Source organism: Aythya marila (genome assembly GCF_965140915.1).
Source record: "Aythya marila genome assembly, chromosome: 1".
Taxonomy (NCBI): domain Eukaryota; kingdom Metazoa; phylum Chordata; class Aves; order Anseriformes; family Anatidae; genus Aythya; species Aythya marila.
This window is the reverse complement of record NC_139042.1, coordinates 16,268,598-16,412,776: the sequence shown is the minus strand read 5'-3', so window position 1 is coordinate 16,412,776 and position 144,179 is coordinate 16,268,598. Positions and strand designations below refer to the sequence as shown.

The window sequence follows — 144,179 nt, the reverse complement described above, 5'->3', positions numbered from 1 at the left end:
CAGATCAAGTCAAGGCACTGCCAATGAGACTATCAGATGCTCAGAGTTTCTAGGGACAGCACTGTGGTATACATCAGCAAGTGTCATCTGAGTAAATGTTAAACCTGTTGTGGCTTGGATCTAACCTATCTGGGGCTTTCCAGTGCCAGGCATTTAAATAACAGTGCAAGGACTGCTCTGAAGCAGAGAGAGGGCTGAATAAATTCAGGTGATGTTCCCAGGTACCTGAACAAAGGTGTCTCTATTAGCAATTTCTGTGGTAGGAAACTCTAAAATGCTTCAGGAATAACCATATAAGCTAAATATCACTCCTGTAGCAGCTGTAGGCAGATGAACTCCAACAACTGTTACAGAAGAAACAATGGGAAACAAAGTTTAGCTCATGTGTTTAACGTGCCAACAATAAACTCTGCAGTGCTCAACTTAAAACATTTTGTTTTCTTTCCTGTATTGTTGACAGGTGAGAAGATGCTGTATGCTGTGAATCATAGAATCACATGGTGTCAGTAGAAGTCAACAGGAGCAGTAGCTATTCCTTTACTACCAACCATGGGTCTCATTAGGTTCCCAGTAAAATTATCCCTCCCCAACACAGATTAGAGCCTTCCAGAATCAGACTCACGGGCTCTGTTCTTTCTTAAAATACACTGGCACTATGTGTATGAAACATTTTTTAGGCTGTTGCTCCATGTTGCTTACATTTATTTAGTAGGCTCCTGCACTGAGATGAGGATGAAAGTGGCACAACCAAAGGGAAGCTGAGAGCCTGGGTTTTAAAATAAATTGCTTTATGTCAAACTTTTTGAAGACAGATGAAAGAATCACATGTAAGACATAGTAGAGCATACACGATGTCTAAAAATAAAATATATTCAAAATTAGCTTTCAAGGAGTATCCAAACAGACCCAGAATTTATTAGAGTGGAGGGCAAAATGTAATTAAAAGCAAATGGCATATGATAAATTGAATATACAAAATTAAATGAGATGCCATGATAAAACACTAGCAATCATATTATATGCAAAGAGGGCATGTCAAATTGGGTATGATAAATGTTAAACCAAGCATACTTCACTGAAACACTAATAATTCTCAACATCAGATGCTGAGAATGGTATATGTTAAGGAAAAGGAAAGACAAAAAGCAAAACGACACTTATTGACATGAAGGCATTGTATACAAAGGGAATAGCATAGCATAGAATGGAATGGAATGGAATGGAATGGAATGGAATGGAATGGAATGGAATGGAATAGAATAGAATAGAATAGAATAGAATAGAATAGAATAGAATAGAATAGAATAGAATAGAATAGAATAGTTCAGTTGAAGGACCATCTAGTCCAACTGCCTAAATACTTCAGGGCTAACCAAAAGTTTAAAGTGCAACATAAAGTCTTATCAGGGTTACTATACATATAAAATATGAATATATTGTGAATAATAATAATAATAAAGTGTATGATATATCTACCTAGATATATGGTATATCTTCCTTCCAGGAGACTTTTGTCTTTACATCTTTTGAGAGCCAACGTTTTGGAGAATATGTACAAAAGAAGTCTGACCCTGGTAAACTGAGACTATGATTTACTGCAAAAATTGGATCCAGCTGCAAGCACTGCAGTTACATTAAGCAATATGGTGGCAAGGTATCAGGTTACTCACTTGATCAAAAAGTTTTTTGAAGATGTTTTTTCACACTTTGCCAAGCACACATAGGAGTCTACCTGAGAAAAAGGAGTTATACTATCAGTTGCAGAAAATGCCAATAAAAAAGTTTGAGACCTACTGCCAATAAGGCATTCAGTGCAGAACGTGTCATACTTGTGTTTTCTTCTAACATTCACGGAGTGGGCAGTTTCACAAAAATTTTACATTTCCCCTCCTCTGACATAGGCACAGACACATTGGTAAGGCCTTTGCAGCTGACCACTTTTCCTGCAGTCCAAGAAAGTCAGCTCTTGGTTGAATCTGACTTGGTTGCAGTTAGAAAATCCCAGTCTTTGGTGGAATTATTTTGCTAAAGATTTGAAGATCGTTAGTGGGGAGCAAAAAAAAAAAAAAAAAAAAAAAAAAAAGAAAAAAGATACTGTATTGGAAAATAACATTAGAAAAAACTGATTTTTGAGAAAAGTATTTCAACTATCAGAAACGTGCATTAAATATTATTCCCTTTTTTGTTTTCCTCTTTTATTGTTTTGAAAACTGGTAGAATAGGGGATATCTGATTTGATGCTGGTCCAGATTCTCCCTAGAGTAAAAGGGTGTTATATCATAGGGGTCATGATAACACACAAAGAGTCTAACCTGCCTTTTTTTTTTTTTTTTTTTTTTCACCAGGGTGGTAATCTAAGAATTAATAAACTGTATTTCTACTTAGACAATGGTTTTCTCAGTTCCTCTCTCCTTTTTATAACAACTGTCACTCTAGCTTTGGGAACGACATAGATCAATCTGCAAATGCAAGATGAAATTACTAACCCAGGCTGTCCTCATTTGCAAAACTGTGGCCATTGCAAAAGAAGCAACAGAATGAGCGGATTATAATGCATGAGACCAAACCAATCTGCAGTGGATGGAAGAGGTATAATCAGTGTTACCTTCTCATTGTAATGCTTAATAAAAATAGATAAAAATGCATTTGGAGTACTGTTGAAGCAAAATGCTAGTTAAAATGAACCTGATAATAAAAATGTTCCAGTGGGCTTTCTTGAATCAAGTACCAGTCTCAAGCAATCAAAAAGAATTTCCCAAGAGCTTGCTTAATAAACAAATAAAAATAAACATTTACTTCATGTGGTTCATTCTCCCTAACTTCTGTGTTTAACTGTGTTTGTGCTTGGGACGTGGAACAATACATTCCAGTTCCCATGGAGTCATGACGTCCAATGCTGTCTTCCCTTTGTCAGGGAGAGCTGGTTGCATGTTATAACTGCTAGGGGTACAAAGGTAGGAACCACATCTGTTTCTCAAACATTCAGGAGAAGCTTAATAAACCTTCAAGTTAAGCATAAAGAGAGAGAGAAAGAGAGAGAGCCTTGTTTCTCTCTTGGTTATGAAGTGTCAGAAACATCACCCATGGAGGGCGGCAGACAGAAGCAGGACAATGTGTGGTTAGGCATACGTAACATGCATGATGTGAATCTGAACAACATATGGCTATGAGAAATCCGGGGTGATGCACTGTTCCACTGTGAAATAATTCATTCTGGGTGAGTATCACAAGACAGAAAAATAATTAGGCATACACAGAAGATTATAATGAGCAATTAGGAGAGAAGGCTTTTTTTACTCTGTTTCAAGATTCAAGAAGTCATGATACATGAATGTACATCTAAATGTAGAGCTGATGGCAGAGGATGCTAATTCTAGCACTACTTCTTGAGAACATGTGAGGCCAAATCTAATCACTGTAAATGCAAACTGAAACAGTAAAATCATCTGCATACAAAGAGAATCCATTCAGAATATATATTTTCCAACTTTAACAGCCCTGAGGGTGGGAAACGGGACTTCTGGCAGATCTCTGGCACATATACCACAGCCACGGTGACCTAATATTTTGGTTCACATTTTCTTTTGCAGATGCAATATTTACACTCATATAAACACTTCCTTAATTTTAATTTTTTCTCCTCTGCATCTTACTTCTCTGCCATTCATCAGCAGTAAATTGATGAAATCCACCTAGGTTTTTCTTGAAGATGATTAGAACGTGCTTTGAAGAGAAGGAGGGAGGAAGAAAGGAAGGTGTATCTCTTTATATATTCCAGTCTTGTGACAAAGTAAAACATTTAGTAGTTTGCTAATAAATGTGGAAAACAGAATGTGTTCTGCAGAACAAAGCAACCCTTTGAGAACTTACTTAATGAGATGAAGGTTAGCTGATGACACAGTCCCTAGTTTAAATTCCCAAATTATGTATAAGAGGCAAAAGAAGAAAATAATAGATTTTCTTTTAGCATCTTTTTCTTTTCTTTTCTTTTCTTTTCTTTTCTTTTCTTTTCTTTTCTTTTCTTTTCTTTTCTTTTCTTTTCTTTTCTTTTCTTTTCTTTTCTTTTCTTTTCTTTTCTTTTCTTTTCTTTTCCTTTCTTTTCCTTTCCTTTCCTTTCCTTTCCTTTCCTTTTCCTTTCCTTTTCCTTTCCTTTTCCTTTCCTTTTCCTTTCCTTTCCTTTCCTTTCCTTTCCTTTCCTTTCCTTTCCTTTCCTTTCCTTTCCTTTCCTTTCCTTTCCTTTCCTTTCCTTTCCTTTCCTTTCCTTTCCTTTCCTTTCCTTTCCTTTCCTTTCCTTTCCTTTCCTTTCCTTTCCTTTCCTTTCCTTTCCTTTCCTTTCCTTTCCTTTCCTTTCCTTTCCTTTCCTTCTCGTTAAGGAGAGAACTGGAGGGAAAAGAAGAGAAGCACCAGGTTCAAAAATAGCAGAAAAATAAGATTCACTCTTACATGATGAATTTCAGCTGTTCAAAATACACTGTAGTACACAATTGTTGTACACAATTTACAATGGTAAGCTTCAAATCACTTTGCTATAGAAATTTAGTAATCTAATAAATTATCTCTAATAGACTTACAGCATGAAACCACATAATATCTAGTATTATTCAGATAGATCTCATTTAAATATGAGGCTAAATGCAGTCAACATCTTCTCCAATGGAATTAACTGAACAAATATGACAAGTGCAGATACTAGCTCACTGCCTTCTAGTTTTGATTGACCACAGAAATAGCCTACATTAGAGCTCAATTCAAAGCATTAAATTTACCTAGTATAAAATAAGCCTATAGAAGTCTAAGATACAGAAGCTTCATAGCATATTCCATGGAAATTAATCTTTTCCTTAGTGAGAGTATGATTGGATTTTGAAGCACAAAGGTACTCAAGACTGAAGAAGTGATTCAGTAAATCCACTTTCTCTACAGTGTTCATAAAAAGAATTTTGCACAGTGCTCTAAATTGCACTTTTATTTAAACCGTCCCCTTCCAGAAAAAATGTAGCGTTCACTTCTAGAGTTCACAGATGCCATAGATCAAGAAGGACTCTTTCCCACAGTCTCACAGTGTCTGTTTGTTGAGGTTTGCACAAGACACCAGTATTGCCTCATAATGGAGGATGATTAAATGGCCCTTGAAATTTGAAGTATCATGATACAATACATGTAGAAAGTATTTTATACTGTTAAACTCTCTTTGTCTACAGCCTTCACAACTGGGAGATGGCAACTGGCCAGTTCTGGACTTCCCAGTTATTTGTTGTGTTGTTACCTTGGAATCTGAATGCAGCTAATGTTCCCCTGTGTATCTGGCATTGAATAACCCTATTACCTTTTCTAGTAAATACTTTAATCATACAAAGTGAATGCTGATTCTCAGAGTATAATGCAGTTTGTGATAAATTGATTACTGCATATGTACTGCTAGCATATGACCTCAACCAATCTGTGTGTCCCACTATCCTGGTTATCTTCAGCCCATGCGTACCTAGAGTATTTAATTTCTTCCTTAAGAAGGAGCAGGCATATTAGCTCAATGTTTAACACTCCCTAACAAAGCTAAGAGAACAGGAAAGCTGAACACACGCAAATACCTTCTCTGTTTCTTTCTGATTAGGGTGTGTCAAAGGGAGTGGATGCAGCACAGAACAAAAGATTCTATTTTAAGGAACTCTTTTTTTTTGTTGTTGTTTTTTTTTTTTTCTCTTTGTAATAAATTCTAGGTTGTTTGTTTATTAGAAATAATTTCTATGAATTATCCACATTCAGAGCCAGCTAGTGCTACTTAATTATCATGCTATCAGTGCTGCAAGAAGAATGACTTGATGGAAAACAGAATCCTTCATACAATTCATCAGCCTGAATAGCAATCCCAGATAATTAGAATCATAGACTGCCACAGCATGCAGATGGTGCTCCAAAGCCAGCTATCTAAAATCAGCCCGATGAATATGGTATTATCTTGGCAAGGATGTTATTCAAAGCCATACAGAAAGGCCACCATGCTTCCATTTCTTAAGAGCTTTTCCCTCCTTAAATGACTGTTGAGAGGTCTTTTTACTTCAACCTTATCATTTTTCCTGTACATGGCATAAATGATGTTCAAGAAAGTAGGCTCAGATTCTATTATATCATATGTCAAATGAATAGAGACAAAGAAGACAAAGCCCACAGACTAATTGATAGGATTCAAAATTCCCATTGATTTTGACACAATGAGGAGGCTAAGTTCATAATTAAAAAAAAAAAAATACAGGAAAAGACGAATTAAGGTTTCCATGACAACCTTAACTTTGACTCTTTCCATGACTCAAAAGATGGTCTTTCATTTGTTTGCTCAGGCATTTCTTGTCTTATACTTGATTTTTCCTCCCACTTTAGTATAGTTACAGTCCTCCACTTGTTGTTTAGTCATTTCATTGAGTCAAATAAAGCTGGCTTTTAAAAAATAGTACTGAAGAAAAGGTCAATGATTTTACTTTCAACCAAGCTATAAAAGCAACCTTTTGAATATTTTGAGTGTATCATTATTATGATCATTATTATTAATGAAGTCTAGATTATTTCCTGTGTTCTGAGAAGAGTCTGAAATGCCAGCACTGCTCTATAGCCCCCAGCAACTTGAACAAGACAAAAACCACTGCTAATCCAGCTTTTCACAAAGCAGTCTCACAGCTAGTCTTGCATTGATTTTCTTGGTGATGTCACTCCAGTTCCAGGAGTGACATCACCAAGAAAAGTTCCATCACTTAAATGTAGTGATGGCTTGTAGCAACACATCCAGCCCAAAGAGATGGGGAAAGTCTCAGTAGAAGTCTTGATGCTTGTAGTGGAAAAGGAAGGACACATTTCTGAGAATATAAGCAGCTTCTAGGTTGTGGGGACGCATGAAAAAATCAGTGGAAGGGGGCTGCTCTACATCCCTTGTGACATACCCTAGGTCTCTGCATAGTCAACTATGCTGAGTTCAAACCTTTCACCTCTGTACCTCCTGCAGCTCTTCCTACTGAAATGATAACATCCAGAGGACAAAAGGAACTTCAGCCTGCTTCAGTCTGGCTACAAGAGACAAGCTCAGCAGATTTGATGGCTCAGAGTAAAGGAAAAGGTATACTCCCAGTGAGTCAAATGCAGCCCTGTTGCAATATATTTTACCTCAGCCAAGCTTCCTTCTAGGACTGCAGCAAAATCAAACATTGAAGACAGAATAAAATAGAAAAATAAAAAGAAATCAAATATTGTGTCTTTTCTTACAGTCTTAGCTTTATACAAATGTCCTATTATTTTATATGACACGCAAATCTCTCTAGCACATTCTTCACTCATTTTTTCTTTTTCTCCTTTCCTTCCTTCCTTCCTTCCTTCCTTCCTTCCTTCCTTCCTTCCTTCCTTCCTTCCTTCCTTCCTTCCTTCCTTCCTTCCTTCCTTCCTTCCTTCCTTCCTTCCTTCCTTTTTCTCTTCTCTTCCTCTCTTCCTTCTCTTTTTATTTTTTCATAGTTTAATAACGAATTTGCTCAAACATGCATACATGTATATGTTGGCATAATTTGGGGTTGCCATGGCAATGTTGCTATACCAGAAATAAATTCAGTGTGAAAGTATAGTGTAATTATAACCAGCACTGAGGTTCAAAAAGAAATATTTCTGAGACAGTTTTAAGTCAATACAATGCAAATATTTTATTTGTATGCATTTGTGGACATCTTATTTTTGTAGCAGAGCCTAAAGCAGAAAAGGCATTACTGAGGGCTTACTGAAGTCAGTCAGAGTCTTACCGTTGATTTCTGTGACTATATTTTTATAAGCATATGTTTGTTTGTTTGTTTTCCCTTTGTCCCTATGCCTGGCAAAACATGCATAGTAAATTTCTTCCATTTAGTTTTTGCATTACCAATGCTTTGTTAGCTTTGGGATTTGGCCAATGAATACGTGGGTGTATGGGAACCACAGTCTGTAAATTCCCACTGCAAAGAATAGTTGCACCTTTGTCTGCAGACCACTGTGCCTATATATAGAAGATGAAATGATTTGGACACTCCTACACGTGGCCTTTGAAAGAACAGTAAGAATCCCAGATGCAGGGCGGGTAAAGGGAAGTTGTTGCAGACTGTGCACAGTACATTATGGGGCAGGGGAGGAAGACCTGAGGCAGCAAGTCTAAAAATGCAATAGAATTTCTTTTTAAATAGTATCATGGTTTGGCAAATAGGGGCACTGCCTCAAGAAGCTTGCATTATTTGAATGAACAGTAATAAAAGGCCAACCTTGATAATGTAACTTCAAGGTAGAAGGTTGTTTTGTTTTTGTTTTTGTTTTTGTTTTTACAGTGAGTTGGTTTAGTATCTTTTTCTGCTGAGATTTCTTTCTGAACAACAGTGTCTCAGAAGTCAGAGTCTTAAAACCTTTCTATTCTTTTAAAAAGGCCATTTTTCTTAAAGAAAAAAAAAAGCAAGAAAAAAAAAACCTACAAATTGATATCTTTATCAAAGCTATTTGCCATTGCCTTTCATTTGAACTACTTTTTGCAGAGAATTTGATTATAATTTATTTCCTTCTTCTAACAGTAACATGAAAAATCAAGGTATTTGGATAACTTGGTTGCAGATTTACATATGAGAATATGTTTGAATTTAATTTAAATCTTATCTTAACTCTAGATTTTCTGCTTCCATAATACCAGAATAGTTATGCTATTTGAATGACAGTTTTTAGTCATGGTCTACCGCTATGTCCTAGAACCAAATCTGATGCTCTTGGCCTTCATTCTAAATTTCAAGTTTTCTTATAGAATCACTGGCATTGCAAAAGACCTTTGAGATCATGTGTGCTTTTTTATTTCCTTCCTGTGAGATTGCATGAGGTGTTACAAATCAAATAATACCAGCCAAGTCTAGTCTAAACAACAAAGACCCTACTCGAGAGGGAGTTGGAGCAGATGACCTCCTGAGGTCCCTTCCAACCTCAACCATTCTGTGATTGATTCTTTTAACAAAGAGCTGCTCTTGCTTTTTGACTGATACATATAAACTGGTAAATGGTTCTGAAATCTTCATTAGGTGCTGAGATTGAGTCCCACTCTGTGGAGAAGCAGAAAATGAGCTAGGTGGAGTGGGCTTTAGTTTACCTTTGTATCAGGACTGACCGCTAACTAAAGAGGGTAAGGGACTGATCCTGAGGGGCTGTGGATATCCATAGGTCACAACCTGGTTATGGTTCAGCCTCAAGGAACCAAGCTCCTTATCATAGATGCAAGAAAATCCTGGAAACTTTTCAACCTAAAGTGAAAGCAAAGAGGACCCTAAATTTGCCATTTATTAGTATGATGCAGTTTCTTCAGCAATTATACTACTTTTAATCCTTGAATAATGCTTGTTGGTGTGTGGAGGAGTTGATTAACAAAAAAACCTCCTTAGCACTAAGCAGTCAAGACCCTTAAGCAGTCAGAGGAAAGTAGAGATAGCCTTTGCCTTATGAATCAGATCACTTTTTTACATATTCATATATTTGTCACTTTATTAATATGCATAACTATTATGTGCATATCATGTAATATGTATATTAATAAGGTAAAGTAAAAATAACAAAATTCTCCCAAAATTCTCATTTTCAGTGAAAATATCTAATCTGCTGTTACCAGTGTGTTCCTCTCCTTTTGTAGCAGTGTCTCAGCAGTGGTCTTAAAAGGTACAGATGAGGCTAAATAAGAAACCCTTTATGTTGACAGAAAGGAGGGTCAAAAGAACAAACTCTGTTAATGCATCATCATTTACAGGTGATCCTCATCAATCACATAGGAGAGTCAGCACAGCAGGTTGGTGTATCCAGAACAATCACCCAATAAGAGAGGTTTCCTGACAGCAAGAGTATGGTTTGTGATTTTAATGGATATGATATGGCTGAAAGGTTGCACAGCATTTTGAAAACTGAAGGCTCTTTATAAATGGTGCACTTTGCAGACAGATGATTCTACCAAACATGGTATGTCTGGTTTTCAAGGAGCAAAAGAAATTTTGAATGGGATGAAACATTAACTGGCAGAACAGAGGAAGAGCTTATTACTGCAGTATGCTTTTGATCAAAGAATAAAAGAGGAGGAAATCAAAACCTTTTCAAACACCTTGCTGTGAAACTTAAGGAAGTGTGGCATAAAATTGTTTTTTCTTACATTGCTATTAATTGTAACTCAGAAGTGTTGGAGACTTCCATGTCTCTGAAACTACTTAAGGAGGAAAAGAGAGTTGCTTCAGCAACTCAGCATGCACTTCAGCAGCACCTGGGCAAACAAACTGATATATGTACCAGTAATTTCAGGTAAAAGATAGGCATCAAGAATGTAGTAATTCTCCTAAACCAAACATTTAAATAATACTAATAAGCATTAAAGTGTATGGATTCATAACTGAGCAACTGAAGGGATTTAAGTATATCCTCCAAACTTCTACCAAGGAAAATAATCACAAAATCGCAGAATGGCCAAGGTTGGAAGAGACTTCTGACGACCATCTGGTCCAACCCCCCTGATCACCAGAATCACTAGAGCACGTTGTGCAGGATGGAATCCAGTCAGGCTTTGAATATTTCCAGAGAAGGAGACTCCACAATTTCTCTGGGCAACCTGTTCCAGTGCTCTGTCACCCTCACAGTAAAGAAGTGCCCCCTCATATTCAGATGGAATTTCCTGTAATTATAATAACATCATATAATATGTATAATAATTTCTATAATATATAATAATAGTATGTGTTATATGGTTTATATATATACCATATTATATGCGTATTATATATAATGATATATATTATATATATATTATAATTTCTATAATAATAATTGTAGAGAATTGACAGTACCTGACTTTAAAAACAAGTTTGGTATAATTTGGTACCACAAGCACTGAAGTCTGAATAAAATTTCACTTGTACAGCTATTTCAAACATCACTGTAATTTGAATTAAGGATAAAATAAAGAAAGCTTAATATGTCCAAGCACTGCTTCCTCAACACTTGGCAGTATTTTGGAAGCTGCTACCAGTACCCCTCCCTTTGCTGTGCTCCTACTCTCTTCTTAACAACTTATTCCAAACAAGCCTATTATATTGTAAGTGGAATCGGTATGTTTGTACTCCTTTGCTCTAAGATCAGAAGTAGTTGTTCTAAATACTTAATCTGGTTTCCCTTGTACATAATCCATATATGTATATTTTTCCCAGAAGCCAAATTAAAGAATTATGTGTTCTTTTCAAGAACTTAATCTCATTTTAAAGGCTCCAATGCAATGGAAAGTGTAGCTCTTCACTACGTGATCTTTCCCAGTCTTCTCCAATAGGAAATTAACCTTATTGCTAGAAAATTACATTTGATTTTAAGTTGAATGTGTATGACTTCAGATTTAAGATGTTGGATCTTGTTATTCCTTTGCACATGAGGAGGGAGAAAAAAAAAATAAAAGAACACTGACAGTTGTTTTTTCCTTAATTCTAGCACTTCTACTCTACAATAAAATAATTTCTTACCAGTCTTGTAATTAAGTGATATAATATGTGGAATCTTTAATACTCCAGCTATAGCTTTAGAGTCTGAAGTCCTTGACTAGTTTTTAAACCACCCTGTCCTTTTTGAATCAGGGACTCCAGAGTTGAGCACAGGATTGCAGTAATGATCTGCCTTGTGTGAGGAGTAGGCTTGTATAGCTATTAGAGTACATGGGACAGACATGGGACAGACCTCTTCCCTTCTTTGAGTCCAATGGCTCCTTAGAGCTTAGAGCCAATTCTGCTGTGTAGACTTTTTGACACTGATCTGCATTACAGAGAATAGCTGAAGAACCTTTGTTACCAAACTGGAAAAAGAAACAGGGACTAAGTCCTATCTGAAGACACCTTAATGGGCAAAAGTGTTATGACAGCTTCAGTACAGTAGATATAACCATAACAAGATTAAATAACTAGATGCTGTAGCTGATGTATTTACAGTGGAAACGAGACATACATTTTTAACAGGAAGGATAACTAACCACTGGAACCACTGACTTGAGATATAGTAGATTCTCTAGGGCATACCTATTACTTAAAGTGATTTAAAAAAAGAGTGATTCCATCTTTTTCATGAATCGTCCATATATATTAACAGGTAAAATAGGAGCTGCTCCATAGAAACGACAAGTAAAACTCCCCCAAATCACAATATTTCTTCCTGACTTTTAAAATTGTAATTCAGTGGGAAAAGAGGCTTGATAAACCCTACTCACCAGTAAGCAGACAGTTTACTGGTGAGTTAGAAATTAATGAGGTGGAGTTTATCTGCTCCTGAACTTGTGGAAAGTCCCAAAGTGTAAATGAACTAACAATATACATGCAAATATTGCCCGTAAAGTATCTTTACACACACAAAAACCACAGCCTGTAACAGGCAGGCAGCCTAAATTCAGATTTACAAACTCTGTGCTGGAAAGACGTGGGGCCAAGAGATTTCTGCCTTTGTTAAGGGATCACAGATCACAGTCTAACTACTGCCTTTCATCATGAGGCATCAAATAAAAACAGACTCTGCAAATAAAGTGAGAAGGGTTTATGGGACCAAGGAGTAATATCAAGTGGCTTTATCCCTGTAACTTGCCCCATGAGGCTCCCCATTGAATCCATTGCACGCAGTGGCTGACAGCCTCAGAAACACGGAGGTACTGAAGCATGAAAGCTTGGACAGGTTTTGGGAACAGAGGAGAAGTGCTGCTGAAGCATCCTGCTTAATGGCACAGAGCAGCTCCCACCTGGGCCAAAGTCGATTCCAGGAGCTTCTTTGGCTATAGCTAGCGTTTCTTAGCTCTAAATTTTACTACAGCACAGAGACCACAAATCTTTGTAACTTCCTAACCATAAACCTAGAGGAAGGAGTTGGAGTAAAACTGTTTTTATTCTTTTTTTTTTTTTTTTTCCTTTCACTAAATGAAGAAGTATGTGTAAACCAGCTTCCTGGAACTTCACAGTAGCATCGTAAAGCACTAACACAAGCAACACAAACAAAAGATGCTGCAAATTTATTATAGAGATGTGGTGGACTAAGATTTCTTGCCTTTAGACTGAGGAGAAATATTTTAATCTTGTCTCAGTCATTTTTTTATGAACCTAATAACAGAATTTGGAAAAAAAAAAAAAAAAAAAAAAAAAAAAAGATTTGTAAATCTATCTCATATTTTTGTTTGGTTTCATTTTTCTTTCTTTCTTGGTATTCAGATTTTCAGCTGCTTGGTATTGGATGTTTTTTCATTAAAATTGATGCAAACACAAGCAGGTTGCACTCTTTTTCTAAAAAATCACCAGGTGCTTGATGAAAATTCTAGGCATGAAACACAGCAGCTCAGTAGGTAGCTAGAGCTGATATGTTTTTCTTTTTAAAATGGCATAAACTTGATTTCAGCATGAATAAAAGCCAGCTAAAGTAACATTTCAATTTAGTAAAGCAAAGAGCAAGTTAAGAGGAGATGATTTTTGTGCTGCTAATATGGGCATCTGGAAGATGAATCAGAAATAGAAGTACACTTTGTACACAGAATAAGTCTAGCAAACCAACTGTGAACTTGAGGAGGAAGCAACAGAGGTTTGAAAGCTGTGTGTGGAGCATGCAGATGGAAAATATGGGAACAACCTGCAGAGCTTCCTTGGTGGCTGTGGGAGTGGGACCCTCAACTGATGAAGGTGGGAGGGAGGAATACTGAGAGGACACAGAAAATCCAGCCAATAAGTATGTGGCTGAGAGGCCAGTGCCATTGCAGGATTTTTTTTTTATTATTATTATTATTTTTAGCTTGGGAAGGTTTACTCAGCACCTGGCCTGGTAGCTGCAGATGGGTCCCACCTGTCTCAAAGGGTGAAATGCATCCTAGCCCAGGAGCTGACAGGACTTGTCCAGAGGGCTTTAAACTAGGTACAAAGGGGGATGGTGATGAAATGAGGCTTGATAGAGGTGAGCCTGGGGTTGGGGGTGAAGGCAATGGTGCAACTGAAGTGCATCTACACTAATGCACACAGCACGGGCAATGAACAGGAGGAGCTGGAAGCCATTGTGCAGCAGGCAAACTATGACCTAGTCACCTTCACTGAAACATGATGGGACCACTCCCATGACTGGAGTGCTGCAGTGGATGGCTATAGGCTCTTCAGAAGGGACAGACAACTAAGGAGGGGCGGTGGCATATCTGTCTATATTAGAGAGTGTTTTGATGCTGTTGAACTCAGGGTTGGGAATGATAAGTCAGAGCCCTATGGATAAGGATCAGGGGAATGGCCAACAAGGTGGACATCCTAGTGGGGGTCTGTTACAGACTGCCAAGCCAGGATGAAGAGACAGACAAGGCAAACTATGAGCAACTGGTGGAAATCACACAATTGCAAGCACTTGTTCTCATGGGGGACTTCATCTTCTTTTCCAACCTTAATGATTCTATGATTCTATGAATTGCTTTCTCATACATCTTACAGCTTTGCTGAGTCCAGGAAGATACTGTAGGAGTCCAGCTTGCCCGTGTGCTCTGTACACAGCCTGTTGTGTACAGTGAGGTAATTTCCTGTTTATGTTCCCTATTATCCTCCACCATGGAAGAAATTATGAGTAATTGGAGGAAAAAAAAAAAAAAAAGGCTTTATTTCCTGCATGCCGGAGGACAGTCACTGGAACCTCCAGCAGAGGTTGCTTACTGAGGGGACAAACCCCACACAACATGGGGATGTGTCCTGAAGATTTGATCATGTGGACTCCTAGGTCTCCTCACAAGCTACACTAGGAAGGAAAATGGGCAAGAGAACACTTGGAAGGACACAAAGAGTAATGCCTTCCCTGTAAATACTGAGAAGATCAACCCTGGGGAGTACCAAACATATACTGCAAACAAGGAGAGCCGAGCTATTTCAAGTTACAACAGTGTCCAGGTTCTTCTCCCCTCTCTCTTTTTGATGTTCTTTGTTTGTTTGTTTTCAAATGTCATATCAGGACCTTCTTTTTTTGTTCTTTTGTTTATTTTTGTTTTGGATTTTGCCTCACCTTTCCTCTCCTCTGCCTTTCCTCTCCCTCCATCATACACTGTACAGAAGTCCCTAAATGATGTGCAAGAATAATTCCTCAGTCCAGTGAGGGCTTTGCTACATCCACTTTAGTGTCAGCCATTATTTCTCACCTCCTGTAGTTTACAGCAGTGTTTTTTTTTGTTGTTGTTTGATGGTATGTTTAGTTTTAAAGCCCTCTCAAGTATTTCAATACAGGACTGAAATGCAAACATTGCATCACGTTCTTTATTAGAGAAGCAGCTTTCTACTGAGTTCCTAGACTGGCAACTATCACACCAAGTTATTTTGGAGCCCACATGAGGCAGAATACTCCTTAAGCACCAAAGCATGCAAGACTATAAAAAAATTCTCCTTTGAGCCTCCAGAGATCTACGATGGTGATGCAGAAGAAAAGGGATTTACTTTGAGATTTGATTCAGAGTAACAGACCACTATAAGAAACAATGCATTTGGTCAGAAATTTAGACGTGTGAGAATCTGAAGTGAAATCTCTAATTCCTACTTTAGAGTAAGTGAACCTTTGTATCTTTCCTCACACCTCAGAGGATTTTTTTGTTTTTTTGCATACCAGAAAAACTGCCTCATTATTCTCCCCCAAGTCTGTTCTTAAACCTTTTCTTGCCCTAATGCCAGCAGCAAACCGTATAATGGTAAAACTGCTCCAGTAATGATTTTACTGCCACTCACATTGATTGATGTTGTGTCACTGATTTCTTGTACTCTCCATCTGTCTCTTTCCATCTGTCTCTTGTCTTGGATGGTAATGTCTTGGAAAAAAAGAACTTTAATTTTGTTCTTTGAATAGCACCTTGTATGTACATAGTGGTTTTTCTCAGGTGGGCAGCTGAGCTCCACCACAATGGCTTTCTCACTTCCCCTCCTCAAAGGGAAAAAGAGAGAAAATACAATGAAAAGGGCTCAAGGGTTGAGATAAAGACAGGAAGATCACTCAACAATTATCATCATGGGCAAAACAGACTCAGCATTGGGAGATTAATAAAATGTATTGCCTATTATTAGCAAACTAGAGAAGTGAGAAACAAAAAGAACCAACTAAAAACACCTTCCCCCCTATCCACCCTCTTCTATGTCCATCCCACAAGCCGAACAGGGGAACGGGCAATGGGGGCTGCAGTCAGTCCATGGCGCTTCGTCTCCGCCGCTCCCTCAGGGTCCCTCTCTGCCCCTGCTCCCTGTGGGGTCCCTCCCATGGATGCCGTCCTTCCCGAACTGAGCCTGTGGGGGCTGCCCACAGGCTGCAGCTCTTCAGGAACTGCTCCCACACGGCTCCGTCCCACGGGGTCCATCCCCCAGGAGCAAACTGCTCCAGCACGGGTCCCCCACGGGTGGGCGGCAGCTCCCCCCAGCCCCCCTGCTCCTGCGTGGGCTCCTCTCCACGGGCTGCAGCTCCGGCCCGGGGCCTGCTCCTGCGGGGGCTCTCCATGGGCCGCAGCCTCCTCCAGGCCACATCCACCTGCTCCACCGGGGGCTCCTCCACCCATGCGGGGCTGCAGCATGGAGATCTGCTCCATGTGGGACCCATGGGCTGCAGGGGGACAACCTGCTCCACCAGGGGCCTCTCCAGGGGCTGCAGGGGGAACTTGTGCTGCCTTGTGCCTGGAGCACCTCCTGCCCTCCTGCTGCACTCCCCTTGGAGGCTGCAGGGCTGCTGCTTTCTCAGCTCTCACCCCTCTCTCCCAGCTGCTGTTGTGTAGCTTTTTATTTTTCCCCTTTCTTCAGTTTGCTCTCACAGAGGTATAAACAACATCGCTTATTGGCTCAGTGGCAGGTCCCTTTGGTGCCAGCTGAAACTGGCCCTTATCTGATATAGGGCAGCTTCTGGATGCTTCCCACAGAGGCCACCCCATTCTGTCCCCCACTACCAAAACCTTGCCATGTAAATCCACTACAGTGTACTATCATGCTCATTCTAGGAAGAAGAAGACAAAGAAGAAAATGTAAAGACATTAGAAACTTTGTATTAAGATGAGCCAATGATCCAAGCAAGTATCCTGTCTCCAACAGCATCTGAAAGCATATGAATAGAACAGAATGCAAGAGGAGTGCTAGTGTTGGCATCCAGATCTGGGCAATCTGAAGCAGACTTCCTAAACTAGAGATCTTATTTTTGTTTATAATAACCCTGGATTAGGACATTTCCCAAGCTAAACTTGTAGCATTCATACTATCCTGTAAAAACATGGCTTAATTAAGCATTCTGTGAGAAAGCATTTCTTTTGTTCATCTTATACCCACTGTTGAACAATTTCATTCATTTCCCTGCTTTGAAAAATTACAGCAACAAAATCATTGGTAGTATCATCTAACTAAGGTATTGAGTCTGCAGGGTATGTGTGTTGGGTCTGTCTGAGCTGGAGTCACCTTTTCCCTGCAGCAGCCCACACAGTGCTGTGCTCTGCACTCGCAGCTGGAACAGCACTGATACCACTCCAGTGTTGTGTCTATTGCTGAGTAGTGCTGGCACAGCATCAGGACTCCTTATGAGCCCCCAAGAGCCAGCAGGCTGTGTGTGGGCAAGTGATGGGGAAGGGCCATTGCCAGGGCAGCTGACCTAAACCAACCAAAGGGATATTCCATAACACCTGATGTCACACTCAGCAATAAAAGGGGGGGCTCTCGTGGGGGAGGGGGCTGTTCCTCCTGAACAACCGCTATGCATTTTGAGGCCCTGCTTCCCAGGACGTGGCTGAACATCACTAGTTGATGGGAAGTAGAAAATATTTTTTTTTCCCTCTCTCTGTGCTTCCGCGAGGACTTATTGTTTCTTTTGTTTCTTTTTTTTCCTTCCCATTCCCTTTCCCTTTAATTAAACCCTTCTCATCTCAAACCTCGAGTTCTCTGTGTTGTATTTTCTCCCCCTTCCTCTTTGAGGAGAGGGGGAGTGAGACAGTGGTTGTGGTGGAGCTCGGCTGCCCACCTGAGTAAAAGCACCACAGTATGCTACCTGCTCAGACTTCTGTACTAATTTGAATTCAACTAGTTTTGGTGGAAGTCTATGGAAGCGCATGGTCCAAACTTGAATCTGAGTTCATCTTCAAAAATTATGAGAAACCCGTTTTGCAGAGTTCGAAACTCAGGTAAAGATGAAAATGCAAAAGACAAAAAAATATGTATCTATTTTGGGTTGGGTTTTGTTTCTTGTTGTTTTGTTTTGTTTGTTGTATTTCTTATGAGATATCTAAATGGGTTGGAACTCACACAGCATAAAAATGCTGTTGTAGTTGTACATCTTAAAGCACATTTTAAGACTGTGTTATGAAAATATTGCTGAATATTACATTTAAAATGTAATTGTCTTGGAAATTATTGCAAATAGCAAAAGTTTACTTTCACTAATGACTTTTACAAATTAATAACTTTCATCAACCATGATCATTAAGCCAAGTGTCAAAGTTCTTCTCAGAACTTTGCTTTATGGTGTAACTGATGACATTTTCACCCCAGATTACAGGATAGAGTGTCACCTGTCACTAATGACTATTAATGGATATTTCAGCAGTACAAGGGACTGACCTTTCACCATTAGAGTATGCTTGCAAACCTCTGTCTAAAAATGAGAAAATATGAACAAGGAAGAAGCTTTTTTAAAGGATTTCCTAAGTAACAGCCTATGAGAGAATAGTTGAATTTTACCAGCCAAAGCTCATTAGCCTGGGAATGGTAAAACGAGCAAAATAGAGATACTAGTTCCTATTCTTCAAGGCTGAGGTGTTGCCTAAGTGGTAAAACCTTGGCAACAGTCAGAACACCCATAAAAATGACAATTGGTTTGCAAACAGGATAAAAGTACTTGGAATGAATAAATTGTCCATTTCTAATCTAGTTGATTGATAAACCTTCAAAAATTCACATCTTTAGTGTGGTTTATTATTTTTTCCTTCCATTGGGGAATGCCTCAAAAAGGCATCCTGACTTCATTATGATTCTAATACTTTTTTTTTTTTTTTTTTTTTAGCAGAATACTATTTTACCTCTAACAAATGACAAAACTCATTTCATTGCCTTGTGTTTGTATAATCTAATTTTACAAAAAATACTACATACTCTAATGAAGACCAAGCATTATTTTTCTAGTCCAGTTGTTTCCTTAACTTGGTCTATTCTTGTTTGTGCTCCAAATTTTAATTTGTTAATTCAATATGAAGTAAAAGTAATTCATTCCACTGTGATATATTATACTGTTTACATATCATTAAAAGAGTATGGCTATCATAAAACCTTGTCTATAACAATGAAATAACATTTGTAATAAAAATAAGCCCAAAAGACTATTCAGATGTTAAGCCATAAGGTAGCTGAAAAGAGGATAATTCAAATACAAGTAAGATTAAAAAAAAAAAAAAAAAAAAAGTAAATTTTATAATGAATCATTGATTGCAAAGGTTAAAAAAAACATATTTTATTTTTTAACAAATTTGCTGCTGTCTGGATACCCATAAAAACTTACACTGTTCTTTGTCAAATCCATTATTTCAAAATGTATTTTTTTTATCTCTACATTGGTTTTCTTCAGACAAAAGTTAATAATTTTCTTGGATTTTTTTTTTCCATTATTTTTCTAAAAGTTATTATTTCCTGGAAAATGTTGCCTTTCTCTCATGGCTAGTGAGGTCTTCAGCCAAGAGCATAAGGACATTTTCTTTTACATTTATTCTTACAGAAGTGGCTCATGTCATTCATTTCTCTGTGCTCACCTCTCAGTAACTGGAAGACAGGATGTGACATGGTGTATTAGGAGCAACAACTTAGTGTTTCTGCTTTTCTGATGCTTGTCTCACAGCAGAGAGCCTCAGCCAGTACTTGTGCCACTCGCCTTAGTCCCCTTATCATCCTCATACATACATGGGCACCACCAGCCTTTCCTGGCATTGAAGGCAGGCAGAAAAGTCAAAAAAATCTCAGACAATTTTTTTTTTCGCTGAGCTCTCAAAGTACTGTTTGCTCAGGGGTGTAGGGGACAAGAGCTCTTCAAGGACAGCATAAAATACATCTGGATATGTCCATAGTATTAAAATGTTTCCATATCCAGGTGCCTGTTCGAGTGATTTCATCAGGAACATTGGCCACAACATTTTAAAAATTCACTCTCTGCCTTTCCCTACCCACCTATTTCAGTTATTGAAAACAGGCAGTTTAGCAAAGACATGTTATGCTCTCAAATACCATTCTAAGAAATACCTGGGGGCTTGTGTTCCTTTCTATGATGAGCACATTCAGAAGTATTCCTGGTGGTGAGAATACCTAAAGCCATATTCTTAACATATTCTTAAAAAAAAATGATGCCAAAATCATTGGCCTGCTCTTAGGAATACTATATCCATTTGGAGGCAGCATCTTTGTTTAAATCTTGACTAGCACAAATTTAAAACTGTGCATGCACGTGACTTTATGGGGCTTTTCTGCCTAGAAGAGTAAACATTTCCAATGGATAAACACTTTCAGTATTCAAAACCATGGCAATAAGGTCTCTGTGTAAATGGTGTATAATAGCATTTGCTTTGCCAAAATGTAGTTCTGTCATGATAATTGTGTCTATAGTCAGCTTCTTGCCCAATTAATAGTTAATTATTTATGCAGTGTGGAACAGCTTCAGTTTAAGTGGGAGCAAGAGAGCATAACTGAGAGGATGTTTATTTGCTCTTGGTAGACATATGTGAATTAGTTCTGCCAATGCTCTGAGACAGAAGGTTGTGAGCAAACTCTGATCCAAAAGTTTTCAGCCCATCGTGTATCTTACAACCTCAGAACAAATATCTGTCTCAAAACAATATCCAGATAGAAAGAACTGGTTGGGGAGAATTTAATAATAATAACAATAATAACAATAACAATAACAATAATAATAATAATAATAATAAACATTAAGGGTTGATATGTTGCTGTGGAATATATCTATGTAGAAGAAACTGAAGATTGCATAAAAGTAAACAAATTTGCAGAAGGGTATTTAGAAATAAAAAGGCTAACTACATGTGTGAGAATTAAAAATATGGGATACATTGAAGAATTTGCCAGGTACATTAAAAAGTATCTAGATACAACAGAAAGAATGGATGGAATTAAAAAGCAAACTAACTTACAGGAAAGCAATACCTGAATGTGAAACCGTCTCCTAAAAATAAATAAATAAATAAATAATAGATGAAATAGATGGAAGTCTGTTTTAATTTTAAAGTTGAACAAATAATAGACAATTTTGTTGATACATGTATCAAAGCAGAACAAACCTAATTTCAAATCTGTTGAAAACAACAATAAAATTTTGTCTTCTTAATAAATATTTTCCATTATTTTGAAGAAAAGTTCACATTTTTCTATCAATTAAGCATAGGTGAATTTCTGAATAAACTGCAACGTACTTGAAACTTGGGAACCATAGGCCTGTCAGTTTGACCTCAGTGCCAGGGAAGCTCATGGAGCAGATTATATTGAGTGTCATCATGAGGCACTTGCAGGGCAAGCAGGCGATCAGGCCCAGTCAGCTGGGGCTGGTCCTCTTTAATATCTTCATTGATGATCTGGACGAGGGCATTGAGTGCACCCTCAGTAAGTTCGCAGATGACACCAAGTTAGGTGCGTGTGTCAATCTGCTCGAGGGTAGGAAGGCTCTGCAGGAGGATCTGGATAGGCTGCACCGATGGGCTGAGGTCAACTGCATGAAGTTCAACAAGGCCAAGTGCCGGGTCCTCTACCTGGGGCACAATAACCCCAAGCAGAGCTACAGGCTGGGAGAAGAATGGTTGGAGAGCTGCCTGGCAGAGAAGGACTTGGAAGCACTGGTTGATAGTCAGCTGAATATGAGCCAGCAGTGTGCTCAGGTGGCCAAGAAGGCCAACAGCATCCTGGCTTGTATAAGAAGCAGTGTGGCCAGCAGGGCTAGGGAAGTGATTGTCCCCCTGTACTTGGCTCTGGTGAGGCCGCACCTCGAGTACTGTGTTCAGGTTTGGGCCCCTCACTACAAAAGGACATCGAGGTGCTTGAGCGAGTCCAGAGAAGGGCGACAAAGCTGGTGAGGGTCCTGGAGAACAAGTCCTAAGAGGAGCGGCTGAGGGAGCTGGGCTTTTTCAGCCTGGAGAAAAAGAGGCTCAGAAAAGAGGCTACCTTATCGCTCTCTACAGGTACCTTAAAGGAGGCGGTAGCAAGGTGGGGGTTGGTCTGTTCTCCCACGTGCCTGGTGACAGGACAAGGGGGAATGGGCTAAAGTTGCGCCAGGGGAGGTTTAGGTTGGATGTTAGGAAGAACTTCTTTACCGAAAGGGTTGTTAGACATTGGAACGGGCTGCCCAGGGAAGTGGTGGAGTCACCATCCCTGGAGGTCTTTAGAAGACGTTTAGATGTAGAGCTTAGTGGTATGGTTTAGTGGAGGACTTGTTAGTGTTAGGTCAGAGGTTGGACTCAATGATCTTGAGGTCTCTGCCAACCTAGAAATTCTATGATTCTGTGATTCTGTGAAAAACATCAAAAAATTTAAAATGTCTTAAAAATACACGTTCTGCAGTGAAGAAATTGTAAAATATGTAATGTTTATTTTGGTGCACACTAACAAGATACTGTATTTATACATTATATTAACCCAATTAATGAAGACTATTTTGACCTTTAATTTCAGTCAGATCATCTTTAGACATCTAGGCAAAGTGTTAAAAAATGCTCTACCAGAAGCTATCTTCAGAGACAGAAAGATTGTCTTCTTTTGTCTTTCGAAATGTCTTTTATTGTTCCTTTCCACCTCACTTTGTCACACAGCATGAGGATGGTGTCTTTTATGGGTGGCAATAGCAAAATTTCAACACTGGAGTCATTGAAAAAAATACAGCGTTCTTGTGGAACAATTCCACAAGATCTTGATCCACAAGGTTTTCTTGATCCACAAGATATTTTGGAGTTGAATAGCATGCTTAGCTACTCTTACACTAGTTTTATGGAGAGAAGAGCCAGTTTTGTGTTGTTTTTTAGCAAAGAAGGAAAAAAAAAAACACCTTTACAGTCCCGTGATAATACATAGATTACTTGGCACAACAGCAGATGAAGAGTGCTTGCCCAGTGCCCAGGGCAGCCAGTTCAACTGGCTAGACTTCAGCATGACATTCTTGAAGAACTAAGGGCAGAGCATGTAAAGAAAGCCCAAGAGCTGTCTCAAACGGAGAGAGAAACTCTACTTGGATGTAAATCTGGATTTCAAACATTTTTGCCAAAATATCTGTAACACAGAAATTCAATATGCCAGTCAAAGATCTTCCCATTATTTTTATGACTAAATATAGTAGTTATGAATAAAAAGATTTTGTTCTCCTTCTTCTTTCGTTAGAGTAGGTTTGGCCCTGACCTAGGAGCTATAAGCAAGTAATCAAGCTAGTAAAATAAACTGAGCACAGGCTGAGGAGATGGAGTGTGATCATTCATAGTGGTTAATTTTGGGACACTCCTTGCCCTTGAGGACCTCCGAGGCAATATCCTGGGACAGATATGGATATACCACTGGTTAGGGAATGTTCTCTGCCTGCTGTGGTTTGGAATCACCACATCCTCAAAGGAGATGGGAGAGGGTTAAGGACTGCAGATGCAAACCATGGCCTCAGTATTGGACCTGGCCTTTTCCATTCTTTAATCTGAACAAAGTCCCTGAACCCAGGACATCCACGTGGTCAGAAACTTCAAGGTTGTTTTAGAGAAGTTGCCTTATACTGACTGTAAATCACTACCAGGTTCATCAATTACTTTAAGATTAAGTAGCTATATAAATATCATTTTATTAATAATAATAATATTAATATTATGGTTATTGTTATTGCTGTTGTTGTTGTTGCTGTTGTTGTTAAGGCTGTGAAGCCAAGTGATGGGATTTTTTAGAGTCAAAGAAGCAAGAAGGATCATCCTCTGTTGAAGGGTACATGGGGAAAATGCGTAAAATCTACATTTCAAGAAAAATCCTTCAGCAAGATTCTGAGATGCTTAACAGAAGTTCCATTTATTTGTTTATGGACTTGAAGTTTTATAGGCAAAGTTATAAATTCATGCACTTTTCCTAAGTGCTGAGATTTTCCATTTGGGAATATGAGTGAAATGCAGGATGTTCAGTCACCATTGCTATTGTATATTCATAAGAAGGAGCTCAGAGTAGTAACAGCATTTGCATATAAAAATCCAAGATATCTGTGTTTTCCATAAGTACTGCTATAATTGATTGAGTCTGTCTATGTTGCATTCAAATTTATTTTAATTTCAGACATGCACTTCTATCACAAATTCCCCAAGCAATTTGTTATTTCTGATCAAATTTTGGAGAAAAAAAAAATGTTTACTTTGTGTTTTGTATTAATAATAGATAAGATGCTGTTTAGATACAATCAAACATTTGAGCTATATGTTTCAAAACCTGGAGGACCTCTGGCATTGTAAAAAGACATATAACCTGGAAGGAACATGAACAAGTTCGACCACCTCCTGTCAGTTTATGCCTCAGTTTGCTGCCTGTCTGGACTGCCACCTTCCTTAACCCTAATCTGTAAAAACTAAATTCTTTATATGAGTACTGCAGTGCTATAAAATACTGTGTAGTGTCACTTAAATGCCTAGTTATCTTTGTAAGACATTGTATCCTCAGTCCCCTAGCTTCCCCCAGTATGTGACAGTTCATCCATAACCGTAGTCCTAGTCCTAAACCAATGCGTCCAGAAACCAAGAGGACACTCCCCACTGAAGATCACAATTTAATACATAGGGGACCAAAACAAAGCAAAACAAAACAAATAATAATAATAATTAAAAAAAAAAAAAAACTCTATCCAAGGGGGACAAATAATATCCAGCAAGCCACTAGCTATCAAGACTGTTGTATTCTTCAGCCCTAACACTTGCACCAGGAAAGCTTATGACAAATATGTTCAATTTCTCCTATACACAGGAAGGGGGAATGGATTTATTTATTTTCTAGGTGTTCCTGGACCTTTTATTGCAGGGCTGGATTTTCGTGATAATAGAAATTTACTGTAGCGTGAGATTAGGGTGAGCAATCCAAATAGGTGGTAGTTTCTGTGATATTTGATATCCCCTGCTGTATGAAGAGAGTAGATCCTTTTTTGTTGTTGTTTTGTTGTGTGTGTGGTTTTTTTTTTTTTTTTTTTTGGTTAGACTTTTTTTAATGTTTTGTTTTCATTCCTTTGCAAGCTGCATTGTTCCTCAGAAACCAAGAAGCCAAAGAAATGGATAATCAAGGCAACTGAAAATCCAGCAATTGTTTGGATAGGACCATTGGAGAATAAAGCAATGATATCATTAAAAGAACTTTATTTTTTTGCTTGTTATATTCATATAAAAGAACTAATACAGTTAAAAAGTACAGGGTTTTTGATGGCCTGATCCAATATTCTTGTGTCCACAGGACATATACTTACAATGTAAAGTCTCATAGCTCTAAAGCTTATTTGAATGTTTCAGGCTACAGATCAACGCTTCTTTATGTTTGTAAACACTTTGCTGATATTCAGTAAAATGTATTAGTTTATTAATCTACAAATTTATCAAGGGTGAGAGTCATTCAGGAGTATATAATATATATACCAGACAAACTCCTTTATACTTGTCCTCTTTTTGTTAAAAAAGTAATATAGTAATTTATAGTGAAGGCCCATTTGTTTGGGTGAATAGACATATTTTTGTGTAAGTCTGTCACTGAAAGTGATGAAATAGTCTATTGGAATGAACACAGTTTTGCAAACATAAACCAAACACCGAATTAGAGGTAATTACAAAACAGCTAATCTCAACAGACATCACATCTACACAACAAATTTAGAGTAAATGACTTCTGTTCAGCTTGTGACTAATGTCTTTTTTTCCACTGTCAATCTAACGTGCTAATGCAAAATTCTGAAAAAAATATTATAACAGATTTTTTTTTAAATCCAAAATCCACCTGAAAAAAAAAAAAAAAAAAGCCAGGTTGGAAGGAAATATCTCCACGATCTTGGATGACTTTCAGTCAGTGTTCCATCTGTACTGTCACTAGACCCAGACACTGAGAAGTATCCAGTGCTGACACCCAGGTACCAGATGCTCATCAGCTCAGGGCAAGATGCAGTTATTTGGCTTGCACATGGGCAAGGCCACACTAAGAAAGAATTAACTCAAGTTTGAGTCAAGTCAGGTTAGCTGCAAGATTACACTTTCCCCTGTGAATTTAAAAACTTAGGACTCTTAATTTATTACTCTCCAAACTATGTTCCGTTTTACACCTGTATCCTAGATGCATAAATGCATAATTCACTGGGGAGCTGCCCTGCTGTTTTATAACAACCTCCAACATGAGAGTTGCTACTGTATGCACCTGTTTCTAAACATAACCTTGTAGCTTGCAGGTAATTATTTTTAACAGAAAAAAAAAAAAATGTAATTCATTTTACACTCAGATGTGAGGAGTCACTGTAATGCAGCAGAGAGCCCCCTGAACATGACTTAAATAAACATTTTATTTTCTACAAGCCTGGAAGGTGGCAAAATAAAACTATTTTACCTGCACGCACCTCAGCTTATTGGTCCATAAATGGAAAGAAAAATATATATATATGTTTTCCTTATAAAATCGTTTAAAAGTGGATAGAAATACACTTTAGCCAAATTTAATTAATCTCACCTACCTTGAACACTGCTTTAGGGGGGGATTACTTTTCAGTTCTATCTTTTCACTGTAAGGGAAGCTGGGAGCACTGCCAACTACTAGACAAATATCCTTCGGATAATTAAGGTAAATCTCTCCTTTGCAAGGGGGAAAATTTAACGAAAAATAAACCCAATAAAGATTTAAGAATGATGAAAAGAAGCAAAATAAGTTAATGGTTAAGTTAGTGGTATAAGATTACTTTTATGTAATTCCTTAAACTTTTAAACAAGTAAGATTAGTTCCATCCTAAAAGCTGATTGTTTTCCTTGTTATATTAGCTAGTGTTTTCTGAAATTCTGAAATCTACTTTTTTTGTTTAATTTTTTTACTACCCTAGATGTCTCTGATGTGCTTTTGTATTATATCCTTGTCCTTCATATTGTTATATCATTATTCTATTTATTACTATCCAAGTATCTGTTGTTTAACTGTACTTTTAAATTACTGCTGATAAAATAGAAGTAATCCTAATATTAAACCATACATTCTTCTGACCCGGTTCATGTTGGCTCTTGGCCAACTTTCGTTTATGTTTGGTAAGAAAATTGAATTAATCCTGTGAAAATAAATTTGAATGATTTACTAATCTCTTTAGGTGTACTCCAAGGTATGATTCTGTTAGAATTACAAAAAAGGTCAATCAATAGAAAAGCATTGTGAGTATTCAGAAATCGTAAGCCAGGCTCAGAAAATCAACCAGTTTCTATTCAAACTGAAGAGATTAATGGATACATGTTTAATGAATATATACAATACTATTTGCCTTGTTGTTTTGTAAGTCTTTGAGAATTGTATTCTAATGACTTTTGTCCACATACTTATGGAAAATGTGAAATAAATGTGACATAAATGTCAAAAGTTGGGGGGGATGCTATACTGAATCACACAACCACTACAGCTCAGAGTTTTAAATATTGTTTCATGTTAAAACTCTGAGCAATGGCAACAATGTTTAATAGTATTTTTACTTCTTAATTTTCCTTTTTTTTTTTCATAATGTTTTTGAATAAGTGTCTCAATATTTTTGTTTTTAAAATTTCCACTAGCTGCATTTTGACTGGTTTATGGTATTGCATTTCACAGCACCTTAGTCCAACTGGTAGATTTTTGAGCAGAAATAATCTAATAATCATTCAGTTCTGAAACTAAAAGTATTGAATTTTAAGTCCACTTGTCTGCTAGTGATTTTGATGAGTTGACACCCTCTCTGAAAATCCTATTCAGATTCAGGACTTCATACAATTTTCATACATACCTCAATCTGTTAAACCTTTTCAGAATGCTGGAAGCACGAACCTATCCAGGCAAGGTAATGAGGAAAGCTTTACCAAATTCCCTCTGAATGTCTGCCTTAATCTAAGTGATTGTCAAGGAAAGAAATCCTCATGAATAACAAAAACTTATTTGGAAAATGAGATGCAATCATAGGCTCCCTATAAATGTAAAAGGAAAAAATAACCTGTGTGCCAACAGACACACATCTGTTCAGACAGGAACATGGATGGATTAGCCTGGAAGTCTCCCAGCACTTCTCAAGAGATGTCTCATTAGAGATGTTAGTTATTATTATTATTCATTTGTGCTACATAGCACTGAGAGCCTTCTGCTGGGACCCCAGAACCACTGCAATAAGATTGAGTGCATAGCAAGAGAGTGCTGCTGGCCTCAAAATGTTTCCAAACTCAGTGGACAGAGGAAAGGAAGTAGATGCAGTTCTCCTGGTGTCAGCAGGGAGCAGAGGCACCTGAAGATGAAAGAACTCACCCTGTAATTCTGCAAGGATGTCTACGGTAGAACCCATGCTGGAGCCACTGCTTAGGAGATGCACATCTGCCAGTAGGACAGTCCTTCTTTCAAACTGCATTGTGAGTCCAAAGTACTGCATTTTTTTTCCTTTTCTTTGAGTTATTCAATCCTGCCCAGGGAGATAGGTGTGTTAGTCCTAGAAAAGGTAAATCTGGGTGATGAAGCAAGGAAACCTACTGTAATTAGACTGCGATGCTTCAGGGAGGAGTCATGTTGAGGTGGCTTCTGACATCCAAGCCCACTTGGATTTTTTTCATAATGTTGCAGCTGTGTTCTGTAGATTTATTGTAGATTTACTCAATAAGAGAAATAATTGTCATTATTTTTATTTAAACTCTTAACTGAATATCAGAGATACGTGTTGCATGCAGTAACTGTGCCTGGACCAGACATCTTAAAATTTCAGCTCACGGAAATAAGCTAATTATATTTCTTATTGGCATTTCACTTATATTTGTCTCTCCTTTCAGCCTGTAGGCTGAAGAGGCTTCTGGAGAAAAGAATTCTTCCTGAAGAAAGACAAGTGAGGTAAGTTACAAAATTAGTTCATTTCAGATGCTTTTATTCAAGTGACAGCTCAAAAGGACAGCAGGCTAAATGACTCAGAAGAGTGAGAAGAACGTGAACATGATTTATTACCCTGACACCCATTATATAATCTTTGTTTTGTGCTGTGCTTTAGAAACTGCCTCATTAAACAAATTTCCAAACATTCCATTACTTGTACTTAAATCTATTTTTAAGCAATTTCTTTTTCATCTTGGGAAGATTTGTTCTTTGACAGGCACCTGAGGACAGTTCACAGGATTTTTATACACACCTTTTTCATCATATGCTGTATACGCAGAGAAGTACTTGTTTCAGAATTGCTGTTTTAATAGATTCTGCCAACTTTTGGTCCCTACCTTTTTATAGATTTGATCTGTGCTGCCAGTTTCTAATATGTTGGAATCTCTTATATCTTTGTCTTTTGATTCAGATCATCCCAAGTGGGGTGACTGGCATAAGATTCAGTTTCCCTGTTCTCCCTGTCAAGGTCAGATTTTGGGAGCTGGGCTGGTAGAGAGATGAGCAGCAGAATGCTGAGTACTACCCAGTGCTGCTGCAGGTTGCAAGGGGTTCAGGCAGGAAGGAAAAAAAAACAACAACCAACAAACCAAAAAAAAAAAATTAGATCTGCCTAAAGTGACAAACCAGGATCTGAGAATCTAGATTTCTTTTATCTATGCTGTTTGAGCTGAATCAGACCAAATATCAACTTTATCCACAATTACACAAGAAGCTGAACTTAGTAAGAGCACAAATGGAGATGGCAGTGATGCCTATCATAAAAAGATGTAGAACAAACTGTTACTATTCTTGACAGTAGGCATGAAGATCAAAAAGTTAAATGTCTTAATGGTCTGTATCTTAAAACAGATAATAGCCTATTCTATGCTTCATTAAAATGTTTCCTATTCTGTTTAATTTATTTTGCCATTGTTAAAATGTTAATAGAAAAGTACAGTCTGTGCAATGATATGCTTGGAAACCTTGCTGTTAAACAGGTAAGAGTGTTTCTGCTTCCCCATAAGAATGGGTACAGCAGATCAAACCAAGTTCTATCCCCTTTCCTTTCATTTTGACCCAAAAGCTTGGGGCACCATGTGGGAGCAGGAAAAACATATATGGTGTTCTTCTGATGTTTCTCCAAGCCTGTTATTACTTACAGCTCAGGCACTGTGGTGTTTTCACCCTGATGTGCACCTAAACTCCACCAACCCACTCTCTCACTCTCCTTTCTCAAAATAACAAGGGTTGAAAATATGATGGAAAAGGTCTCAAAGGTTGAGATATAGACAGGGACATCACTCACCAATTACCATCATGGGCAAAAAAATAAACTCAGCATAATGAGATTAATGTAATTTATAGCCTATTGCTAGCAGGTTAGATGAGTGAGAAACAAAAGCAAACTAAAAACACCTCCCCATCCACCCTCTTTCACCTCGCTCCCCTCCCTCCTCGTCCCCCTCCCCCCCCAAAGTGGTGCAGAGGAATGGGCAATGGGGGCTGCAGTCAGTCCCTGACACTTCATCTCCACCATTCTCTCAGGGTCCCTCTCTGCCCCTGCTCCCCACGGGGTCCCTCCCATGGATGCCGTCCTTCCCGAACTGAGCCTGTGGGGGCTGCCCACAGGCTGCAGCTCTTCAGGAACTGCTCCTACACGGCTCTGTCCCACGGGGTCCATCCCCCAGGAGCAAACTGCTCCAGCACGGGTCCCCCACGGGTGGGCGGCAGCTCCCCCCAGACCCCCTGCTCCTGTGTGGGCTCCTCTCCACGGGCTGCAGCTCCGGCCCGGAGCCTGCTCCTGCGGGAGCTCTCCATGGGCCGCAGCCTCCTCCAGGCCACATCCACCTGCTCCACCAGGGGCTCCTCCACAGGCTGCAGCATGGAGATCTGCTCCATGTGGGACCCATGTGCTGTGACAGGTCCCTTTTGGAGTTGTCTGGAACTGGCTCTGATCTGACCTGCAGCAGCTCCTGGGGTCTGGTCACAGAGGACACCCCTGAAGACCCCCTTCTACCAAACTCTTGCCACTTAAACCCAACAGAGGCAACCCCTGATCTGTGAGTACTTTCTACATACTTAACAGCCCTCATCGGATTTGTCTTATGTGAACTTTTCCAGCCTCTCCTTGAAGCCATGTAAACTTTAAGAAATCATGCTGAAGAGTTCTGCTTTTCAGCTGCAACACTGACTGCAAGAAAAATCTTGCTTGCTTTGAGCCTTATTTCTGGCAGCTTCATTGGATGTCCCAACAGCCAAAACAAAATGTCTTTGGGAGCTGCAGTTGGAGAAAACTGTGGTAATGGAAGATAGCACTTTGTAGGAAGCTGTCAGGGTTTTGTAAAGTCAGGTCCCAACTGAAAGCAATGCTCCATTTCTTCACAAAAAAATGCCTAAATAACATGAAACTGCAACTGTGCTGGTGAGAGTAAGGATTTGGGGCTCCTGTGATCAGAACTGGTAGGATTCAATATGACTCTATCACTTTTTCTGCTCTCTGCCAGGTTCAATATATCTCTATTTGGTCTCATCAGCAGGGGAATAGGACACTGCAAGAACATCTAAATAAACATCTTAATGCTTGCAATAATGCTGTAGCTATGTCAAAACCAGTAAAGATGGATTTTAATAATTTAACAGCAATGTTCCCCTCACCTCTGTAACAAATTTTACATGTGGATTTAGCAAGGGAAAAGGACGGTGAAAGCAGGGGAGGACAGAGGCTCTGTAGCCCTCTCACTGCAGCTCCATGTGCTATAGGTAACTCCTCTCTGCAAGCCCGTCTACAGCCTCCCTCCATGGAGACACTCAGTGAGCTGGACCACCAGGCTGAACCGCCTCTTTGTCCAGTCATCAGTGTCATCAGTGAGTCAGGTCAGTGGGAGATGGTAAAGCAGCACCACTGAGGACAAAGCTGAGGGGGCCAACCCTTCCCATGCTGCCCCTCCAACAAAGGCTCTGGGGTGCCTTGTGGGGTGGTGAGCACCACTGGGCTCCTTAAATCCTAGCTATCTTTTGGTTCATTAACCAATAAATAATTGTTTCATTCCTTCAAGGTGTGCATATCCTTCTTTTGGAGTCTCTTTATGACCACTAAAAGATGCCCAAAACAGCACAGAAGAGGGATAGTGGTACCTGTTATGTGTCCATTTCATTTCAGGCTTCACATACTTCAACAAAACTTGAGGAACGTTCATCAACTGGTAACCTGCAAATGTTGCTAAAAGATCACTGCAGTCTGATCCAATGTGAATAATCAGAAAGGGAGGTGGAGGTCACCCAGCTTTCCCCCTCGACTACCAAATAACCCGAGTATTTAGTCTAATCATGTTCTGCTTGTCCTTGTTTTTCTCCTGAAGTACCTTCCAGAGTTCAATATAAGCTTCCTCAGTCAAAAGGATGCATATTGCTCTTGTATTTAGGACTAAACAAACAGCAGTGTTTTTCCTCTCATATGGAAGACTTTTTGACAGAGCTGAGAATCTACTTTGACTTTCAAAATTCACTAAACAATCTCCAAGCAAGTCAGTTTAGCTGCATCTCAGAGGACCACCACAGGACTGACAAATAATATATGGACTTATCCTCTATTATGACTTTTTGGTTTAGTCTGACAGCCTCAAATATCATTTATAATGAATTCTTACCTGTATAGTCTTCTGTATGCAGAATTCAAAAATGTAAAATATAATAATATAATATAATATGATACAATACTATAAGATATGATATGATATGATATGATATGATATGATATGAGACCTGAAATAAGAGAAGCTTTCTAATATTCCTGTTTTTCTTTAGAACAGTGTTTGCTTATAGAAATAAGCAAAAAAAAATTAAAAAATAAGTGCTTTTGAAAGGGAATTTATACCTTGCTAAACTCGGTAGTAGGGAAATCTCTCTGGGTTAAATCTCATATTCTGCATCCTGGAACTGTTATGGTGTGAAGCAAAAAGCTCCAGGTGTGACGTTTTGTGCTGCATATGAGTTGGTAATTATTTTTCAAACCAATCAGAATAAAAGGTTTAAAGATTAAATAAGGTTTTAAAGGACAACAAAACAGAAGCTAGCTATCAGTTTTTCTCAAGATATTTATGCCAGCAAAATATAATAGCAAATTTGGCTACTGTGACTCTGTTGAAGAGATATTCAGTGATTTTATCAGAAGCTCAAGAATGTGCAGACACCTGCATGCACAGATATATTAAGATATCTCCCTCTCAAACTCAATTCTCAGAACATCTTCTTTAAAAAGCATCTGCCCAAACTCTTGGGTCTCTTCTTGTTTGTTAATTTTATGCAGTGTCTTCTGACAAACCCACTTTTTAGCAATTGTGTCTATTTATTGCTAGACATAAGACATTGATGATAATTCTGGTAGTCGAGCTTACTAACCATGCTGGTAGGAGACTGGTTTCGTTTTCTTTTTATTTAAAAAAATCACATTTTCTATTGCAGGGAGATGATCAACGTGAATGAAAAGCTAATGGTGGGCAAACAGCTGTAAAAAAGTAATTCAGTGTTTAATGTACTACATTGGGGATTGAGAGGAAGAATATAGATCCCTTTGGGGATCCTTGGCAGGCAAATCATTAGTCTAGTTCTGCAGACTTACACAATTTGCTATACATAATTGCAAATAACTAGATTTTTCTAGTGGTTAAGAGGAATGCTAGTGCTTTAAGAATACACCAAAACAACTCACTCCTTATTGGCCACCATTAAATTGCAACGGTGTTTCATTTCCCATATTGTTGTAATGCGCAACACATTTTCTGGAATAGTTCTTTATATGTGGTAATTAAAGGGAAAGAAAGTCAAAAGGTAGTCTGAAAGTTTCTTGAGCAGTTCAGGTTTGTTACCAGGTAGTGGTACTGGAAGAGGAAGTGCTTCCTAGTAGTGAATCTCTAACATTTGTGGACTGGATGGTACTTAATGATAAATGTTGAGAAATTCAAAGGTGACTAAGGATTTTGGACGATTTGCTTAAAAGCTGATGTGGTTTATATAGATGAAGATTTGAAAACCTCAACTACAGAACTAGTTTACCAGGTGGCTCCTCAGATGGCATGTGATCAGAAACAGAAGGTAATTGTAAAGATCTGGTCTGGTGGAGACTACTAATATTGTGTGGAGATGTGGAAAAACAGGAACTGATGTCCTGGCTACTGAAAGGACAGATTGTTAACATGACTCCCTGTAGAACTCAGAGACCTGCTCGGAGTTCATTACATGAAGCACAGCTTCCAGACAAACCGCTGTGCCAGCGGTGGGGGCTGCACTGGGAGCCTTCGTGAGCTGCTCTGGGGATGGCTACACCCCTCTGGAAAACACCACCTTAGGTATAGCCAGAATTTATCAAGTTTCAGTTTCCAAACACCATCTTCTCATGCTTCTTTGACCAGATGAAAGAGCTGTTATCACAAGCCTAGGGAATATGGAAATAATGACTCCTTCTTCACAAAGCCTTCTGAAGCCACTCTGCATGAGCACTGCTCCTCCAACTCTGAGCCCTCTGGGGTGGATCCTTATGTCCTTTTCTTCTCATCCCAGGCATTTATGGTTCCTCCTGTCCATTACCATGATCCCTGCAGTAGGCCTGGTGTAGGTGCCATTCCTCTTCCCTCACAGTTAGTTCAGATAAAGCAAAGGCCTGCTATTTAGGACAAACACTTTAAACACAATGAGCAAATGAAACATCATCCCCTTATCCAAAGCCTACTCTGGCAGGCAGAGTATATGCTTCTGTTCATCCTGGGTTTCAGGGCTTTTTCCCCTCCCTTCATACAATCTGGTAACTCGCTGCCATCACCCAGGCTTTGACAGGAAACTTTCCTCAGCACACCCAAACTCACCCAGTCTACGTGGGACCACAGCCTCTTGGGAGCTCTTCTTCTGCCTTGCTCTTTGCATTAATTATCTCTGAGCTATTTTATTTCATGTGCAAAGCTACTTTAACTCCTCCATGGAGACGGGATCCAATTTGTCCACAGAGACAGATGTAACCCATGCTAGACCTATCGAACAGCTTCAGAATTATATTTAATATTTATCTACTTGATATTATGGAACTGATTATTCCCTGAGCTTCTGCTATTCGGCATGCCCATTACCAAAGCTTTTACCCATGTATTTCAATTCCCATTCTCATTTCCTTCTTATTAGTATGAAATGAATCAGAAAAGAATATGTTCTACCTCAGAGAAGAGTATTACATACAGCTCAACTGGACACTAAGGACTAGCATTAGTCCACAAAAAAGGCATGGATGAATAAAACTTACATTGGAGCTGAGAGGGAGAGATTAATAAGTGGCAAGGATTTTAACACAGAAATGATGAACAAGATGCTCTTTGCAAACATTGGATTTGGAATATGTGAATTTGTACCTCTCTAAAAAAGTACAAAAGCCTTGCCACGTGAAGGATTATAACATGCCCATCCCTCAAAGACAATCCTGCTTTATAGCACCAGCTAGCTCCCCAGGAACAAGCAGAAGTCACTGATTTACCCTGATGCCTGAGTTACCCATGGATTTCATGTACTTCTGCTTAAGAGTACTCAGAACCAAAGTGACAACATCCCCCCTTAGAGAAGTTCCACATGGCTCCCCAGGGAGGCCACAGAATTTGGACACATTGACCTCATAGCACTGCACTGAATTCAGACCATAACATTGTCCTGCTACCTGCCTTTCTCACAATAACCTAATGCATAACGCACTGGCCTCCTACTGCAGCCAGTGACAGCACAGCACTCAAAAAGAAGACTGGCTGTTCATCCAGCTTGCAAGGAGAGAGGCTGAAGGATTTTGTTCCCACAACTGTGACTTTATCTTCACTAGAAATACACAAACATTTCATAAGAAACAAGTCCTAAGATCTTAGATCATCTTTATCTTGGATGAGTTCATTTGGAGATGATGCTTGCCACTGCCTTTGTTTTGGAGAGCTTCCACGGATCCATAGAAGCAGTGAGAAGCCTAACTTTCCTACGCAGTCAGCAAAGACAGGTAGCTGCTTACTTAATTGGTCTAATTTGCCTTCTGAAAGCTTTCAGAGATGTCTACACTGATTATATAGGGCACTTAGCTTGCCTTCAGGGTCTCATATTTAGATATTGCAATACTTATTCCATGCTACTAACTTAGTCTGAATCTCACTGTTTCTGCAATGCATGCCTGAAAAGCTTTTATTATCAAATATAAAAGCAATTCAGAAACTAACAGCTGAATCTTCGGGGAGGGGGGAGGGGGGGGAAGAAAAAAAGAAAATGAAAAAAAAAAAAAAAACAACAAAACTTACGCACACACACAAAAACAACAAAACAAGAACAAAAATTTGAATTTCTTTATTGGTCTAGATACTAGAGCTAAACTCAGTCTGATGTCTTCTGGAGACACGTTCCATTGTGGGCTCCCACCACTGCGATGGTGCTGCTGTCTGATAAATTCAGCCTTTGTTTTCTCAGTTGTCCTGTCCTGTCCAGAAGGACTGTGTCTCAAGATGACTCAGCTCTGTCCTGCAATCAGGAGCAGAGTACTGGGGGACAAGATAATGCATGCATAGAAGTGTTCTTATGAAAGTTAAACGTTGTTTGGTCTGTTGCCTTTGGCTTTACTGACCCAGAAGGAGAATTTCTGCATGTTTTTCACTTTGTCAAGGATAGTCCTAGTTCAGGAAAACATCCAGCTATTTTTGAGTACTGTACTGAAAAGGTTTGAATGCAAAAGCATGACTAAGCTAGGTCCTGTAGTGGGACCTTTCTGGCATTAAGTTAAATTGAAAACCTGCACAATGGAGTCTTAATTTTCATCAAAACTAGAAATATGTATTTTTCTTTTACACTGTTCTTCCTCAGAGTGCTTTCAAAATATTAATTAGTTAATCCCACAGTGAATCTGGCATTCAAACTTTTCCTACAATAATGATAAAAACTTTCTGTAAATGTTAATGTGCCACTGAACTTTGAAATTGTAGAGATTGTATTGGAAAAGGAACGTATTCTGTCAAAAAGGCTCTGGCTGAAGCATAAAGGGTAGGGAAAGAAAGATTATGCATAATAATATTGTTCAAAGATACTTAAAGGTCAGACGGAGATTTTAAAACTTTCCCCTTTTGAGGGAAAAAAAGTGTTCCTTCTTTGAAGTACTGTAATCAGTTCCTCTTTAGGACTTTCTGTGACCCAACCCTTCAATTTTATCTCATTGTGTTGAATATCATCAGGCTCCAAGGATGGATGTTCATTGTTGGTGAAATCTTCACATAGCAAGAAAAAAAAAAAAAAAGAAGAAGAAATAAAAAAAGAAAAGAAAAAAAAGGAAAAAACAAAAAAAGAAAAAAAAAGTTTTCATTTCAGATCAATATTAATATACTCAGAATGAACTACTAGAAGTTGCCTTAATCTTTATTCTTCAAAAGGGATGCAATCTGGAGGAGTGCTGAGAGCCCAGCTAGGGCCCATACAGGTGTTCGTCAGGGCCCTGCTTTGCTCTCACTTACCTGGTTTGTCAGTGACTCCAGAAGAAGCACAATACCAGGGGCCATTTTACAACTGCTGTGTCCCTGTGGTCAGAAAGGAATGTAGCACATCCCAAGATGATGAATTGTTGCCACCATCTTTTGTTTGCACATTAGCTCTGGGCAGAATCTCACCCTGTACCAAAGATACCTTCTCCTCAGCAGACGAAACCTACACATGATGGCAAATATTAATTCTGTAACAACAGGTTCAAAACTATCAATGCAACCAACCAAAAATATAAACAATGTATGTGTAAAACAATGGCTGTCCCCAAAGCAAGCTGAGCACCCTGGGAAAGCAGGAGGGGATTTGGAAGCTCATTAAGGACTTTGTTTATGGAAAGTGTTTGACACCCTGTACCTTGGACCTTACCTCATGGTGTCTGTCAGTCACTTCAAAGATTTCAGAGCTTTAAAAAGTATTTAAAAATTATGGTAAATGGCAGAGCATTACAGTAAGCAGTTAGTGAGCTTGCTCCAACATTCTCTGGTATAAATCATGAGTAATAGAGCTCAGCTCCTGATTTCATCCTGTGTTGTTCCCAGTGGAATTATACGTGGAGTGGTGTTATAAACAAAGTGAAACCATACTGAGACATGGAGTCACAACACCCTGCCTCTGTACAATGGGTGCAAAGGTGACTTATTGATTCCTGAGCTTTCCTTCCTTCTTAAATCACCAAAGCTGAAAGTACTTGGTTAAAAGCTAGACAAAAAGTACTAACATGCACATCTGCAGGAACAGAATCACAGAATGCTTTGGGTCGGGAGGGCCCTTACAGATCATCTGATTCCAACTCTCCTGCCATGAGAAGGGACACCTCCCACTAGGTCAGGATGCTCAAAGTCCCATCCAACCTGACTTCTAACACTTTCAATGATGTAGTGTCCACAGCTTGTAAGAGCAACCTGTTACAGTATCTCATCACCCTCACAGTGAAAAATTTCTTCTTCAGCAGATGAATGCCAGACACTCCTAATGAGCTCTCTGCTTCAAGGAAGGATCAAACACCAAAAAACGCCATGCTTGGTTCCCACCCTAACCTGTACCCATTGCCTTCCCAAGTTGTCTGCACATAATTGCTGGATTGTATGTGACCTGAGTCAACATCCTTCCTCTTCAATAAGGACTAGTTGGTCTGTCAGCTGCATTAGATGGTGAAACCTATAATGTGGCCTTGGTGTGAAGTAAGCGTCATTGGTGGGCTGCTATTTTTGCTTGCCATAAATCTTTCACAGAAAAACCAATAAATCCTTAAAAAGAGCATGGCTGAGATCACTGGGGTTTACAGCTCTTCACAGAGAATCTTGTAGTGGGAACCTTGTCCGAGGAATACTTCCCAGACATTGTCTCCTTCCCTCCCTGGCATGCGTTGCCAGCTGGCTGTGTGAGAGCTCTCAGCTCACTGCAGGCCTCAGTCCTGTCTGCAAGGATGCCATTTAAATATTCACTTTTTGTTCAGCATACTTAATAACCTTTGCAATTATTTACATACTAAATTTCCAATGGCCTTCTGCTGCCTTGAGATCATTAGCTTTAATGAAGGCAGAAAAAGGCAATGAGGTCAAACAGACAGCTCTCTATTGAAGCTTTAAGTTCTGCAAAGAGATTGTGGGACTGAATTTACCATTTCCATACAGTGCAGGGGCATCTGCTCTGGGTTCACACAGATTTTTACGATCCTCATAGATGGCTTGCTGGTTTTGGAGCAATTTAGGGTTGAGAAAAGGAAAAGTAGGAGCAGCAGTTGCTAAGGATTATTCTGCCTCAGTATGTCCGTGCTTTGGCCATGACTCAGACAGAGGCAGGAGTACCACTGAGAAATGCTAGCTTGTACAAATGTCCCAGGTTGTTCCAGAAACAAATCTGCCCCACACAGTCCCAGATACATGAAGGGGAGATACAGAGCCTACATGTTCTGCTAATGCCAGCCTCAGTCCTGTCTCCTAGGCAGGTTGGATGCTCAGCTGACATATTCAGCCTATGGAAGGCCATGAGGACCTAATACGTGCTCTCAGTCTCTTGAGGGTGGCTATATTGGTTACCCCAAAAAGAGAAATTAAGCAGCTGTCAGTATTAAGGTAATTTAAGACAGAAAACAATACCTTGCTTGCTACAAGTTAAGCAGCACACACTGGGTACAGGGGTACATTTCTCATGTGGGTAAGAAATAATCTCCTTCTGTCATTAATTTTCTGAGGACAATTTTTCATCTGGTAAAAACAAAAGATATTTTTTCAGTAAAAGGAAAGGATTTTCTTTTCATAATCTTATTGAAATTCTGCTGTGGTAAATTCCTTGAGACATGCAGGCAGGGCAAAGCAGCTTGCTCTGGAAGATGGGCCACCACAAGTTAGATCCAACAGCAGAACAAATGGTGTGGTGCTCTCCCTTGCAGAGCTGTATGAATTATTTGTTGTTGTTCCTTTTGCCAAAATTAACTGATTTTTCTCTTTGTTTAATGGTTCTCAGCAGATGGTGTCTTCAACTTTTTTTTTTTTTTTTTTTTTTTTTTTTTTTTCCAGGTTAGTTTATTTCTATTTATTAAATTAATGTACTGGATTTATGGGAGTTGTGAAGTACTGCTACAAGTTTGAAATATGTGCCATGTGATCTGTCATCCATGTCACATGGACTTATTAGTGTGCCCTGAAAAAACAGTAATTTGGGCAATAGAAAAACATCTTACAGAAAAAAAAAAAAAAAAAGAAAGAAAAAAAAAAAATTAACAGCAACTCTATTCTTAGTATTGTTGTAGCAGGGGCAGTTAATGCCAATACAGAAAAAGGTACAGGCTAAATGTAAGCTCTGGGAGAGAGGGGTCATTCTGCAAATAACCTTCTTTAGTTGTAGAGGTAAAGCTGCAGCTAAGCCAGCTAGAGGAAAAGAGGAAAAAAGCTTAGTTAAAGGTTACAAACCAGAAGAGCTGCTGAGACTCCCACAACCCTTGGACTTCCCTGTTTCTCCTCCACATGGTCACCAAAAGTATGGCCAGGGAGCCACATCCACCTGGAGTGTGTCTGGAGTGACTGCATGGATCCGTAGGTGATGGTCAAGACCATGGGCGCTCAGGTGGTTTTCTCCTTGGTCCTGCCAGTGAAGAGGAAGGTTTGGGGAAGAAGGTGTCAGATCCTGCAGGTCCACAGTGCCATAGCTGGCACTGTTGCTAGGGATTATTTTGTTCTCAGGGTTTCCACAACAACAGGACCCTCTTTGAGGACAAGTGGGGAGAGGTGGGGTCCACTTTACCTGGTATACTTCTACATGTATGATAAAATGATGTGGATGGCAGAAGAGCAGTGCTTCCCACAATATGTCCATGCAATGACATTACTGTCTGGATGGGTGGACAAGCAGATGATTAAAAAAAATAATAATTCTGAGTGCAGTGGTTAATTGGTTGTACTTGATCTGGAAGCCAATAAGAAGGGGAGTAATGCAGGTGTCTCTCCTGATACTTTCCCTGTCTAACATTTCTGTCAATGACCTAAAGGAGGAGACAGAGTTGGTCCCCTTAGCAAGCTTGCAGGTGGCACCAAACTTGGTGTGCAGGTGGGATCCAGTATCATGCTACAGCAGAGGCTCTCCCTACTCCAACTCTGCCAGAAGTCATCCATTCTGCCCTGTTGTGTGTTTGCATCTGTGTAGTTATAGATGGAGGTTGTTTCTAGAAGACTTGCTTCCTTTGTTCCAGATTTTCAGCAACAAAGGCACATCAAGGTTATTTAAGCTCTAAAGGCTTTATTTGTGTTAGCTAAGTTTCCTACTCCTCTTATCAGCTCTGAGTCTTGTTCATGGGGAAGATGAGAATGACAACTCTTTTGAAATCTAGAAAGAGAAGAGAAAGATGAAGAACTGCCATTTCCAAAATGTTTTTGCTTTTGTTCTTGATGCCATGAAAAAGAACTGGTGCCCCATGAAACCAGCAGAACTGCTTTTATTAAAAGGTTTCCACATTGCCTTTCAACTCTCTAAAACTCACATGGTCTTCTTTTACCCTGAACTATTTTTTTGTACTTTGTGTTGTTTTTGTGTATTTTTGTGCTTGCTTGTTTCCTCTCCCTCTCTTGCTTGCTTACTTTCTTTCTCATTGTGTGTTTTGATGATTTATGCATGCTGAGATGCTTCTGGGACTGCCTGTTGCTATTCAGATGCCTGGAGGAAAAATCTTTTGTTGGGAGTTGCTGAAGTTACTACTAAAATAAATTTAATGTTTCATTCTTTTGCCTTACAACTTTAATTGAATTTAATCCATTTGGAGGTATTATCCTAATCACAAAGCCTTGCCTTATTGCTTGGGCTACTTTTCAGTTTAATTTTCTTGCGGTGCTCAATACATGGAGGGAGGAGGCTTCTGCGTGTTATTGCTTGGGGAAGGTGCCCTTACATCTCCTCATACTCTGCCTCTGCAATGCAGAAATCCTTATGATTATGTGGCTTCAAGAGAGGAGGCACCTGAGAAAAATTAACAGACACCAAATTAGAAGCCCAAATTGCAGCAGCCAGGAATTTGGGCAGCTGGGCTGAACGCTGACAACATGTGGTCAGCAGAACAGCGTGCACCGTGTTGCCCATGGGTCCTGGGGGAAAAGTGAAGGGAATATCTCAGTATAACAAGGTGCGGCAGCCCCGTGGATGTGTCCGACAACCTATGTGTCACAGCTGACCTCAGTGCGTCAGAGCAGCCCCTGAAGCAGTGCCAGCAGGGCAGAGCAGACACTGCCCAGATCTATCTCTTTTATCACCCAGTGCCCTGCACTGTCCTCTTCGCTAACAGGAAATCTGGATTTGGTAACTGCTCGGACTCAACTACTTGTTAAAACTGTAAGCTGAATATTCAGATTCCCAAAAAGTAATTCAGGTAATTCTGTGATTTCTTACATTCTTTGATATTCATCTTGCAATGTTTGATGCTTTTAAGATTGCACAGATATGAAAATATGATTATTTGGTGCACCTTCATCTGGCTTGATCCCCAGCTGCTCTGAGGTGGGTATAAACATTGCAGGCCCCCTCTGCCCACCTGCACTGAGGGACTGTGTGCGTGTTTTCACTTTAGTGCCCCTTGTCTTGGGAGCGTGGAGCAGAGCAAGTCAGAAACCTGTGAGGTTTTCTCTAATTGTGTCAGCTGTCCTTGTTATGGTTACCAGAAACAGGGAAGATATTTATTTTTATACAGTAAAAGGAAGTGCATTTTTACACACTCAGGAGGGGATAAGACAGGAGAAAAAAAATCATCCAGTTATCTGAGTGCAGTTCTGGAACTACACAGACTTTCTCGGTAGTGCTGATTCTTTCCCCCACTGTTTGGTTTTGTCAGCATGGACTATGTTTCTGGCATGCTTGGTGGTGTCAGAAGGTAACTGCTCCAGCCACAAGATCTCACCATGCTATGTGGTATGTGCCTATTAAGCTGCTGCAGCAGTGAGAAGTTTTAATATAAAGATTGCCTCTTGGTGTTACAAGTCATCACAGCATCTCCCTGATGTATGATTCGTAGGCAACTATCTTTTCTGTGTAACAAAAATTATTATAGCCTGGAGGGTGTTTTGTTCTCTGAGAGGAGACGTACTGCTTCTTCCTACAAAACTTACTCTTAACACTTCTGATGCTGATTTTATTCTAAATAAGAAATCACTCGCTTTCATAGAAAACCCTGAACAAACATAACTCTAAGAGCTGAAAATCAACAGTAGTTAAATGTGCAGTGTCTGTAGCTAGGCCAAACCAATATATGTTTTAGTGATAAACAAACTCAAATGGTTGAGTACAGCAGCTGCATCCACCTAATCTTCTTTGATCTTCAAATTGGTTCTTTTGCTGCTTTTCTGGTACAGTACACAAGTACATTAGTGGACTCTTTAATCTGCCAGATAAAAGCACAAATATATAACACTGCCTGAAGTTGAAGTAAATAAAATTCAGACTGGAATACACTGAACATTTTTAGTAATGAATATAATGCTTTTTGATCAGATTATCATTTATAAATTATGTAAAATACCTAGAATAGATCGTGCTCCTGAAAAAATGCTTTAAATGTGTTAAATTAGTGGTTACATGAAGAAACCTGGTAGATGTTTCACTGCTAGGAGGCAATGAGATTATTGTTCATGTGCTCCTAAGCACATTTGTGCAGACACATCCCTGGCTGTTACTGAGTGAAACCTAAAGACAAAGCTTTACCAAAAGAGTTCACCCCATCCACACTTTGCTGTTGTCTCTCCTAAGTATGCCTCAGGCATAAAGGCAGAAAGGGCAGAAGGATGTGGAGACAGGGATCTGCCCATGCCTTGTGCCTCCAGGGTGAGCTGGAAACAGGGATCCCTCCACCCAGGCCCACATCCGCAGCTTCAGAAGGCAGGCTGAGTAACGCCAGTAGCTGGCTGCACAAGTCAAATGCACACAGAAGAGATGATCTCACATCAACAGTATGAACTGAAAAATAACCAGACTTCGGAAGTTTGGAACTTTTTTGACTTCTGTAATGAACATATAATTAAGTCTTGGTCTCATTAGAACCCATCCAAAGCAGAAGGCACAGTAGTAAACCACAGGTGATGGTCACACAGGTAACGAGGGAGACAGAATCATGGTGTCTTCCTTGTAAGTTTTGCAAGATTGAACATTTGCAAATGAAGAACTGCAAAAATCTCTTATCTAGGGAGCCCAGTCATACAGCAAACACGTTCTCCTTGCAAAGCCCAGCAGCATCTCCCTGAATGCTTATTCATGCTGGGGAGCTGCCATCAGTCCTTATGGCAGCTCTGCTCGCTGTAATTTTATTCACAGCTCTTTATCCATCTCTGCAAGACACGCTGGCCACACCTGTGAAAACTGGTTGCAATCTGATTGTGAACTGGCCAGTTTGTAATCTGTTCGGCTGGTCTGACTGGAGGAACTTCAAACCAAATTGCAGGACTACTGCTGAGGAACCTTTTTCTTATTTTTAATGAGAAACATTTCTCTCACCGGCCTGACTGTAGACTATCTTTGCTTAGTTTCTTAAGACCACAGGTATTATTTTGGAGACTGCAAAACTACAAGAAAATTGAAAAGATTTGTATGCAACTGAAGATTTGCATGCAATGGCAGGTGAACAGTAGCCTGGATCTTCTGTAATAGTTAATGAGTTCCATCCCTGTGAAGAATGCGTATGCTTAACACCAGTAGCTACATTAGCAGGTTAAGATAGAAATGTTTTTGTGTGGTACACAGAGTGAAATAAAACCACATGTCTATCAGCTCTCTCTATGACAAGTGGTGTGAGATGAACAGAGGTCTGCAGCTGAGTTGTGGATTGGAGAGGCGTGTGAGCCTGTGCAACCCAGGCTAAGCCATTACAAGGCATCACAAGCTTTAATTTCTGCAAATGTTCCTCAAAGTTCAACAATTTAGCTAACATCATACCAAAGAAAGCTAGATGCGGCTCACCTTTTGGAATGATATTTAATTTAGATGCTTATACTGACTGCAGCTGGAAAATCCTTGACAGCCATTTCATTGCATTTGTTAGAAGACACTATTTTCTGTAGCACTCAAACATCCTTATCATGTCAGAATTTGAAGTAGCAGCCAGGTTAGAGATTGACTGCTCTGGGAGACCAAGGTGTCTATTGTCTACATGGGTATTTATGAGTGAGAGGGTAGTGGCTAATCAAAATACAACAGGATAATGGAAATGACAGCACAGAATGAGCTAGGATGCTGTTGACTTACTGTCTTCTTACATCTATTTCTTGTGCATTGCCAAAATGGCCTGATATGAATAGGCAGCTCTGCAACACTCTGTAAAATCCTGGACAGCTTAAGCAAAACACCAGTGAGACCAAGCAGGTCACTGGATGCTGTCAGGTTGAGATCTACAGCCTTTGCTGAGCAGTACAAGTAATCACCAGAGTTTGTTTATAGAAGCTGTTTCCTACTGAAACCTAGCTGGACAGGCTATCAAAATGACCTGCACTTCTGTAACATCTGATGGAAGGCAAACTACTCCAACAGTCAAAACCTACAGAAAAAGCTGATATCAGAAAATATTTTGACTCATTGCATATGTTTGATAGCATGGTGCGCACAGACTAGCAAGGATCTTAAAGTCTGCAGATCTCTGAAAGTCTGCAATTCCTGTTAATCTGGGTCCTCAGCTAGGCTGTCCAAGGGTGAACAGTGTCAGGTCCCTGACTGCACCAGCAGGCTCTGTAACCCCTTTCCCAATCCAAAGAGCTATACGAAGACTCTGAGGCATTGCTCTTTATAGATGCTCCAAGCAGTTTCAAAGTCTACAGAGGACTTTTGATTTCATGTATATAAAACATTCAGAAATTAGCACTTCTATTGTCCCTGTATTTTTTTGTTCTAAAACTGAAAAATGAGTGTTTGTGCCTGTGGTGCTCTTAATGAAGCTCAGGTAGCATATTTGATTTCCAAAACAGTTTGTCAGTTTGATGCAAAGATTCTCACTAAATCCAGTTTTATCTGAATTGCCTCTAATAGGCAGACATGCATTTTCCTCATGACTATCCTATATACCATAATGGCTTAAGTTTGAAATCAACATTACATTATTGTGCAGTTGTGGCAGCCTGCCTTGAATTTTGTTTTCTAGCTATTTTACTTAATTTTTTGTCCATAATGTCTTTTTTAAGTTCTTGCCTCTCTGCTGGAATTTAAGCTTGCTATTTTGGGACCTGCCAGTTTAAGTGATACCCAAATCACACTGTCCAAATATTTTCTGGCACTCAAATTACATCCTGGCACCCAAGACTGCTAGTCTGTGGGAGTGTGTTCCTCAGAGGGATGGCAAATCTGAGCAGTTGGACAAACAGGAACTAATCACTGAAATCCAGCTGCTGAAGACCACAATTCATCATCTGGAGGTCAAACTTAGTGTTACAGTATTTGACATTTCAGGAGGTTTTTTATGGTACTTTTCTGAGTTGGAGCTGATATAAACATCCACTGACATTTTCTGGATGTTTTTAATCCATATTTAAGAAGTCTTCTGTAGAAAAGGTTATTAGATGCCTAGATTAAAAAAATAGTTTTTTTTTTTCTGTTATTACTTGTTTTATATGCACATAGTGACACAGTAGCTCCAATGCAAACATTACATATTTTTGAATCAGAGGTAGAAAACACCTTTTTGCCCCAAATGTATTATTTATGAAAAATGTGATTTCAGAAGAGGTACAGTTTAAATATTTAGTGAGTAAAAATGAATGATAAACACTTATGTCAAAACAATGAATATATGTCTTCATACACAGGTTTGAAAATAAAAACAACACCTGAACTGCTAGCAGAAAAAGAATATATGTTGCTTTTCCAAGCCAATAAATAAATAAATAAATAAATAAATTGAAAGCAGAGAAAAAAAAAAAAAAAAGATTAGATTCTACTGATGGAGTATGGTAAACAACAAGGTCACCCAAAATGCTTGCTGTGCCTGAGCATATCTGTTGGAGGCTCATGGAGATCATAACAAAATCCAACAATATTGAACATTTTTATTCATAATCTCAAAGTAGGTATGAAATATCTGCTGGAGAAAACATACGGACGGGGAATGGTGAAGCTTGATAAGGACAGTAAAATCATGCAGACCAGTGAAAAAATGAGGTATTAACAATAATGGTGATTAGGATAGCACCTGGGAAGATGTTGGCTTTTCCATCATTTGATGTTTCAGCTAAAGATTTCATTTACCTTCAAATAAATCTTTGATGTCTTTGGGGAAAATAGGCTATAGCCAAACAAGTTGTGCTTCACTCAAACTGAAGTTATCTTGCTCAAGATGAGGGTGAGTAGATAAACATTAAAGAAGCACTCCAAGATTTATAGAAGGTTTAATCTCTCTTACCTTACTGAAAATTTTCAGAGTGAGTTGAAAATGTAATGTGCTAGTGATGATTCATTCTTGTGTGTGTGTGTGTGTGTGTGTGATACAATTAGCTGTAAACAGCAGGCCTGGACCCTCTAACAGATTATTTTTTTTTTATAGTAGTTGAGTATTTTAGCCCTCCATACATTAACAGAAGAATTTAAGTGGAGGGTAGAAAAAGGTCTTCAGAGCTCCTGAATCTGGGTGCGCCCCATGGTTCCACCGGAAGGGTGATCCTGACATTTCCACAGATCCATTTATTCCCACAAGTCCTTATTTCCACAGAAAAGACACCTGTTGGTGCTGAGCAACAGGAAAGGCAACGTGCTTTGAAAGTCCCCAGTCCAGGGGTCTAGAACCTTGTGGGTACCACAACACCCACTGGTATGTAAATCTGAAGAGTAACTGCAATGAACAAACTACTTACAGTCTTCACATACTTCACTGAGTAAATAATTGTATCTCATGATTATTCTTTTAATGAGTAATAATGAGACAAGAAGCTTTTGCAATGATACTGCTACTGTCTCTGACAGTTCATCTTACAACACTTTTTGTTCTTATTCCATATTTTAACTTAGGTCTGGAGAATACAGCTCATCTACCTCAAGTCTGTGTTAGAAATTGCCTTGTGCTGATGTCATGCCATGTCAAGGGGCTTTTACTGACTAACCTGCAAGATCATGATTTGAGTTGCTTGTTGGTAGAAATTGGTGGGTCAGTGCTGGAATAGATGAACATTGCTTTTGTGTTTGCCCTACACATACTATATACATTAAGAAAATAATTATATTTTTTTTAAATACATTTTTGAACACTTTCTCCTACTTTCTTTTTTCCCTTGAATTGAAAAGTGCAGGGCAGGGATAGGCATGAAGCAGTTCTCAAACATGTGAAACATTTTCTACATGATTGAACATCAGAAGATAACTAAGCACAGTTTGGACCCTTGGCGGGATGAACTCTGCAATTCACATATTCCAGTGTGACTGAAGTATGAATAAATTATAGTTTAAAACTTGATTATTTGCATATTCTGATAAACAAAAGAGTATTGGGAAGATATGTTGTGTACAGCGTTACATAAACTTGGAAACACTATGCCATGGTGGCCCAGATATTTCTGCCTCCAAGCAATGACTTCTGTACAGTAACTCTTTTACCAGTGGCTTTTCAGATTGGAAGCACACAAGACTTCTCCTATATTTATGTCAAAATTTATCTCAGGCTCACTTTAAAGCATCACTGTTGATGGCCTAACTCTTCAGTGCCACTCCATGCTGTAATACTAGCAGTGGTGGAAAGCACCCTGCTGGAATTTACGTTTGAGGCAATGCTGAACCTGGTGACAGGCTCTGTGAGTGTGAGGGACGTTCTTTCTCATCAGAGAATGGCTTGAATGTATCCCTGTGTTCTCCAAGGATGCCTGCTTCACATTGCCATTTTGGATAATCTTCACAACCTGCTGACTTAATTTAATTGCTTAAACATGCCTGTAGATGGTTGTATGATAAAAATAGGTGCCTTTTTATGAGATTTTGTTACAAACTCAAGAAAACCAGACACTCACATCACATTTTAATTCGAAGACAGATGATTATCTGTCAGACTCCTCTGAAAGAGTCCATTCTAAATATGCCTTACTGGTGATATGATATTAGATTTTTTCCTGTAAGGAGAACAGATTGCCTGCCTCTTTATGGGAAATTACTGTACTATTGTACTCAGAACATCACTTAATGCTGGTATAACCTAGTCAGCTGTGCTATATTATCTAAAGTTTCATTTGGGGGGTAAATCTATTGAGTAATTGAACTGCTGTAGGTTAGAGTTTCTGCCTACTTTGTGTCTACTTACTATATTATAGAGGCTTCCCCTTAATCTTTCAAGTCTGTTTTTCTGGAGCTGGCAGTGTTCTGACAAAGTTGTAGTTAATATTCTAACAGTGTGGTTTGTGCTAGTTGAACGTTACTCCCCTGAACAGCCGACATTTTCAATGAAAAATGTAATTCTGCACATCCAAGCAGATGTTTCCCAGGGCACTCAATGCTGCCAGTAGGGATGTGTAAAGGTGTTTTTCTAAAGGATGGTTTCTGTTCCAAGTACTGGAGTTAAAGGAGAAATGTACAGAAGAAAATCTGCAATGCCTCATGCTGGAGTTGGTTTCTAGATGCTTACAGTACTTTCTCCTTAAAAATAAATGTTGTGAAAATTCCTGTTCAGTGTTCAAATATATATATTTCCTTTCAAAAGTTGTGAAACAGTGTCATAGCTGTGAAGTTTTATTTGCAACTTCCAAAGCAGAAACAAAATCTCTTTTTTTTTTCAAGACAAACCCAAAATTTGTTTCAAAGCAGAATTACATCAAAATGGAAAGAATATTTCAGCCTCAGTACAGCAGCACTTCCCAACAGAGATGTTTCAGCTGAACTCCCCTGACTATCCCTGCCCTTATGGGGATGGCATTGGTCCCATCCAGGCAGGGCATTGGGAGGCACAGGGATGGGAAGGTGCCTTTGCTCCGCACCATGGTGGTAGCACAGCCTCTGCAACGTTAATGAAATGCTCTCTCCCTTATTTCCATGGCCAGCTTCTCTTAACTTGCTGCTCCCACGCTTCTTTAACACGTAATTGCTTTGCGTCCAAGGAACTGAGGCAGGCAGCCCTTTCCAAGGCTGCTTTCCATGATAAACAAAACAACAGCATGTAAAGACTGCTAATAAACTGCACCTCTCTCTGGAGGGAAAGCCGTACCTCGGTATCATCCCATTTTCTGTTTATTCCAGGAGTGACAGTCTCAAGGCCAGCCAAGCCGAGGCCCCCCTGGAGGTGATGCTGATGCCAACCTGGACATACACACCAGGTTGCTGGCCCAGGGGCTGCGCATCGTGGGCTGTGAGTGCCTGTGCTCTTAGATTGCCATTTTCCTCTCTACTTACCATTTTCCTGCACTGCATCACTTTAATATCAGACTTTTTAAAAGCCCTTTCTTCTCCTCCTACGTGCAATTTGCCAAATAGCAGGGGTCTTTTAGGAGGTGAAGAAGCAAGTTATGTATACATGCATGTATATGTTATGCACAAAAACTGGGCTGAAAGAAAAATCTCATGAGAGTAAAGCACTAGAGCACTCAAGAATTAAGAAGAGAAGGGCTATCTGTGCAGTTTTAAATTATGCTCTTCCCATCCTTATATGAAACTGAAGTGACTGAAGTTTTTGTATCTCATAAGACCTGTAGCTTTTCTCCTTTGTCCTGTTTTAAGCTCTGGCTGAACCACATTTCTGCTGACCTGTCAGAGAGCAGCAGCCCGTGCTGCAGTGCTCCCCACCAGGACAGAGTTCAGTGATAGGCTGCAACTGTTACACAGGGAAAGAAGTTACTAAAAAAGCCAAAGAACGTGCTTTTTTATTTATTTATTTATTTTTTTAATGGGGAATTTGAAAAACAAATTTTCTAGTGAAATATGGTCTGAGGAAATCTGTCATCCAGGCTGCTATGCAAAAATCGAACAAAAGCAAATTCAGGTTGGCAGTTCCATCCAAAACTTCACTTTTAATTTTTAATCTATTATGTGAAGAGAGACCTGTGAATGTATTTGCATTAGGAAAGACATCTTCAGAGGCTGCAAACTACTTCTGCTTGCTTGAAGAGAAATGATATATGGGAATGAGAGGAGTTGGGATTATTTTTCCCCCTTATTCCTCCATTCTGCTGTTGTTGAAATAAGTGTAGAATTTTTGCAGCAGTGCAATCAGGCTCCCTTGCAGGGATGTGCCACTGGAAGTGGCTCTGATGGTGAGGGAAATAAATTTCTAGGGTGTCCACACAACCAAGCTGAGAATTCAGATCTAGCATATATCATTTCCTGTCTTGACACAGTCCAGAAAGGCCTCCATCCCAGTTCACAATACAAATTTGAATTTCATAGAAAATGTTGGCAGGAGAAAGGACTTGACCAGTATTCTGCCTTTGTGCGAGAGAGCAAAAATCAAACTAATTGGATTTTAATATCTTAAATGTTATAACTCACCTAGGAGCTGGTGTCTCTAGCAGCTTGCAGTCTCAGGTTGAGACTTCGCTTCTGCACAAGAAAGTAAGGAGGGCATTGTGTGCATCTCCCTTGCACACATTCCCACCAATCCCTAGCATATCCAGGCTTCATTTTAAATAAATATGTAAAAGGAGATCTATTCTGGGAAAGGCTATTCTCTGTACAACGGCATTGAGAGTTTTGCCAAGGAGAAGGACCTTTAAGACAATGCTTTCATCTTGCCACAGAAGAGAAGCACTGGCATCAAACTCGTGTCAGTTATTGGAAAAGTTTCGCTCCCAAGGCTGGTGCAAACACTTTGTCTGCTGCACCAGAGGTAGAATTATAAATTAGAAAATCTCTTGCTGTCCTAGCATCCTTGAATAAGTATTCACATATCTGCAGATTTCAGCTCAGTTGCCCTTGTATTCTTCATTCTGCCTCCACTCCAACAGGGTGTAGTCTGGTAACAAGATCAGATCAAGTCACAAAGCTGATTTTTCAGCCAGTAACAAGTTTACTCAGACTATTTCACATCCAAAGCCTGAACAGTGGATTTAGTTTTAATTCTCTGAGCAAATTTGGCATACTGCAGAAGTCTGTGTTTGTGTCAGAAATATTTACCAATCTGTACATAAGGGGAACCTGCACCACTAAGAAGGTTACAACTGCTTTCAAACATCAGAAAGATCCTTCCTTGGTCATCTTAAAAAACCATAGTAGAATTTGCCCAATTCTTCTCTTCGGAAAGCTGAACACCGTGGAAAATTCAAGGAAAATGTTAAGACATACACAGAATATCCACTACAGTTCATTATGATTTCCTAAAGCAAAATTTGAGATGTTTAAATTAGATTTGCTAAAGCAGATTAGTTAGAATTCAGGGCTTTATCCTTTCTGCTAATTTTGGATGAGAATCAGCTATTTCTGTAATCATATTTTGTAGTGACACTTCAAATATTATTTAATTATCGCTCACAATAACCTTAAAAGTAAGGGAATAGAGGATAAAATAAAGCAGTAGGTTAAAAGAAAAAAACTGTATCACATAAAGTGACTGTTTGCTCAGATCTTAGTCATCAAAAAATAATAATTAAGAGTACGGTGATGAGACAGCATATTGCATGCTATCCAATAAAGCAGACTGAAAAGCCAATTCTGCAGATACCGATCTCCTCAGGACTCAGACAGGCAGTTAAACACTGTTTTTTGCAAAGGGTACATGGATGGAAGGTCAGCCATGCCACTGGATTACGGTAAGCAATGTGACCTTAGTACAAAATGGAGATATTCCTAAATCCAATGCACAGACTGAGGCTCAGGGGAGATTTTATTGCTCTCTACAACTACCTGAAAGGAAGGTGTGGGAAGCTGGGGGTTGGCCTCTTCTCATAGGTAACAAGTGATAGGACTAAAGGGAATGGCCTCAAGTTGTGCCAGGGGAGGTTCAGGTTGGAAATGAGGAGACATTTTTGCTCAGAAAGAGCAGTCAGGCATTGGAAGGGGTTGCTTAATCCGATGAGGATGAGTGACGTGAAAGGCAACAAGAAGGTCTTCTAAAGCTGCAAAGGCAGTAAAAGGAAAACTAAGGGAAACATGGGCCAGCTGCTGAGATCATGGAAAAGGCTGATGTATTCAATGACTTCTTCACCTTGGTCTTACCTGGTAAGATACATGTATGTCCTCAGAAAACCCAGACCACTGTGATTCATGGGAAAGCCTGGAGCAAGGAAGGTTTCTACTCACTAGTGAAAAGTCCAGTTAAGGAACATTTAAACAAACTGGACAACACAAGTCTATGGACCTGATAGAATGCACCCACAAGGGTTGATGAAGCTGGTCAACACCACTCAAGGACAGTCTTGATTATCTCTGAGGAACTGTGGTGACTGGATGAGATTCATGAGGACTTGGGGAGAGTAAATGTCTCTGTTCTCTTCAAGAAAGGCAAGAAGAGTTTGAGGAACTACAGGCTGGTCAGCCTCATCTTAATCTCTGGGAATGTGATGGAGCAAATTACCCTGAAAACCATATCAAACCCTCCTGAAACACACAAAAAGATGGTGATAGCAAGTAGTCAGCATGGATTTACAAGGAGGAAATCCTGCCTGACCAACTTTAAAGTCTTCTGAAACAATAAGATGGAGTTAGTGGGTGAAGAGAGAGCAGAGGATCTTGTTTATTTCAAGTTCAGCAAGGCTTTCAGCACTGTCTCCCATAACATCCTCATACACAAACTGCTAAAGTTGGACTAGATAAATGTACAGTGATGTGGATTATGAAAACAGTCTGCACAGCCAGGTTCAAAGGGTTGTGATCAGCATCATAAAGTCTAGACAGACACCAATCACTGGTGGTGTGTCCCAGAAGACGATACTGTGGTGAATACTGTTTATTGTCTTCATTAATGACCTGGCTGATGGGATTCTGTATGCTTATCAAGTTCACAGATGATACAAAGCCAGGAGGAGTGGCAGCTAGACCAGCCACTGACACACCATGGGTTTGCTGCCATTCAGAGGGACCTGGTCAGCCTGGAGAAGTGGGCCAACAAGAACTCTATGTGGCTCAGCAAATGAAAATGTAAGTTCCTCTGATAAAGAGAATATTTAAGTGTTATATCAACCCATATGTAATTACCTGATAGAATAATAAAATGAGAGGAGAGGAGAGGAGAGGAGAGGAGAGGAGAGGAGAGGAGAGGAGAGGAGAGGAGAGGAGAGGAGAGGAGAGGAGAGGAGAGGAGAGGAGAGGAGAGGAGAGGAGAGGAGAGGAGAGGAGAGGAGAGGAGAGGAGAGGAGAGGAGAGGAGAGGAGAGGAGAGGAGAGGAGAGGAGAGGAGAGGAGAGGAGAGGAGGAAAAATGCCACTATTTCTTTCAGATAAACAGAATTCCTCTCTTTTATAGCAATGATAATCTCATTCAGTGTCATTGGTTATTTGAGTTCCACCCATGTTGGTGAATACCACATCAGCGTACTATTTCAGAGAATGGGCAGATGTGTGGCTGCTGCTATGGGAATTAACCGAGATGTCAGCTTTCATTCACTTTCAGGGCTATAACCTGACTGTTTTATGTTTATCTTTAAATAGACTATCTCAGAGTTTATGGGAAATCATGAATGTTTTACTATACATAATGCAATATAGCCATTAAACCAATGAAAAACAAATCCCCGCCATTTCTGTAAAAATAAAATAAAAAAGGCATATATATAAATAAATAAATAAATAAATAAATAAATAAATAAATAAAAAGCAGCAAAAACTACTAAGAGAATTATGTTATTTGCGTTCATTTTAACAGCAGAGTCCTTCAGGCCTTCTGAGGTTCAATTTCTTCTGTTTTTCACAGATCCATTCATATCAGAGAAAGAGAAAAGTATATAGTCAAGTACAACTTGCTGCCAGGAGTCAATCAGGAATTCACAGGACTGCTGAAGGATTAGATTTTGGATTTCTTGAGCAACACAGGTATCCAACCTCCTGTGGAAGCTGAAGGGTTTTTTCCTACCATAATCTGAAAAAGGTTATGTGCATCTCTGTTGTGCTAACAGCACACAGGTTTGGGACAGCCACAGCACAGGTGCAACACAGCTGTATGATTTGGCTGGGCTGTGCTTCTGCAAAACTGATCCTGCCATGGAGGGCTCGGTTCACTGGTTGTTTTTCCTCAGAGAGCATCCTGAAGGAGCAGGAAAAGGGGAGGCAGCAAAATTAAATGGAGAAGGACATCGCAGTTATAGATAGTGAAAGTTACAAAGAAGTCCTATCCCCTTTCTCTCCTCTGTGTAACTATATTCTGGGAAGAGAAAGGAGTGAAAATAAATTTGTGTCAGGATTAATGACAGAGAAAGTGAACAGGAGTATAAAGAAATGAAAATTTTCATTTTCATTCTCAACTCTTTTCCACTTCCTGTCTTTTGCTTGATACTTGGCTCCTTCAGAGAGGTGGTCTTTTCCTTCTACATGTGTATGGCATTTAATTACTTGATATTAATGAGTACAAGCAACTTTTTAATGAAAAGTTGTAAAAAATTACTACTAAAGTGAGAAAGTCTTGGCTGATGCACATGTCACATCTTCATTTTCAGGCTGTCACTGAACAAACAGCAGCAAGACTGCTTCCTCTGGCTCATCTTTTAGGCACCATCTCCCAGCTCACAGACATTCTCCAGATGGCAGAATTCATTGGTGCACAGCTTTTCATCCCAGGGATTTTTTTCTGGATATGCCATTGCATTTTCTTCTACAGTTTTGAAAGGGTACAGAGGACTCACCCTCAGACTGCCCAACTTAAGATCTGGCAAAAAGTGCTGCAGAATTTCCAGGCAGAATTCTGCGGAACAGCCTTTCCTTCATCATGTTGAAAGCTGAAGTAGATGTTTATAACTCAGCAAATTCACTTGGTTTCCAGCTTGGATGTTATTTTCCATAAGGTGTCACAACTTATTTTAATCGCTTTTACTTCTCTTGTTATTTCTCATACACTTTGCTTGCTCAGTAGCAGGAGAGCAATTGTTTGTGAGCAACACATAAACCTCTGAATGCCGCGATACTTCTTTTTGTCTTCAATTGATGGCACTCTCAAATGTTAATTTATTTTTTCTACAGATTGTTAAAGTGTTCAGTAAAGTTCAAGAAATTGAACTCAAAATACATACAGCACCTTTTACCTTTCTGGATGGCTGAGGTTGTAACTAACTCTATCCAAACAATCACCAAGAATCAATTTTATTACAAGCTTTATCATAACAGTCCATATTAACTTCTGTAATTTGATCTAAAAATGCAAGAAGCTGAACTAGAGTGGTTAACTAAACAAATCCTCCAGTTTTATCAGAAATAATTAATCACCCTTATCTACATTGTACATTTATAGATGTTTTTCATCCAATAGGTTTAACTCCATAAGGATTGAACTGTGAGAAGCAATGAGCTTCTGAGCTATCTCTGGAGATTGGGCCTGGGAAATTGAAGTAATTACATATGTTGGTTTTAAAGTGAATGGAAAGCAGCTAAATAAAATTTTTATGAAGTATCTCCATGGCAATACATGGTCATTGGGTTTAATAGGTACTTGCAGTACTTTCAGCTATTCAGACAAGCAGTTTTTCAGGCTATGTTAGTAATTATTAGTCTTCCTATTCCCCTGCTCCTGACAAGCATTAGTCTAAGACAAATCAAATTACTGTTCTGCTTTTCTCCAGTTTTTAGGTAGACTTCTGAAATACTCTTAGGTTATGGAAATAAAGAAGAAATGTGCTGTAATCTTTCTGAGAAGACATGGCACCTGCCCTAGGGATTGACTCAGATCCAACACTCACACCCAGTGCCAGCACCAGTGCACATCCATACTTAGCTGGATGTGGCTGGCATTCCCCCTGAGGTCAGTGCATGCTTTTCCTAAGCATTTGCCCTTGAAATCAATGGAATTACTCACATCAGGAAGTAATTCTCAGTGCTACCTCTTCCAGTTCCCTCATGTGGATACTCTGACTGTGGCATTGTGCAAAGCACAAGGAATATATTGCCTCTTAAAACAGTAATGAGAATATAGCAAGCTTACATCCATCATCCAAAATGTTTTTGATTTTTTTCATAATGTATAATATTGTGTGATAAATTTGAATGTATTACAAGCCACATAAACACTTTGATTTTAAATGAAATTTTAAACAATATTCTTCCCATTTTTATGCTGATGTTGACATGTTCAAAGTGCTGCACAAGCTTTCATTCATCCATTTCTCAAAGGAGGAACCGCTGCCCTGTGAGAGACCCTTCACAGGGCAGAACATCACCACTGCCTCCTTCAAGAGCTCTGACACCTCACACCTCTCTGATCTTTGGTCTGGGGTGGGCTGCAGAGCAACAGCTTTCAGAGGTAGCATCTCATTTTACTCCTGTTTATTTTTGGATCATTTTGAACATAACCTCTTGCTTGCAAAATTTCATTACCAAAAAGCAGAAAACAGCCTGAGTGCATGAATCATGGGTATGTCAAAGAAGGCAAAGAGAAAGAAATTTGATGAACATTTATCGATGCAGTTTTATTTACTATTTCATGATCTATCATGATCTAATGGGCATGTTCAAAGCGTCTAATACAGACAACATTTACTGAAAACTTGAGAAGAGTTTTTGAACAAATATTTTTCATGCAAAAGCCCTCATCTGTTTCTCACACTGATCAAAGTTTTAGTTTAGAAAGTTGTAAGTATCTTATCAGAAAGTTCACCAAGGCTTTTCCCTGATCAAATTTCTGAAACAAAATGACAAACAGATGTATGAACAGCAACGTTCTCATTTACATTTAGATAAATATTATGAACACAGCTTAAATAGCAGAGGTTCTTGCTTTGCTTGAATCATTATTTTCTATGCACTGCTAGATTTGCAATACACATCATGTACTTCTATGCTCAAATCAGCCTTGAAAATGTCGGGCAGGGTGTGGATTTTGAATGGGATCATTATTTCAAGAAAGCTGGGCAAGACTATATGCTGGTTTTAGTATGCAAAGTTTCTTTGACTTCAGTAGAATTAGACTGATGCAGGCTTGCTAGCTGTCTGGCTCATGGCTTTAAAAAAAAATAAAATAAAATGTTTAGATTGATCCTCAGATTGGGGGGTACAGCCCTAAAGTACGAAGCAGAATTTATGCTCCACAAAGTGTTGAATATTACATGTTATTTGATGGCAAGGAGAGAATGAAAAATACAAAGCATTTAAATTGGTGCTCTGACAGGGCTTTAGCTGTTATTTAACTAAAAATATCAGAACCCAGGGCAGATCCCAGTCCTCCCACTAGCAGACCAACCGTCGATGCAGAGGGCTGCTCATGTGGCTGTCTTTGCTGGGCTGGGGTAGAGCAGTCCTCATTTACATCCAGCACAATCTGCAGTCTTCCTGGCAATAGCACCACAAATGTGTTCTCTGGCTACAATTTAAATAAGATCTACATCACAGAACTAATTCAAGAGTTTAGGATCGTTTTAAAGGCTGTCCAGCCCAGTTTAAGCTGTATGAACTGTTCTTCCTACGCCTTTAGCATATCCTGTAATTCATTTCAAAATCAAGAGTAAAAGACATTACAGTAGTGAAAATTGGTCTGCTCAAACTTAAATGATGACTTTTTAAATTAAGAATCATGAATGAAAAGTAAATTAGAAAGTAAAAAACCTAGCATACAGAATGAAGAAGAGAAATTGGGAATTGCTTTTCTCCAGCAAGCATTCTTGAACAATATATAACCTTCTTGACCATTTTTTGAGGTTATAGCTGACATCAGGGAGAGGAAGAGCCCATGTAAGTCTAAAGCAAAATTTAGAGCAAAAGTCTAGGTTCAGTTTTATAACCATGATTCTCCTTTGTTGTTTTTGTTTATTTTTGTAGCTGAAAAATCACAAAGAAAGTAGAAAAAGAAGTGGAACAGCAAGCTCTGGTTTCTGAGTCTTTGTTGGAGCTTTTCTGCCCCTGGAAGCAAGCAGCAGAAGGCTCGGGCCACGGCCACGTGCTGGTGTCTCCAGGCACCACCAAGACTTATCCAACTCAGCCCTCATCCAGTCACTGCTCGCATCCTCTCCTCAAACAGAGGGAGAAGGTCTGAAGGCAGGGAGGTTGCTGCATATTAGACATATAGCAGAATAAAGGGAGGGAAGAAGAGGGTAAATGGGTTCCCTTCATCTCACCTTCCCCAGCTGGCAGTGCAGTGCTTTCCAGCAGAGCCAGTGCATTCCAATTATTTTGTTTTCATCTTCTTTGTGGCAAAATTCAATTGTGCCTCCATCACTAGAGGGGCTCTGAGCCAGTGCAGGGAGCCAGATCTGTTTCTCACTGGTTACCACTGCACAACATTGGTCTCTGCATAACATTGGCCAGCTGTTACCAGAGCCAAGTAAAGGCAGAGTTGATTACATCTTCCTTCCTCAGTCAAGCATAACATTAACAATTACAAAAACTAGCATAAAACAAAATTAAAATAATACAGAATTTCAAAACCATATCAACATCCCATTAACTAAAACAGTTAATGAGATTCATTGGGTGCCCAGGCTGCCTTGAGATTTTCTGTCTTTCCTGTACTGCTCCTATTTGTCAAGTGGGTGCAGACATATGAGCTCTGGTCATACTGTACTGGAGGGTCTATGCCTGCTGGGCCTTGCCACCTGAGATGTCTTTTGGATTCTAGCTGAAACGTCCCCCTGTTCTCCATCCTGCAAGGACCAGAAGATACTGCTGCTTCTTTCTTTCACAGTCTGCCTCCGTCTGGGCCCAGAACATCTGATATTGAGAACATTAATTAAAACACACAGCTCTCACCATTTAACATAAAGGTGACTGAGGCACCTGCTTCTGATTGTGGATTCCCTTCACAGGTCCATGCATCCAGCTTTTGGGCGTGGCAGCTCTGAGGAACATAGCACCTGAGATCTTTCTGAAGCTGCCCCAAGAAATGAAGACCCATCAACACTGGTGGTAATAAAATGCATCAAAAGTATTTTTCTAGATTGCTTCATGCCCATTCCCATCATGATGAAACTTTTCACTCCTTGTGGCCCCCATGAAGATTCTACACACCTAGTGAAAGAAAAGTAGCAAACTGGCTATGTGGCAAGACACAGAAACACTCAAAAGATTGGTAAGAGTGGGGCTTTTGAAGTTAGAAACAGCCTTTTAAATTCTGCTTTGATGGCAATCTGTTCATTGTCCAATGCAAGTCGGCTGCCAGAATGTCAATATCCAGATTACAAACTCCCCTGCCACAGATGGCATGTCTAACATAATTCTGTCAGACAAATAAGGAAGTAAGAGAAGCAATAGTTCAGTTTATATTCATTGGAAAGAAATACTCTCATGGGAAAATTATAGAAAACTTATAGTTTATTCAAAAAAAAAAAAAAAAAAAAAGACACTTTCCTCTTTATGCCCAATTAAGTTAGTCACTGTTTTCATTTCTGTGGTGTATAACATAAATCATTGATAAGCAATAATACAAGACAATCTTTCAAAAGCATTAAGATAGCATAAAACTATTAATTTCTCACATTAAACAAACATTTATCCAAGCATTTCAGCTTAGCAGTTGTGGCCTCTAGCCACCTCCTACATTTTTATACCTCTGAGATATTATTATGTCCTGACAAATCTTAAATTACATTAACAATAAATATCATATTTTATGATATTTATTTTTCTTTTTTTTTTTTTTTTATTATTTGTTCCATTTGCATGAAACAATCTCATCAAAAGCTTCAGTTGCAATTAGACTTTTCACACATACTTTAAAAACAACTCTATTTTTTGATTTATCACATTGTTGCAGTACCTAGCTTTTGAAGTCTTTTGGCTAGCATTAAATGATTTGAACATTTTTTGTTTGAATTGACTCAGTGTAAGACCAGCTTCAGTGATATCCAGTGACAGAAGGTGCAGTCATAAAAATCAATCAAACTCAGAAGCTGCCTTGTTCACTCACAGATTATTTTAAGAACTGGACATGGGCAGACCTGTCTGAATTGGAAGGTCCAGAGAAGGGGCAGAGCAGAAATGCTTCGCAGAGGGCTTACAGATGTAAGCTGACTCCTTGCATCTACCTGGTCTGCTAGATGTAAAGAACAAGGTAGATTAGCATCTAAACTGCACCCAGAGGATTATGCTGATTTCTTCTTGTCCATTAAAGCTAATAAAGCCTCCAAAAACCATTAATGCTTTTCAAAAACAAAACAAAACAAACAAACAAAAAATACATGGACACAATTGGAGCAATATTTTTTCAGTCTTTTTCACCTGTTTAAAAGCTTGAATACAAGCACTTTGAGGCACTAAACAAAACAAACCACCAGGTAGTAGAAATCATAGATGTATCATCACAATTCACAAGTGAGAAAATAAATGCACTGATGACTTTCTGAAGGTCCCATGTAAAGGCTTCAGTTCCACATCAAGGCCAGTGAGACCTGTGTGGCACAACACCAAATGCCTTGTTTGATTATAATGCCTGCTCCTGCCTCATAAGGATATAGTGGAGATCTTTAATGAACCAAACCCTACCGTGACACTGCTGTTCAAGGAGGGGGCATCATCTGTGCAAGGACCTGGAGTTGTGTACTCCTGCCTGCAAACAGTGCCATAGGGTGGTTTGGGCCAGTCTAACCACAGCTGCCTTCCTCACCTCTGCAGCTAGCACAGGGCAGCCTTCTCTGAGATTGATGAGAATGAAGGGACTGATGAGGTAAAATGCAGGCTTGGGAAAAAAAAAATGAAAAATAGCTGCAGAAAGAGCATATAGCTTGAAGAGAGATTTAAGGGTTGTGTAGGAGAAAGGAAGAGGATGAGGGAGAAACTTGGGAAGTAAAATGTGAATTTATTTTATCAGGAAAATAAGTGGTGTTATATTGGGGAAGAGGAAAGTGCATCAGGAGAAAAACAGAACTCAGAAGGACAAAAGGGAAATCAGAGAAGCTTTTTTAAAAAATGTCCATAGACTCACATTGCAGATATTCACTTATACTTCTGCAAAATGGGAGCCAAGTGCACAGAGCAGCTTTGCAGACAAGGGAAGGACAATCTGTATCAAAAGAGCACTCAGACTCAGTCCCCCATAGAGGGAAATTAAACTGCAAGGGGTAAAAGAACATGAACCGGAGGAGAGTGCTGGGAGAGTGCACTGTGATTATCCAGTATTTGTGAACTGGCCTGGGATGTAATCAGCATCAAAAAGGAGACCTTGGCTGGCAGAAGATAAAAATATTCTGGCCAAGAAGTTGTAGGCTAAGCAGGAAAGCATGGCAAGCAGAGGCCATATACCCTAAGCACAACCAAATTATCTTTCAGTTCATACATACACTCACATTTAATAAAGTTATGATATTGTCAAGCCTTTGGCATGCTGCCTGCTGCATAAACATTTCTGGCGTGGATGTTCTGTAATTCTATTACAGACGTAGTAATTCAAATGGAGGAGTAGGCAGGCATGAAACTACTTAGAAATTTCATCTGAAAGCCACCTATAGGTTACACAGAATGCCACAACTTGCCAAGGTGGAAGAATCTGAGAGCAATGTCTCCACTCACAGGAGCCACTGAGGCCTGTGCCTATCTCTTCAGTGCATCAGCAGTCCAACAGCAAAGTCTGTCTTGTATCAGCACAGCCACCCGTGAGCATCCCCCATGTACAAGAGCAGCATCATCCGAGTTTGTAGAAGCTGCTGTTGGATTATTAGGTTTGTCACTGGTGGGATTCAATTATTTCTGTATTATTTGTGTAAGAGTAATGCAGAGAGGCTCCAGCTGAGACCAGGCCTCTGTTTTACTAAGTACTGGGAGACAGTTTCTTTCTCAAAGGGTGCATGCAGTTTCAGCTGACAAGATGCGGACGGGGAAAAAGAGGCATTTTGTTATGGTTGCACAGGCAGACTAATTCTCATTGGCACTTTTGCATTAGCAGGTGTCCAGTTAAAACATAACAATGTGGTATTTCTTGAATAAAATAGAAGCAAGGCCATCTTAGAACTGTACCATATCAAAAATAATACAAAATTACAGTAAAATATATGTTAGAGGTACAGAAATGTTACATTTTAGAAGCTGGAGGAAAGGAGAAAAATATTTTACCACCAGAGTCTTGAGACTCCCTGATTCCTCCCTCCCAGCTACACCTTTGCCCTGTACTGTTTCTCACAGAAATACACATTTTGCTTTCCACTAAGGAAAAAATTTGGTGGCAGCAGATGGACAGACTGGATTCTGATTTTAGCTTCTATAATTTTTGGAACAACGGTTTTCACTGTGAAAGCTAACACCATAAACCACTCTCTGTGCAATCAGGTTTTAGCTGCCATTATACTCAAGAAGTAAAGTTTCTTCCTCCGAAGACTTGTTTGATGCCAGCTCAGGTGCTAGATGGGCTTGCAGTCTTTGGCCTGCCTTACTCCTCTTATCAATTTTCTCTGGCTACTTGGGCTGCCAGAGGCCTTCTGAAATCAGAAGGAAGACCCTGCATACTGCCATGGCCCAGTATCTGTGTCCTGCACTAGATGTGAGATTCCTTAGGGTTGAGGAATCTTCCTGAGCAGCCACAGAAAAAACCTTCCATCCTCTGTGCCCTGGAATGGTAGAGTTCAGAAGAATTTAGAGCCAGATTGTGGTTAAAACTTGTGCTTGATCATTCTTTTACAAATAATGTTCTACAAACAGCAAAGGTAAGTTTGGGTATGTCTTATGGGATCTGTACTGCTAAGTGGTGGTGAAGTTGTAGGCAGCATTTCTGATATTGTGTCTTATAATAATAATGGAATTACCTTTTTAAAGCAGGACACAGTAGTTATTTGCCTATGATATACTCACCAGATTTTCTAATTAATAGGTGTTTTGCTACCTGCCAACCTACGATGTCGAGATTCCTTTCAGAAGCATTTGGTTTGAGAAACAGTTGCATTCAAATTCATCTTTTCTAGTCCTCTTGGAAACTTAAATATATTTTAAGCATGCACTGTAGTGATACCACAGATTCTCCTCCACCGCACTGGATATCAACTAGGAAAGCATTTAAGATCTCTGGGATAAAGTAAAGTAAGTTCAATGCAATCTTGTCTCTTCGGTTTCTGTTGTTAATTTGTCTTGTATGATTCACCAATCATAAAATGACACAGAACTGGGTATTTTACCATATTTACTTTTTTTCACCTTTTTTTGAATTCATTTATTTTTGATAAAAGATACCAACAAACACATTTTTTATGCCTTAATCTGTCCCTTTTTCTATTTGTTCAAGGTACTGTTTTTAATTTCCCCCAACTGTCAGGCCTTAAATTGTCTCTTTCTTCAGCCAAACATATTTGTACCATGTTTAGTACCTGCTCTTGAAGCTGTTTTCTTACCTGTCCAGGCTACAGAGCTAATAAAGATAGGGTTAATTTCTAGGTCTTTTAAAGATGATCAAATGTGTACTTTATATGTGTATGTATATATATATGCACGTATATGTATATATGTATGTTTCTGTGCATATATATACCACATATCCATAGCAGCTACAATACTTGTCAGCGATGAACTTACTGTAGTCTGACAGCAAAAGAGTTAAAACCCATTGTGTGGCTGAAATGGATATATTTGCATAAACACACTAAAGATTTAATGTAGCTGCATTTTTTATTTTGTTTTTAAAAGCTGTTTGTACAAAGTTAACAGTTCAGTCAACTCTGTTGTCGTGCCAAGAAACTAAACCAAACCCCATAACCATTCTATTAATCACATTGTTTCAGAAGTCCCAGAAAATGTACTTTTATAAATAAATTAGATATATTTTAAAATTTCCAGCGTTTACAATGTTTCTTCATTATTGCAGCAGCTTTCACCTGGCATTATTTTGTTCCCTCTCTTCACTGAAGACTTATCTCAGAAGATAAACTTATTCTCCGATTACTTAGATGCATTTACATGACTGAAACTATATAGCTCTATAGCCAGCGTATCTGACTTAAGCCAAATGAAAGCTATGTGCTTCAACTGCAGTGAGCAGTTTGCTCTTGTCTCTTTTTATCCCAAACGGTGACTGAGAAACAGCGATCATTTCTGCAAGTAGGAGCTACCTGACTGCATAATTTAAATGCAAATAAATATCCTACTGTACTTTAGGGAAAACATCTTAAATTAACAAGGCCAGTCATTTAAAGATCCTAACAAGCAATTAGACTGAAACAACGATATCAGAAATATCTGCCTCTTTGTAACACATTGTTTTTGCTCGCATGAGAATTTTAATTATGGTATAACCAAGTACATAGCTGAAGTACAAACTTTACCCACACAGAATTTCACCAAACAGAATTAATTCAATACATTTTCCTCGTGTTCTTCAGGTAGCTAATTAACTGTAGATGACATAACTATCAAAAGATTAACAAAATGCTTTTATGTAGGTAGTAAACACTGCATACTGGAAATCCTACTGTATTCAGTATGTGGTGTTGGAGCTGAATACATGCAGGAAAATTCCATTTTGCCTACAAAGAGGCTGGTGACCCCATTGAACAAGCTGCTCTCTGTGCCTCACAAAAACTCTCAGAGAGGATGAGGTGTACATTGCATGAACCACTGATACATGTGCTGAGAACCCACTCACCTGATGGCAGCCACGAAACAATGCTGCTGAAGCCGACAAAATGCATGATATTCACTTAAGCAGAAAATATTTTCAAGTTACTAATATTTTCATATTACTATGTTTCAGATTTTTGCCTGTGTACTGTTTCAAATGCAAACTCAAAGTAATTCTAATAGGTGGTCATTTAAATATATCAAGCACTATGATGAAAAATTATAATACTTTTCAAACTACATATAAGTATTTATGCCTACCCAAACTGCAGAGAAAAACACGGGCATATCCTTAATTGAGAAATATCCTTACATGTAAGATACTCTAATATGGTACATATATATATATAAAACTCTACATGTAAATATATGTAATAAATTTATAAAACTCTTATATAACATTATAGATAATGTATTACATAATGTCTTACATACACAACATCCTTTATGCATAACACAAAGATATATAAAACCTATAACTGTATTTATAAAAATCTTTTATATTTTTTGGCTTTTTATACTTCCTCCTTCCACTACAGTCCCTTCTGCACTGGTTATTAGGATGCCCACCTACTATGCCTTAAAATCAAACCCAGCAGTTCGTTTGCCATAAGCAGAAATTACAACACTGATGAAAGCATCCATTAGCATATTCATGGCACAGAAGCAGTGGAAGGACTTAAGAGATTTAATTAGCTATGGATGGTCAACTCAGGATGTCTGGTGACAGCCACAATTTGGTGAAATGCCACTTAAAACACATTTTTTTTCTGCTGTGAAATTCAACGTCATAATGCTAACACAAGTTTAACACTCTCCATTAATATTTCTTTGGAGCAAGTCTAAACAGGGAAGATGTTTCCTTTGAATTCTGTAATCTTGAAAACAGTTTAAAATATTTTAGAAACTCATAATGGCTTTGAAAAACTTCAGTACCTCCTGTGAAATTGATCTAAAGCTATAGTAAACTGCCTACCAATTTCTGTTGTAGTCATAGTGATTAAAGTAATTCCAAGGTGCTTCTCCCATGTGAGTTTAAATACATTCCTGCGGCATTTTTCCAAAACATGCCAATCCCATGAAGTTTGTGAAAGAGATCAGTACTCAGATCAATTTTCTATTGCCCAAGATACGGTTTTCTCAATAAGAAAGCCATCATTGATGGTTATGATTCAAATCCCACTCTCAATTTAGTATATCAGGTCTAACCCTTAGCCATTGTAAATCTGTGTAGGTGCAACCCCCCAGAAAATAAATTGGTGCTATGCTAATTTACTCTGAGTGACAGATAGTTAAAAAACGGAAAGAAAACAAATGGGAAAAAAAAAAAAGTTATTTTCTGTACCTTTCCAAAAGGCGAAGAAAGATGCATTATGATGGTATGAGTGCCAGGATACAAGACTATAAGGAGTGATGCACATCTGAGTAGCTTAACAATGAGGCCATGGGCACAGCCGGGCACCCAGGAGGCTCCCTCTGAGCACCAGGCAGCACTGCTGTGCTGGGCGGGTGACGGAGCCCTGGCACAGGCTGCCCAGAGAGGCTGTGGGGTCTCCTCCTTGGGGAGCTCCCAAGGCTACCTGGATGTGGCCTGCTCTGGGTGTCCCTGCTTGAGCAGGGGTTGGACCAGATGGCCTTCAGAGGGCCCTTCCCACCTCAGATGTGTGATTCTGTGCGATTCTGTTGCAAAAACTTCTCCAAATTTGATGCTTCTAGCTAACATCACTAGATGTGGTAAAAAAAATGAAAATGAATTATTAGTTAGGCAACTGGGAGTTTAATATTCAGTGACATTAAGTAAGTTCAATGCAGTTCAAGAAACAATGAGGCAATTTAAGAGCCTTTACAACAGAAACGTGCACTCTCCACCTCTGACCGAAACAGGACCAGGTTGAACAACTACATAACAGCTGCAGCAAGCTGCAGGAAGTGCTGTGCTGTCAGGCTCACGCTGCTGCTGCTCTATTTGTGTGAGAATATCTGAGAAGCACAGTGCGACCCTGGCCTTTGCCATCCCTTGGCACTGCTGTACCAATGGAAAAAGCATAAGCATGCCCTACCTGGGCAGCAAACAGAATCCTGACACACAGGATCGGGCAGAGGTATGGGAAAGCGGCCAGCCTGTATGAGAATTTGAGGACACTCCAGGTTCCTGCATTCTGTCTGTTATCAGATTCCCCTGGGTAAATTGGATGTGAATGGTCACTTGAGTGAAATTCAGACTATTTCAAGATTAAAGGAAAGCAATTTTTTAGAACACTGAACCAAGGCTGGAAACCTTAAACTACTGTGACAACAGAAATTCACTAGTTTGAGAATCTAAGCAGGAACTTCAGAAGTGTGTAAGATGAATACCACTATTTAACCTTGAGGGGAAGGGAAAAGAAAAAAAAAAGGAAACACAAATATTTAAATTATTGAATGAAAAACTGATTGAAATAACTTCAGATGCTTTGAGACCTTAGAACAAAGTAGAACTAAAAACTTCTCTTTGTGAGTTAAAAGCTAGCATGAATACACTTTCATCCTGATTTTCATATTTATTTTCCCTCTTCATTTACAGTCTTAATGTATAATTCATTTAACCATCTTTTCTATTTTCTTGCTAGGGGGATATTGCACCAAAGCACGCATAATGATACCACAACATGTCAGCTCAGGGTCAACCCATTGTCAGCAGGAATTTTCAGCGTGCTGAGAGCGGCCGATTGAAAACTGCTGCAGCAAAAGGTCCCTTGGCAGATGTTGGAGGGGCTGCGGGACTGAGGGCACAGCGTCAGCCAAGCCGACAGATGAGGAAACAGGATGGAGCTGATACATCAGCTTACTCATGAGCTTTACAAACAAGGGTAAATCTAACGTCAGTGTGGTTGCTGTTGGTAAGTCCTCAAAACCCAACTCAATCAAAACCTCAGTGCTGTTATGGTGGCTACTGGGTAGGTTCTCCTAAGACCTTGCCATATGGCAGCACTCCTTTGCTGCTTTGAAAAGGAGAAATAAAGGTATCTGGGTACCTCTAAATGTTCAAGGATCAAAGATGCATTTCAACTAAAATATGCATTATTTACTGTTTACATCACTTATAAATCCAAAGTGTTTTGTGTGTGTGTGTGTGTGTGAGAGAGAGAGAGAGAGAATGAGGTTCTACTACAAGAACCTTTGTGTTCCACAACACAGCTTCAAACAAAATTCTTCAGAAATTTTCTTACATGTATTAATAAGTGCCACTATGCAACATTGTGGCCTGTTTTCTTTGAAAATATGTATCTTCCTACATGTCTTAAATATCACATTTTTGCAATTTAGACCAAATGACTCTCTCTAATGTAGAATACAATAATGTTATGTTATAGTTTATGTCAAGAAACTAGGTTGCACTTTATTAAATTAAAATTGCAGGGGAAAAAACAAAAACAAAAACAAAAACACACAAACAACAACAACAAAAAAAAACAGGGAGTATCTTTGTCCTAGAAAAGACTTGAACACACCCAGTATTACAAGAATGCCACAGCATGGACAATTAGTCCAGATGCATGCAGTTTTGTGTTCCCACAAATTGTTTCAGAAATAACAAGGGTATTAGACAAGTGTTTCAGTAATCCCACATGTCTGGATCTAAAAAACAGCAAGAGAAAAAAAAATAACTCAGAAATGTACATCCATAAATAGACAACACAAGATCAGAACACAACCATAAAATGCATTTTTTATTTCCATGAAGAAATTAAACTCCATCTTAGCAGAAACAGGAATTATACTTTATATCTTGCAGTAATAAAATAAAAAAACGTAGAGACAGCACAAGAAGATACCACAACACATTACAAAAAATGATTTAACAAAATAATTGTTAGCTCTTTTGAGAATAATTCAGAATAGATTTTCATACCAACATTTTTGATACGGTGTACAACAATCTAAAATATCTGTACATGGAAGGAACATGCCCAGAAGCACACATACAGGACACTACCATGTCCAGTAACAGGTAGATTTAGGCAGCAGTTAAGGAAGAAAAGTCTGAAACACTGTTTTAGGCTTATTTGTATCAATTTTGTCCAAACACTGCTCATCTTTTTTGTCAATTGTAGAGCTATGGTCATGTAATGCTCCGCAGAAGGTTAAGTTATACTCTCTCGAGGATCTGCCTTTTTCTTCCTATCTTGCTATCTTGCTTTTCTTTGTAGACCATGGTTTTATTGCAATGTTTTGGGTAAAGATGATAGTTTGAATGCAAATTGTTGCCTGTGCATTTTCGGGAACATAAATTACAATCATACATAAATTACAATCATATTTACACTACTTCTGCTAATATGTCTACCATTTCTTGTTTGAGTAAGACCAGAGCAGCATTTGATTAACATCAGTGCAACTGATTCCATAATATAGTAACAAGATATGTTTTGCATAGGTTTACAGGTTTTGTGAACACCTGAGTGAATTCATATAATCCACTATTCAAAGCTGCATATTTTCACATCAAATGGCACCAGTCTCTTGTCATGTAACTGTAAAATTGTCTTGAAAACAGTTTTGACACTTCAAGTTCCTAAACCACTCACAAGACAAGGGAGGCTGGACCCTCAACTCTGCTCAGAGCAGAGTGAGGAAACTCCCCCTTGCTCCTGAATTGACACTACACAACAGATAGGATGCTCTGGGGCTGAAAAAAGGAGAGGGTGTCAATAACAACAGCAGTAATGGGCAAGACCCTGGAAAGGGCAACTGCAAAAAGGTGGACCAGCAAAGCACTTGTGTAAGAACCAGTGCCACAAAAAAGCAAGGAGGGTGCTGGTAATTGGATATCCCTCTCTGAGAGGCACTGAGGTGCCCATTTGCCACCCAGACAATCTCTTGTGAGGTTTGCTGCCTGCCTGGGGACAAAAAAAATTTGTGACATTGTAAGGAAGCTACTGAGCTTGGTCAAGCCAGAGGACTATCAACTGTTCTTGTTCTTTCACCTAAGCAATTGTGCACCATGGGGAATTGTACGGCCTTAGAAACAAAGAATATCCTGGGAACCTTCCGGCTTATTCTCAAATAAAACAGGGAAAAACTGTGCCCTCTGCAGCCTTGCAGCAAATGCTTGTGTGGGCTACCATGAATGACCCCTCTATTACAAATCAGACAGTTTATGATCCTGAAACATGGGACCAAACTGGGGTCAAGCTTTTGGACTCTGCTACTAAAACAACAAGGTTGCAGCTGGATAGCTTGGCCTCTGGCCAGAAATCTATGAGGCCTTAAAGAGCCATGTGGGACCACAGTCAGAGAGAAACGTGGTTTGCCAGATAGTGAGGGAGCTGTGCGCTTGTCCACTGATCCACCTGCTACACCATCGGCCCACCCACCACTACTGCCATTGCAGGCCTTTGCTGTTACGCCCCCTGATGATCTGGGTAATCAAAAAAAGGAATGGGAAGTGGAGACTGTTGCATGATTTGAGAAAAAAATAATGAAGTCATGGAAGATATGGGAGCAGTTCAATCAGGATTGCATTCTCCAGCTGTGCTCCCCCAGTCATGGATATTAATAGTAATAGCCTTAAAGGACTGTTTGTTAAACATTTGCCAGAATTCAGAAAACTTAGCTATGTTTCAAGTGATACCTTTTCTGCCTGTATTTTTGCATCTGTCCATGCAGGAGAAAAGAAAAAAGTCTGATGGTTGTGTGTGCGTGTTGGTGGAGCGTAGGCTCCCTGTACACCCAGCACTGTTTACTTGCCTTTTATAAATATTACTAAATTCAGATTGAGTTGTATCTTTATTTTTTACGAATTGGTGACTCCGACATGATCTTCTTGGATTTCGGATCTGCGACCGGTTAAGGGAGGCGCCCCACCTAGCAGCTCTTGCCGTTAGCGGCGCTACAGTCCAATAAGATTTCGAACATAAGAGGCAAATAAAGTACCAAGAGCTCTCCCTCCATGACCCCTAATTCTGCATGTGAAGACCCAAACGAAGAGGATTTGTGAGTATACCGTTTGGTTGGGGTCGGATTCGGTTGTGTGACTGTGTGTAAGGGTGTGACTGAGACAGAACTTAGTTCCGAAGCGAGTGTGGAGGTCTTCTAACTGCGGTTCCGATCTCCCACAAGGGCTGGTGAAGGACTGAAGCGATTGCTCTAGGAATTCATGGGTGGGTTAACCACTTGCAAGACACCTCTAGACACAGGGACAGCCAGGGATTCGGAACCTCTTTAAGGGTTCCAGGGATTCAGAACTTTCCAGGCTGGGTCAGGAGAAAAGTAGACTCTCAGACCTGAGAGGCCCAAAGACCCCGGACATTCCACCAGAAAGCCTATTAGGTATAATGTTAAAATATTGGGATGATTGGGAATCGAGGAAATGAAAAGATAAAGAGAAAATGGCTGAATTTTGTATGATAAAATGGCCAAAGGAACCTTTAAGACCACATGTTTTTTGGCCAGTTTTCAGATCCTTTGAGGATTGGGTATGTCAGGCATTGAACCTCTATGTTAACTCTAAGGAGCCTTTTAACCAAGAAGAAAGCGATTATGGGGCTCTATGGATAGAAGCCTCAAATGCATTTCCCCCAACCCAAATATTTGCTTTAAATACTAGAACTGACAGGGGACAGGAAAAAATGGGAGTCTCTGGGTAATATACCCTCTCCCTATTCACAGCAACTGGAACCACCACCTGTTGAAAGTTGATTGCCCACAGCCCCTGTTCCCTCTCCCTCTCCTCCTGCATGGACTAGAAATACATGTAAGATAAGAGCCACAGAAAGGGAGGAAAGTGAAACACGAGGTCGGACTGACAATTTAGGAGGTCTTTACCCTTTGAGGGAGGTACTCCTTGGGGGGAGTCAGGGGGAGATAGGGTTTGTAGTGGTTCCTTTGAACACGTTAGATGTAAGAAATTTTAAGAAGGAAATTGGATCAGGCAAGCAGGAATGAGACTGTGGGAAAGACAAAATCAGGAAGGTCCTCCAAGGGATGTGAAGTGCCCAAATACCAACCCTAACTAGGATCATCAGGCTGCTCAGGGGAGGCAAAATATGAGGGATCTTAGGACCATAATGATACTGAGAGAGGGAGTTAGGAGAATACAATAATTCACTAACTTTTTAGAAAACAACTAACTTTTTAGAAAAGGGGGACTGAGAGAGGGAGTTAGGGGAATCTTATCAAGTAGAGAGAGAGTGTTGACGGCATGAAACTAGGATGCTACTTAGTGTGTTTGCTAACTGTGGTGCTTGTGCAAATTAATTAAAGCAAGAAGCCTTGGGCCCCTTACCAAGGTCAGTCTCCTAATAAGAATGTGAGCCTATCTTAAGAAACTGGTAGAAACTGGTCCTGCAGATGGACAAGAGCTAAGGAGCAACTGAGGCTATGCAAAGAGTTCAACTAGCGGTGACAAGGAAGAGTCATCAATCTTCATCCCCACGACCCCTGTCAACCACCACCAGAATACACTGTGCAAGCACAGATGGGAGGAATTTATGGAAATGACTCCTTGGAACTAATTTTAATACAAAGTGGAGACAGGTTATGAACATGTATAAGTGTATTGTGAAACTTCATGCATATGTAACTCTTTACTGCATATAACCAAGGCAAGTTGTCACGTCAGGTGCACACGACTTTGGTGGGACTACCCCCCATGCTGCCCAGCGCTGAATAAATGTACTGTAGTAGATTTACGTGGCAAGGTTTTGGTACCAGGGGGCCATAGGGGTGGTTTCTGTGAGAAGGATCTAGAAGCTGCCCCATGTTTGGTAAGGGCCCCATTGTTTTCCAGAACTGAGCCAATAAGAGATGTTGTTTTGCGCCTCTGTGAGAGCATATTTAAGACAGGAAAAAACCGCCAGAGATTATACAAACAAGTTTGGTTATTGTTTTAAGTGATATATTCTTGTGGTATGAATGAGAAGTGCAAGGGGCCTCTTTGTGTGATTGCGTGATTGTGCTGTGACTGAGATGCAGCGTCGCTGCGAAGCGAGTGTGGAGTTCCGATCCGCGGTTCCATATTCTCTGTGAGGGGAGTGCCTGGAGACGAACAAAGCACATGACAGACTGAAAAGAAGTTCTGTTTTATCCAAGTGATGATTGGTGGTACCCAATATACGGGCCCAGCGGTGCACCTTGTAATCCTATTTTTTGTTCTATCAGTTGTTCTCTGGATACCCAGCTCCCTGAGCTGGTGGAAGGGGATGGGGAGCAGGATGTGGCCCTCACTATCCATGAAGAACTGGTTGGTGACCTGCTACGGCACTTAGATGTACGCAACTCAATGGGTCTGGATGGGATCCACCCATGGGTACTAAGAGAACTGTCAGAAGAGCTGGCCAAGCCACTTTCCACTATTTATTGGCAGTCCTGGCTATCAGGGGAGGTCCCAGTTGACTGGCGCCTAGCACATGTGACGCCCATCTACAAGAAGGGATCAAGGGTAGACCTGGGGAACTATAGGCCTGTTAGTTTGACCTCAGTGCAGGGAAGCTCATGGAGCAGATGATCTTGAGTGTCATCACATGGCACTTGCAGGGCAACCAGGCGATCAGACCAAGACAGCATGGGTTTATGAAAGGCAGGTCCTGCTTGACGAACCTGATCTCCTTCTATGACAAAGTGACACGCTGGGTGGATGAGGGAAAGGCTGTGGATGTAGTACACCTTGACTACCTTTGACACTGTTCCCCACAAAATTCTCCTCAAGAAACTGGCTGCTCACAGCTTGGACTGGCATACACTTTGTTGGGTTAGAAACTAGCTGAATAGCTGGGCCCAAAGAGTCATGGTGAATGGAGTCAAATCCAGCTGGAGGCCAGTCACTAGTGGTGTTCTCCAGGGCTCGGTACTGGGGCCAGTCCTCATTAATATCTTTATCGATGATCTGGATGAGGGGATCAAGTGCACCCTCAGTAAGTGTGCAGATGACACCAAGTTAGGTGCGTGTGTCGATCTGCTTGAGGGTAGGAAGGCTCTGCAGGAGGATCTGGATAGGCTGCACCGATGGGCTGAGGTCAACTGCATGAAGTTCAACAAGGCCAAGTGCCGGGTACTCCACCTGGGGTGCAATAACCCCAAGCAGAGCTACAGGCTGGGAGATGAGTGGTTGGAAAGCTGCCTGGCAGAGAAGGACCTGAGAGTATTGGTGGATAGTCGGCTGAATATGAGCCAGCAGTGTGCCAAGAAGGTGGCCAAGAAGGCCAACAGGATCCTGGCTTGTATAAGAAGCAGTGTGACCAGCAGGTCTGGGGAAGTGATCGTCCCCCTGTACTCAGCTCTGGTGAGGCTGCACCTCAAGTACTGTGTTCATTTTTGGGCCTCAAGGTGTCGGGGGCAGACATCTCTTTCTGCTTCGAGCCAAGACAAGGGTCCAGCCCCTTGTCTCTTGCGGACAGTCTGTCCCTCTGTTCTGCATGTGTTCAACGGGGGCAGCCTCTACCCATTGTCAGGACATAGGAGAGAGCTGCCGAGCAACAGCAGGGGCAGGAAGACCCCTCCTATCTGTCACCCTCAGACACTCCCTCAGGCTGATGATTTCTTGCTGCAACCCAGCCACCTGCTCGAGGAGTCCCTGAAGCAAGGCACAGCTGCACCCGCGACAGCACTCTCCTCCCTCATGGCCCAGACGGGCCTCCAGATTCCGGAGTTCCCTGCAGTCCCCTGTCTGGACTGCCACCTCCCCCCTCAGGGGATCCACCTGGGCGCCCACATGAGCCCAGAGAGGCAGGATCTCCTCCGTTTGGGTTGCCGCCTCTGACCAACTGCTGTGATGGGTGCCCACCATGGCAAGGTCTAGGTTCTCCTCCCTGCCCCGCTTGAACTGCCCCGTGCAAATTGCCTGCGCTAACTGCCAAGCTGGTCCTGTTAGCGCATCCTGTTTGTGGTGCTCCCTAGGGACTACTACGGCTGACACGAGCAAGTCCAGGAGGTTCATGAAGCACCTAGATGATAACTTCTTGGTGCAGGTGCTAACGGAGCCAACTAGGAAAGGTGCCCTCCTAGACCTGTTGCTAGAAAACAGAGAGGGTCTGGTGGGAGATGTGGTGATTGGTGGCCGCCTCGGTCATAGCGACCATGAAGTGGTTGAGTTCAAAATTTATGGTGACAGAAGGAAAAGTGCCACCAAAACCTCATCCCTAGATATGGGGAAAGCGGACTTCAGGCTGCTCAGGGAACTAGTCAGCAAGGTCCCCTGGGAAACTGCTCTTGAAGGCCTCGATGTCCACCAGTGCTGGTCACTCTTTAAGCGATGCCTCCTAGAAGCACAAGATAAGGCAATTCCAAAATATCGCAAGTCAGGTAGGCGGGGCAGGAGGCCGGCGTGGCTGACCAGGAATGTTCTAATGGAGATTAGGCGGAAACAGAGAGTGTTTCGCTACTGGAAGGAGGGCCAGGCGTCATGGAAAGAATACAGGGATGCTGTTCGTGTTTGTAGGGAGAAAGTTCGAGTGGCCAAAGCACAGCTAGAGTTGAAGCTGGCTGTGTCTGTGAGAGAAAATAAAAAGGGTTTTTTTAGATATGTAAATGGAAAAAGGAGAACTAAAGAATACATAGGGCCGCTCCTTGATAGGGAAGGTCTCCTCACAGACGATGACGTAGGCAAAGCAGAGACGCTTAACGCCTTCTTTGCCTCTGTCTTCAATGCCGATGATGGGCTTCGGGACCCAGGGTGCCCTGAGCTGGTGGGCCAGGACGGTGGGGATGACAAACTCCCAACTGACCCTGAACGTGTGCGGGATTTGCTACTCCACCTGGATCCCTATAAGTCCATGGGTCCGGATGGGATTCATCCCCGGGTGCTGAAAGAGCTGGCGGATGTCATCGCGGAACCTCTTTCAATTATTTTTCAACGATCCTGGGAATTTGGAGAGGTCCCGGTAGACTGGAAGCTGGCAAATGTTGTGCCAATTTTCAAGAAGGGTCAGAAAGAAGACCCTAGCAATTACAGGCCTGTCAGTCTCATGTCAGTGCCTGGTAAAATCATGGAGAAGTTGGTTCTCGGACTTATTGAGGCGCACCTGGGGGACAAAGCAGTCATTGGTCCCAGCCAGCATGGGTTTGTGAAGGGTAGGTCCTGCCTAACTAACCTGATTTCCTTTTATGATAAGATCACCCATATGGTGGACCAAGGGAAACCAGCTGATGTGATTTTTTTGGACTTCAGCAAGGCTTTTGACACGGTTTCCCATAGGATCCTACTGGACAAAATGTCCACCATACAGCTAAATAAAAACATCATACGATGGGTGAGCAATTGGCTAACGGGCAGGGCCCAAAGGGTTATGGTAAATGGGGCTGCGTCAGGCTGGCGGGCGGTCACCAGTGGGGTCCCTTAAGGCTCCATTTTAGGGCCGGTACTTTTCAATATTTTTATAAACGATCTGGATGTAGGAATAGAGGGTATTTTGAGCAAGTTTGCTGATGACACCAAACTTGGAGGAGTTGTGGACTCAAATGAGGGCGTAAAGGCCTTACAGAGGGATCTGGATAGGTTGGAGAGCTGGGCGATCACCAACCGCATGAAGTTCAATAAGAGCAAGTGCCGGGTCCTGCACCTGGGACGGGGAAACCCTGGCTGCATGTACAGACTGGGCGATGAGACGCTGGAGAGCAGCCTAGAAGAGAGGGATCTGGGGGTCGTGGTAGACAGCAAGTTGAATATGAGCCAGCAGTGTGCCCTGGCAGCCAGGAGGGCCAATTGTGTCCTGGGGTGCATCAAGCACGGCATCGCTAGTAGGTCAAGGGAGGTGATTGTCCCGCTCTACTCTGTGCTGGTGCGGCCTCACCTCGAGTACTGTGTGCAGTTCTGGGCACCACAGTATAAAAAGGACATGAAACTGTTGGAAAGTGTCCAGAGGAGGGCTACGAAGATGGTGAAAGGCCTGGAGGGGAAGACGTACGAGGAACGGCTGAGGTCACTGGGCCTGTTCAGCCTGGAGAAGAGGAGGCTGAGGGGAGACCTCATCACAGTCTACAACTTCCTCGTAAGGGGGTGTCGAGAGGCAGGAGACCTTTTCTCCATTAACACTAGTGACAGGACCCGCGGGAACGGGGTTAAGCTGAGGCAGGGGAAATTTAGGCTGGACGTCAGGAGGGGGTTCTTCACAGAGAGGGTGGTTGCACACTGGAACAGGCTCCCCAGGGAAGTGGTCACTGCACCGAGCCTGTCTGAATTTAAGAAGAGATTGGACTGTGAACTTAGGCACATGGTCTGAACTTTTGGGTAGACCTGTGCGATGTCAAGAGTTGGACTTGATGATCCTTAAGGGTCCCTTCCAACTCAGGATATTCTATGATTCTATGATTCTATACTTTTATAGTGCCGGGGGTGGGTGGGCTGTTGGGCACAAGCACAGCTCCTGCCTGCTTGGGGGTGGGGAGGGGCCGGGGCTGCGGCTCTGTTCCATGTTACTGGGGGGGTTGGGGTTGGATTTGTTCATCTCCCTTCCAGGAGCCCTCTATGCAGCCAATCCCTACGAGGTTCCCGATCAAATGATCGGGAACTTGAAGTATATCAGGGCACAGCAACCCTTTGGATGCTAAGTGTATATATACTAAAACTTGTATTGACTAGAATATTAGTGATCATTGCAAACTCATATAAAGGCCCTAATAGAAGGATTTGGGGACCCCAAAACCCCATAGGGGAAGTGCCACCTCTGGTAGAGATAAGATAGTATATGTCATACCCGAAACATCTTGAATTACCCTGCTCCTGAAAATTTAAAATTATAGGTGGGAAATATACCTAGAGGATTGATTATCTACTTTGAATCGAGCCCCCACTAACTCGTGGAAAAGTTGAATGCAGGTAGGAGAGCCATAGGGTGTGTAAGCCTGGACCATTTCCGAAGAAGCATCAGGGAGAGGGAAGACCGGAGAAGGGACCAGTACTGTGGCTCAAGAAGGTTTACCAAGGGCTGCAACCCCTTAGGGTAAAAGCCGCCAGGTAACATGGCCTTTACTGGACCTCTCCTAATTACATGCATAATTCTACTGGTCCAGGGGCATTCTCAGAATTGTAGTAAATGTATTGTTAACACCCGGAGAGGAAGACTTCAGGAACAAACACTAGTATATCATACTGTCTATGCCTGTAAAGGGGAAGAATTAAACCTATGCTATGTAAGCTAGAGTATGCTTGATGTAATGAAAGTAATAAGATAACCTGTTATGATCCCAAAGAGGTCCCCTATCGATGGTGGATAGAGGTACGAGCTAATAATGAAGGAGGAAGGTTAATTGGGAAAAGTTGCATCACCACAAATCTTAGTAAGCCCTTATCAATCAAATTTGATGTTTGTGATGCTGCTAGTGACGATTATTACACACCCTGTGGAACAATGAGTTGGGTGAAATATTATAGTGAACAAGAAAAATATATATATGCCCCAAAAAAATAGAACGAGGTTGATATGGTGTTTTCCAGGTATCAGTAGAGGCGGAGAAGTCAACAAAATTATATCTGTGGGCATGCGCCCAGGGACTTGTGTTGGGTCTTTCTGAGCTAGAGTCACCTTTTCCCTGCAGCAGCCTGCTGTGCTCTGCACTTGTAGCTGGAACAGCACTGATACCACTCCAGTGTTGTGTCTATTGCTGCATAGTGCTGGCACAGCATCAGGACTCCTTCCAAGCCCACAGGAGCCAGCAGGCTGGGGGTGGGCAAGTGATGGGGAAGGGCCATTGCCAGGGCAGCTGACCTAAACCAACCAAAGGGATATTCCATAACACCTGATGTCACACTCAGCAATAAAAAGGGGGGCTCTCATGGGGGAGGGGGCAATTCCTTCTGAACAACCGCTATGCGTTTTGAGGCCCTGCTTCCCAGGATGTGGCCGAACATCGCTCATTGATGGGAAGTAGAGAATAATTTTTTCTTCCCTCTCTCTGTGCTTCCACGCGGACTTATTGTTTCTTTTGTTTCTTTTTTTCTTCCCATTTCCTTTCCCTTTAATTAAACCTTTCTCATCTCAAACCTCGAGTTCTCTGTGTTGTATTTTCTCCCCCTTCCTCTTTGAGGAGAGGGGGAGTGAGAGAGTGGTTGTAGTGGAGCTCGGCTGCCCACCTGAGTAAAACCACCACAGTCCTTTTTGGTGCCCAACGTGGGGCTTGAGGGTTGAGATAACAATAGCTTTGGTTGAAGTATTTACAACTAACATACTGGTAGTCATAATGTTTGATTTTCTGGTAATATTTTTCTGTGTGGCTATGTTGTATGTAGTCTACTCTCTGTTTTCTTTTTTCCTTCACATCCAATCAGAGAAAGCGTTGAAGTCTGTGCTTGGATTTTTTATCATGTTGTGCTGTAACATACTGGCCTTCAGTTTTGTTTGGTATTCAGGCCCTGCATTGTTATCTTCCTGGTCTCATGGAGATTATCTTTTCGAAAATATTAAGAATTACAGCGCCTTCTTTTTTGCCCCTAGCAGTCAATCAGTGAATAATATCGGGGGTGGTGCCTTCTACTTTTCTCCCTGTGGGCTAATTACAGCAGCCTTTGAGTATCTTGGATACCCTTGGTCAGATATTATCCTCCTATTACTAGGTCTAGTGTTTGTCTTCTTCCCCAAGGTAAAGCAATTTATTAAGAATATTATCCAAGGACCTCTCCCCAGACAAAGTAGTTGTGGGTGGCAAGGTGTGTGTGGGGATTTAGGCAGGTATCTATCACGGTTTTCTCCTCCAATGGTTCTTAATTTCACCCCTGAACAAGTGCAAAATCCAAGAAAACGGGTAGAATGTTTGAAAGATGTATGCCCTGACCCTGGCAATACTAGAGAACTCCACCAGCTTGCTGCACTCCGCTAGGGTCTGGCTTATGCTTATCAAACGTCAATTAACACTGCCCAGCACCCTCAAGGGGATAGGGAGGTTCCTGAATTTGATGATGAGACAGCACACACTGTGACCACCCCAGAGTACCGGCCATCTATGGTATCAGTTGCCCCTATAGTAAAGACAAAACAGTGGAAACAGAGATCAGGTTGTTTAGTAAGGGAAGAAGCTCCTCCTAAGGGTAAGGGAGAAGAGGAAAAGGCAGGCAGCTCTAAAGCAGCAGCATCACGGCAACATCAGGGAGAAGAGACATCAGGGAGAAGAAATCATAGATGAATCAGAAACTACTCGGTCTCTATCCTTGAGTGAGCTGTGAGAAATACGAAAAGATTTCAGTCATCATCCAGGTGAGCACATCCTCACCTGGCTGCTTCGATACTGGGATACTGGGGCCAATACCCAACTGCTAGAAGGCAATGAAGCCAAGCAGCTGGGATCCCTCTCTAGAGAAAGGCTCATTGATAGAGTAATTGGGAGAGAGGCACAAGTTCTCAGCCTCTGGAGGCGAATCCTAACAGCTGTGAAAGAAAGGCATCCCCACAAAGAAGATATTGTATACCAAGTAAGCAAATGGACCACTATGGATAAGGGCCTCCAGCAGCTGCAGGAATTAGCTGTGCTGGAGATGCTTTATAGAGATTTAAACAATGCCCAGACACCTAAAGACCCTGATGAAGTCCAGTGTATAACGTCCATGTGGCGGAAGTTTGTACGGGCTGCACCCCCATCACATACCAGTGCACTGGCAGCAATGGATTGGGAGGAGGGGATGGGGCCAACTGTGGACAACGTGTCTAATCAGCTTCATAAATATGACGAAAATCTTTCTGCCCCAGTACGGGCCTGCATTTCAGCTGTGGAGAGACTGTCCCAACAGTTAGATGAACACATAGCTTCCTCCTCACCTAGACAGAAGAATCTTTCAGCCATCAAGCGCCAGCAGTCTCCGGCTCAAACAAGGGAGAATCCGGGCCGCACACCGCGGGGTACCTTGTGGTTTTATTTATGTGACCATGGGGAAGATACGAGGAAGTGGGACGGTGAACCAACCTCAGCTCTAGCTGCTCGGGTACGTGAGCTACGGAAAGATACAGCAGCAACAAAGGGGTCCCCTAGGAGGATTGCTACCCCAGTTTCTGTTGGGCAGTCCCCCAGAGGCAGTAGAAGGGCTAGTATTACTCCTGACCCTGACGAAGAGACTTCTGCTTCACATTTGGAAGAATTAATTGATAGATACTCCAACCAGGACTAGTGGGACCCTGCCTCTGGCCAGGTAGAGGAGAGGGACAACCGGATTTACTGGACTGTGTGGATTCAATGGCCTGGCACACCGGAACCGCAGAAATATAAAGCTTTAGTGGACACAGGCGCACAGTGTACACTAATGCCGTATAGTATACTATAGTATATAGTATACTCCAGTATACTTCAAGTATACTTGGAATCGACTGCCCCAGGGGTGGAAACACAGCCCTACCATTTGCCATGGACTGATCCAGACGACACTGGAACAGGGGAACGCTCCCGAACACCTGCAGTACATCGATGATATCATCGTATGGGGTAACACGGCAGAAGAAGTTTTTGAGAAAGGGAAGAAAATAATTCAAATTCTCCTGAAAGCTGGCTTTGCTATTAAACAGAATAAGGTCAAGGTCAAAAGGTCTCCTCTTTGAGGAGAGGGGGAGTGAGAGAGTGGTTGTGGTGGAGCTCGGCTGCCCACCTGAGTAAAACCACCACAGGACTGGAGCTGTGTATGTTGGGGTACATGGCAGAAGGAACCCACTTTGTGTACTGGATTAAAGGCATATCTTAAAAAGGAAGAAATAAAGAAAGAATATAGTTCAAGGGACTGTAATCCAGTGAACCATACTATTCATAATCCGAGTGAGTTAAAGCAGAGGAAAGCAACCCAATATGGAATTGCAATTGGAAGAAAGGGGAATTCTGGGGCTATCATAGATATAAGGGTTATCAAAAGAGCTAGGGAATCTGCCACAAAGCGATTATGATTCCAGTCATTTTACCATTAAATTGAAACGGGAGCTAAATATCAGATTCCAACCACTGCTAAAAACTTGCTTATAAATCTTGCAGAGAATATTGCGAAGGCATTAAATGTAACAAACTGTTTTGTCTGTGGAGGAACAAATCAAAGAGAACGCTGGCCTTGGGAGTCAATGGAAGCAAACATTTCAGACCCAGAAATTTGGAAACCGGCAAAGGGTAATAGAATGACACAATGGGTATTACAAACAAGCATAATTGGGTGAACCTGCTGGCAAAACCAGAATGGGAAACAATTGGTAGGGGATTTAGTCTTTGAAGGAGGGTATGAATGGAATAAGACAATATTAAATTGAACCTCCTGGGGAAGTCCTCAAGACATGCCGGGAAACCTGAAAAATTGGACAGACAGTAACCAAATACCAAATGGGTGGCCAGCACCTGATGGGTATGTTATATATGGAGTGGTAATTCATGTTAAGAAAATGGTTGATATTAATAAAGAAGGGTGAGATTTGGGAGTGTGGCCATGGGGTGGGCGAGCCCCGTGGTTGATAATAACATCAGACTCTTAATGATGAGGCCATCAGGAATGTAAAAGAGTTTAGAGGGAACAAAGAAGGGTGATTCAGGAGACTCCATGCAGTCTTCAGTTTCTTGTTCTCCAGCCATTAAGGCATGGAAGTTTCTGGGTCCTTGCTGTTGTTATATTCAAAGCTGTTTGACCAATGAAAAGTTGTTTTGAAAAGAACTGCTGTGGAGAGAAGGGTATAAGAGGGGAGCCTACCCTCAAGCTAAAAAAGGCAACACAATGAAGTTACGATGAAGTTACGTCATCAATAAAGAAGCAGGAAAAAGGAGTGAAGAGGAACAGGCTGGCAGAATGGAGACCAGGATGGGAACAGGCACATTGATCGCCTCATGAAGATAGGTTCAGCCAGATTCAGCAAACCGCTCAGAGAAGCTCATACAGAAAGTCGATGGAAATAGGCGCACTGGAGCTGCGAAGAAGCTCAAGCTGAGAGAAGCAGACCCATGTGTAGGTAGTTAGGGTCTGGCGGCCGGGACATATCATGCTGTACGGAAAGATAGAGCCCCTCCCTTGATAGGCAATAGCATGTAATTTATGATGTAAGCAGATGGAAGTGACGTTGTAAACCCAAGCTATATAACACCGTGTAACTTGGCAATAAATGCCATTTGCCATCCACCACATTGGTGTATGTGAGCTGATGGCCCGAGCGGCCTGGGGTTGGTCGCCGTGCCATTCCTGAACCAGGTCGCCACTGCCACCTGAAGGCAACAAGTGGTGCCGAAACCCAGGAATCATCTCCTGGATTCAGGTGAATGGCGGCCGGAGTGGCAGGACCAGCCCGGTGGGTAGGATGCTCCCGGACCAACACGGAAGATGGAAGCCCTTGTGAAGGTCGTATCACAATTACATAAGCAATGGGGTGGGTTATCTGATGAAGCCAGGGGCGCCACTGGGAAACCAGGGTCTGAGGAATTCTGGGCGAGACCACCGCCATATGCGCCCCAAGATGGCGCCGAACGAGAAGGCGAAGGGCGGGGCGAAGATGCCTCTGGCGGGAGCAGGGAGGAGGTGCTGGATCTGGCTGGCGCGCGCAGGCGGGAGGCAGAGGAGAACGACAAAGAGAGGAGTTGTGGGGGCAACCGGGAAGGAGGTAGAAGCGCGAGCGAGGGGCAGAGAGCCAGTCAGAACGTCCATCTGAAAAAATGCCTTTGTAGGGCAAACACCTTGCCGAGCAGAAGGCGGGGCGAGCCACGAGGGAGAGAACGGCCCGCCCGCAAGGGTGGTGGGCAGGGCCAGAACCCGACAAAAAGGTACTGGAACCCGAAGTAACTAGTCAGTTGAGTTCTGACTTCGGATCAGATACTGATTCAAATTCGGATGAGGAGGAGGAAATGGGGACAGATAGAGTCAAAAGCAAAAATATCCCCATCCAAAATAAAGCAGAACTGCGAGGGGGAGAAATTCCTCTCACGGATTGGAGGAAAATTAAGATTGCATGCGCTGACTGGGCCCCATTGGCCACGCTAGCGTTCCCGGTCCGGGTGACGGATGGGGGACAGAGGGTCCACTCACCAATAAACCCTAAGGATGTACAAGCGATTGTTAAAGTCATCGCGGATAAAGGGCTTAATTCTGCAATGGTCTCCACCCTCATAGATGGTGTTTTTGGGGGAGACGACACGCTCCCATTTGATATAAAACAAACTTGTAGACTGATCTTTGACGGGGCAGGGATGATTGTTTTTAAACAAGAATGGGAGGACAACTGTACAAGACAACTGGCCCAAGTAACACGTGGATCACCTGCTACGTGGCTCTAGCCTGCAGCGGCTAATGGGTATGGACCCAACAATGATCACCCCCCAGGCGCGAGCCCAGGGCCTGCGGGCCCATGAAGTTATGGCACCTACTCGTGCGGCCAGAGAAGCTATTCGTACAGCCTCTAGAGTTATTGCCAAACCATCGCCATGGTCAACAATAAAACAAAGTGAAAGTGAGAGCTTTACGCAATTTGAAGATCGTCTCCAGGCAGCGGTCGACTCTTTGCCACTGCCCGTGGAGGCAAAAGGCCCAGTCGTAGCAGAATGCCTACGCCAGCAGTGTAATTCGGCAACCAAAGAAATCTTGCGATCACTGCCGGCAGGGTCTAGCATCACGGACATGATTAAACATGTTGCGAAAGAAGAGCACCTAACCCCGATCCAGGTAGCTGTTCGCACCACAATAGCTAACGTGATGGCATGTTTTAAATGTGGCCAGGCAGGCCACGTCACGGCAAATTACCCTCAGTTGGGGGGTCTGCCAACAGCGCTCCCCCCACACCAAAACTGACCCAGAGTACCGTGTTGGGCCTGTGGAAAGAAAGGGCACTTCGTCAAGGAATGCAGATCTAAAACCCAGGGAAATGGGAGGGAGAGAGGCCAATTGGGCCGCGCACAGCCCTCTCCCACTTGGGACATGAGGCGGCCCAACTATGCCAACCTCGGATGGGGCGCGGTGCTCCTGAACCCAGTGCCCCTGAACCCACTGCCCCCTCAAGAGGCGACCAATTTTATGGCTCAAACGACGGTCCAGCCGAACCTGTCCTTATCTCAGGGACAGCAAGGACCACCCTCTGGGGGCGAGACCCCAGGGTGGCCCTGGCAGTAAAGTGTGATAACCCGCCAGTGGTGTGGGGGATCTGTTCCCTTTATGATACCTTAAATGACACCACCATTAGTGTCCCCTTTTTGATTGATACTGGAGCAGACATTCCAGTTATCCCTGAGACGAACTGGCCTCCGACTTGGAAATTGGAAGACGCCCCCATGGTGGGTGGAGCTGGGGGATTAACCCAAGCTCGGAAGAGCACTCAATTGGTTGCAATCACGCTCCATACTGAAAAGGGACTGGAGAAAACCATTACTCTCTTCCCATATGTCATGTCAGGAGTCCCTCCCCTGTTGGGAAGGAACACTTTAGCCCTATTAAAAGCCAGGGTGAGAAATTCACCGTAAGGGCCACTGCCGCATACCCACTTCCACTGATTAGACTGACATGGAAATCGTCCGACCCAGTGTGGGTCGAGCAGTGGCCCCTGTCGAAGCCTCGAATGGATGCTCTTCTCGAGCTAGTCGACCGCGAACTACAACGAGGTCATACAGCGCCTTCTACTAGCCCATGGAACACTCCAGTTTTTGTAATACCCAAGCAAACCGGTGAAGGGTTTCACCTCCTCCATGACCTGTGTGAAGTAATCAAGATAATTCAACCAATGGGTCCTGTCCAAACGTTGTTGCCTATGAACTCTATGATACCGGAAGGGCAACCTTGTGCCATCCTTGATATTAAGGACTGTTTTTTCTCGATACCTCTACATGAAGAAGACAAGGAGCGGTTTGCTTTCTCTGTCATGTTTCCAAACAGCCAATGCCCCAACTTACGCTTCCAGTGGAAAGTGCTGCCTCAACGAATGATCAACTCACCTACTATCTGCCAGATCATGGTAGATCGGGTGCTGGCGCCAGTTCGGCGCAGTGACTCGACCGCGACTATCATCCAATACATGGACGATATCCTGATCGCTGCGCCATCAGGAAGTCAAGTGGACCAGCTAGTGTCAACAGTCTCAGAAACTCTAAAAACAAACAGGTTTGAAATCGCGAGCACAAAAATTAAAAAAGGGCCATGTGTAAGTTTTTTGGGAGTGGGGATCACAAGTTCTTACGTAACCCCTCCCCCCCAGATAAAAATCCGTCGGGACATCAAAACGCTCCATGATATGCAACTGTTGCAGGAAGTACAGCCGAAAGCACGACAGACACCAGTAGAGGTTTTTTTTGCAATTGGCAATTGCCAATGCCACTCTAGCTGCAACACCAAACAATTCAACATTATCACTGCAATCCGGTACAAGCAATGCCCATTTATGTCCAGCAATCTCACGCAACTGTGACAAGCTAGGACCAAATATAATGAGTTTATCTAAGTAACATGGACATCCAATAGCATTTGCAGGGATGCCTTGCCAGGCCCTATCCCCACAAATCAGAAAAACATCAGGAGGTAAGGCCAAAGCTGTACAATTGTTCCAAACACTATAGTTGTTACCTCTTGTCTCCGTGCCATAAACCCCTAAACCCTGCTCAGCAGTGTCAGTGTAATCACAGGTGTTATTTGTATTTCTGTACCCGTATGGCCCTTTCCATGTTCCTGTAGCAGGATCCATCTAATAGCCACGGCTACATTCACATTTGTAGCCACCTTTCAGGTTGATACAGATTTGACTACAGACACCAGGGTTTTGGCATTCATCAGTATCTCCACAGGTTCTCTTGTCTACAAGCTCAAACCCAGCTGGACAGTCACATCCATAGCCAGTAATGAAATCTCTGCAGATGTGGGAGCATCCACCGTTGTTCATCAAACACATTTATGTTGCATTCCTTCAGGGGCTCATCACTCCAGTCCTTGCAGTCTCTCTGCTGGTTACACACGCTATTGATATCTATGCATTCTCCACTACTGCACTTGAATTTGCCAGGTCCAGAGCACTGAATAATATTGTTACATTTTGCTTCATCAGTGCCATCCAGAGAGTCTCTCACACCATTGCACTGCCTACTCCCATGGACACAGTTCCCATCTTCACATCTGAACTGGTCTGGCCTGCAGGTCTGAGAAGGGCAGTTAATTTCATCACTTCCATCCTTGCAATCAGGATCTCTGTCACATCGCCACTTCTTGTAGATACATTCACCTGAGCCGCACTGCACCTCACTCACAGAACACTTCACCGGAGGTGCAGGCTGGCGGCCACACTGCTCCAAAGATTCATCCGAGTGGTCGGAGCAGTCACCTTGACCATTGCAGACAAAGCTTTTGGAAATACATTGCCCACTACTGCATGTGAATTCTGCTGCACTACAAGTCACAATGCCACAATTCTCTTCATCTTCTCCACTGTCACAGTCTTTTTCACCATCACATTTCCACGACACTGGGATACACTGGGTTGACTGAGGACCACAGCTGATTTCATTTACCCGGCATGTTCTCATATGACACAGCTCAGCACTCTCGTCAGACCCATTTTCACAGTCTGGATCCCCATCACACTGCCATCTGTTTGGCACACACTGACCACTGTTGCACACAAAGTCAGATTCAGCACACGTCTTCTTCACACAAGCACTCTCATCACTGCCATCTGAGTAGTCTTCATCACCATCACATTTCCGGAGTAAAGGAATACAGCGTCCATTACTACACAGGAACTGGGATTCTTCACATTTTGCTCTAGCACCATCGGCAGCAGTGCACAGGCAGGCGAGGGCAAGCAGCAGGCAGAGCACCCCGTAGTGCAGCAGCGCCTGCCACCGCCCCGCACCGTCACCTGTGTCACTTATACTAGTCCTATTACCCATGCTGTTAGTGTCAGTGGCATCCTCCTGGTACCGTTTCTGTCTTTGTCGCCCCTTACTCTCCCCCTATTCTTTTTGCCACTGACCGTTCACCACAAATGGATGAGACACATGACTGCTAGTTAGGAAAGAGTGTGGAGGAATGGTTAAGTGAAGTAGGACATGTGGATGTTGGGCAGTTAGGAGGCAATGGGCTAGCGAAGTACCGTACTCAACTCACATGAGTCTGGGCACGTACGCAGCTGGCTGAGAGCCAATCAGGCTCAAGGACACGATGCCCTTGAGCCATTGGGAAAGTCCCTAAGGCGGGACGGTAGCTAAAAGAAGGAGGAACTAACTGAAAAGACCGGGAAGTGTTAGCCAATCCTGAGCTTAGTTTTTGCAATATGTATGAGTTGATTATGTTCGAACTAGATAAAAGGCGACTGAGCTATCCATTAAAGTTGAAGTTCACTGTTCACTCATATTGAGCGTCGGTGTCTTCCTTCTGTCGACAACAATTGGCGCCCAAACAGGGACCGATCTGAACGGGATTTGGACACTGCTGGCAGTGATCCTGGGCCACAGTTGGACGGAATGAGGGAGGAACCGGTCCTGCAACGCAGCCCAGGAGGTGGAAGGGACAAGAATCTCCACACCCACATCGGGAAGGTGAAAGGGACGTGGAGTCCCCGCACCTGGGAGAGGATCCTGCCGGTCACGCGTTGCCGAGGTCTGAAAGGTGAAAGGGACGAAAACTTGGAGCCCCCGCACCCGCAGCTCGGAAGGTGGAAGGGAGTCCCCGCACCCGGGATGAGCCTATAAAGGGTCCCGCTGGAGAAGCGCCGCCGAGGTCTTTGCAAAGGCTGCAACCGACGTATATAAAGGTATGGAGAGACAAGCGGCGTATGATTTGCTCAAATGCTTTTTAGAAAAGCGGAGCATTTTAGATATAGATTGTAAAAAAGATTTGCCAGGGTTATTAGCATATGGGGTAGCTAAGGGTTGTTTTACAAATCCTGATACAGTATTTGAGCAAGCAGAGTGGCGTAAATTTGGAGATAAATTGTTTGATGATGTTATTAATGAAAATAAGGCTGCTAAAAAATTGATGAAGCCATGGAGAGCAGTGACTAATGCATTAGCCATACATAAAACTGAACAAAGAGTTGCCGCTGCTGCAACAGAGCGGTTAGGACCACCCGGAAGGGTTAATAATGTTAATCCACAACAAATAAATATGGAAGGAACAGATTGCCCGTTGCCACCTTCCGTTAGAACTTTTACTATTACACAGGGGGTCTCGGGAAATTCGGAGGTGCCTGTGACAATGTCCTCTGTAGCAGAGGAGGAGCTTCCACTACCAGCAGCTCTAACCGCTCCAATAGAAAGTGAGGAAGGAGCAAGTGGAAGGACCAGTGCTAACCCATTTCTATCAAATACAAATCCCTTCACAACGGGGGCGCAGGGAAGAGAAGGTCTATGGAGGCAAATAGCAAATGAGGCACTGCGTGAAGGGAATTATGAAACGGCAACACAGTTAACACAAGCTTTTCCGGTAGTATAATCGCCACCAGATGCACAGGGGAATGTGACCGTTAATATGACAAATTTAGACTAGAAACTATTAACTCAATTACGATCTACCGTAAATGATTCTGGTTTAAAGGGGGAACCTACTCGGCAAATGTTAGATTATATTTGGGGAACTAATATATTGCTCCCCGGGGACACACGTAGTATAATGAAGCTGATCCTAACACAACATCAACAGCTTCTTTTTAATGCGCATTGGCAAAGTGTTTGTCAAGAGGCAGTAGCTGCGATAAGGGCACCTGGAGATCCGTTGCATGGTGTCACGTTGGAGGAATTGATGGGACTTGGACCATATTATAGATTAGAGGCACAAGCGTTGCTGGGTCCAGACAAAGCTAAAGAATCAATGAGATTGGCTCGGAGAGCCTTGGACCAAATTAGAGAGCCAGGGGGGATACCATCCTATATGGGCATCAAGCAAGGAAGGGAGGAACCATTTGGGTTGTTTATTGATCAAGTAGCAAACGCAATACAAGCGGCTGGAGTACCTGATTATCTAAAGGGCACTATTCTAAAGCAGTGTGCAATTCAAAACTGCAACCCTTCAACTCGTAGTATATTAGCTACGTTACCGGGAACTTGGACAATTGAGGAGGGTTTAGAAAGGATGGCTCAGGTACCCGTGGGTCCGCAGGCTATGTTGGTAGAAGCAATAAAACAACTAGGGAATAGAATGAAAGAACAGGCACAGGTATTAAGAGAGACTGCACAGCAATCGCAGAATCAAGTACACAGAATCAAGTACTCGCTGCCCTTGCTCCTTTGCAAACGCCCGGAGGCCGTCCTACTGGCCGAGGGTCTTCACCGCGACCGCGTTGTTTTCGCTGTGGGATCACAGGACATATGAGACAAGAGTGCAAAACGAAATCAGTGTGGTATCAGAACTGCCAATCCAATACGCATAACACAGCAACCTGTCGACATGGTGTGTCGGGAAACGGCTGGAGGAGCGGGAAGGACCGCCCCACGACGACACAAAAAGCGGCATTTACGACAGCGGCCGGAACGGCACTGTCACCAATGTCTGCAAAGAATCCCTTTACCTCTGACCAGCCACCAGAGGGAGCCTCGGCTTGGACTTGGCAACAGCAGTAGATGTAACGCTATTGGACTCTAAACCCACCAGGGTAAGGACAGGAGTTATGGGACCAGTTATTGTCAATGGTGATCCTGTGGGAGCTTTATTGATCGGAAGATCGTCTGCTACCTTGAATGGATTACAAATATTGGTTGGACTTATAGATAAAGACTATTTTGGGGAAATACAGATTATGGTTTCTGCAATGTTTCCTCCAATGCATGTGCCGCAGGATACAAAGCTCAATTAATTCCGTTGCCACACCTTGCGGCATCTCTACCACCGATGGTCAATAAGGGCCGAGGACTCAGAGCATTTGGCTCCACAGGAAAAGTAGCGTTATTAACGCTTGGCATGCAGCAGAGACCACGACAGAAAATCACAGTATGTTTAAAGGATGAGAAACTGCAAATTGAGGCATTGTTGGACACTGGCGCAGATGTGACAATAATCAGTGCGCAAACTTGGCCACCGCATTGGCCTACATTCGAATCCAGTACCACTGTAGCAGGAGTAGGAGGTATGACTATTGCTCGTCGATCACCAGTACTGCAATGGACAATAGGTGACAAAGTTGTAAAATGCAGTGTATCTGTCTTACCGTTGCCAGATGGAGTACAAGCACTGATAGGGAGAGACGTTCTTGCTCAGATGGGAATGGTTCTTACATCAGACCACCATTTATAGGTATGGCCATTGCTTGGACTTTCCCAATCCCACTAAAATGGAAAACTGATGAACCTGTGTGGATTGAGCAGTGGCCGCTAAAACGGGAAAGTCTAGTACATGCTCACGGACTAGTACAAGAGCAGTGTCAACAAGGGCACCTAAGACTGTCAACAAGCCCTTGGAACACTCCAATTTTTGTGATTCCCAAGAAATCGGGGAAATATCGTTTACTTCACGACCTGCGAGCGGTTAATAATCAAATGTGTGCCATGGGAGCACTGCAACCTGGTCTACCTAATCCTGCTGTGATACCAGAGGGTTGGCATTTATTGATTGTGGCCATGAAAATGACAAACAGAGGTTTGCCTTTACTCTCCCGGCAATAAATCGTGAAGGTCCGGATCAAAGATTTGAATGGACTGTATTACCCCAGGGAATGCGTAATTCACCTATGTTATGTAAGCTTTATGTTGACTAGAACTTCTTGCAGTAGTATGGGCATTTATAAAATGGAAAGATACTCCGTTAAATATGGTATCTGATTCCTTATATGTAGTAGGCATAGCAAATCATATAGAAGACTCAGGCTTGAGAGACTTAACAAATGAATGGCTGTCAGAATTAATAATCAGTCTACAGATCGCCATAGCTCAAAGAAGTGAACCGTACGCAGTAATACACATAAGGAGTCATCAGTGGGAGGAAGGCCTGGGAGAAGGCAATGCTCGAGCGGACCGACTAGTCGCCGCAACAGCTACTGAAGCACCAGAACGCTAAGGGACTTGCGCGGGCTTACAAACTGTCTAGAGCTGATGCGCAGGCGATAGTAGAAGCTTGCCCAACGTGTAGTCATTACAATTTGGGAGTGGGAATTGGAATCGGAACAAACCCGAGAGGGATTAAAACCAACGAAGTGTGGCAAATGGACGTCACTCATGTCACAGCATTTGGCAGATTGAGATATCTGCATGTAACGATAGACACTTATAGTCACATGACACCGCAGCCTGGGGAAAAAGTTCGGGATGTACGACGTCATCTTGCCAGCTGTTTTGCAGTAATGGGAGTACCACAAACTATAAAGACAGATAATGGTCCAGCCTATGTTAGTGGGCCACTTAAGCGATTTATGGAACTGTGGGACATTAAGCATATAACTGGTATTCCACATTCACCAACTGGTCAAGCTATAGTAGAAAGGGCTAATGGAACAGTTAAGCAGTACTTGCAAAAGTTTAAAGACATTACAGATGTTAGAGAGAGGGTGGATAAAACTTTGTTTGTTCTCAATCATTTGTGTGTATTTGGAGATGATGAGGAACCACCCGCGGCATGTCATTACATTAAGTCTGAAAATGATAATAAATGTATTATGAGAGTACTGTACCGAGATATGAAAACGGGACAATGGTTGGGGCCTGCTGACCTGATTTATATGGGGCGAGGTTATGTGTGTATCTCTTCCCCTACAAGGCCAACCTGGGTGCCTAGTTGATGTGTTAAACCAGCCATTGAAGAAAAGTCATCAAGTATGAATAACAGCAACCATGGCTGATCTAACGGCGCAAGGGATTCTGGTTGCGTTATCTTTGACAATGACGGTTGGACGTAATAGTGCCATCCTAAGCAAAATCGATCCTCAAACCAATATGTGGGTCACTTGGGCAATTCACGACCAGTTGAAATGGTTAAGGGATCATACGCAAAAAAATGTAGTACAAGATAGTTGGTTTGAAGGTTGGCTTAAATCTGTTTTTGGGAACATGGGTGGATGGGTTTTCTTAGTCAAAGAGGGACTTCGCTTTCTACTTATAATTATATTGATTACAGTTGCTGCACGTATAATCTTTAACTGCCTAACTAAGAAACTAGAGCAACTCACAGAGAAGGTATTTGTAGCGCAAAATAAAAACGGGGGAATTGTGGAGGAATGGTTAAGTGAAATAGGACATGTGGATGTTGGGCAGTTAGGAGGCAATGGGCTAGTGAAGTACCGTACTCAACTCACATGAGTCTGGGCACGTACGCAGCTGGCTGAGAGCCAATCAGGCTCAAGGACACGATGCCCTTGAGCCATTGGGAAAGTCCCTAAGGTGGGACGGTAGCTAAAAGAAGGAGGAACTAGCTGAAAAGACCGGGAAATGTTAGCCAATCCTGAGCTTAGTTTTTGCGATATGTATGAGTTGATTATGTTCGAACTAGATAAAAGGCGACTGAGCTATCCATTAAAGTTGAAGTTCACTGTTCACTCATATTGAGCGTCTGTGTCTTCCTTCCGTCGACAACACCGAACCTGGTTCTTAGCCCACAGACATCCAGGCCCTTAGTAAACAATACCAAGAATAATACTGAGGATGTGGCTCCCAATAACACCAAGACACTTAATAGTTTAGGCCCCAGTTATCCCAAGTTACACACCATTGTTACCAGTTACCTCCTAGTTTTCTCCTGGTTATTGTGCCTTATGCTTTTTATTCAAGTTATGATGTCTACCTCTTAAGATTATTATAAAGTATAAAACTGAGACGGGAGCAGAATTGTTTTTTAGATTGTTATATTTTAGCTAATTTAGTTATACATAGGGAGGGGGGAAATCTAGGTAGGTAGGGTCTGGCGGCCGGGACATATCATGCTGTACGGAAAGATAGAGCCCCTCCCTTGATAGGCAATAGCATGTAATTTATGATGTAAGCAGATGGAAGTGACGTTGTAAACCCAAGCTATATAACACCGTGTAACTTGGCAATAAACGCCATTTGCCATCCACCACATTGGTGTATGTGAGCTGATGGCCCGAGCGGCCTGGGGTTGGTCACCGTGCCGTTCCTGAACCAGGTCACCACTGCCACCTGAAGGCAACACCCGTGCACACAACTGCCTCTCGCTGGTAAGAAGTTGCGCATTATGGGGAATCATACGTCCTTAGGAACAAAGACTGTCCTGGTAACCTTACAGCTTATTCTCTTTATTAACAATCGGACACTTTATGATCCTGAAACATGGGACCAAATTGAGGTCAAGGTGTAGGACTCTGCAACTAAAAATGACAAGGTTGTGGTGGGATTGCTTAGCACCTGGCAAGCAGTCTCTGAGGCCTTAAAGAGCCCTGTGGGACCACAGTCAGAAATGTGTGGTTTGCTAGACAGTGAGGGAGCTGCGGGCTCCTTTACTGATCCAACTGCTATGCCATTGGCCCTTCTGCTGCTACAGCCATTGAAGGCTTTTACTGTTATGCCCCCTGGTGACCTGGACATGCCTTTTGACCCAGGCCCTATTGGCCTTGAAAAGGAGATGGATATGTTTTTCTTTGATTCAGGAAGAACGGGATACATAAGGCCCGAAGGCTGAGTTGCTTGACAACTTAAAGCAAGACATATTGTTCAAAAGGAATGGAAAATGGAGACTTGTTTGTAATCAAGAAAAGGAATAGAAAATGGAGACTGTTAAGTCATGGAACTTAAAGGATTGTTTGTTACCTTTTCTGATTGTACATATGTATAGGTGTACTCAGGTTTAGTATGTAAAAGCAATATTCTTTATATTTAGAATGTTTGATGTTTGTGTGCGTGTTGGTAGAGCACAGACTCCCCGCACACCCAGCACTATTTACTTGCCTTTTATAAGTATTCTTTTATAAATATTACTAAATTCAAATTGAGTTGAGACTTCATTCATAACAACGGGGAATCACATGGCCTTAGAAACAAAGAATATCCTGGGAACTTTCCAGCTTATTCTCAAATAAAACAGGGAAAAACTGTGCCCTCTGCAGCCTTGCAGCACATGCTTGTATGGGCTGCTATGAATGACCCCTCTATTACAAATCAAACAGTTTATTATCCTGAAACATAGGACCAAACTGGGGCCAAACTTTGGGACTCTATTAAAAACAACAAGGTTGTGACTGGATTGCTTAGTCCCTGGCCAGCACCTGTCTGATCACCTGTTCCTGTTCTTTCACGTGGGGACAACTGAGGCTGCGACAAGGACACACCAAAACATCAAAAGAGACTTTATGTTCCTTGGAAAGATGCTGAAGGGATCAGTACAAGTGGTGCTCTCCTTAGGCTTCTCCATTGGAGACTGGGACCCAAGCAGGAGGCAGCATACAGACCAGGTGAATGACTGGCTGCGTAGCTGGTGCCATGTTCAGGATTTCGGGTTCTGTGATCTCAGGGTGTGATTTTGAAAGACTGGATGTGAGTAGTTAGGGTCTGGCGGCCGGAAGATGTCGCACTGTATGGAAAGGTGGAGCCCCTCCCTTGATGAACAGTAGCGTGTGGTCTGTGATGTAAGCAAGCGGAAGTGACGCTATGGGCCTTGGGTATATAACACCATGTGACTCGACAATAAATGCCATTTGCCATCCACCACATTGGTGTGTGTGAGCTGATGGCCCGAGCGGCCTGGGGTTGGTCACTGTGCCATTCCTGAACCAGGTCGCCACTGCCCCCTGAAGGCAACAAGTGGTGCCGAAACCCAGGAAAACTCCTGGATTCAGGTGAACCGTGGCCGGAGCGGCGGGACCAGCCCGGCGGGGAGGACGCTCCTGGACCAACAAGGAAGATGGAAACCCTTGTGAAGGTGGTATCAAAATTATGGAAGCTATGGAGTGGCTCAGCTGAGGAAGCCAGGGGTGCCGGTGGGGAACCAGAGTCTGAGGAAATCTGGGAGAGACCACTGCCACGTGCACCCCAGTACGGCGCTGAACTAGAAGACGAAGAGTCGGGCGAAGAAGCCTCCAGCGGGAACAGGGATGAAGTGCTAGGTTTTACTAACACGTGGAAATGGGAGAAAGAGAACAGCTGTGGGGGCGACCGGGGAGGAGGTAGAAGCGCGAGAGAGGGGCAGAGAGCCGATCGGAACGGCCATCTGAAAAAACGCTCTTGTGGGGCAAACGCCTCGCCGAGAAGGCGGCGGGGCGAGCCACGAGGGAGAGAGTGGCCCACCCACGGGGAAGGGGGGGCAGGGCCCGAACTCGATGGGAGGGTACCGGAACTCGGAGGTGACCAGTCAGTCGAGCTCTGACTTCGGATCAGATACTGATTCAAATTCGGAGGAGGAAATGGGGACAGATAGCAAAAATATCCCCATCCAAAATAAAGCTGCACTGCGAGGGGGAGAAATTCCTCTCACGGATTGGAGGAAAATTAAGATTGCGTGTGCTGTCTGGGCTCTATCGGCCATGCTAGCGTTCCCGGTCTGGGTGACAGATGGGGGGCAGAGGGTTCACTCACCAATAAACCACAAGGATGTACAAGTGATTGTTAAAGCCATTGCAGATAAAGGGCTTCATTCTGCAATGGTCTCTACCCTCATAGATGGTGTTTTCGGGGGAGACGATATGCTCCTGTTTGATATAAAACAAACTTGTAGACTGATCTTTGACAGGGGGGGATGATCGTTTTTAAACAAGAATGGGAGGACAACTGTACGAGACAACTGGCCCAAGTTACTGGGGCGGATCACCCACTATATGGCTCTAGCCTGAAGTGGCTAATGGGTACGGACCCAACAGTGATCACCCCCCAGCCGCAAGCCCAGGGCCTGCGGGCCCATGAAGTTATGGCAACTCGTGAGGCCAGAGAAGCTCCAAACAGCCAACGCCCCAACTTCCAGTGGAAAATGCTGCTTCAAGGAATGATCAACTCGCCTACTATCTGCCAGATCACGGTGGATCGGGCGCTGGTGCCAGTTCGGCGCAGTGACCTGACCGCGACTCAGAATAAAACTAATGAAAACTGAGTTTCTGTTCACAGGAACGGATCATAAGACACCCCTGTAATCTGTATACCCTGGTGACAAGAGAAGACAATAAGTCAGCAAGCGTCCTGTCTAAGCCTGATAGTTCCACACTGGCAGAATCCAGACAACAGCGAAGCAGCCTCCGTGGGTGGGTGGCTGCAATGCCTTTGTGTGATCTTATCTTTGGACCTTGTATACTAAATAAGCTTGTGTTGTTTGTTAAAAGTTGGTTAGAGAAAGTTAACATTATGTTGGTAGAACACCAACAACTACTTTAACAGTGTATTTACTCAGGGTTGCCAGTTACCTCCTAGTTTTCTCCTGGTTATTGTGCCTTACGTTTTTTATTTAAGTTATGATGTCTACATCTTAAGATTGTTATATTTTAGCTAATTTGGTTGTGCATAGGGAGGGGGGAAATGTGGGTAGTTAGGGTCTGGCGGCCGGAAGATGTCGCGCTGTATGGAAAGGTGGAGCCCCTCCCTTGATGGACAGTAGCGTGTGGTCTGTGATGTAAGCAAGCGGAAGTGACGCTATGGGCCTTGGGTATATAACACCATGTGACTCGACAATAAATGCCATTTGCCATCCACCACATTGGTATGTGTGAGCTGATGGACCGAGTGGCCTGGGGTTGGCTGCCGTGCCGTTCCTGAACCAGGTCACCACTGCCCCCTGAAGGCAACACTGGACACGGTGACATACGATGGGGTGCACCTGACTAAGTGGTCGGTGATAACATAGTACTCCTGACAATGAAGCCATGAGGAATGTAAACAAGTTAGAAGGCACAAAGAAGCAGTGATTCTCCAATGGCTCTGGTGAGGCCAGACCTCGAGTACTGTATTCATTTTTGGGCCCCAACACAACTGGTGGGTAAGGAATTGGCTCAATGACCACACACAGAGAGTAGTGATGAATGGCTCAATGTCCTCCTGGTGGAGGCCAGTGATGAGTGGTGTCCCTCAGGGGTCTGTCTTGGGACCAGTGCTGTTTAATATCTTTATTAGCAACATGGACAATGGGATTGAGTGCACCCTTAGCAAGTTTGCAGATGACAGCAAGCTGAGTGGTGTAATTGATACTAAAGAATGCCATTCAAAGGGATGTGGACCAGTCTGCAGAAGTGGGCCCATAAGAACCTAATGAGGTTCAACAAGTCCAATTGCAAGGTGCTACACCTGACATGAGGCAATCCCAGACATGAGTACAGAGTGGGAGAAGAACTCATTGAGAATAGCCCTGGAGAGAAAGACCTGGGGGTTCTCGTGGTTGAAAGGCTCAACGTTAGCCAGCAGTGGGTGCTTGCAGCCTAGAAGGCCAACTGCATCCTGGGCTGCCTCAACAAAGGAGGGGCCAGCAGGTGGAAGGCAGTGATTGTCCCCCTACACTCTATCCTTCTGAGGCCCCACTTGGAGTGCTGCAGCCCAGCCTAGAGGCCCCAGCACAAGAAAGATGTGTACCTGTTGGAACTGGTCCAGGGGAAGACTACAAAGATGATCAGAGGGCTGAAACACCTCTCCTATGAAGAAAGGCTGAGAAGCAGGGATGTTGAGCCTGGAGGAGACTCCAGGAAGACTTTGCTGCAGCATTTCAATATATAAAGGGGTCTTACAAAAAGGATGGAGAGAGACTCTTTACTCTGGTAGATAATGATAGAACAAGGGAGAATGTTCTTAAACTAGAAGATGATAGATTTAGATTAGATAATTAGATATGAATAAGAAATTCTTTCCTGTAAGGGTAGCGAGGCCCTGGAACAGGTTGCCCAGAGCAGCTGTGGATGCCTCATCTCTCAAAGTGTTCAGGGCCAGGTTAGATGGGGCTTTGAAACTTGTCTAGTGGCAGGTGTTCCTGCCCATGGCAGAGGGTTGGAACTACATGGTCTTTAAGGTTCTTACATTTAGGAAGACTACAATGTATTTATGGCACTTGGGGGACCCATGTTACCAAAGAGTATTTGTTCTGAAAAACGGTATAAAATATTCTGGAGCTGCACTCAAAATCTATAGCTCTTTTCTAAAAATTGTAATTCACTGTAACACAGTAAAATGTTCTGTCTTCAGATGCTGAAAAATCATTTGAAAAAAAACAAACAAATGTTCTGTTTTGTTTTCTTCCCATGACTTAGTGTCTTGGACTGTAAAGCTGTAAATGCAAGCCTAGAAAATCTAACTGCTGTTTGACACATCTATCACCCAGAGAAAAAAAGAGAAAAAAAGTTAAAAATCAAATAATAAGTTACATATAGAAAGGTTTAATTAGCCAAAGTTGTAAGTGAAATTAATATGAAATTTAAGGTAATTCCCTGCCTCAAACTAGTTTTACATAGATTTTGTTCCCAGGGTAGTACAATTCAGACTTCTGCTTGCTATTATACAAATTTCACATCTTGTACAACACTTGTGTCATATAATAGCAGCAAAAGGATTTGTACCAATTCCTCTGGTTTTATTCACCCATTGGAGAATAAAACTTTTTTTTTTTAAACAAGGCATAACATTTTTTAACATATCATAATGTAAGTTTTGTCATACAGTACAGAAATACACTTTTATTTATTAAATTTGTTGACTGATCAACAGTATTTTGTAGCTCTGCTCCTTGTTCCTAGCAAGGTTAATTTAAGTGTGAGAACCAAAGGCAAAGAAACGTGATCAGCTTAGACTTCACTCAGAATTCCTTCAGCAAGGAAACATGCATCTTTTTAAAATATTGATAAAGAATGTCATTTTCGAAAAGGTGAATATCAGACTGTTAAATAAGGAAATATTTTAAATGAAGAAAAACACTTTTCATTTATACATGTACACATATTTCCACAACCTGAAGAACAGCATGAGAGCTTTGACAATTCCTTCCCTCCCCCTTACCGCTGCTTGGAAGCATTCTTATCTTGAATGTGAACTCTGTTTCACTGGAGTCTCTTGCTTAGAACAGAAGTTGTCCCAACATGCAGAATCCTCAGGTGCAATTGGAATACCAGATGCGACTAAATCTTCAAAAGTCAATAATGTAAACTGTTGTTGATTAGGTTCCGTGAAACACACCTACAGAAAACACAATTTTACATGAATTAGTATATCTCAATTTTTCTTCCTGCAACCTTCCCCATACGGTTTAAACAGCATATTGTTACTGAATAAGAAAGTATTACAGTTAAGACCAACATCACTGTCTCTAATTTAGGCTGTACATTAACTCACAGAAACATGTAATAGGGCACACAGAAAAAGCAAGTTTTTATTTGAGACTCACGTCAGAAACCTGAGAGAACAAGGCACAGGGAGTCCTGCAAACACCACAGAATGAATGTTTAAGTCCAGAAAAAGGAAAAACAAACTCCTTTGTTCTACAGCAGACATGATTATCTGAGATGATAGCATCAGGATTTATTCTAATAGAGGAATGCCTACCTGTATGCCTTTTAAAACCAGCAATCACTGGGGTTGTGCATGCATTCAGTCTCCTCCCAGAAACTCACGCTACTTAAGGACAAAAGCTGTAACAATCAACTCACAATTCCCAGTGCTAAATCCAGATTAAGCTCCAATATTGGAGATGAGTGAGTCATGGTCTCTCTATTAGTTTCATCACTTCAAGGAAATTTGTATTTCAAAGAAAAACAGGCTTGTTTTTCTGAGCTTGTGTTACTGTGCAGTCTGCTGAATGCTACCTGCATGTGTAATTCCAGCAAGGCAAATAGTACAGTTGCATGAATCTGACAGAAGCTGTAAGTGCCTCTTCTAAATCAAGTCTACACACTTTTTTTTTTAAACAAAGTCCTTCCCAGCACTTTTCTGAAATAGGCACAATAGGACTAAAGGTAACAGTCCAATGAAAAACCTGGTTAACACTGTGGTTAAGGTAAGCTTTATTTTCCTTGGCCCTACATCTGAGACTATAGACTGTTTTAAATATGGCATCAGGTTAAGTTTACGTTCAAGTGATTAGTTCCGAAGACCTGCAAACATTTCTTAATTTCTTACATCAGAATGCTGATGTCCATATCCCTCCTGCTTCCCAAGAGCCACTGCAACATGATGATAGTCATCTAACCGGGTTTCCTAGTAAAGACAAAAAAACAGCAATGTAGAAACACTTCCTTTACTCTTGTTTCCATCAAAGACTATATGTACAGTCAGAATATGGTTCAGAACAACACCAAAGCATTATTTAAAATAATTTAAACTAATGACATTCAGAAAGCAATAGTTCTTCACAGGTTTGTTCAAGAGCTCAAGGATGCAGATACAGTTAAGCCAGGCTGAACTGGTTACTATAGGTTAGCATCATCTCTCTCCTTTGTAGACTTTTACATGCAGGTTTGGGACTTCAGTCTTCCTTTATCAGTCGTCCCTTCTAAGTCACAAGACATACAAACTATTTTAACCATATGTTTTTTGATGAGATGAACTGTGAACATTCTCTGGAGGGTATTCTGAAAAGCAACAAAAGTATAAGCTTAAACCAGTGACTCTCTCACTCTTGGATCATGTAAGGCCACAACTGTCAATTTCTGACATGACAGTCTGAGCACTGCTCTGTGTTAATGTAACTCCCTTTTCCACAAACACACACAAAATTTATAACTATGTAATAGCTATATTTTAATAGTATATATAATTTAATAATTTTGTTTAAAAGTCCTCCTCCTCTTCAGAAAGACTAATAATTCATCCGAAACAATTTATTTCGAAAGAATCTGCTTTTATATATTATTATTTCTGAATAATGTTTACTCTATGGTCAAGTCATAACTGTTGATTTTTTTTTTTTTTAATGAAGGGAAAAATGTTTCCTTTGGTTCTGTATCCAAAACTTTTCACACCATTTCTGCACAACCTTTTTAAAATGAAAATCAAGAATTGAAGAATTCTTGAAGGCAAGAATTTTACCTAGAAAAATTAACAATTTAGATGTCACCATTAATCTCAATGTCGGCTACTAGTCTGGTTGCTTTCTGGAGGTGTATGACTGAACTCATTTCCACTTCCTCGGAAAATACTCCAACGCACCATGTTATATGAAGAAAGCATCACGATGTCCTCCCATTCTTTTGGCAGGTTATTGTTTGCCTTTTTTATTTTATCTAAGCAAAATGTCGTCTAAAATAATGCTGTCAGTCTGCCTCAGGCTTCCTACAGCTCATCTGCTATATAGCATTTTCAAAGATTTCAATTGCAAGAATACCATTTTTGTGATTCCCCAGTAGCCTTGTATATAAAACAGGTGCCAAGATGCTCAGCTCAGATCTACGCAGCCCAGCTCAGCCAAGACAGCAGCTGCTCTACTCATGTGTAGTAGCACAACTACAAGGCTGGGGGACTTTACTGGCAAAGATATGGGTGTCTTGGCAGATACGTGCTGGTGTGGGAGTGTAAGTGTGTTTTTACTTCAGTCACTTCAGCACCTGAGTTGTGCGTATTTGATTGATTTAGCAGCAAAATTTGTCACTCATTTAAAACCAAAAACATCAAGCTCATGTTGCTTAGTCTTCCTGCAAAGTGCTACTAAGAAAATGATTGATTACTTCAACTTTGTATCAGTAGAAATATTTGATGCCCAGAGAAAATGCCAACAAACCTGTAGTGTGAACTGTATTTCTTGTAATTGCAAGAGCTATAGTTGTACTTGCTATGAAATATTTTATTAAGTTTTCTACTCCTTTAATACGTCACAAGACTGAAAATAAGCCAAGGATAAAAATACTACCTCATCATCCGTACATGTAACGTACTTCTGTAATTTATTCAAAAAGCAACAAAAAATTGCCTATCAGATGTTTTATCAAGTGTTGGCAAACAATTTATAAAGCTTCAGGACGGCAATGTGCTGTGCTTGTCTACATGGAAAAAATCACCATATCCAGTTTTTATCACCTTAATCACCGCCCAACTTTTTTCTCAATTTTTGCCTGTCCAAGAGGTTGAAGACTGATGAGACTGTGCACACAGCACAGCACACAGTGGCCTACATCTGCAGGTCAAAGTCTGAAAACAACCATTACAGCTTTAAGCTAAAGGTACTGAAATCTGCGTTTGTAGAGTGAACATTTATATTATTTCTTGTTTTTGCAACTATAAGCGTATATAATGTAAAGTCTCCTACATATTGTCAACAAAATCATTTTCTGTCAGCTCAAAGCATCGTTTAAACAGGAGGTGACTCTTTAGGTAAGGGGGACCATTGTCCTGCAGAGACCACACCCAGTGCATAGTTCAGTAGGCTCCTTGTCATTTAGTTCACATGTCCTCAGTACATTAGAGAACACAAAACAGTTCCCAGCATCTTATAATTAAACGTAATAAACTAGGCCCTTCATCTTGTAAGCCCAGAAAAAATACAGAAAGGAATGAGATCTTTTCCGGACTCCAGCAGCAAAACCCTTATGTTATGGAGATAACGCAGCAGAGAGACCAAAAAAAAAAAAAAACCAAAAAACAACCAGCCTCCATATTCATATCCATACACTGTCATATAAATCAAATTCAACTTCTTACACAGAAATAGAAGATTAACCGAAAGAGCAGCACAGGAAACAAAAAGGACAGTACAGGAACTCCCCTGAGGCACAGGATTTGTTTTGTTAAGATACATTTGTTTTGTCTGTGAAACAGAAAACAATTTGTTTTTCTCTGAACCAAACTTACTGGAACTGTTCCAACTAAAGACACAATGAGAATTATAATTGCCTCACTTCAAAGGCTTAACAGAATGATGTGTCTGGGATTCAAATCAGTCTGGGTTCACTCAACAGAACAGCTTATGAGAAAACTGCACCTCCAGTCAGCAGAATTGATTGCTGTGTAAATCTGGTTGGATTAGCTAGTCTTGGGAACAAAAATTTTCATTCCTATTTATTCCTGACAATACAACAGAACGAACTTCTCTTACTGAGGGTGAAAGACTCCATTACTGCTGCATGCCAACAACAATTACCAAATATGCTTCTAATTGACCCAGGTAATTCCAGTTTGAAATCCATGTTCTGGAAGTAAGGTGTTTGCATACAGACAAGCCAAACAAATATTTGCTGTGAAAAAATGTGAACAATGATTCATGCAGCAGCAGTGATGGCAGGTGATTCTAAATGCTGACTGAAGTTTAGGACAAATGGAAGCTTCCTGTATGAACTGCCTATATGAAAACTGGGATGGGAAACTGGTTTGCTCCCTATTTTAAATTCTGTAATAAAGGCTCCAGTAAGTGCTATCCAAGCATCATTCCTGAGTAACAAAATTGTGACTAAAAAGTCACAAACACACTTAAATTTTTGCATATCAGTAACAAGATTTTTTTTCTATAGAAAAAGTCTGCTACAGATACATATTGTAGACATATATTTAACTCTTTAAACTATAAAACTTGCCAGAATTTTTATTGACCCACTTCCTTCACTTTTATTAAAATTAACTAGTACTTCATCCTGAAAGATTTTCTTCTTCAAAAAGTACTATTTAATAATATTAAAAATAAATAAAACAAGTAATGACTCCATGCTAAATTAACAACCTCACACAAATACTAAATTGCTCTTCACTTGACTACGATATTTTTAACTGTTACTAAACAAATTATTCTTTTTTAAAATGAGCAAAGCATACACTACTTATATGAACACTTATATGAACAAATCATACTTAACACACAGATAGCAGACGTATCTTAAAATTTAATGTTTCTGAATGACGTTCTACTGTACTCTTTGTCCTATTACCTCAAGAAGAGTTGAAGGTAATCCCATCCCCTCAAATGACTCCCCCATATTTCTCAAAATTAGTGTTTTCTAGTAACAAGTTATTTCAATAGTTTGGTTCAAGGCCAAATAATCGAATAAAAATATGAATTCTGGTAGTAACAAAATGGACACACAATTTTTTCTCCACCCAAGTGGTTTTTAAATGCAAAGTGATGCCTAATTTTAGGCTGGGATAGGTAACTGAAAAAGTGATATTTTTTTTTTCCAATTTCATTTTAATTAATGCTGATATTTGAAAGAAATTATACCCAACAGAGCTAATATTTTAAATTAAACTTGATAATAAATTCTTTCTTTAAGATACTACAACCTGCCTAGTTATAAGGCTGTGCTCTTGGGAAGTAGGAGATGAACATGGGAGATGAGACATTCCTCAGACAAAAATTAAATTAAGCTTCTAGAAGTAATTCTCGACTAATATAGAAAAAAAAAACATTTAAGTAATACAGGGAGTTATTTGCATTATCTACTTCAAGCCATTTCAGTCACTCAACAACCAGCATGCCACTTAAGACCAAAATTCGTAGATTCAGACATCAGTCAAAAGAGATAGATGCTTCTTTGACAATGAGTTAGCATTTATACAGACAACAGTCTTATTATAAGGGATGTCACAATCTTTTCTCTATATATTTTTTGTCAGTCTGTAATTCCCACTGGTGGATTTCATGACATGCTCAGTTCCTAGAGAGCATGGCAGTATTAGAATGAGAACTGATTTAGCATGGGCAGACTTTTAAAGTAATAGAAATCCAAAGGTAACTAGAAATGCTGAAAGGAATGAAGTGTGAGGAAGTCATATCTGTAACATTTAACTTGTGGCATATTTATTCCTTTTTTTTCCTTATAATTTATGTACTTTGTATACTACATAAAACCTGTGCACACTAGAAAACTTATTTTGACAAACTCTATTGGGACAGTTGTGTCCAACAACATACATATTTTCAAAATGTAAATGTTTCAAAGCATACTGGAAGCTGAGTACTCAAATGAAAAGTGTGCTTGACTATTTTGTGAAATAGAATTGCAAAGTCAGTAGACAGCAAGCAATATGACTACTGCACAAACTTAGAGCAGACAGAGATTGGGACAGCCTGAAGCAAGATGCCCGCTTTATAAAAAACTTTCAAGTCACGTCTTTTGCATTTCTTCTGTTCAGTGGTAGACAAGAGTGCTCTCCAGGGTGCTCTTGGGATTATTTTTTTTTTTTTTGTAGCTTAATTTCTTAGGGCATTTAAATAATATAAGATCACAATACCTACCAGTTCTTTCTCCTCCCACCCCTCAAACCACATTAGATGCCATTGGTCCATTTTCGTGGATGTTTTACTAGCAAGTCTCAGTAACTTTCAAGAAAGAAAAAGCAAGCAAGGAAAACCACAATCAAACCCAAAAAGACTGAACCCGAATTAATGTTTCAAATAAAGACATTTTTTTTGCATCTATCCATTCCCACACACAACAGCCAGCCAGCACACCTCAACTCCAAACCCACAAAACCCCATTGCTTTCTGTCCATACAAGCACGTAGAGAAAAATAAATACACCAAAGAGCTGAAGACACATTCTCCATTTCAAGCATTTAATGGAGTTAATCACTAGTCTCATTCTCAACCAACCAAAGAACTTCAAAATTTCAGAAGTCAGGCCTGAATACACTTTAATGCACTTCCTGCATGCTCTAAGATGTTCCCTAGAGTGCCAGAAAGGTATTTGAGGAACAGAAAAAATAAAGAGACGTCATAATGAATGTACTCTCTGGGGTGTTTTTGTGATCAGAAATATTTTTACATGCTGCTGATTTATATCCTTTGCTTTAATTTGTATCTTTGCAATGTGGTTATACAAAACAAAGGTGTGAAGCTACAATTAAGACATCAAATGTGCAATTTGATTAAGGCATTGAGACTGGTTGTTATTATTAAAACAAATAATTTGAATATTTCTTACCTCAAAAGTCCACTCTTCTTCTTTATCTCCATCCAGCAACATTTGAGTCTCCTTATACACCTTCCCTATTTCCAGTTGCAATGGAGACACATTAAATTCAATTCTTTGCAAATTAAAGCCAATTCCAACTCCAATAGCCTTTAAGAAGCTTTCTTTTAGGGCCTATAACATAAAATGTTGTTTTCAGAATACGGACTGTTCATACTGGCTGTTGTCAACCAAACTTCTCTGTAAACACTACTTTGGAGCAGACAATGTAGGCCACATAAATTTAAGGCTTACACCACTGTAAATGTCAGGATAAACTGATCCAGTTACCAAGAAAAAAAAAGTTATCAGCCTTGTTATTCCTAAGTTATTGTGTAATAATGAACAGGCAACTACAATTACGAACGGTACATACAGATAAGAACCCTTTACCTTGTTCTGTGTGTGTGTTTAAAATTAGTCATAAATCCTAGAAATGTCATCTGTGGTAGTACTCTTAAATTTACTCTGACATTATAAAAGATAACCTCCATATGATCATGTAACTCTAGAAGTATACAATTTTATCATAATGAAAATAATAACAAAATAGGAATTTGAAGGTTATTGCAGTTGTTAAATAGAGAAGCAATACATTACCCAGTGCCGATGAAACATATCCAGCTGCATCCATTCATTATTCATAGATTTGATCACACCCCACTCTGTCTCAGTAAACTGTCGCTTCATGATGTGAAAGAAATTTGGAATTGAGCTGCTACCTAGAAGTTAGAAAAAATATTTACAGAAATATTAATAGAACAATAGTAAGTAAATAAATCACCTCATGTTATTGCTATAAAAAAAAAAAAAAAAAGGTCATTCATAACAAAACAAGAACCAATTCTGCTCTACAATCTGAATTTACTCTACATAGCCTCAAAGCAGTGAGCAGATATTGATGACATTTCAGGACATAGTATTAAAAGGAACATTCCGGTAGCAGAATTACTACATAAAAATGTGATATGAGTCAAACATATTTTGTATTTTCAGCAATCTCTGAAAAAGACAGTATTTGACCAGTTCTGAATTCATATAAATATATATATATATTCAACATTCTACAAAACAAGCATATACAATCTTCAATATTTGACAGCTTGATCTAAGTAACACTTTATACAACAGCATGCTGTTTGTCAAAATTCACCAAGCTATTCTGCCTCCTGTCCTTTGACGGTGGGAATACGAAAGAAACACTTTTTAAAGCACATGTGGAAATACAGTCTCCCAAATTTATCACAGGGAAAAGAAAAAAAAAGGAAAAAAAGCCTTAAATCCTTAGATTAAATTTAAGTGTCCCACAAAATAAGCACAGCTGTGTACTGTTGCCACAGCTTTTCAGGGACTACACCACTTTTCCCCAGCAGTTGGGATTTACTTCACAGTAGACACTACAGATTGTATGGTTATATTGATCAGCGACATCTCTACAATGCACTGGAAGCTATGGACTTCATTACACACTTGACTAATCACCCCAAACCTGTATCATTAATCAGTATTCCATACAATCTGTCCAACATGGCTTACAGCTGGTTACACAGACAATGGCACCAAGCAATCTATTTTCTTTATCTGGGATGATCAAAATCTGGATAGAGACAATTACACATATTGAGACAAATTTTTTGTAGGTAATACGATATTCATGTTAAAGAGAAAAAAAAAAAGTTGTATTTAATGCAAAACAATCTCACCTCCCTGACTGAAAGGCCACTCTTAATCCTGGATAGATCATGGTGACAGGAAGAAGTGTCTGAAGACTGGAAGAAAAAAAAGTCACTCCTATCATCAAAAATAGCAAAAAAAAAAAGACTCAGGGAACTACAGGCTAGTCAGCCTCACCTCAATCCCAGCAAAAAGTGGTGGAACAACTAATCCTGGAAACCATTTCTAGGCACATGGAAGAGAAGAAAATCATTAGAAATCAGCATGAATTCAAAGGGCAGCCATGGCTGACCAAGTTGCTAAGGTTCTACAATGAAGTCATCAGCCTGATGGATGAGGGGGAAGCAGTGGATATTGTCTTCCTAGACTTCAGTAAGGACTCTGCCCCCCGTAAGATTCTCACAGAGAAGCTGTCAAAGCTGCTGGGTGAGCAGTGAGGTGGATCAAATACTGGCTGGATGGCCAAATCCAAAGGTGCAAAGTCTAGTTGGAGCCCAGTAACAAAAGGAGTACCCCATGGGTCAGCACTGGGTCCAGCCCTGTTTAACATGTTCATTAACAATCTGGATGATGGGGGTAGAGCGCACCCTCAGTAAATCCACAGGTGACATGAAACCAGGAGGAAGGGTTGATGCATCGGAGGGCCATGCTGCCATCCAGATCTACCCTCACAGGGTAGAGAGGTGGGCTGACAAAACCTCATGAAGTTCAACATGGAGAAGTGCAGAGTCCTGCCCCTGGGGAGGAACAATCTCAGTCACCAGGACATGCTGGGGACCACCCAGCTGGAAAGCAGCTCTGCAGAGAAGGATTTGGGGGTCCTTGTGGACACCAAGCTGAACATGAGCCAGCAATATGCCCTTGCCACAAGAAAGGCTACTGGTATCCTATTCATCCTATAGATGAAGTGTTGTCAGCAGATGAAGGGAGGCAATCCCTCCTATCTACGCAGCACTGGTGAGGCCATACGTGGAGTGCTGGGTCCAGTTATGGCCCCCCCAGTACAAGGGACGCATGGAACAACTGGAGAGAGTCAAACAAAAAGCCACAAAGATGATTGAAGGGACTGGAGCACCCTTCATATGAGGAAAGGCAGTGAGAGCTGAGACTTCTCCCCCTGGAGAAGAAAAGGCTTGGAGATGGCGGTGGAGATCTTACCAAAGTCTACAAGTGACTGAAGGGAGGGTGCACAGAAGACAGAGCCTGGCTCTTTCCAGTGATGCCCAGTGCTAGAGCAAGAGGCAATGGGCACAAACTGGGACAAAGGAGGCTTGGTCTAAATATTAGGGACCACTTTTTTTTTTTCCCCCGTGTGAGTGTCTGTGTGTGTCAGTGACAGAGCCCTGGCACAGGCTACCCAGAGAGGCTGTGGGGTTTCCCCCTTGGGGATCTCCAAAAGCCACCTGGACGTGGTCCTGGACAGCCTGCTCTGGGTGTCTCTGCTTGCGCAGGGGTTGGAACAGACCTCCAGAGGTCCCTTCCTACCTCAGCAAGTCTATGATTCTCCCAAACAATACACTACTTCTGAAAATTCATCACTAAATTATCACTTAATGAAGACGCAGATGCTAACCCGAGTTCTGTCAATGATTCTGTGAATGACCAGGGGCAAGTAACTTCCCTTCTTTCTATTAGTGTTCCCCATCTTAAACCAGGGATAAAGGTACTAAACCTCCTCTATAAAGTAGTCATCTTCTACAAGCATCTAAGCACTATATAAAAAAAAAGATACTGGCTGCAGTAATACTTGATCTGGCAGAATTAGTGCCACACTAAAGCAGAGATGCAGGTTTTCTGACAATTTCCTTTCCATGTCATATTTCAAAATGAAACCTGACATACTGTATATATCATACAATACATGACAGTGACATTTTAGAGATGCCCTTAATTTCCTTTATAGACTACAGTGGAAAATAACATCTTAACTCAGAAATTACATTGACAGTTGCAGTAGCCAGCTAATGGAATGATCCAGAACAATCTCAGGACAGAATTAACGTTCCTTTCAGGAGAAAAAGATGATACTAAAAAAAGAAAAGCAACCACAATGCCAAGCATGTCTTGATGGATGACCAAGGCACAGGAAACATCCATCTGCTTTGACACTCCAACTTCCATGAAACAACGAAAAATAACAACAAAAATATCTTCAACTTGGAGAAAGGTCTTTCATCTTGCTGAGTTTAAATGGCCTATTTTTTGTGATCAAATGACTGTATTAAAACATGCTCCAAACTCTTTTTTTCTTCCTTTTCTTCTCTCAGGTATTTAAGGGGAGGGTAGTGGTGCACCTGCTTCTTCAGATAAATTATGACACATTCAAAACATGAATGCACTTCATACTTAAACTGTTTAGTATACCAAGGGTATAGCACACTCATGCAGTACTGCCTTTTCTCTCCTTATTCCTTTTTTTTTTTTGTCCTAGACTTCTTCACCTGTTCAACTCCTGGATGCTCATGTTCAGATTTACATAGTGAGCTGCCGCTCCCCAGCTCTGAAAAGCTCAGTCTCTGCTTTCCTCTGAACTGCCCTCCCCTCCAGTTTCCTTCTTTATAAAGTATAGTCATTTTGCTCCGAGGAATGGATCAGATTACAGGAGCCAGGGCTCTTATTCTCAAGAAATTGCTAGCAGTACTACAGCCTGCCTTGTCTGTTTTTCCACATCGGTTTGAGTATCAGAGGCAGATTTACAGAATCACAGAAAAATTTAGGTTGGAAAGGACCTCTGGAGACAATCTGGTCCGATCTTCTTTTGAAAACAGGGCCTTATACTATCCAGAGCCCTGTCAAGCAGGGCAGATGTTTCCCGGCAGCCCATGGAGGGGACCATGGTGGAGCAGGTTGTTCTCTTGCTGTCCATGCAAGACCGCATCACAGCAGATACACACAGTGCTGCCTGTGGAGGGGACTTTTGTCTTTCTCACCTCCCTACTGTATTTCTAATTGGTAATAAATTAATCTTCCCCACATCAAGTCTGTTTTGTTCATGCTAGTAACTGATGAGTGATCTCCCTGCCCTGACCTTGACCCATGAGCATTTTCCATCTTATTTTTCCCCCATCTCATTGAGGGGGGTAGGTGGGAGAGCAAACCCACCACATCTCTCACAACCTGGGAGTTGAGGAAGGAACAAAGCTAGAAGCAAACTTCAATATTTATCCAAGAGCAAACTCTAAGAGAACTTTCTTTAAAATAAAGATCCATGAACTGTAAGATCATGAAATACATGAACTGACAATAAATTAGAAAACCAGATTCTCTGAAGGAACAGATAGCTTTGCTGTAGTGCACACATACAACAGAAATACCTCCAGGGCTATTTTTTTTTTTTGTCTTTATGGATTAAATGAAAAGCAGTAAGGCCAGACTCTCACTGGGAATTATGTAACCATACCCCTATTTCTTATTTAGCTCTCAGTAGTAAATAAAAAGGGTTCCTGTAGGACATACCTATATAGTTTGTAGAAAATTGCACATCTGATCTGCCTGTGCTTCTTAACATCCACACATTAACAAGCTCCCGAGAAGAAGCCACACAGCTGGGTTCACACAGTACCGAGTCCTTTGTAACATAACCCAGCACTGCTTTCGCAGTGATCAGGGTTATCGAAACAAAACCACAACAAAACACACTTGTTGAGAGGAAACATTAGCTGGGAATTCAACTACGTGGAAAAACTTCACTAACAGCACTTTAAATGCTCCTTCTTGTAATTTATAGTTAGAGCTACTGAAAAAGCAGAATCCAACACAGTTAAACTATTCTTGTCCACCTCAGTGGCAAATCTGATTTTTTTTCTTCCCCTGAAACGTAAATCACTTATTTAAATTGGTTGGCATCAGGAAACTGTACAATACTTATCTGATTGGTTGGGGCATCTAACTAGGTGGGGGATCATCACAGAATAAACTAATTTTTGTGATTTCAGGAATAGGTAAGACAGATAAGACATTGGCATACAAGATTTGAAAAGTAAGAAAAATAAGTGTAGTTGGAAGCAGGGAAAACTGGTAAGCGAGTTCAATGGATGGTTTTGATTAATGGGAAAAGATCCTTGTACCCATCAACTGTTAAAACTCTGAAAGAACAGACAGTAAACTTTTGCTGGTTTTCTCTAAGAGAAGAAAAGTAATTGTGGCAGGAATAGATCTGTGAAAATGCTGGAGAAAAGGTTTCAAGAAATGAAAGAAATCAGGAGAATCTGATTTAGATTCTAAGGGGAAATGAGAGAATACATTTCAGGAGACAAAAAGCTGAGCCAGTGACACAGAAGGTAATAACACGACAAGGAGATGGGGATGACATTTCTGAATTAAACATCAAACTTGCCTGGGTCAAGAGAAATGACAAAAATAAGTTTAAATGTAAGAGTTTTCTTGCTTTGAAATATATTATATTGATTACTGTGAGTGTTCTGTCAAAAATCTATTTCTTTCCATAATTACCATTTATTAATACCTTAAAGATTTTTTAGTATAGAACCCCAACTATAAAAATGTTGTCTTTTTATTTCCCAAAATGAATGCATCTGTTCAGATAACTTCATTATAAAAATTATGAAAATCTAACTTAACAGCAGACTTTGAATGTGGTAATTCTTAGCAATGTAAATTTTCCAAATACATCCAATAGATACTTTATAGATACTTCTACATCACCTATGCCAGTTCATTTACTAGCTTGTATTTAACACTTTCCACCACTTACATTGCTTCTTTTTATAAGAAATTGTGAAATATTTTAATTTGCTTTTCAATAGTAGAGCAAATTGATGTTTCCCCTGCTCTTGTTTGAAAATATATTTTCATTTGTAGATGTTTTTGTAATTGACTCCTTTTCCTCCCTTTACACAAACTGTTGCAAATTCATTCTTTTTTGCAGTTGTTCATTAACAAAAATCTCAAAAACATTTCTCTAGTCTACAACAAACTCCACATGTAAATATTGAAGAGTATTTGTTTTTATATTAGATCATCTTACTGAAAAGCAAATAGATTCAACAAGAAATCTCTAATAACATTAACCAAAACATCCTGTAGCTTCTTTTTATAATATACAATTAACTTACAACAATTTGTTCCAAGTATCTGTTTAACAAATACAAATATGTATGCTTATTAGCATTAGAACAAAACTGACTGGATGGCCTAGCTGCTCAATATCCCAACTTTAAAAGTATTTTTTCCCCAGAATATGTAGAGTTCTGTCTCCTTCCCAAAAGATTCATTAACTTTCTCCTTAAGGATGAGTAGCCAATATAGGAAAGGCTCTTCATCCACCAGATCTGTGACCAGTTCCTCCAGCTGGTGTCTAAATTTGTTTGATATTCACAAGAGAATCTAGAACTTTTATCCTTGAGACCAAGATGTATTTCATTTCTGCAGACACTTAAGCCTCATGCTCCTATATACAACACAAATTCGAAGACAGAGTTCACAGAATAAACTAAATGCAAAATTTAGTGAAGCTGTGAAGGCAATTGATTTTTTTTACCTATACATATATATACACACACACATAGCTTTCTCTCTTTCTAATAAACTTTAAAGCACATTAGATCCTTACAAATACAGTCTTAGTAATCTTTCAAAAATTGTCTTCTATATATTAAAAAAAGACTAAATCAAAAGTTAAGTTCCTTTATTACATTAAAATATAAGTTACCCTGGCAATTTCAGGAAGAGCGAGGAGAAGAAAGGAGTGAGTTACACTGGAAGAATCCAATATCAAATCTGGAAAACAAACATCTTTCATGCAGGCAAGCGTGTAGAAGCATGCGTGCATGCTCCCCCCCAACAAGCCACTTACATTTAATAACATCTACTCCACTTAAATGACAACCAAGTTAGTTTGTTTGTTTTCTCTGAAGACTAAGCCAAAAAACTGCCTTGCATTTAATCCCTTAAAAACAAACAAGCAAAAAGCCCCACAATCGTAACTGCCTTGAACTGCATGAAAGGAACAGATCAAGAACTAATATCTAATCAATACATACAAGTTCGTTTTCAGATGGCAAATGGGCCTAGCCTAGCTAGCAAAATGAGCAACTGATGTATTGACCAGTCAATCTGCTTAGTACAGTGAAACAGGCTGGTTATAAATCCTGCAAGCTAATGAACTGTATAGGATGAGCACATACTGAGGTTCTTGGGCTGACAATCCTTTCCGTCCAGGGCACCACATATTTGATTGTATTTTACCATCTCTAGAGAAAACCAAAGTAGCGAAAACATTTCTTCTGCAACAGATGACCAAGCCCTAATTGTTTATTAATGTAAACTAATGCTTATTATACAGATGTTTAGCAACTGACAACATAGGACAAATAATCATCTAAATAAATGACTTAGAAGAACCAGATAGGAAATTAACAGAGCATGTTTTTTAAATCTATTAGCTCACACAGCTTTAGTGTGAATTAGAAATTGGATTTGCATTCTGTGGTCTCTCTACTTCCTGCCATTATCCTGAAATTCTCCCAGTGGTATGTATATTGAACATCTATTCTTGTTTCAGTCACTGATGATGTTGTATCTTGGCATGACTCAGAAAAGCAGCATTCATTTTGAAAGTCAGAAAACTTGAGGTTGCTTCCTTTGAATCACTGACCCTTTTCCAGACTGTAAAAATGGAAAAGCCATTAAAAAATCTGGCATAATTAGTGTATATTATTTTTCTCTGCAGTTACTTTCTTTAAGTCCTTGTAATATTAGCAAAACTGCTAAAGTTTCAATTGCAGTAGTCCTTGGGCCCAGCAGTGATCAATCTTTAAGCAAGCTGACCTGACAAACAAAAGAAAATAAGGACACCTAACTGATAGCTCTACCTCCAGAAGTGAACTGGAGAAACAGCAGTTTTGACACAAGTGTGGCCCTGACAAAAAAATTGAAGAAAAAAATCAGAAATTATTACCTAGATACAAATTCACATCTGATCCCTTATCAATTCACAGACAGCTTACGGTCTGCACAAGGCATATGCCGTCTGGCTTTAACTCCTTTCTAAGTAGAGAAAATAAAAATATTTAAAATACACTGGGTATTATCAAATAGAATGATTCAGAAACTATGAATTCTTTTAATAAAATTTACTTTTAGCTACAATGTAAAAAAAAAAATAAGATAATGAGCAATAATGAAGTAAGAAACCCTTTCTTAACTTGTCTGCATTATTGCTTGTACCTTTTTCTTGTTTAAACTCTTTCCAAGATCTTGCATCTCAAGGTAGCCGCAGTATTCCAGCACAAAGGTAAATTACCCCCGAGAAAATGACATTTTAATCAGTTTTCCATTATATAAGGTATCAAACAGTTAAAGCAATTATCTCATTTTGTTCAACAGCAGGAACTCTGCTTCCTTTCAACACTCATGAAGTTATGATGCATCATGCTAAAATTAAACACAAAAACACAAAATCTAAATAAACTCCTAAATGGACTTTCTTTTATAAAGGCATTATGGTTGTGAGTTGTAAGAACAAAACTAAATATACAAATCAGACAACCAAAGAGTCAAACACAGCCACATCTCTTTAAGGTTGACAGACATTTAGGAACATAACGTGTCAACAGAGCCAGGCTTTCTGTCACCCTGCAAAACAACAAAAACCTCAATATGTTGCTAGCACAATGGCAGCCACGTATAAAATCCTATTTTCCTAACGATCTATAGCCTTGCTCTGCAGCAGTACTACCAAGCCTTGTGATTGCGGAGGTCAGGACACTGCACAGAAAACTGTCCCAGAATACAAATGTTTATTCCATCTGATTTTGAGATTTCTTTATGCCCACAGTAAACAGCATGTAAATAATTTTCACAGTTAGAATATCCCCACTTCTGTGTATATATTCTCCCTTCTTCCTCTCCTCCTTTCAAAATGAGTACATATTATGGCTTTAAATTTGGGAATCAACCTCTCCTATACATCCATGAGAGTAACAATGTACATGTAAGAATATGCACTGAAAACAAAACAGCAACAACGAAATTTAAAGCCAACTGTTAGGCTTTCCAAGAGCCAAAAGACTGTCTGGCCTACTCAACAGCTAAAAACCAGCATGTTTTGTTTGGTCTTCCCACAAAGAAGAAACAGCAATCAGCTGTCCTTCAGCATCCTTCCCCCTGTCAACACAAAAATCAATACACGCATAGGTCCAAAGCAGACAGTGCTGGCGCTGGCTCTTATCGAGCCAATAGGCTATACAAAAAAAAAAGATGCAAGAGGAAGACAATTGCAATACAGCAATAGCAGAGCATGTTCCACAATTGAAAACAAAAAAAGGACTTCAATGACCCATACACCTCTGCCAGCGTGCTCTTTATGGCTGGGACAGAGTTAATTTTCTTTATAGCAGCTGGCAGGGTGCTATGTTTTGGATTTGTGATGAAAGCAGTTCTGATAACACAGCAGTGTTTTAGTTGATGCTGAGCAGTGCTTACACAGAGCCAGTGCCTTTGTTTCTCATCCTGTCCCACCAGCAACTAGGCTGGAGGTGCACAAGAAGCTGGGAGAGGACACAGCCACAACAGCTGATCCAAACTAACCAAAGGGATATTGGCTCAATAAAAGCTGAAGAAAAGCAGAAGGAGGGCAGAGATGTTTGGAGCTACGATGTTTGTTTTCCTACACAACCACTGTGTGTGATGGAACCCTGCTTTCCTGGAAATGGCTGAACATTTACCTGCCAGTGGGAAGTAGCGAATGAATTCCTTCTTTTGCTTTGCTTCTATGCACAGCTTTGTTTACCTGTCTTTATCTCAAACCCACAAGTTCTCTCACTTTTGCCCTTCTGGTTCTGTTCTCTGGGGAGGGAGGATGCTCAGGTGGCAGTGTGGGGAGCATTCACCTGCCTACCAGGATACATTCACAACAATCAGCTCGGCACCCTGCCTAGAGAGATTTCACATTTCAGAACAGCATGGTCAGCTCAGCAGGGTAATACTCTTACAGATACGATCTCCAAGTGTTTGCTCATGTTTTTATTAAATTGTTTTTTGCCGGGAAAAAGATCAACACGCTTAATACAACAACCAGCAATTCTAATGAAAAGACTTGAAATCTAAACAGAGCAAGTGACAATTTCATTTATGCATGACAAGATTGGATTTTCTATGAAAATGCAACACAGCATGAAACAGGGATGAATGCCTAGAACTTCTATTACCAACCTGATACACGGCAAGAAAGAGTAGACAAATATTATACTGGTAACAAAAGTCTCCAGGTCCTAAACTTTCTCTAAAACCTGACACGACAGCAGCAATCTTATTGTGAAGAAACAAAAATATTTGCATTGTTAAAAATAATCAAAGTTTCTCCTAGAAAAGGAGGTGTCTCAGGGGAATCCAGACAAAGCTTTTTTTTTTTTTATTGTTTCATAAGGGAGATGTTAAGATATTGACAGTATTTTCTACTATTTCATAACTCAAACTAAAAATCTGCAAACCTCTCTAGAACATTGTCTTCCAACATTGAAACTAATAAATGAGAGCTCCAAACTGTAACCCTTGCACAGAGAACATCCAAATAAACCCTGGACAGCACATAATAAAGACAGCTGCTTTTTTGCAACTTTTGCAACAAATACACACCTACAGACCTGTTGGAAACTAATCAGTGTTACCAAGAAACTCCTTTAAAAGCAAGTCTTAACATATGTATAATAATTACTGAAACCTTGGCCCTCCTGTTACATCCTTGTGTTTGAATTCCTTAATCTGGAAAGCCAAAGCTAACCTTTATTAGTGTAGGCTGAGAAGTAATTCCTTCAGTTAGTTAATATATATATATTCAAATCTCTTTAGTCTCTCATTTTGAATGTGTAACTTAATTTCCCCAAATACCAATTAAGGGATAAATTGTTATTACTATAAATTCAGTCTGCAAAAAGATACTTCTGCAACAACCCAGCAAACATTCTTGTAGTTTCTCTTTGTTCTCTTATTTTTATGAAAAGCTCCTGTTTTAAGTTTTTTTCCTTTCTTAATTATTAATCTCTCCCTCATTTTAAACATACATATTCTCCACAAGTTCATTGTCACTGTTCTACGTTTTGCTACTATTTTCTACTTTAATCCAAATGGTTTTATGTCGTCCTACAAAAAAAACATCCTGAAGGACTGATAAGCTTATTAGACAGAAAAAATCTACCCTCAAAGAGAAGATTCAGTCACAAAAAAAAACAAATTTTCCTTTCACAGTTTATTAAAGCATCAGTGCTTAATCCATTTTCAGAATGTGAAAGTGTTTTTTGCAAACATGAGGAAATTCCCACTTAAAACAGTGTTATAAATTTAAATAAAGCAGAATAATAAAATTGTTATATAATGTGCTCTTTACAAGCATCTTTAAGATGGCTGTTTCTTTCCATCTTCAAACAGCATAAGAACAAAGAAATTCCTCCATTTACTCAGTGAAAGACTTAGGATCACTATGATGCTTTAGGTCAATAAGGCTAATAGTTAGCTATTTTACAGTAGCGTTACTGTAAATCTGAAATTGAACTGTTTTCATATTTATAAACTCTAACCTCCTACATCAATTAAAAATAGCATTTAACCTAAAACCCTGATTAATTTCTCCAAACAGTGCACCTACATATTTACAGCTGTACCATCACCTAATAATTCGGTTGTCTATTCTAGCAAAAGATCAGCTGCTGATTCCTGCTATGAGATACAACAATAAAACCAAAAACAATTAAAACTTTGGTCAAGGTAAAGAAAGGTAAGGTATTGTAAGAAGGACAAAAGCACTCCAATCTGTTCTGGCACTTTCTAGGTCAAACAAAATCCTGAAAAGCAGAAATTAAAAAAGCATTGCATTTTCAGAAGCTTAAAGATGGCTGCTAAATAAAAGACTCATGCCAAACATCCTAATTATGATGCAGGTGTGACTTGCTCTGAATGTAGTTTGTGATTGCCAGAAGAAATGACACAGAATTGTCTGGAAAGAGTTTTCCTCCACCCACTGAATTATGGTATTCTCCATCTTGATGTAGGATTTAAATACTCCGAATCATGTGTGACCTCTCTCTGACTTGAAAGTCTCTATCCTGTATCGTGCTATCTCACCTCAGTGATGAAATAATGAGAATAAAAACAGAATGAATTCTGACTGTATTTCTCTGAGACAAAGAAATACAGTCTCAAACAGTCTAGTATTTGGACATCACATTCTATATATTTCAAAATATACATACGTAAATATATATATATGCACATATACACACGCACACACATAAGATTTTTTTTTTTTTTTTTTTTTTTACTTAAAATGATGAGCACTGAAGTTTCTCTCTTTCATTACCAAAAGATAGAAAAGATGTGCTCCATACGATGCACATTCACATGCACATTCACAAATACTTAAAAAGGATCTCAGGAAGTATTTTTAGATCAAATTAATTTCCCGTAAAATTCACATGCAGAAAAAAATACCCTTTTGTGCCGTAATAAGCTACTCTAGAATAAAAAAAAGACTCATGAACAAAGCTAACTTTATTGCATATCAGGTATTTAATTTTGAAATTATATTAAGATTAAAGATGTCAGGATCAAACTAACTTTAAAGGAATACATATGAAAGATGGCAGGCTGCTGATGAAAGATCAGGAATGAACTGTTCATTTATTTATCTTTGTAATTCCATCTAATCTAAGAAACTGTACTACTGACTAGAAATTCATTTGCACAGTAGAAATATGTAGACTTTTCTTCCATATGCTTGCAGTAATCTACTATTATACAATTATTGTCTCTAAAAACATTCTACTTTACAGGGTTTAAGTGACCAGTAAATCAACAAGCCACATACCACTTAAACCAAGTTTACACTTGTTGCAGAATTTCTTGTCTGCAAGTTAAAAAAATAAATACACTAACACAAGCCAAGTTTGTTTTGTTTGTTTTGAAGGAGTTGCTATTAGTACTGTTAGAATCCTTTTCATTTCTTTTATGAAAGGGTTAAAATAGTTTCACATGCATTACCTCTCTAGACAAATGATGTCCACAGCTAATTCCAATAACAAATCTGCAAACCAGTATGCACTTTCCCAAATGACTTTTTAAAAATCACCTCAAAATAATCTTAAGGAAAAAAAGTTTGTTCTCAGTCATTCTTCCCAAACAAATAAATTAAAGCCCTGTTTTAAATCTACAATCACCTGCTGGATAACAAAAAAAAAATACCACCACCCTAGGAAACTATAACATAACATACCTAAAGAGGAGATTTTCCTTTCCTACTGTCACTACATTATTTATTTCAGTATCTTAATGGAGAAAAAAAAAAAAAAAAAAGATGAACTGTTGCATACCTGCAGAGAGACTTCTACAAAAGTTCTATTTGCACTGCTAAAATTAGCTTTTTGTGTGGCCTGATTTCACCTCCTAAGACTGTTAATTCTTGCAGAGGTTTCAGTTTTCAGATTTTAATAATAAACAAAACTAATATTGAAAGAGACTTCTTCAGTAATGAACATAAATAAAAAAATAGAACAGATTAAGATGAGATATAAAATATTTATGTACACCAAGGTCTGCTTGTGTATATGCTAGTACACAATTAATGAACATATTTCTCAAAACTTACACAACAGAGTATCATGCAACTGCATTTATTCTACATATTTTGTTCACTGGTTGAACAATAAAGGAGCGTTAAGAATTGGAATATTTGAGACTTCAAGATTTTGTTGAATAACATCACAAGATGGAGTATTCTGTCCTTAAACAAGCATATTAAAAAAAATACTGTAATGTATTCTGTACATACGGAACTCTCTGTCCTTGTAGCTATTCCAGAGAAAGAGATTATAGCAGATTTATGCAAGCCTTTATGATCTGAAACATAATGTACTTTGCAACTGCAGAGCAACAGCACCACTCAGTGGAACTATCAGATAAAACAATGTTGGTAAAGTCAAAGGTAGCTTATATACATAGCAAAACAGAAAAAAAAAAAAATCCTGCTAATTCTGTCAAAAAGCTTTCTCAGGAAAAAAAAAAAAAAAAGTGAAAAAACCTCCTTGCATTAGTTCGAAGTACAGAAACTATAATTACAAATTCTATCCTTAGTATTGCTTATTCACTAACTCACTTTCCCTCCACATACCATTACTAACTTTTCATTACTATTTTATTTCTTTTCCAAAACCAGAATTTATCATTCCAAAAATGAAACTGCATGATCATAAACAAAACCTCTAAAATTTGGGAGATAGTATTTTTAAACTTATTTTACAAATGTTTGTGCAAAGTTAAGTAACATGGAAAATGCAAGATCAGGCACACACTCATGTAAGACTTTTTTTTTTTTTTTTACTTAAAATGATGAGCACTGAAGTTTCTCTCTTTCATTAGCAAAAGATAGAAAAGATGTGCTCCATACAAGCTGCTGACAGCTAAATCACTTCAGGACAGAGTATGCTAGTTAAGGAACTTCAAAAATTGGAAACAAACCCAGAAATTTTGGAATGTTTTGTATTCCTGTGTGTATGCTGTGTGGCTTGCTACCATGAATTCAGACTGTGGATACAATGACTTCCCCAATACTTTTTGCTAATATACTACACCTCTGTGAAAACGAAAGAAGCAGATGTGGGTAAAGTAGCATTAAAAAGATGCTACATATGGTCAGGAATTCTACTAGCTTGTATCTGTCACTAGCTTGTTTCAGGGGGCTAATTTCAATATACACCTTTGCAGTATGACTGTATTACAAAAACACCAATTTCACTCCATCGTTTAAGCCTTTGGAATCAGTATCTCCAGAATAACCCTCACTTTTGTTTTTCTGGGGAAAATCACTGAAGTCTGTTTGTGTAAGATCTCAAAGCACTGTTTTGTCTCATCAGCTCATGTTCCCAAATTAAATCCACACAGCTGCTCTGCACAGCTGTCCAGGGTGATGTGGCATGATTTGCTCTACAGTGGGAGTTCATGATCACTGCCATCAACAATGCTAGGAAATACTGTCAGAAGCCTTTCTTGATACTGAAGAAGTTAAGAATTTAATGTTGTACCCAAACTCTGTTCTTATAAACTAAAAAAAAATAAATAATAATAATAAATGGATTGTTTCATCTCTTTTCCTACATTTACACTGATATGAAAATTTTTTCCTGATACCAAATCCTTCCGTGACCTTCAGCTTCGCATATTTGGAAATCCTAGGACAAGCAACTACAAAACTATGTGACAGAAGCCAAACAACAAATTTAACTTATCATTAGAATTAATACTACATAATTTTCCCTAAATTTAGCTTGCTGAAGTTGACATAACTAAGAGTAAGTAACAATGTGTGCTGAGCTGCAGAACCAAAGACAGGTTGTCTTGTGACAGCAGGGATTAAAAATGCTGAAAGAAGATTACACTCAGATACAAGGTAAACGAACCTTGATTTTTTCCTGAAACTGCCTGCAGAATGAGCAACAGATCAATGCACCTTAACTTATTCAGTATTTCAGTGATTTAATGTGAGGGAAATGAGAAAGAAAGAAATAGTGAAATACAAGAAAAAGAAAGCTAAGAAAGCTCTACAAACAGAATTATTAATATTACTATTTAAATACAGCCAGCTAATATTTAGGTTGAAGGATTTTTATATTAACTAGAAATAGAGTAAGAATATATCCCCTTACAACGTGGGATGCATTGTGTTCCAAAATGGGGAAGTAAAACAAATCCAAGTTTCTAAATCTAAATGTGAAATTAAACCTATACTCTTCACAATTGCTTACTATTCTCAAAAAAAATAATTTAACACTTTTTGTATGATTTGTTAGATGGCTATTAGCAACGTATCTTTAAATTTCCAGCCAGATAAAAAAAAAAAAAAAAACAGTAAAGAATGCAAGATAATACATTTCCATGTATTTTATTCATAATCATGTATGAATGACTTTAGATTTTTTTTTTTTTTTTTTAGCTCCCCAAAAAAACTTATCTGCTTCTCACCCTGCCCCAACAAACAAATCGGCTGGGGATGGGTAAGAGATCAGGAAGAGATACAGGCTGGACAGCTGACCTGAAACGGCCAAAGAGATATTCCACATCACAAAATATCATGCTCAGCAATAACGTGGGGAGTGAGAAGGGCTTCAAAAGTAGCCACTGCTTGGGCACTGGCTGGGCATCAGCCTGCTGGTGCTGATTGCCTTTGCATCACTTTTTCTCCTTGCTCCCATTTTTCTTCACTTACTAATTTATCCTTATCTCAACCCATAAGGTTTTCCTCACTTGCCCTTCTGCTGAAATTCCCTAGGGGATAGAGGTGAGCAAGTGACTAGGTCAGGGCAGAACTGTTAGCCATGGTCAACCCACCACAGTCTTTTTTGTTGCACAGCTTGGGGCTCGAGGAGTTCAAGTTAACAACAAAATTGATTGGACTGTGCTAGGTGGAATTTATAGTTGTTATACCTGTTCAGCTGCTACTTCTCATTTCTGGTCACAACATCAATTTATTTGTTTTCAATACTGCTTCATTTGTTCACTTACTTGCTCCATGGCATGCTCTTGTTGTACATCAAATTTCAGGGCTTGTTAATGGCTACTTTCAGCATGTGCAGTTCGCTGTGCTGTTTATCACTTTGCTTTGTTTTGCCCGAAAACGCCACGATAAAAGCACTGTCCTTGAGCGTAATCTGGTATTTGGGCCCTGCATTGCTCTAGTCTCTTCAGGGGTCTATCTGCTCCCGTGTGACTTGATTCACAGGCCAGTTTCTGTAAGGAAATATCCAACTGCTCTGGTGTCGGGTCCTACAGTTGCTATAGCGTGGACATCTGCTCCAGCACAGTTATGAAGCATTTTTACTACAGTGACAGCACCACATACTGACTACCATTTTTTTGGGTTACCCTTTACAAGCAGAAGGAACTAAGTCAGAGAACTTCACTTTGAACTTCAGTAAAGTTTCTGTGCATCTTATCTAAATATGCCAATCCAAAAATTTGATGTTTACAATAAACAACAACAAAGCGTTAACACTCTCAGAGAGAAAGATGCTGAGTTAAGGTTTGAGTTTTTAATCTTACAACATTAAAGTTTTTTGAGTATAAAGTGCTGGACATACTGAAGATTTCAAATTTTTTTTGAGAATGCAGCTGTTACTACTTAGTCTCTGTTTGATTGTTTAATGAGGATTCTAAGTCTGAAAAATTCCAGCAAATTGTAAATCCCAGTATGTTTCTTCTTTAACCTAGTCATGCATCAGCCTGGAGAAGAGAAGGCTCCAGGGAGACCTTATAGGGGTCTTCCAACACCTAAAGGGGGCCTACAGGAAAGCTGGGGAGGGACTCTTTGTCAGGGGGTGTAGCGATAGGACAAAGGGGAACAGCTTTAAACTAAGAAAGGGGAGATTTAGGTTATATATAAGGAAGAAATTCTTCACTCAGAAGGTGGTGATGCCCTGGTACAGGTTGCCCAGAGAAGCTGTGGGTGCCCCATCTCGGCGGGGGGGTTGGAACTGCATAAACTTTAAGGTCCCTTCCAACCTAAACTATTCTATGAACCTATGAAAATGACCTTTAAAAAATGCATTTAAAAATACACTTTACTACAATTCTAATTTACACTTTTGGTCTTTTAGTTCACTAATAGAATCCTGTTAACTTTAAATTTCATACAACTAAATAAACCAATTTATTTAATTTGTAAATAAGCCACAGATCTCAATGCTTGTGAAGTTTAGCCCTTTATGAGGGAAGGGCACCTCTAGCACTCCCTAATGATCCCCTCTCACAGATGATTACTGTACACACGTAACAATCATGGCAGTTTGCTACATTACTGGTGCTAATGCATATAATGTCCTCATTTATGGGAATGGGAAATAACATTTAAGGTCTCATGGGAATGGATCCCACTGTCCCTAGCTGAAAAAATTGTGCCTGCTTCTACCTGCCTACCAGGAAGCAAACAGCAACTAAAATATCTGCAGATACCAATCCTGCCAGTATCACAACTTTCTGATTTATGACTATTTATGCACGGTTCTAGTTTTCTAAACTGGACACATATCCATATCTGGAATCAAGTGAGCAGTATGTATAACAATAAAGAAGCATATATACTACACATGCATGCACATTCCTTGAATAACACTTAATTCCTAGGACACAGATTAGTTCTTTGAGGAACTTTAAATGTGTTCAGCATTTAAATATTACAAAACGAGCTTTCGTCACAGTAATGCATTACCTGGTAAACTAGTCTTCATGACATCAACACCAACTTGGAGCTCAGGCTCAGCTGCAAGAACTGCATAATCCCCTTGATGAGAGACATTGAAGTTGTAATTCGAACAGGCACTGAGTATGGCATTTGCCAGGAATGGTTTTCCTTTTGATGTCCTTTGCAGGTGTATTTCATTCCAAGGTATGCACAGCTTTTCTGCAATTAATTTCCGCATCAGCAGGCGACCAGCCTATGAAATAAAACAGAAGTGATTCACAGAGAACTATTATGTTATGTATGAGGTATTTGTGGTTCCTAGAAAATCACTTGCCTAAAAAGAAGTATGCTTTTATTATTGCACAGAGAAAATGAGTATGTTTATGTTAAATCATTAAGCTTTTCCCTTTAATGAAAGCCCTTGCCATATAAACTTAACCAAATCGAAAAACATTTCACCAGACCTGATTACACAACATGTTTGCTACCACTGTTAGCACAGAGATAAATAATGCCCAATATAATGTAGTTTCAGCCTAGACAAGTGACATAAAATTGTTCTTTTTTACTTACGATACTTTACTGCACAGATGAATACCTTTTACCCCACACTGAACAGTAAAATTCTCTCAGTTTGCTTTTCAGTACATTCAGTTACTTTGGTGCTAAATGAAATAGTGCACAGACAAAAGTGATGAGTAACTGTTTATAGGGTAATTAGCAAAAGACTGCATTACTGCCCCACTCTTATGTAAGATTTTAAACCTGAATTGATTATGCAAAAGACTCCGGATGAAACAGCTTTTTTCGTTTACAGATTACACTACGACCGTCTCTGTGCAGAATTTCCTAGAACTTGCTCATGTTTTCTTGACTCAGAGGGTGGTGAGGCCCTGGCACAGGCTGCCCAGAGAAGCTGTGGATGCCCCATCCCTGGAGGTGCTCAAGGCCAGGCTGGATGGGGCTTTGGGCAACCTGGGCTGGTGGGAGGTGTCCCTGCCCATGGCAGGGGGCTGGAACCGGGTGATCTTTTAGGGTTTCTTCCAACGCAAACCCTTCTGTGATATGGTGACCTTACCTCCTGAGGGACATAAAACTTGTGAACCTTTCAGAATAACTACTCATAGCAGAGTGCTACCACCCTCTTAACCTAACCTGCAACGAGAGCTGCCAAGTAACGATTTCTAACCCCTTACCCGCCCTGAGGTGACCCCGCAGGTCCCATTTCTCCACAACCAGCCCTGCCCGCGGCCCCCCCGGACGAGGCAGCCCCCGGTGCCCCCAGCCCCGTTCCCTGCGGTACCAAGGCGGCTTTGGCATCGCGGGCGAACACCAAGCGCCCGATGCGCTCCTTCTCCTCGGGCTGCACCAGCCGCGCCGCCAGCAGCCACTCCTCGCGGCGGGGGCGCCAGGAGGCGCAGGGGAAGGCCCAGCGCACGCCGCCCATCGCCCCCTCGGCCGGGACCGCCTCAGCGCAGCCCCCCCTTCACCCGGGGCCCCCTCAGGAGGCCCCGCCGCGCTCCTCACGCCCCCCCCTCCCAACCCAAGCGGTCGGTGGGAGGGCCCAGCTGGGGAGCTGCCAGGACCAATCCGATGCCAGAAAAGCCCTGAGTGACAGGGGAACGGGCCAACCACAGGCTGATCAGAGAGAAGGAGGCTGGGCGGTGCCGCCAGAGCTCTAGCGGAGGATGGGCGGGGTTTTATCCAGATTGACAGCCCGCCGAGCCATTCCGAGGGAGCGACCGCGGAGAATGACACCGGAAGGAGCCAATCCGCTGACGGGGCTGCCGCCGGGGGGTGGGCCAGAGCGGGGCGGCGAGCTGCTGGTGGCGGCTGCAGGTGGGTGCGCGCTGTTCAGCGGGGAGCGCGGAGGTGGGGAGGGGGGCAGCTCTTCGCCGCTTCCACAGGAGCAGCGGCAGCACCGGGAACCGCCACGCCCCGGAGCCCGCAGTCGGGCTGCAAGAGGAAAAAACGGGCCGGCAGGATGAGTCCTCCCTTAGAATGAAGGGAGGCGGCGCACGGCGCATGCGCGGGCGGGTGGGTGGGCATGCGCAATAGCGGCACTGAAGCCGCTGCCCGCCCCTGACGGGCGGGGCGCTGTGAGGGCAGGGGCAAAGAAGGGGACGGGGACGGGGACGGGGACGGGGTCGGGGTCGGGGTCGGGGTCGGGGTCGGGGCGGTGTCACCGCGGGTCGGGCCCTGAAGGCCCCGTCTGGCCCCAAAGGCCTCCTGGGGCTGTTGCTTTGGGTCTCTGGGGGGCAGGAAGGGCTGAGGTGGGGCCATTTTGTTCCCCTGGGCTGCGGATTGGGGGCCTCGGGAGCGGGCAGCCCCGCTGGGCACTGTGCCTGTGGCTGCGCCCGTCTGTGCTGGCCGTCAAGTGATAAATAAAAGTAGTAAAGGGGTGTTAGGTCCAGCGTTTCTGAGAATCTGCTGTTATTCAGCACCCCAGCTCACTCTAATGTGAAAAAAATAAAATGCTGTTTTGCCCCAGGCCGGGTGATGTGTTGTCTTCCTGCCCAAAATAACCCCAAGTATAACTGCATGCAGGTTGGGCTCTGCAAAATGTTTTAAATGCTGTAGTAACAGCTGGGGAAGAAAGTGTCTGAGCAAGGCATCAGCGGTGTCATTTGTTCCTTTTCAAATGTGATTCCCATTCTTCCCCTTGAGTTAAGCAAGGGATGTCGTACTCACTCCCTTGTGTGTTATTCACAGTGACACTGAGTGAAATGACAGCAGAGGAGGATTTAGTACAGTCAGAAAAAGCAGGAAAACGCTGCTTATGAATACTAATTTGTATCTGACTCTTAACATTTCGACTATTGTATTCAGCACACTTTAAGGAGGAAATAGTGGCCTTATCAATATTCACTTAATGACTTGTTATATCTAATGGAATAGGGATCTTACCTAGTTCAAAAAAAAAAAAAAAAAGAACTCTCAGGTCTGATTAATAAGTGTGACTTGTCTATACTTTCTAGGTATAGAGATTAAAACATATACTTGAAAAAAAGTAGCTTATTTAATGAAATTTTTTAACAACAAGCATTACACATAAGCAAAGACTGAAGTTTGAGATGCACGTCATGGTGTGTAAGATAATGATGAGTAATTCAACATAAAGCCACATTTTGATTAGAGGTAAAATGGGCTAGAATTATAAATATGCTAAAATATCCTATAAATGTGTTCAATATTGCATGTACTCTTTGAAAATAAAAACTTATTTTTAATCACATACAGAAATTAAGAGACTAGAAAACCCAGTAACAGTAAAAGCAGCAATTTTTTTCTCTTCCGGAATTTGCAGTTATTACTTTTGCCAGAATTAGAAGTACAACATTGCATTTTAATTCACTTTTTTTTTTTTTTTTCTGAAAATGAAAATTATGATTCTTGACCTTTCTTATCTGAAAATAATTTCCAAAGGAACCTGATGATTTTAATAAATCTAGCTTTACAATAAAATCCAAGCAGTTTGAGTTCTCCTGATTATTTTTTTTTTGTCTTAATGGATTTATGTGTTTGTGAAAGGATATGCAATTACAGACTGCTGCTTGCAGAGAGGGAATCTTCCACATTGGGAATGTCTGCAGGAACCAGTGCAATTTCACTGCTTCCTGCTGGTACCATGCTGTTTCTTCTTCTTCCTTTTTTTTTTTTTTTCTTTTCATGCTGTTTTTTTTTTAATCACTTCTAAAGTATTCAAAACTTTAAAGTCTCTGTGTCACCTTTTCTTCTTACAGTACTGTCTCAGTATGTTTTATTGATAAATGCCACTTTTTTTGTGGAGTAAATGTCTCATAATGTCACATGCATCTTTTTTGATTGTCTGAAAATGATTGACTAAGTATTAATTTTCTGCGATGTTCACTTATTTATGAAAAAGCTATGAGACTGAGTTGCACTGAATTTCCAAGACAGGAACCTGGAATTCTGTTACTGTTTGAGACCTTAGATAATTGATACAGTGGAGACAAATAATAATAAAATACAGAAATGCAGAACTTTCTACTTAGTATTTATACTTCAATTGTCTTTTAATCCATTCTTGCCTGTACAGTCAACAATTAGAAGAGTTACCAAAGGTACCCTTTAGACACCTGTTCCATTCATTCTCATCTTGCTGAATCAGGAGCTGTTAAATTAGATGTGTAGTGGGAAGCTGTGTGTTTAAAATTTGACAATAAATTATTAATTTCTCCCCCTTCGAATAGATCAGGAGTGAAAACAGCAAATTGTCTTAATAACTATGTAGAGTACTTGAAATATTAAAAATAAATTTTAAAATATTAATTTAAAACATTGAACTTGACATACCGAACCTCCTGAGATTTTATAGCATTCTTACTACACTAAAGCAGTTGGAGGTTAGGAGGGAGTATTTTTTCAAAACTTACACTGTCTGTACAGTTAAATTTTGTATTAGAAAACTAAAGCCTCCTCTCAAAAATGAATAGAGTTTCTTTATCTTCATTGTCTTTCTTCCTAGGTACATAAAGTATTCTGTAAAATAACAGCATTTACAATCTCTCTTTTTTAAAACCCTTTTGTCTAGTAAGGCACACCAACCAAGTTGGGAGCAGGTGAGGTGACAAAGGCTGCTTGTTTCTCATGAGATAGTTCTCATAGGTTAAGAACTATTAAGAAATAGTATCTTTTCTTTAATTTACAGAGTGTTGTATAGAGAGTGCTGCAGCACAGTGATATTGTGCTTTGAGATAAAACAGCTAAAGGGTGCTTTACAGTTTTTTGTTAACCTTTATTTGGTACTTCAGTGTTGAGTTTAGACTGTTTCGGATGTGTGCATTATTAGAGGAGAGAACATTTACACGGAGAATGTTATTTGTGCTGTATGAATGCATTGGTCAAGTAAAATTGGCGTCCAATGTGCTGGAACAGTCTGGAGCTTCTGTTCAATTGCAGAGGTTCAGTCATGTTTATTGTCAGGCAGGCATGGCCCTGGCATGTTTTTTTTCTCACAAAATGCTAGCTTAGGCACAATATTTATATATGTTCTATACTTTCACAAAACATCCATTTGGCTATTACAAAGTTGGATATATTTCTATATAGATTTTTATTTTACTATTATAAATCATCGTAAGAGTTTGGTGTTAGTCTCCTCCAGCGTTACTTTGTACCATGTCCTCCTCATCTGGGTGTTCATGCTTGATTCTTACTGTGCGTGCCTTCATCCTTTCCTTGTTTAATAATTTTACCTCTGTTACCCACATAGAATGGCACATCTCATACCATTCTCATCTTCATTAGCACAAAATGTAACTAACCACTTTATCTGTTAGTCACAGCATCTAAGGCTATCTGGGCTGTCGGTTCAGTATGTAAACGCAAGTACTTTCTATGGCTATGTTCTGATTGTTATAACTGAAGTCTCAACTCAATCTGAATTTAGTAATATTCATAAAAGGAATATTCATAAAAAGTATAAAAGGCAAGTAAACAGCGCTGGGTGTGCGGGGAGTCTATGCCCCACCAACACGCACGCACGAACATCAAACATTCTAAATATACAGAACATTGCTTTACATACTAAACCCGAGTATGCCTATACATACGTACAATCAGGAAAGGTAACAAACAATCCTTTAAGTTCCATGACTTAACAGTCTCAATTTTCCATTCCTTTTGAACAATATGTCTTGCTTTATGTTGTCAAGCAACTCAGCCTTTGGGCCTTATGTATCCTGTTCTTCCTGAATCAAAGAAAAACATATCCATCTCCTTTTCAAGGCCAGTGAGGCCTGGGTCAAAAGGCACGTCCAGGTCAGCAGGGGACGTAACAGCAAAAGCCTTTGATGGCTGTAGGCAGAGGGGCCGATGGTGTAGGGTGCCACCTCAAATGACACCCTAACGACTGCCATTACCTTACCATCCCCACCTCCTGTTGTTCAGGTGCCTGCTGCTTTGCCTTGCTTTGTGGCCAGATATGAAATGGCCATTTCTTGCCATTCAGCTGTCAGGTGGGCAGAATGTCTCACATCTCAAGTGGAAGTCTGAACAGGCAGCCTTGGAAGGTACATATATCTTCCTGATTATGTGTTTAAGTGGGGTTGATCTTAAATAAACATCTTTGTCAAATGTAATTGTAGTGGCCAATGGGTCACTTTGTGATGTGACTTTCAAGTGGGAAAACTTTAAGGGGGTTTGGTTTCATTTTTTAGAAAGCTGGGCTGATACTTACGGGTACACAGAACTCTGAGATTGGAAAAATCAATGATTAAATTCCCTTTGACAAGGCAGAGTGGCAACAAAGGGGATAACCATACAGTAAGAGCAGCAAATGATCAGCCATGACCAGATGGAGCCCACAAGCACAAAGATAGACAACAACCCAAGGCTCCCTTCTGTCAGGGCGTCTTCATCGAGGAGGCCATATGGCAGGTAGCTGAAGGGTTCCTGAGACTGTCATCTGTCCCTCCCGACCTCTTCAGGATGCATGCCATGAGTCTTGCCGTTCTTATGGCCAGTGGTGTGTCTACCCAGTGACCAAAATGTGGCATTAATAAGTACAAGATGTGAAAACATTAAGTACGTGAGCAAAGAAGCTTTGCTGAGTGGTGGGGTACCCTCAGTCTGGTCACATCAGAGACCACGTTTGGTCTCAGAGCAGGCAATACCCAGCCCCATATGCCAGTACCCAGAATCTGATGTGTCACATTGCAGGAGGTGCCAGAAGGCAGTTGTGTGACGAGTATCTGTGGGGTTGTGTGATGGAAGAGGGCCTGAGAAGGTATAGCTTTTGTGTGCCTTGGGAAGAGGACGTATGGCAAACAGCCATACGTTAAGAAATAAAAATAGGAGATCCCAAGTCTAATGAACCATCTACTGAAATTCTGTTCATGGTAATAATTCATGTAAAGACAGGCTCGGTAACTGGAATCCTGTGTTCCTACAAGGAACAAAAATAAGGAGTCTCATTGCCCAGCTTTTCTGAACTCCAGACCTACGCAACATATGTCTGCACCCCCCATGTTTGAACTCTGCTGTCAGGAACTTGATCAAATATTTATAAATGTAATTGCAACTATTGATTAATTCATATGACTTTGTAGAAGATGCATGAAATAATTATAAATACTACTTGGCTCTGTTTTTAACGTACAAAGTTTTAGCTGAATTGTTCAAGGTATTTTGTAGGGATATAAAATCATGAACAGATCGGTCAAACTGGTAATATAGTACCAAAAATATCGTATAATGCAGGAATTAGCTACAGAAGAAATGAGAATTGATGTATTTTTTTTCTACTGAAGCAGAGGGAGGAGTGAATTAGGCTAAACCATGGCACAGTATTATGTATATCTTCCTTAATGGTGGACAAAACCAGTTGCAGTACATCACTGAAAATTGCTTTTAATTTAAAATAAGGAGACACTGCTATCACAGATTAGGATTAAGATGCACCAGATGAATAGTGAGACGCTGCTGAGAATTTAACCATCATGCTGTACAATAAATCTGGTAACAATGAAACAAAGATGAGCTCAAACTGGACTGAGTGAAGAAAAAGCTGCAAGAAATAATAAGCAAAAGAAAAATTCAGTCTCATAAATGGTGTTAGAAATTTTGGCAGTTGTTTAATTCATCCGAACAAACATGGATGAAAAAGAGGATATCATCACTTGATGGTTGTGAGTGACTAAATATCACAAAGGAAAATTAAGTCAAATGACAGTTTTGTCCGAAGAACAAATACGCGTAAGCATTAATAAATTGAATGTGTACTTAAAAGAACGCTTGCAGTCTTGTCATCAATAGTAGTGGAAAAGCCTTTCAGTGGAAATAGTGGTGGTAAAAGAAAAATTGGAAAATATATGCTTTTATGAAAGTAATTATATGATGTCTTTGCCTGCAGAGATGGACCTGATGACATTAGATGTTTCTGTGTTCCTTATACAATGATGAATGTTTCCGAAACTGGTAATTTTACCCACAGAAAACAAGTAGTAAGTCAGAGCTTGATACAGAAATTACATATAAAAGGAGGAACATGTCTACTATCTATTATCAATTCCAGAATTTGTTAAAAAGGTTTACATGTCCTTTAGAAAAATTTTACTTTACATAATGCTAATTAAACCTTGAAATTGACTTACTTTAAGTTTCATTCAGTTGTGGGAAACTGATTTTACTGAAGTGACTGCTTTTGCAGGTTCAGTCTCTTGAGGAGTAGAATTGAAGGTCATAAAATTCTAGAGAATTCTGACATACAAAAAAAAAGCTTTATGATTTATGGAAGTTGAGGTTTATGAGGCCATATATTATCAGAATAAATGGTGGTCTTGTTCTTCTGTATTTTCCTAGTTCCTCAGGCTTAGAATGGAAAGAGTGAATACATGAGATTGTCTGGCCATGGCAAGGAGAAGATGCCTGTTCCAAGGGTGCCAGTGCTGGGAGCAAGATCAATGGATCTCTTCTATTCCAGGAGACATGGAGGTCTATTTGTGGTTGGAGCTACCTGACTAGATAAAAGCGTAGATCAGTCTGCTGTGAAAGTACCTCCCATGAAGAAGACTGCCTGATGGCGTAGTTTGTTCTGAATGTATCACCTGATTAGTTAAGCCTTTTCATGAAATTTAAAAAGCAGAATCGATATTTTTATGGTCTCTGTGTTTGGCTTGGATTTTTTTATCCCCTTCTTTGTCAATTCAGGTGGGCCATTATCTATTGCTAATTGGAATTGGAATTGTGGAAGCAGAATCCTCTAATAGAAAAACTGTGCCGTGTTTCCTTAAGCTTTGAAATAGGCAAGCTTGACACAAGTTTCCAGCAAGGCCAGCTTATGCATCTGTAGCAGTATAAATACATCTCAAGACAGGTGTAAATAAAATATATTTAAAGTTTCTTTATGCCATAAAAGTGGAATAAAATATTTTTAATGTACAAAAAAAAAAAAAAAGCAAAGCCCAACTTACTGTACAAACCATGCACTTTATTCAGTATAGGGCTTTTCACAAGAAAACCTCGTCTACTGAAAGGAAGATTGCATTGTCTTAAGTTTAAATCAGTTCTGAACCCAGTTAATGTTTACGTCTCAGTAAGTGGAGCTCCCAGCATGCAGCATAAGGTGTAAGCAAACAGCCGGCTTCAGGGGCAAATGTAGAGGTTGCAAGGTAAAGTCAGTGTCAATTACCTAAACACTCAAAGCTGTACTGTCACCAAACTGTCTCTAAATGGCCCCACCTGGTAACCCCTAGCAATCCTGTGACTAGGCCAGGGTGTGTTTGTGCTGTTATTTTCATCTGGAGTACCTAATGGGAATCCAGGAGCCTGTATCTCCTGTGCTCTGTAAGCCTTAGAAAGACCATTGGACTCCTTTGCGTTTGGGGGTTTGTAGTATGCAGATGAACCTTCTTAAAATCTAAAAATATGTAATGAAATGCTCCTTTTCCATCTTCATTTTTCATCAAATTATAAGAGTGTGCTTTTTTTTTTTTTTGAGGATAAGCCTAGGAATACTCTCATGATCATTAAAATCTGTATCACACTCCTTGGTATGTTCCCTGTGGACTCTATTGAAAAAAATCCTACAGGTAGGTACTATTTGTATATATGCTTTTCGCTACGCATCAGATATTTTACTTTTCAAAGTATGTCTTCTTTATGTCTTTTGCAAAGTAGAAGTATTATTATCAAATTCAGTGTAAAAGTCACTTAAATTTAGAACCGTACATAAGACTTGCAAACCAACTTCAGGATTTGTGTTTTATGGCACATTGATTAAAAAAATAATGAGACTGTAAAATCCATTACTTATTTTTCCGTTTCAGGAGTAGATTGAAGAAAACATGGCCAATCAACGGGATTACATTAGCAGACCTATTTGCAATGGAATTTCTGTTCCTGAAAATAAAATCAATTCCTTAGTGGCTGAAGGTCATGGACAACAAATTCTAAAAGTACTACAAAAGTTCAGAGAACAAAATATATTTTTTGACTTTAAAATTATTGTGAAAGATGAAACAATTCCTTGTCATCGTTGTGTACTGGCAGCATGCAGTGATTTTTTCAGGTAAACATAATTTTGGCATGAGTTTGCAGGAAATGGCTTGTAAGTACTCTGGGAGGGAGGGAAGGAATACCAAAAAATAAAAGATAAATCACCACAATTTTCATATGTCTGCAGGGTTTTGATCAACATGGTCAAACATCATATTAAGGATACTTAAAATTAAAAAAAAATAAAAAATTGCAGTGTTATATTTCCAAAATTATATGAGGACCCTATGAATTTTAGATGCAAATAGCAGTCTGTACTGTGAAATAAAAATGTCAAACCATAACTGCATGACTCTGCTGTTTGGTAGAATTGAAACAAGTTGCCTGTACCTATACTTGAAGGACTGCAAAGGTATTGCTTGACTGTTTGGGACAGGCTATGTACTTTGCACATTTACATTGTGAAACGTAACAGGCTGATTCCATATACATCTTGTATCGAACAATTGTGGATAAATTGTTTGTGGGGCTGGATTTTGTTATAATAAGATGAGTGATCAGCATAGTACAGTTTGTCTTCATAGTTATTTATCAGATATCTAATATTTTTTTCAAAACTACAGAGTTCAGCCTTTCAGCATGAAACAAACCTGTGATTTTCCTTCTGGTACTTAAAGCTATACATTCTTAAGGGACAGATTTTTCATGTACAGAATATAAATTTATGAAGAACTTTGCTGAGCTTTTCATTAGGAAGACTCAGTCATGCAATTCCATGCTGAAAATCTGTTTCCAAGTACACTTTTTACTGAAACATGAAGACACTGGTAGAAAGAGCTTCCAGTGGTAATTTTTAGAACTGAAGTAAGCACATGGTAACGTGGCCTTTTTACTACCTATAGTCATTTCAGGTTAAAATTTGCCAGGAGGGTTTGCATGTAACAGCTGCTAACAGCAGCCATCAAAATTAGACGTTATCCTGGAATGCAAGGCCCGTTTACTGTCTTTATGGAATAGAAAGTATCCACATCCACTACATGAAAGATTTTTCATCTGAAAAATTATATTTCTCACCTTCGGACTTCTCTTAGTTTTGGTTTCACTTTGTGAACCCAATATTCATCAATATTTTACTCCCTACTGGTTAACTTTTAAATCCAAAGCCTTTTCCTAGACTGCTTTCCTCCTACTGGTATCATTCAGTTGCTGTTGTGGGTAAGTGAAGCTGTAGTACATTTCCTAGGCATCCAGCATCCTTTCTATTTTACTCTACAACTTAGAGATTTATATCATAGCTCTTGGGTCAATGAGGAAAGGATTCAAAAGATTGGGTTGTTTAGTATGTAAAAAGTTCTTTGGGATGTAAGTTTCTTACTGTAATTTTACCTTCTTGTTCAGGTGAGTTCCTGCTTTACCTGATTTTCACTTTCCAAAGAGTATGCTATACAGAGTGATTTATCTTTTTTTTTCTTTTTGGCTTCATAGAAGTATGGGATTTTAAAAACCACATGCTATACAGATATTAATTGTGTAACAGAGCTCCTTTTGTTAATAGCAACTACATTTGATATATTAATAATCCAGATGTAGTACTTAGTATTTTATCCAGATGTACTTAGTATTTTGAATCATTTGTCTAATTTTTCTCTAATATCATTTGTCAAATTCAGGAGCTGTTGCTATCGTGTGCAGTAGTTAAAAGTTAAAAAGTAGTTATTGCATATTTAGTAATAAAATACTCAGTTGCAGTAAAATTTGGACAGACCTACTGATCAATAATGTTTGTTTCATAATGTCAACCATTCTTTGTATTCAGTCACAATCCACTTTCTGCACAAGATTCATTTTATCATCCAATACTATGTCAAAAGCTCATTTTTCTGACATCTGCCTGTACCCATAAATCTATCTGTCAACTCTATAGTAAAAATGAAGGTTCTTCATACTTTTCTCCTCTTTCACCACTTGTCCACTTTTATTACTGAGGCATGCACCCATCATCCATCCTGCCATTTGTTCCAGCCTGCAATTTTGAAGGCCTTCTTTTTCTCTTAATTTTCTGTATTCATCCACAGTGTATGACCTAAATCATGTTAGCTTTTTTTGCTATATATTTTTTAAATCTGCCTTTCTTTCTCAGTGTTGAAACTGATGCTGCTCCTAACATTTTCACATCTTTGTTCCCATTGAGAGCTGTAGACTTCATCTAACTCTGAAAATCCATAGAAAACACAGCTGCTGCTATCATTTTTATGAGCTATCACTTTGAATATGTTCTTATCACCACTCCTTTATGTCTGCTACCATATCAAGCAAATGTGTTGTTATTTTTGATAACCTTCACATTTTAGATCTATACAGCCATCCCACCTTATCTCCTCCTTCTCACATCAGCTTTCTCTTCTGTTTGCTAGATCCTTAATTTCTGTGTATATCTTCTGTATTTTATTCACAGAGCCATGTTTGAAGTTAATATGAAAGAACGAGATGATGGCAATGTTACTATTAGTAATCTATCACCCAAGGCAGTGAAAGCTTTTCTTGATTATGCTTATACAGGAAAAACAGAGATAACAAACGATAATGTGGAAATGCTCTTCCAGCTGTCATCATTTCTTCAAGTTTCACTCCTTTCCAAAGCTTGCAGTGACTTTCTAATAAAAAGTATTGATCTTGTGAATTGCTTACAGTTGCTTTCGCTATCGGAAAGTTACGGCTCCGACCGCTTATTTGATCACGCACTAGATTTTGTACAGCACCACTTTTCCTTGCTGCTCAGATCAAGTGACTTCTTGGAGATTAATTTTGAGATATTGCAAAAATGTCTTGAGGCTGATGAACTAGATGTCCCTGAGGAAGAATCAGTGTTGAAAGCTGTCCTTCAATGGACCAAACACAACTTAGAAACACGACAGAAATATCTGCCTAATTTGATCCAAAAAGTGAGACTACACCAGTTACCTGAAAAGACTTTGCAAGACTTCCTGCACTCTGAAGAATATTTACTGAAAAGTGCTAATTGTTCAGTAATAATCAATGATGCAGTTAAAAGTGTGCAAAACTTTAGTGGACTGTTTCCAGATGCACGCCCTTCAACGACAGAAAAATACATATTTGTTCATAAAACTGATGAAGATGGAGAAAACAGGCATACATTTTGCTATAACATCAAAACAGATAAATGGAAAGAACTACCAAATACACACATGATTGATCTTCCAGGGTCAAGTTTATCTAGCTATGGAGAAAAAATATTTATAACTGGAGGATGCAAAGGGAATTGCTACAGGACCGTCAGGCTTCATATTGCTGAACCGTTTCATGATGCCACAGACCAAACCTGGTGCTACTGCCCAGTCAGTAACGAATTCTCCATTGTGTCAGCTATGACAAAGCCAAGGACAATGCACACATCTGTTGTAACCTTAAATCAGTTGTTTGTAATCGGTGGAAAGACCAGAGGAGCTCAAGAAACCCGAAGTCTTTTGGATGTAGAATGTTACAATCCCCTTTCCAAAGACTGGAAATCTGTAAGCCAACTACCAAGGGGTATCTACTATCCAGAAGCAAGTGCATGTCAGAATATAATTTACGTTCTTGGCTCAGAAGTAGAGATTACTGATGCCTTTAATCCATCTCTTGACTGTTTCTTTAAGTATAATGCTATGACTGATCAGTGGTCAGAGCTTGTAGCAGAATTTGGGCAGTTTTTCCATGCAACTCTAATCAAAGCTGTTCCAGTGAACTGCACGCTGTATATATGTGATCTCTCCACCTACAAGGTCTACAGCTTTTGCCCAGAAACCTGTGTATGGAAAGGGGAAGGATCTTTCGAATGCGCTGGCTTTAATGCAGGCGCAGTTGGGACAGAAGACAAAATTTATATATTAGGTGGTGATTATGCTCCAGAAGAAATCACAGATGAAGTTCAAGTCTACCACAGCAGTAGGTCTGAGTGGGAAGAAGTTTCCCCAATGCCAAGAGCCTTAACTGAGTTTTACTGTCAGGTCATTCAGTTTAATAAATATAGGGACCCCTGGTCATCTGTAATGACAATTTGCTCCGGAGAATTTTGAAACTCTTGTGTCAGATGAATCTATTTAAATGCACAAGATTTAGAATAGATTTTTAGGTATTAATTTGCAGAAAAATATGTACTGTTTTTGTTTTAAGTTATTCAGTTTAAATTGTCAGCTATAGACTTGTTTTTGAAAGGGTCCATAAAACTGTCACTCATTATATATAAAGTATTTTTAGTTTTATATACAAGTCTTCTCTGTAGTTATCTGAATTTTCAAAACACTACATTTCAAGAAAGAAGTTATGAAGAATTCATCTTGTAATGTGCCATTATTTCTGTAATAATCACAGTCAACCTAGGAGACAAATTGCTGAGTGAAAAAAGTACTTGTGATACTGTTTTCCCTATGTAACTGAAGTTTAAAAGAAATCTACATTCATGTGTTGTTGTTTTTTTGTCAGCTTTATCTTATTAGAATGACCTTAGCAAAGGCAAAAGCCAAAGTGACCTTCACAGCATTAAAACCAGGTATCTAACATGAAGAGACTGATAATTTCTGTCATCTTACATCAGCTCTTCCGTTTGACCAGTTTTTCTCCATCCTTGTGCCTTAGTAGTAGCTGTACTTTCCGTTGTCATCCCATAGCTGTGGCAAGAAAAACCTTGGTGCCATTTTGCAGGACGAGAAAGATTTCTACAGGGTGGATGATTCCTGTGGGAACTTGATGGTCACCTCAGTCGCTGAAAGGAAAAACGCTTCGAACAGAAGTCTTCCATCGCTGAAGTCTGCAGTGCTATCTGATAAGCAAGCTGCACAGTAAGCTTTAGTTGTTGCTTCAGTTAATTACGGGAAAAGTTTGTATCTTGCCATATATAAAATACAGTGCCCATACCTAAAGTAAATAGTATTCTAAAGTGAAATAACACCTTATTATTATTATTATTATTTTTTTTTTTACTTCTATAGTATTTTAAACGTATGACACTTTCATCTTGTACTTCATAGTAATTTTAAGTGGTAAAATATTACACGGTAAACACTACATAATATATTGCTTGAGAAACTTCCTACAGTAATCTATCATCATGTTAAAATTGTAATGGACTTTCAGTATTACTATTAGTGTAGGCATACATAGTGAAGTAAATTTGATCTCATGCATACAAACTGGGAGCTGTGTCTAACAGAAGGACACTGGTGTTAGCTAGGTTTCATAAACTCATTTGTAATCTTCCCCAGCCTGATAATTTTCTTTCTTTCCAGATATTTAAATAAGGTTTTGGGAGCCCTTATATACTGTTTAAGCCATAAAGTTGTGTTATGCCAGGCAGAATGGTTCTAAACATCTAAGCATGTCTTTTCCAAGTAGCTGAAAAATGAACAAAATTTAGTGAGGTAGCTAAAAAATCTTTCACACAGCTTGAAGCAACTATGTGCAACTTTCGTTATCACATCTCTACTGCATGTACTGTTTGCAAAAGTCAAGCTCAACATTTGCACTTAAAGCTTGGTATCACCTTGCAATGTATTTTTCTTTCAGATACCAAACAATGGCAAGCTCCAATTCTGTGATTTTTATAATTTGTTATCAGATATCTTTAAAAAAGTACACAATATTTATCATAAATATTTTCATAAGGATATAAATGAAAATTATGCACATTCGGATAACCTATTACTAGTGGAACCTTCCACCTTGATAATTTCTATTAAGGTATGTGTCAGTTCTGTAGAAGTCAATAGTTTGTTTTAGCAGTATTTCAGATAACTTCCACATTTATTTTGCTCTTTTCATCATGAGTCTCCAACTCATAACTACATTTAGACAGGTACCTTATAGAATCACCATATGAAAATGCAAGTATTTTTATACTGGAACACAACTACTTTTCATTAGTGCAAACCAAATGTATTGAATAGTTTAGGAGAGATGGAGAAAACTATTTCTGCTTATTGAAACATCAAGAGACAAATAAATAGATGTACAGGAGAACAGTAGTTTTAGCTTTAATAAGGCTACTCAAGGTAGCAAAGAGACTTCATTAACCATTAATTATTGCAACTTGTCACTTTCCATCAGAAATACTAATTCTTTGCTTGTGCTTTCATGCTGTTTTTATACCCAAGTAATAAGTATGCAATTTATGCAATGACAAAAGTAACATTATGCCCATAGCACGTGGGTAGAAACCGCTATGCAAGTTGGAAGAACTAGAGAAGTGCGAGTTATTTAATTGCCACCGTCCTGACCAAATTGGTGGGCCACATAAACAGCACTGAGTCAGTCACAAATTAAAGTGATGCTCTTTCCTCCAAGTTTTTCCTTCCAGCACATTTTATCTGGTGGTCCTCCATCCAGCTACTTGCTATGTGCACACACCTCTGTCACATGACATCAGACAGAGCAATGGCATATGTGGTAAATTATACAATATATATATATATAGTGAAAACGATGCAGCTTTATTTGGAAAAACACATGCTTCTTTAATATTCTACGCGACATTTGCACAGGAACTAACGTCAGTTCCCAGTCTGACAAATCGTTCATGGATTTCAAATGGAGTTTAGCTGTCTTAATTGGTGATCAAGAAATGAAGTGGTAGTGTCAGTTATTTTACACTATTGCTTGTAAGAAGTTACTGTGAAATAGAATGAAATTTCTTCCATTATGTAGGTAAGCCAGTGGAGGAATAAAAAGGCTGTTTGCTGTAGTTTCACATACAAGGGTTAAATCTGATAGCGAAATTGAGTGCAGAAGCAGCTGTGTTAGAAAGTCATGGTTAGAAACAAGGCTTTATGATATGACTAATGGCCTATATTCCGCATGCTGTGATTAATACCCAATGATAGATGAAATCTCAGTGAAGTCAACTACACTGCTCAAAAGAATATGGATTATTTGTTCGAGTTACTTCTGTAAGTCTGGATCAAATATATATTTTTAGTTCACTTTACACAGCAGCTATGGAATTTAAAAAGATCCCCAAATTCATGCATTTTTTTCTGTATTTTTTCTGATTTTAAAAGCTCACAGAACTTTATGAAAATGTACATTCCTCTAAAAACAGTCCATGACTAGATTAATGATTACCTATGTTCTCACTGAAATATAGTAAAATGTTTAAAACATTCAAATTGCATGTAAAAGTATATGCTACTATTTGCACTTAAATGATGTAACCAAAACATTTCTAATAGTTGTCTATTATATGTCACAGAACACATTATAAGCATGACCAGTATAATATACATTAAGATAATATATTGTATGTGGGACTTCAATACCCAGTAATGATTATATTGGAATAATCTTAATTTTTAAAGAATGCTATCAAAACATTATGGCACTTTGGTAATGTTATCATATTGGTTGAGTTATAATAAATACCAATTATTCAGGTGTTTATATTGATTATGTTTGCACAGACCTGATGATCATTATTTATGTATTAATGAATTTATTTTCTATATTCTAAATACATTAATAGTAAGTCAGTTTACTGCTGTTAGAAAATCATTATATTTTAAAAATGGAGTAGATTTACTGGGTCAGATTTATTCCTGGTATTACTCCATTAAGAAAGCTGTATACCTCTTCTGATTATTAGTAACTGTTAGGTAAGGTCTAGGATATAGGATGTGCTGTTTGCATTTTGAAACCTGGAGTCTACTTTTAGATGTTTTTGTTTGTAGTTGACCGACAGGAGGCAGCACAAGATCTACTTTAATTAAAACAGAATTAAACCAGGGATATATTTGACAATATTTGTATCTGAACGTTATGCTCAGTTTATTTTTTTTTTCCCTTCCAACATCCAATACAGCATAGAGATCAGTAACATTTTGCTAATGCCTGGGCTCTGCTGATATGTGGAAAGTGCGATACTGTATGTTTGCTGAGATGTTCATTCTTCTGTGAAATAAAGCACTGAGCAACTGAATCCTTCTCAGGTCTGTTTCTGTTTTTTTTTTTTTTTTTTTTTTTTTCCTGTTGTTTTCCACTGAGTTTCAAAATACAGAGAATCAACAATATTTCTAATTAGGTTAACAATTAAAGTATGTTTTTGAATATTAGGTTGACACATAGTAGAACATTTTGAATATTAGGCTGTGACCAAGAGCGAAGTTAGCAGGCATAAAAAC

General features: G+C 40.4%; 3 protein-coding genes across 4 annotated transcripts; 1 reads left to right on the top strand and 2 right to left on the bottom strand.

The window, feature by feature from the left end:
* Positions 1–68,700: 68,700 nt before the first annotated feature.
* AASDHPPT (aminoadipate-semialdehyde dehydrogenase-phosphopantetheinyl transferase) lies at positions 68,701–127,555 on the bottom strand. Of its 2 annotated transcripts, XM_082777265.1 has the most exons (7): positions 127,355–127,555; positions 126,079–126,304; positions 107,796–107,917; positions 107,169–107,330; positions 101,443–101,520; positions 100,327–100,503; positions 68,701–69,243 (listed from the first exon to the last, which is right to left on the bottom strand). In XM_082777265.1, the coding sequence occupies exons 1-6, from the start codon at positions 127,496–127,498 to the stop codon at positions 100,345–100,347; spliced, it is 891 nt and encodes a 296-aa protein (XP_082633391.1). In that variant the 5' UTR covers positions 127,499–127,555; the 3' UTR covers positions 68,701–69,243; positions 100,327–100,344. The 2 variants fall into 2 exon arrangements, with proteins under 2 accessions (XP_082633391.1, XP_082633390.1); XM_082777264.1 differs by lacking the exon at positions 68,701–69,243 and having other exon boundaries at positions 99,727–100,503.
* On the bottom strand, positions 77,700–88,399 carry LOC309886405 (very low-density lipoprotein receptor-like). The gene is given in 2 exon segments (XM_082777255.1): positions 77,700–87,393; positions 87,395–88,399. Coding segments are annotated over 2 exon segments (1,197 nt in total). The 5' UTR covers positions 88,390–88,399; the 3' UTR covers positions 77,700–87,191.
* Positions 127,556–134,457: 6,902 nt separating the features above from the next.
* KBTBD3 (kelch repeat and BTB domain containing 3) lies at positions 134,458–140,904 on the top strand. Its single transcript, XM_082758567.1, has 3 exons — positions 134,458–135,605; positions 135,843–136,084; positions 138,467–140,904. Exons 2-3 carry the CDS (start codon positions 135,861–135,863, stop codon positions 140,085–140,087), a joined length of 1,845 nt encoding a protein of 614 aa, XP_082614693.1. The 5' UTR covers positions 134,458–135,605; positions 135,843–135,860; the 3' UTR covers positions 140,088–140,904.
* The last annotated feature ends 3,275 nt before the right edge of the window (positions 140,905–144,179 follow it).

Coding starts and splice junctions, on each gene's coding strand:
- KBTBD3 (XM_082758567.1), top strand. CDS start 135,861: ATGGCCAATCAACGGGATTACATTAGCAGACCTATTTGCAATGGAATT. Junction 136,085..138,466: donor GCATGCAGTGATTTTTTCAG/GTAAACATAATT, acceptor TTTTATTCACAG/AGCCATGTTTGAAGTTAATA.
- AASDHPPT (XM_082777265.1), bottom strand. CDS start 127,498: ATGGGCGGCGTGCGCTGGGCCTTCCCCTGCGCCTCCTGGCGCCCCCGC. Junction 107,918..126,078: donor CATGAAGACTAGTTTACCAG/GTAATGCATTAC, acceptor TCTAACTTCTAG/GTAGCAGCTCAATTCCAAAT. Junction 101,521..107,168: donor AAGAAGAGTGGACTTTTGAG/GTAAGAAATATT, acceptor TGTCTTTACTAG/GAAACCCGGTTAGATGACTA.